Here is a 144,179-nt window from a genome sequence, read left to right on the forward strand (position 1 = left end):
ATGTCAATTGCATGAATTACGCAGAAAAATAACAACAATATTTGTTGCAAATGAAGACTATTATATACCTTATAAATTCAGTAAATGTTATTTTTGTATGAATTGAGACGTAGAAATAAATTAACAAATTGAAAATGATTTGTAATGTAGTACCATTTTTAACATTTTTTTATAAATTACTTTTATTAACAATGTAGTTATTTTGTTTGTGTTGGTTTGTTTTTTATTTGGATGAGAGGACTCGGTATACTATTTAGGTAGATAAAGAAAATCCTCCGAAATTGATAAAGTCTTTTGTTTATTGAACATAGTTCTTCCAAACCAAATATCAGTTGTAATCTTTCAACATCAATAACGTTATGAACATATTGAAATGAACACATCTGAACTTAGTGTATCATTCCTTCCCTTTACAACAGCTATCGCAGGAAATCAGTTTAAAATTATGGTAAAAAACATCAGAGGTACTTGATTCAAATGTTGTACGCCATTTCATGTTTTGTCTACAAGAAAAACTCACCAGTGATTCAAACATGTTAAAAAGGTAAAATAAAGTACGCAGTTGAAGAGCATTGGGAACCCAACCTTCCTAAAGGTTTTTCAAATGCAGCTAAAGTGATCTATGCCTAGGGTTAACGTTTTGCATTCAATTAAAAGTGACACTTGCTACACACAAATCATTGGATTAAACGCCCGAAATTCTAACCATATTTATTTTTATTCATGTTAACACAGAAATGTTGATTTCTGGGCAAGTGATGTCATCAGAGAAGAAACGATTAAGGGGACAAACGGTAGTAACTGTTACATAATCCATTCACATAATCGAAACTAGAATTACAGGTGTTTAGGGATATCATTCTTGTTTTTTTGGTAAAATTAAATCATGTATAATAAAATAAAATTACGACAATTGGCGTGCTTAATGTGTGTCATATACATTGACATATGTCATACTTTTTTAGGATGAGGACAAATAAACAATCAACACTAGGTCGGTCTTGCAATATTGGGTGAAACCGGATGGAAAAGAGTTTTTGCTAAGGTTCTTATTATGCAAAAATCGCGGGACTCTTTCTACACGTAGCTACAATCTGACTGAACATGAATGTGAATTTATACATAACGCTCAGTAAGTGTTTAACTGAGACTAATAAAAAAACTATATTTCTTTATACCGCAGTCCTTCTTTTGTGTGGGGTTAGTAAAAGTGTACATTTTACATTTTTTGTCTGTGCTTTCGTGGTCAATTTTCTAGAGTCTATATTTTCATGGCTTTCGAAACTTTTTTGTTTGAAGCGTACTATTTGTCTGTTATTCAAGAAACACCAGTAATGCGTAAATCATTATCACAAGTTAATTTAAGAAAACATTATCATGGTATTTACTAATTTCTAAAAATTATATATATTAGAGCAACAACAACATAAAACTGCTTAAAAGGGAAATTCCTGAACATACAGTACACCAACGTCAAAAATTAGGTAAAGGTAATTAAAAATCATACGTATTTAAATAACTACATTTAACATGTTTAATTAAGTCGTTTTATTTCTATATAGGTTTGTTTAGGAACGTTTTCAACAATATGAAATACTGTGGATTCATTATAATCGTTGGATATCAATTGCAATCTTAATCGAAAATTAATGTTCAACGAATAACATATGTTCGAAAGGTATGTATGCAGACATTGGTATCCACAAAAATATAAGTTTTCCTCAATCCACGAAAATTGGTATTAACGAAAAATAAATGAATCACCAGTACACAGTCATCCCAATTTGCACCACTCACCATGTAACGTGAATAAAAGATCAATACTATTGTGAAAAATCAATATATATTAAGCAGTGATTTTCAAATAGTAAAATATAGAAAAAATGTTTTAATTTGTTGATTTTACTTAAAACAATATTAAAAGAAAACAATACGTACAACTATGTTCAAATCTGCTTTATCTCGCTGGTCGTTAATTTCACATTCAACATCTCAATCTATACATGGTGTATATACATAAATGTAATAAAACTTGAAAATTGATTGGTAGGTGGTTCATATATTGCGTCTTACATATGCGTAGCAGTTTTAGTTAGGGTAAGATATGTTTGTTATTTGACGTATGTTCATGTGAAAACCAGTATCATTGTGTTGATTGTCAGAATTTTATTGCTTTATAGATCTTTATAATGTATATATATTATATCAAATGCAAATATAATAACAATATGATAGACATGTGTGCATTATCTGATAAAATCACGAGGAGACATTCTTCAAAGTGCAGGGGAAATTTTTTCATAAATATGCAGGCCGAGAAGATATAAAAGAATCGGTCATGTACGTAAAGCATAGTGTCAATCGGCATGGGTGATAGACGGTAAATTCTATTTCGACTGTATCAAAGACTTTACCGAAACTAAATGACCCATTCAACATTGCCAGTGCGCTGTATGCACAGTATGTGGACTATGTATTTGCTGTCTTTGAGTGTACGTAAAAACAAGTTTAGCGCTCTCATTTGTATAACAGTTTAAATAATGGAGATTGATACTATAACGGATGAACTGACTTCGCAACTTACAGATACAGATTACTTCAACATTTTAAACAACAGAAAATAAAACGTGATAATCCAAAAAATTGATGAGATTTGCTAAAATATTATTATTGAGAACAAGTAATAAGACTGATTCTACAAATTTTAGATCTTTTAAAAATAGTAGTCAAATGAAAACTAAAAATGCATGCTCGACAGAAAACAGACAACGTGTACTAGCATATCAAATATAAAGATTAGAAATTAGGCGAATAGATCTACACAAAAATGTGAGATCAATAAAAAATTATTTGGATATACTGATGACATTTACACATTAATATATGTTACTGATAAAAAAAAAATAGCTTGTAAAATTATTATGTTAGTCATAAACAGTGTCAATTCATTTAAATGCTCTTCATGAACAGATTAATGAACGAGATAACAAGCCAAAGTACCTGATCGAATCATGAGCGTTATTAATGAACAGGGTCAGTATGTAAGCGTAGTTTTTATTAATTTATCAAAAGGTGAAAATTGTTAATGAACAGGGTCAAAATCAACGTGATTGAAAGAACATAGAAATACTGTTAGGTAGGGAAAATTAGAAAAAGAAAAAAAGAAACCATTCTTTGAAACAAAACATAAAAAGGCAACAAAGACATTCAGGTGGAGAGAACGTGAATACGAAATGGTTAACTTCTTAACTTGTTAATTTCTTTTTAACATTTGGATTGTCTTGGTAGATTTCGATATAATAAGGTTTTTTTTCTTTCTATATTTAATGAAAAATATGTTTCGGTCTCATTGAAATTAAAGCTAATATGAACATATTTGATGCAAAAGGGCATTTATACTCATACTCAAAATATGTGCTTTTGTCATCATCGGCAACTATAAAAATGTATCCATTGCTTTATAATCGCTTGCTTATATATCGATATACTATCTAATATCTGTTACGAAACAAGAGAAAAACAGGGCTTACTATCAGCATTGGAAAATAATGCATAAAGGATTTTGTTTTTTAGATTGAATGTTGAACTTTTAAAAAAGCAAACATTGGACAAACTTTATTTGTGTTTTGTATCTGACATTTCCAATTTTTTTTTTTTTTTTTTTTTGTTATTTTCAGTATAAATATCACATAACTACGATTGCAATTACGTTTTAAAACTAAAAGGGTCAATTTGATTTCAACGCTGACAATGTTCATCAGTACACAAACAGAAGGAATATCAAACGTTTAAAATTCACCTATATGCGACTGAATTGTTGATGAATATTAAGAATTGCCATGTTTGTATACTTATTTTACATACATGTATGTTTAATCCCTTTGAAATAGTTGTCGTCAAAATAAAATAAATATGGCTGCTATTTATTTAAGCAAACTACGCAAAATGTTGCTGTTGTTTTAATCATTTTTCATTGACAGCTATACTTCGCATGTAAAGACTGTGTTGCATGCTTGTTTGCTTTTCAGACATTTACTTAAATAATGATAAAATAAAATTAATTAGATCCGAGGGATAGTATTTGATGAAAGAGTCGAATGAAAAGTTGAAAAAAGTAGATTTTTTGTAATTCATATAAACCTTCAATATACAAAAAGTAAACGATATGTACCAAAAGATAACATCTTCATGGTTGATGTTTAAACGCAACTGTGAATATTTTAATAGAAATATGGCATACATGTAAGGGGGAGGGGGGAAGTAAAATAACAAAAATACTAAACTCCGAGGAAAATTCAAAACGGAAAGTCCCTTATTAAAGGGCAAAATCAAGTGATAAAACGCATCATATGAATGAACAATGACTTGGAAATGATTTTTAAGTCAACATTTTCAGGTTAACAACATTAATATTTTATCAATAATTTCTAATCAATTTTGAGTTCAATTAGGTTTTTCTGCAAGTTAAAGATATTGCTTTATAACTAGACCTCTTGCATGGATTTTTAAGACAATTTGCTGTCATCATGGTCATAGACATAATCAATGTTTACATTAATACTAGAACACACCCGCGATTGCATTTAGAGCGTATGTAAACTGTTGTAGAATATTTTTTTGTAAAAAAGATTTATAACTGGAAACTTTCAGGAAAGGTATCACTATCCAAAGTCATAGGTACTTGGGGACAGGAAATGTTATTTAGTCCTGTCCCTTTTTCCAAAGTGCGCTATTTTTTTGGGGGGGGATTCTGTTTTTTCTCTATACTATGAACATAAATATATTATAAACGGTCACTGATATATTATATAGAGACTATCTATATAATATATCAGTGATCTCCGTGGAAAGTAAACTATTGGAATTGATATCAAATAGCATATACACTCTTCATTTATAGTATACATGTATGTATGATCATAGTATACAGAAAAACGCAAAAATAATGGTCCTGTCCCCAAGTACATATGCAAATTATGAGTAGTTTTAAAAAAGTCCTTAACGGTAATCTTATATATGACTCAAATGTCCGATGACGGAAACATTTATTGTGGAAAGAAGAGAAGCGACACACAAAATGAAGTCATCTCATTTAAAAGTATAGATGTACAATTTACGTTCTAAATCCACTGTCGTAAGTGCCCAAGCAAATAACGCATTAACATGATTAACAAGATCATCAGAAAGTGCACAAATATTCAACATTTTAAGAAAATTAGCATTTGGAACAGGTTAATGAAATCCTCTTACCAAATTATTAGGTAATTCGTGATTGGGTTTTAAAGGACCAATTAACTAGACTTTCGTCGTATCTTATCGTCTGACTATAACATTGAAATATATCCACAGAAAACGTATTCAATTCAGCATGCAATAGATATAGGAAGATGTGGTGTGAGTGCCAATGAGATAACTCTCCATCCAAATAACAATTTATAAAAGTAAACCATTATAGGTCAATGTACGGGCTTCAACACGGAACCTTGGCTCACACCGAACAAAAAGCTATAAAGGGCCCCAAAATTACTAGTGTGAAACCATTCAAACGGGAAAACCAACGGTCTTATCTATAGAAAAAAAACGAGAAACGAGAAACACGTATAAATTACATAAACAAACGACAACTACTGTACATCAGATTCCTGACTTAGGACAGATACAAATGTTTGCAGCGGGATTAAACGTTTTAATGGTACCAAACCTTCTCCCTTTTTTCTGAAACAATAGCATAACATCACAACATAGAAAATCACACGATAAAATATCAATTGGAAGGCTTAACTCAATCAAAAAACGTAAATTAACACATTATGAACGAATAAATTTGATCTGCGATACCTGAAACCAGGTTAGAAGGTACATCGTATTACTGTGTTGCTATTTTAAATAGCGCGCGTCTGGCATATTAAATTTTTAACCAGGTACCTGTTGTTGGCTATTAATTGTTTGTTTCTCTGTCCTTTATTTTTCTCCCATTCATTTGTATTGTAGTCCTGTCATGTAATGTTGTCATTTTAATGTTATATTTAACATTGCCATTAAAGCGCGAGGTTTGTCATGCCACAAAACCAGGTTCAACTCACCTTCTTATCTAAAAATGCCCTGTACCAAGTCAGGAAAATGGCCATTGTTATGTTATAGTTCGTTTCTGTGTGTATTACATTATGTTGTGTTTCTGTTGTGTCGTAGTTCTCTTATATTTGATGCGTTTCCCTCAGTTTTAGTTTGTAACTCGGTTTTTTTTCTCTATCAATGTATGAATTTCAAACAGCGGTATAGTACTGTTGCATTTATTTAAGTTAAACTCTACGTCTTTTAATAATTTATTTGTTTGTAATGTTTTGTTGTTGTTTGGGTATTTGGGCGGATACTCTCTTCCTTGTGGATTTTTTCATACGAAACATTCTCGTTTTCAGCAGTAGTCTAACATGTCTAACTTGTGTTAGGTTTTCAACACGATTATTTAGTCTAATCGAATTCAATTTGTCTTAATTTGTTTTATCTATGGAAATATTTTTCAGTAGACATATGGTAAGATAGTTCACAACCTTGATCTAGAATATAACATGTATAATGTTAAATCAAAATGAAATGCGTCAAAATAGGGAACATATCCTGTCTTATCAATTATATAAGTACTGTAAATCAGAATACAGGTAAAACTCATTCGTGAACTACCGGTAAATGAAATGTTGTCGATTTTCCCAGTTATTTTATTTGCAGTCTTCACAGCTTCCGTTGCAGAAACGGATGTTGTGAAGACATTAGCCGATCACCTTACGCGACTTGAATCAAAGATGATAGGTCTTGAAGCAAGAGAAGAAAAATACAAACATAAAATTCAGGAACTCGAGAAGGAAGTGTCGAGACTTGGCCAAGTGGTTGCAAACACGGGACAAGAAAATCATACAGGTATGTAAACTTAACCAAAATAAATTTTCAACTGGGGAGACTACCGGTATCATTAATCATAAGATGTAAAAAGAATTTTTACTTAATGGTTTATGCAGTTCCGGAGATAAAAATTTCAATGGAATTCTTGAGCATATTTCCCAAGATATATATATATATATATATAAGAAAATTGTTAAAAAAAATAATAACGGTTTCAATTCATCCCATGGTCATTTACTAACGCTTTCATTACTTTCACAGCTCTTTGGGTAACATGCACAAACGTATTCGTTTTTTCTGCAATTTGGTATCTTATCATTAATAAACAGGCCAACATATATTTTGATGCTCCATAAACTGACGGACTACGTTTGTGTATTATTGACAAGTTTTGATGAACCTGCATGACCTCAAAATGTGTATTGTAGTCGCATTCCAATGACGTATGGATTGAACTGATGTGAACTTAATGATTGGTGTCGTAGAAAATTGGGTTAATCCGTTTGTTAGCAGAAAATGGTTCGCTTAAGAAATGCTTGAAAACAAACAGAACGTAAATCTATCGATAGTTTAAATAAGGTACGTATGAGACTGGAATGCAACTGCAATACACATTCAGACATCACACAGGTTTATAAAATACTCGTCAACAATAATTATACATAAACGTAGTCCGTCAGTGGGTGGAGCTTTAAAGTGACATTGGCCCATATTGTATAGTATACAGATACAGCCTAGACATTGTCCTGTATATGTATGATAAGACACATGCCAATTGCAGAATAAAAGTAAATAAAAATGTTTAATGCAGCACAATGTACATATCATAAAATAAAATCAGACAATTTTAATCTGATGTAATTTTTTTTCATTCAACTTTACAATTCATAAATCAGGAACCAAAAGAAAGAAGAAAGATGAATCCTTCATATATATAGTTAAATTATGAATCCTTCATATATATGGTTAAATTATTTTTAGGAAGTCTCTAATTTAAATCCCGTAGACAACTCGCCTGTAGTTTCACTCTTAGAAGACTTTCAGATGCTATAGATTTGGAAATTTAAGATAGGAAATATAACAGACATAATGCACCAGTTGATATTAGAAGTCATTGCCATAAAACGTATTATCCTGTAATGAGCCTACTGTTGTAAAAATAACAAGTATGCAAATAAATTTTTGCTTTATTTGGACTTGGACAAATAAAGTCTCCTGTTACCCCACTTCCATATTGAGAAAGCGGTTATATGAAGATTTCTGTTTCCGAACCAGTTCATGTTGGGGTCCTCTTCGCGGTCCGCGTTTCAACTATGTCGATTTCTTTGAGAAATTAGAGACAAGGATTTAGATTTTTTAAATAACTTAATTTTTAAGTGTTGTGAGTAATTTCAGAATAAACATAATGTATATACATTGACGGAAAATATAAAATTTATTTGTACTCGCTACCCAACAGGAGAAAAGCTCGGATAAGCCTCGCTTTTCGTCCTGTTTCTAAAGCTCATACAAATAAATTTCATATTTTCTTCCAACATACATATATAGATTTTGATTTCATGTTTGTATTTATTCAAATATTTTAGGATTAACTGAAACCAAAACAAACCGACAACGAAGGGCGAGTGAACTTGTTGCTTTTACGGCATATTTATCCGCTAATTTCGATGGGGAACACTTTGGAACTGGTCATACCGTTAAGTATGATGTAATCGAAACGAACGAAGGCAATGGGTACAATAAGTTTACAGGTACATTCACTGCGCCATCAGACGGAATATATGCCTTTACTTGGACAATAAAAGCTGCTGGAAGAATAGGTGACGCTAAGCATGGTGAGATAACCGTTGAACTGGTGAAAAACTCAGTCGTAAAAGGCGTAATAAATGCTGACAGTGAACAAGATTATGATGATGCGTGTTCAACAGCTTTGGTTATAGTCTCGTTGTCTGCCGGAGACGTTGTATTTACAAGATCAGCACCATTCGAACAACCACAAGGAATTCTCAGTAGTGATGGGTACGGTAGATGGACATTCTCTGGTTGGAGATTATTTTAATAAAAAAAGAAATTAATACAAAATCCTTGCATTTTCCTTCTTGTTGGTGGATAGAAAGAAGTTCAATGATATTCAGGACGATAAATGATTAACATTTAGAGCAATATATGGTTGTTCTGCATGGGAAGAAAACAGTGGTGAAGGGCGGGTCATGTTGATGCCATAGAACAATGGGAGTTCGTTGGAAAGGCCGGTTTTGTTCCAATGTCTCACACAATCAAAGGTTTGACTGCCGGAACAAGAGTACTTGTACACTATGTGTAGTACTTGTATTTGTATGCATCTGATGAGTTAATAGATATAGGTAGATGTGGTATGAATGCCAATAAGACAACTCTTCATCCAAGTCACTGTGAGAATTTATAAAAGTCAACCATTATATGTCAAGGTACAGTCTTCAACACGGAGCCTTTGCTCACACCGAACAGCAAGTTATAAAAGGACACTAAAAATTAATAGTGTAAAACTATTCAAATGGGAAAACTAACAGTCTAATCTATATAAAAACGAGAAACGAGAAACACTTATGAACCACATAAACAAACGACACCTATTGAACATCAGATTCCTGATTTCAGACAGGTGCAAACAATGTGCAGCGGGATTAAAACGAGTTAATGGTACCAAACCTTGTCCATTATCTGAAACAAATGGGTAACATCACAACATAGAAAGACGCACTATAGAATATCAATTGGAATGACTTAACTCAATCAAAAAACGTAGTAACACAAATTAGCACACAAAAAACAAATACATTTTATCTATGATAGTGTAAATACAAAGTCAATTAAAAAAAGGGATGATAAATTAAAGTAAAAGTATTATACCGCTGTGAAATGTTAAACAATCTCAGAAAAAACATCAACTTTGAAAACAATTACGTCATATTATACACAGGTTAATGAAAATAATTTTGTTGTTAAAAGAATAGACTTAAATCAGCTACCATCCAAGGTGGCATCTACCTCAGGACCATCCAAACAGATAAGAAAGAAGAAACCAAAACTACAAGTACTGACACCAGAAATTCGTCAAGCAATAATTGTATTGTAGTCTGTTTTGGCAAAGAGTTTATAAGATCAATGTACTCACCAATGACAATTACATTTAATCTAGTCTGTGTTGACATGGTGCTTATAAGATCAATATACTCGCCATTAACAATAACTGTTAATCTAGTCTGTGTTGACATTTTGTTTATAAGATCAATGTTCTCACCATTAACAATAACTGTTAATCTAGTCTTTGTTGGCATTGTGTGAAGTAAATCAGTGTATGTTAACTGGAATTCTAGCTGAAGTATATCTGAAGAATTTCCTATCTTTATTTCAATAAAGTCAACAGGTTCACTGTAATCTACATTTAGTTTTCCCTGAAAATAATCATAGCCATCTAAAGCTTTCAAAGACAAGAATGCACACGCTGAAATTTCTCGCCTTCTTTACTAATCATTGATATTATGTTGAAAGTCCTAAATATAAAGCTTTATTACAACTGTCACATAAACTTGAAATTAATCAAGAAAACTAAACATTGACCAATGAACCATGAAAATGAGGTCAAGGTCAGATGAACCATGCCAAACAAGCATGTACAGCTAACAATTCTTCCATACAACAAATATATATAGGTGACATATTGCTCATAGTTTGAGAAAAACAGACCAAAACACAAATTTAACGTTTAACACTGAGCAATGAACCTTGAAAATGAGGTCACGGTAACATAAAACCTGCACGACTGATATAGATCATAAAATATTTCCATACATCAAATGTAGTTGACCTATTGCATATAGTTTTAGAAAAAAAGACCAACACTCAAAAACTTAACTTTGACCACTGAACCATGAAAATGAGGTCAAGGTCAGATGCCACTTGCCAGCTAGACATGTACACCTTAAATTCATTTCATACACCAAATATAGTAGACCTATTGCATACAGTATAAGAAAAACAGACCAAAACACACAAACTTAACTATAACCACTGAACCATGAAAATGAGGTCAAGGTCAGGCCTTGAAGGCATAAAACTTTGCTCAGTACTGGGAGCAAAAAATCATGCTCGAAACACAAAATCCAGTATTTTGATTGGTTGATTCTTGAGTCTGAGTACAAAAATCGTGCTCGAAAGTTTTATGACCGCAGGTCCAGATGACATCTGCCAGTTGGACATGTACACCTTACAGTGCTCCATACACCGAATATACTAGACCTATTGCTTATAGTATCTGAGATATGGACTTGACCACCAAAACTAAACCTTGTTCACTGATCCATGAAATGATGTCGAGGTCAAGGGAAAACTGTCTTACGGGCATGAGGACCTTGCAAGGTATGCACATACCAAATATAGTTATCCTATTACTTATAATAAGAGCGAATTTAACATTACAAAAGATCAAACTTTTTTTCAAGTAGTCACTGAACCATGAAAATGAAGTCAAGGACATTGGACATGTGACTGACGGAAACGTCATAACATGAGGAATCCATATACAATGTATGAAGCATCCAGGTCTTCCACCTTTTAAAATATAAAGCTTTTAAGAAGTTAGCTAACACCGCCGCCACCCCCGCCGGCGCCGGATCACTATCCCTATGTCGAGCTTTCTGCGACAAAAGTCGCAGGCTCGACAAAAACTACTTGACTAATAAATTTGAATAAGCACAGGTTTCGACTGACCTATATCATGTCTATACTTCTAAGTGATAAAAAAGATAATACTGGGGATTCATTATTATTCTTTGGGATACATCATACACCGGCTTCCACCATGTCCACTTCAAGTTGGGGTATAATATAGATGTACATGTAGCTTTAGTAAAAATAGTGAACAGTTGCTAGTGTGTAAACATGGTAAAGTTGAAGAAACCTTTTTCTTGTTTTGTAGACCCAGTCCAATTTTGAAAGAAATGTGAAAGATGCATCATCAAATATAACTTGTAGACATAATCATAATTGAATGAATTTGATAATATCATGTATTTTTGTAACGAAAATGTCAAGTCTAGTCGTTTAAAAGCATTAGAATAAAATTACCCCTTGGTGGGCCCCCGAAAAGTTTACCTCGTGCGTCAATATGAAATTCAATTGTAATTTTTTTGCAAAGAGAAAACGGATTTTATACGCTATTTATACGGCAACAAACAATAAAACAAACGCAAATCATGATAAAATTCTGTAATCCAGTTGCATTACGTGCATATATCTTAAGTAAATTAAACTTTACCGGTCCAGTAACATTTTGGTCAAATCAGTATGCGTCTTCACTCCCAATGCAACTTTCAGATCATTCCAGCGGTCGTACTGGTCTCCAATATAGATACGAGATCTATTAATTTGGGCATTCACTTCCTTTTTCTTCCTCTTTCATGTCTTTCGTCCAGAATCAGTTAAACTTGGCTTTCTCCCTCGTGTTGACTTAGTCTGTGTATCCGCCATTATGTCAGCATCAACGTAACGCGATGCGCAGTCGGCTTCCGAGTGAGGTCGAAATAGAGGTCATATGAATAAGGCGGTCTCGAAATTAGGAATTTATGCTTCCTGGACAAATATTCACCGTGCATAGTTTAGATGCAAATTTGACCAATATGATAGTCAGTGGGCATAGAAAGTACTTAAAGGTGAAATTCAAAGATATTTGCATAAGACAATGTAAGAAACAGTTCTATTCGCGATAGAAAAAAATCCACGAAAATGAGCTTTCATAGGACTTTAAAAGCAATTCCATTAAATTTTGAAGACCTGCTAGTAATGAAATTAAACCATTTAAGGGGGTACCCAACACTATACCCTAAAAAAATCCTGTCGTTTAATTTTTCTTAATTTTTTTTCATTGATAAACTAGGCCAACCTAAACATCTTGTAAAAATTTTAAAAGATTTGAACCATAGGTTTAAAAGATTTGGCAACTCAAATATGGCATCTTTTACATACTAGTATCGGCCAAATTTGGAAGTTTCTGAAATATGGGTATAGGGTTGAATTTGTTAAAAAAAAAATAATTTGATCCTAAATTGACAATAGCATAGCTAATAATGATAGCTGAGGTGAATATTAGTTCACTGATACCCCTTTCTTGCAAGTTTTTTATTCCGGATTTAAAATTTTGCCAGAACTTTAATAGGGGGTATCAGAATCAGCCCCGAAAAGTGAATGCTGTGCTTCTAGTATTTGAAGAAGAATTTTTATTTTGAAAAAAAATGTGTCGTTTAATTTTTTCATAAAACTAAGCATTTGGAGTGCTATACTAGTCGGTTGTTCTTGCAAAATTTTTTTTTAAATTTAACCGTTAGACTTTTTGGTATTTAAGTTTAAATTACGCCCCACCCTCAAATTGGTTCATTAAATAAGAGCAATATTTATTCAAAAAAAGTACATAATGGCCATATTTTTGTCCGTCTTTTTAACTAGGCCTTAGCTATTTGGCATATGGATGTATCATCACAAGGTTAAGTGTCTTGCATCATGATGACCTTTGTATGACCTTCAAAGGTGACCTCAAGGTCAACTTTATGGTTTTTTTCCCGTGAAAACACAACTATGTAGGCCATAACTTCCTTGCCTTTTGACCTAGGCCGTACATCTTTGGCATGTGGATGTATCATCCTGAGGTGGTGTGCCTTCTTAAATTTTGACCTTCATGTGACCTTGAACTTTGACCTCAAGGTTAATAATTGTGGTTTTTGGTAAGAAACACTTGTACGGGCCATGACTTTTATGTAGTTATGAATTCATATTTATTTTAAAATTATATTACACAAGCTTTAATCGACCATACAACAATATAGACACATTTATGACATGTCAACCCATTCAAAGCACACGGAATACATAATGGACATGTAGTCAAATAAAATTGTTTGAAAAGGGAATCGTTTCTATTGAGGCGCAGTGTACGTACTTAACTACTCAACAGACTTCAAAGTGAAAACTTCCTAGGAATCAAACGGTAGGAGGAGTTATGCCAAATAACTATATACCAATAATGGAAAGGACGGAAGGACAGACGGACAGGGGTAAAACAATACCCGCCCGACTTTCAGTTGCAGGGGCAAAAAAAGGATGTAACTGATTTTTGATTTGAGAAACGAGCTGTTGAAATTAAAAGCATGACACGCCAAAAATACACATGATACATAGGGAACAGCTTTAAAGTTGGCAGATGCTTTACATGACCAAGATTTTCAATTTATTGGTCTTTTGGCCAGATTCAAAAATATACAATTCAAAACTTAACGACAAAACCATTGGTGCAAAGCACCACGGCTCATGAGAGATGAAATAGAGCTGACTGTGCAAAATCCTCATACTGTTAAATCAAGTTCGTTAAACATAGAATTTTTTTAGCATTTCTGCAGAGGTTATAAAAATTAGATACAACTGGTGTTTAGTTAAAAGCACGGAAGTTACAAGTTTCACATTATTTTTGGGGCCCCTTATTATTATAGAGCATGATTACTCTATTCAGTAGTAATCTTGAATTGAGACTTGAGAAGAAACATTTTCACTTGTCACTTGCAATGACACCACACTTCCTTTTTTATATTTATTTCAAAATTGCACTTGATAAATTCGGAAAGATACACAAGTTAACATAACAAAAGCACAACAAAAGACAATTACAAATTTTGCTATCCCTTCGAAATTTAAATTTGATAATGCGAAAATGGCATGTTCTATTTATATCATACATGTGTAGTTTCAGTTTCAACTATGATTCTAAATATAGACTTTACTTTCCCTAAAATTGCGGACGGAATAGAAGACACCCGTTAATCTTCTACACCTGTCAGGATAGGTTGGAAAAACATACTAGAAAGATATATTTTTTTTTTATTCAGATGAATTAAGAAAGCAAAAATATGTGTAGTGTTTTTTGGACTAAATCGGACGTTTGTTTCTTATTTTTGCCTTGTTCCGTGACATGTAAATGATGCACTGGTGGTTGATTATCCCTATGGGTATCGTCTAACTTTTTACATGAAATATAAATCATGCAATAAACATGATAAAATATTAAATTGCACTTTAAAAAAATATGACAGCAATTATAAAATTATGAATTATTCGTAATCTTTTTTACATTACTAACTTACATGTATTTCTAAAGCCATGGCGAATTTCTTTAAAAACTACATGTTTCGTTTAAAAAAAAGTAATGTGGAGTCAATTCAGTTTTGATTTAATTAATTTGATAAGAAGATCTACGAACATAAGCATTGTGTAATTGTCCAGGGATTCTTATTTTTTTGGTTAAAATTTGAGAGGGGGTAGGAGGGGTCCTGATCCCGAAAAACCGGCTTAAAAACATGAAATCCCGAGGTCCCGAATTTAAAGAAATTTAAATCCCGACATCCCGAGATTCGAAAAAAGAATTTTCGGATCTCGAAAGTGTCAATCCCTAAATCCCTACCGTAAAAACACTCGATCCCGGAGTCCTGATAAAGGTTCTATCCACCCTCATTTGAGCCTGAGGAGGGGGGCTTGGATGATATTTGAAAAAAGGCAAGAAAGGCTTTTGAACAAACAAAGGCAGGATCAGTAATTTGGCATAACAAGCAGGATGACAATTTACGAAAACAATTTCAGTAAACTAATGAAAATTGCAGGTCCGTAAAGAATGAAAAATAAAAAATGCAGGACAATAATGATGATATTACAACTATAAAGAAAAAATGCAGGACAAAATTTTAAATCCTACCCCCCCCCCCCCCCTAAAATCAAATGGTAGCATCCTTAGACTTTTGAATTTTTGTACTTTATTTAATTTTATTTAAGACCTAGGCATTGCCAAGTAAAAAACGAAAACAGTTATGGTCCTTTCTCTTTCTGTTTCCCTCCTTTTCTAACGTCCTGGTTTTCTTTTGGTAAATTTATTTCTCTTTGAAATTTCCCTATTATGTCTCATTGAAGATTCAATTATGGAAAATGAGTAACTTTAAATGAATTAAAAGATTAAATGAATAACATTGAAGGGTGTACAGCTGGTCTTAGCAATAATGTAAATATTCTGATCATGATCTTTTAAAAGCTTGCATATTGCACATAATTTTAAAACGTAGCAATGAATCAGACTATAAGTAAGAGTTATCTTTTCTTAGGTGTTCTGTACCCCCTTAAACATAATACTGTTAGGAATAATAACAAACTTATTGATTTTGTCTTTAATCTATGTATCTAAATAAATCATCATAGATACCAGGATGAACATTTTGTACGCCAGACGCGATTTCTGTCTTAAAAAAAAATAAAGACTCTCGAATAAAAAATAAAACAAGCCATATAATTTAGAAATGCTGCTTCACACAAACATTTGAATGAAATTCGAAAATTATCATTACGAGTTTTAAAAAATCACGAAACTCGGATTAACCTTCAACGAAAACGCTCGGTCAACATACTGACGTACCCGGTAGTAAAACTAGTTTAAACAAAACACAGAGAATATGATTTATTAATTACACAGATAAATAAATCCTTTCAGTATATAATAAAGTTTTGGACAATATTTATCAGAAGAAAAGGTATGTATGCCAATGAAATATGAGTTTCCCATGGCTGCAGATTTACTAGTACGGGTCATGGAAAATCGTCACTTGGCTCCCTGCAAAATATCGATTGATTTTCTTATTGATGAAACATTATTATGTGCAACTTCATTTTTTTTCCACGGAACGGGGTTTAGGATGTATCCGTTTACGCTTTCGTCGATTAACTGCTGCTCCACACAAACACCACCAACAACAAGCTGTTGCTCCGACTAGAGCTGTCGCTCCGCAAACGGAGGCAATCACCAATGGCCAGGTTTCTGAATTCTGAAAAAAAAGCTAATTAATCAAGTTTTTGATTTTAATACAAATCGATTTCTAAATATTGAATGAAATCTTTTAGCTTGTCCGTTGACTTCAGAGCTTCTACAGGGTTATTTTCTCAGAACGAGACTTCAGACCACAGAATTTGTACCTTACGGTGCAAAAAAGATTCGAATCATTGTTGGGTGGTTATAATGTTGTTCTGTCTTTTATTTTCTATATAGTTGTTTGCGTACTTATTTATCGATTCGTCGGAGTTTTTTGGGTTTTGTTTTGCCATGACATTGTTATAGTGCGCATCTTGATTGTAATATATCAGTCTGTGTTTATGTTGAGATCTGTAAAGAGAAACATTGCTTTGGAAATGAAGTTACCAGCAAACGGAATAGCGTGTATTCATTGTTCTACCTCAACAAACAGTGACATAGCTTTTTGAAATATAGGTGAGAGCAACATTGTAATTAAATAAACCTTTTAAAAGATCACAAACATTACATCCAATGACGACAATATTATGCACATACCTTATGGTGTTGCTCTGGGTCTGAAATGGAAAATAAACATATATATTTTACTTATTTTCATCTTTCTCCTAAAATGCTTTTTTTCTCCTAAAGTACAGTCGGTTATTTGATTTAGATTTCTTATCCTTTTCAATAACAGTATTAAATATTTTCGACATACATACAATAGTTATAAGTGCCTTGACATTGGACAATGTACACAAGTCGTGTGTGTTTAAATAACAAAATCTCTGTGGAGATTCAAGTTTAGAAGATATCTTCATTTCATAAATTTTGGTAGACTCTCAATTTAATTTGCTCTTCTTTGTTTTTATATTGGACATTATTGAGCACGATGAATGCTAATTCCGATGGCCGGCTGATATATTGTTGAACTGTCCCTTACAAAAAATTGTCAACATTCAAACTTACTATCTGTGTTTTTCATTATGATTATTAATTGTTTGTCTTACAATTTGTCTATAACGATGTAATCTGGAAGTGTTTGAAATGTTACGAATTAATGACTTTCCATTATTGTTTTCAATAATTGCCTAGATATTGAGTTTTAACAATAGAAAACAAGTTATTGCCTAGTCCCATATACATTTTAATGCTTACCCAAATTGCATTTTTTTTCGGTATAATTTTGGACACAGGAACAAGAGAATTTGTTGATATCATTAACACATTTTCCACCGTGTTTACATGGGTTGGAAGAGCATTCGTCTATTTCTGTCTCACAGTCAACACCAGTATAGCCTAAGTAGGATTAAAAACATCATGAAATTGTTGTTACAGGCAAACCTTAGCTGCTAATAATATCTGAAATTGATGAGACTGTCATTAAAGTGAGAGGGTTAGCGCTATAGAACCAGGTTTAATCCACCATTTTCTACATTTGAAAATGCCTGTACCAAGTCAGGAATATGACAGTTCTTGTCCATTCGTTTTTGATGCGTTTTGTTATTTGATTTTGCCATGTGATTATGGACTTTCCCAATTGATCTTCCTCTAAGTTCAGTATTTTTGTGATTTTACTTTTTACTGCGTTCCTTTTAACTGAACGATTATTTCCGGAAGATTTGTAATTCAAAGCTATTACACTAAAAAATATAAAAAATACTTTCTATAAAACTAATCCTTCAAAGCTTCTTTTGTTTTTATTGGTATTTAGAATGGTCAAAAGATTTGTTATTCTAAGCTATTACACTAAAAAAATATAAGAAATACTTTATATAAAACTTATTCATCAAAGTTTTTTTCTTTTGTTTTTATTGGTATTAAGAATGGTCAATAGATCGAATAGTTAGCAAAGGTACCAGGATTATAATTGAATACGCCAAACGCGCGTTTCGTCTGCTAAAGACTCATCAGTGAGGCTCAGATAAAAGTAGTTATAAAGCCAAACAAGTACAAAGTTGAAGAGCACTGAGGACTCAAAATTCAAAAAGTTGTGCCAAAAACGGCTAAGTTAATTCATTCCTGGGATAAGAAAGAAAAATTCAAAGTTTTGTAACAGGAATTTATAAAAAAAAAAATATGACCATATAATTAATATTCATGTCAACACCCAAGTGCTGTCTACTGGGCTGGTGATTCCCTCGGGGACAAAACGTCCACCAGCAGTGGCATCGACCCAGTGGTCGAAAATATCTTTACAAAATAATGGCATGATAATTTCTTTTGTGTACTGATACCTGTTTTTGTTTTCTTAAACATGTAGGATGGTTGACAAAAAAAATATAAAAAAAGAATAAAATAAAGATGCTTTTATTGCAATTACTAATGATTTTGATGAGCGTATTATATGCACTCAATTCAATAAAACCAACTACAAAAAAGACATAACACACAACGATAAGTAATCAAAACTAATTGATAAGCTAGTACATTAATGAGTTGTTGTTTGCTAAGCATCAAATAAGATACTACATAAGGTCCCTGACCAGATGTAAATGTCTTTTATAAACTAACGCCTATCCATAATGTCCTTCATTTGAACACTTGTTGTGACGTATTTTTATAAGTACAATTATTTTCTTAATTGCGCCCTTTTATCAATAAGCTCAAATTCTCTTTAACTATGCACTGACAGAAACAAGGAATTAGTACATTGAACTCTTGATAAAAAATATTAAAAACAAATGCGTACGCAATAACAAAATGTTCACTAATATGGAATTTCCGTTGGATGATTATTATTAGAAAAAACGTATTTTACAAAATATATATTATTTACATTCTCTAGATACAGATATGCATTTGTAAGTATACTGTTTAGAAACAGATGAAGCTCCAAATAAAAATTCGATTCGAAGTGTAATAAACTTTTCAAAAGAAACGAAAAAGAAAATAACAACTAGGTAATTCTGATCGATCGCAAGAATCTAGGTGCATTTTTAACAATGGCCACACCTCAACAGTAAAGTCTAGAATACAATTAATGACTGAAATATATGTTTTCTTAGATTTGTTTTTTTCTTTTATTTTCCCTCTATCTTCTATAGTTGTTGACAAAATTAAAAAAAATAAGTACAAATGGTCATTCATTTTATAAGAAGTAGACTTTCGGTTTCAGATTTCTTTGCCTTTTATTTGGATCATGTCTAACTGAACAAGTTTGCTGTTACAGTTTGTCCTTTTACTTCTTTGGTTGTGTATAATTGGTAGCCAGAAGGTTTCATCGATGTGTTTGATATCAACCACTCATTATAGAAACAATTATCATGATCATTATGTAGACCGGATGTGGTAGTGAATTTACCAATCTCTCTTAACAAAAACACAAAATACAGATCTGATAGCACTCACAGAACTAAAAGCTAGTTCAAAGCCAATAGCTACTAAACAAAATCATCTATTTAACACTAAAATATCAAGAAAAAGAGAAATTCTATTCACTGTGTATATAAGTGGAAAAGTACGTTTGACTTCTACATTAGTACCCTTTTACTTAGATGACGGATACTTGGGAAGTCTAGTTTAACCACGAATAGTTGACGGGAAATTGTCTCGCTTGCTTTTTATTAGTATAATGTCATAAAGGTAAATAAACAGACTGGAACTGTTTTGACTTCATGGGTTTGTTTCCGCAGGTAAAACACAGTAATATGAAAAAAAGGAGATTTGGTAAGACTACTAATGAGACATGTATCCATCATAGTTCAAATGAAGTGGATATACTAGTAAAAAGTGGATAGTAGGCTATTAAATTCTCTGCATGAAAAATATTAAACAATTCAATTGAGAAAACTAATGGCCTATTCTATAATAAAACATTTACGAAAAACAAATATGACAGACATGAACCAACGACAACCTCTGAACTACTCGGATTTGGGACTTTGGACAGGCGCATAGAGAATTTGGATGTGTTCAACATGTTTGCTGGCACAAAACACTCTCCCATCAAACTTGGAACAGTGCTGTAACAGATCAGTGTAATACAAACTATAAAAATCAGTTGGAATGGACTTAAATCATCAGATCGATACAAAGTACAAAAATATTAATAAAAAACACAGAACGGACTTGGCATGGAAGTTATACATCCCTTACAACAACATACAAAAGCCAATAACATAATCATACATGTAAGACAAAAATAGCAATACCTACACATCCACCATCCATTTGAGTAATTGTACAGACTACATTTACAGAAAACATGACCTTGTGCAATGCCAAAATAGTAGTATCGACAGATTTTAATTTACGAATAAGATTATATATACATTAATAGTGCATTGACTTGACATATCAACGATATAATGATGAGGCTTAGAAACAAGGAAACGCTCAGATCTGTCGTTTGAGTATGGACTAAAATATCATTACTAAGCATACAACATGATGATTTATAGGTTTCAAACAAAAAATATTAACATGTAAAATATGTTTATCTAAAAATTGTAAAAGAAATAAGTTCCACGCTTCGTTGTAAACATTGGAAACAAGAACAGGTTGAAGAGTGAAGAGGTCCTATGAATAATAAAATATAGATCTGGCAACTTCTATTTAAATATTCATGAGAAAAAGTTATATCTGGTCAGTGACTGTATATGACATAGAAATATACAGTCAACGCATTTTGACTGCTCAAATAGAAAAAGTGCAGTATAAAAATATTTATACCATTAACGTTACAAGTCAGACGTCAAAAAAAAGTGTCTTTGCGTAAACCTTATCTTCTGTTATATGTATTAATAGGAGAGTAAATATTTAAAGGAATAAAATGAATATATTCTTAGCTTTCGAAATTTGTTCACCTGACATGCAAGCACATATAAATGCCTTTCCAGTATCTACACATGTACCATTGTTCTTGCATGGAAAATCAGCACATGTCACTCCTGCATAATAAATTTCATTCGAATTAAAATCAAATCTACTCATATGCAGTTCTCTTAATTTGAAAATTAAAATTTTTTGTAATATCAAAGTTCTAAAATCCTATTTACCAGACAAGGAAAGTGAAACACATTTGCTAACCATAAACAACGAACAAAAAGAATATATGTGACAGAAATGAAAAATAACCCTTGGTTTATATTGGTACTCTTTCTTTTCTTTGTAGTTTCCTGTGTTGAAGTATTTTTTTTTCCTTTTTTTGTTGTTGACTGTTTTGCCTTTTCGTAATTTTTCCTTTGGTCATTAATTTGTTTGTTTTCTTTTATTAATTGTTTTTGAACGACAATGGTTCATTCTATCTCTTTTACAGTGAAAAGGATATCTACTATCCGTAAAGTCTTTTGGTTTAAAGCCATGCTGACATTGTTATTGATCGACACTAATATATTCCGGTTCTGTTATAGTGACAAGAAAAGGGAATCTATACTATCCGTAAAGTCTTTTGGTTCAAACCCATTTTGACATTATTTTTGATTGACACTGGTATTTTCCGCTGGTTTTACAGAGATAAGAAAATGCTACTTACTATCAGTACAGTCTTTTGGTTTAAAGCCATGTTGACATTTACATGTTGTCCTGTGCCATAGATTAACGCATGTTCCATTGTTTTTACATACAATATGCTTTATGTCACAGTCATTGAAATCTTGAAATAAAACAGGAACATCCTAATTTCTATATTTTGTTAGTATATATCTCATACCTTGACGTATATGATATGAGGACTACATGTACTATGTAGGTGATTACCATTATATGACATGATGAGTATGTCCTACAGAGATGATGAACTTATAAACAAATAAGGTGATACACAATTCAAACTAGCAAAACAGCTAGACCTAGCTATCGCTGAAAAACGTATAAGCTACAATCCGCCTTAATATCACGAAGACTAGTTAACGCGTTAAAGAAGAAATAATGAGACGAATATAACTGTGTATGTCGTTTGAAGGTCTTTAGTGAATATTTCAACAAATATTGAAAACATAAGAACTGAGAGCATTTTGTGTAAAGCTGAATGGAGTTCTTTGAAAGTTTGGTAATAGTCTTTGTCTTTCTTCGAAATTGTTTTGTTTGCTAACTTGGAATCCTTTTTATATTTTATCATATAAAAATATTGAGATGTGGTATGAATGTGCATATATTTTCAAATGTATAATGTCGTTTAAGAACTTTCACTTTATTATTGAAAAAATATATTTCGGACACATCCCATTTATTGCATATTGAAACTCTAAATATGTTACGTGGAATTCCTATTAAACTCAATTCGTCCAAAAAGGCAAAATAAACATATCAAGACTGGAAAATGCCGATTTTCAAGTATTTTACCCTCAATAGCAACTCTGCAATACCACATTATGTTTTATTCATTATTTGTAAACCTTCCGTTTTAATATGATAAAATGAACTTACCATTTATCAATCCGACTACACATCGTGTGTCAGATGTTATTCTAAAAGTAAGAAATGACATATCCATATAAATATGATGTGTATTCATTGGAGCAAAAGTATCGTCATGATAAGCAACACACATTTAGTAAATATAAGGCGAGAAAAGGTCTTTTTGAAATTATTTGTTCGAAAAGAGAACAGAGCAAGTATGTGCTATAATGAATATGACGAGGACTTTGTTCACGTTCTTTTCATTATACGTATTCTAATTTGAAAAGAGCCAGTATAACGCTTACGCGGAAACAAATCAGGGTCACAAACCAAAAACCGATGGAAACACATCAACTATAAGAGGAAAACAACAGAACAACAAAACAACAGAAACATTTAATTGCATCAAAACAAACGCCAACATACATAGAAACGAAAAAAAATTTAACAACTGCCATATCCCTTATATGACTTAGTACACGAGATTTTAAGAAAAAAAAATATTTGTTGAACCTGGTTTTGTGGCTAGCTAAACCTCTCGCTTATAAGGAAAAAGTAAAAATACCGCTAAAATTACAATAATACGTAACTGCAATACAGTAAAAACAACTCGCTGGACAGAATAATGCATAAATAATTAATGTGATAGTACATAAGTCTTGACTGTCCTTCTTTTATATCCACTGGGTCGATGTCCCCAAAGACATCATCCGCCCAGTTGCAAAATTGTATGAATTTATCTTCATTCTATGCGTTTGACTGTCCCCCTGGTATCTTTCGTCCCTTTTTATAAGAACTGGGTCGATGTCTCTGCTAGTGAACATTTTGTCCCAGAGAACAAATTCCGCCCAGTCGCAATATTTCAAGAATTTAGTTTCAATCTACGAGTTTGTCTGTCTTTCTGATATATTTCGTCCCTCTTTTATAACAACTGGGTCGATATCTCTGCTGGTGGACATTTTGTTCCCGAGGACATAATCCACCCAGTACCAAAATTGCATGAATTTATTTTCAATCTAGGAGTTTGACTCTCCCTCTGGTATCTTTCGTCTCTCTTTTATAACCACTGGGTCGATGTCTCTGCTGGTCGACATTTTGTCCCCGAGGACATCATCCTCCCAGTAGCAAAGTTGCATGAATTTATTTTAAATCTATGAGTTTGACTGTCCCTCTAGTATCTTTCGTCCCTCTTTTATATTGTAAATATAACGGAATTGGATGAGACTGTCGTACAAAGTGAGAGGTTTAGCGCTATAAAACCAGGTTTAATCCACCATTTTCTACATTTGAAACTGCCTGTACCAAGTCAGAAATATGACAGTTGTTGTCCATTCGTTTTTTATGTGTTTTGTCATTTGATTTTGCCATGTGATTATGGACTTTTCGATTTGATTTTCCTCTGAGTTCAGTATTTTTGGGGTTTTACTTTTAACAACATGTAAACCACAGAATAACAACCTTCAATAATAACCCTAAGCATCACACAATAACAGATTAGTAAAAGGCGCTTGCCTTACCCTAGGGCATTATACAAAAACAGATAAGTAAAAGCCTCTGTCCTAATAGAAACATCTTTATAAATTTTATGGGCTCTACGAGTAATTACTTCTTCACACAATAACGGGTCATAAACTTTCCTTGCCAAACCCTCAGTCATCACAAAATATCAGATTACATAGTAGTAGCCTCGTTTGCCCAATCCTTAGATATCACACGCAATAACAAATTGGTGACCACGTCTCTTTTTTAACCCTAAGACATCACATAAAAGCAGATCAGTAAAGGTATCTTGCTTAACTCTCATGATATTACACAAAAGTTGGTTGGTAAAGGTATCATGTCTAACTATAAAATACTACCTAAATATAAACCATCGGTTTATGTAAATTATCTAAAATTCATTAAAGAATATGAACGTTTGAAACGACAAAATACACTACCATTTAATAGACGATACCGTTGCTGACCAAAACAGAATAGCAACTGAAAAAGAGCGAAAATACAACACAGATATATCTACAGAAACGCCTTTAGTAATATCGTGCACTTGACAAACTAGTTCTGATTACATTGAGTGTTGTGTCAAAAATGTTTGTGATAGACTTTGTCAACATTGCCGGTTGGGATAGATTACTTGGTGGATGGTTTGGTAATAGAGAGATATAAGGCGTTGTTCCTTCAGGTTGAACAATGGAAGAACAAATGACAACAATATACTTCCAACACAGTACTTAGTCAAAACATACTAAAACGTATAAAAAAAATACTGAACTTAAATGTACATTGTAAATTCCAAAAGTCTAAGAATAAAAAATGACAAAATCAAAAGTTTTCAGATAACGGAACGAGTTAAATACAACTGCCATATTCCCGACATGGTTCATGCATTTTTCGATGAAAATAGTGGAAACCTGGTTAAATTGGTTGCTGCTGAACCTCCCACCTGTATGACAATTGTTTATAGTTCACTTAATATATTTACAAAATTGGTTGAGCAAACAGACATAATAAATAAATGTTACAATACTTCGCATCCAGCAGCCAAAAATGAGTAAACATAAATCAAGGATATACAACAAAACTGACAAAGAATTTCAAACATATATACAAATCAAAATAGGACAACAGATAGATCGACAATCTCCGGCGCAGAGCTCACATCCGTTCCGTACTTACTTCGTATCACTACACAAATATGACAATCTCCGTACAGCGCTCGTTTCTTTTCCGTATACTTAGTACCCTACAATACAATGACATATTTAGTGTAGTGATACGAAGTGAGTACGGAACGGATGTGAGCTCTGCGCCGGAGATTGTTATTGTATTGTAGTGTACTAAGTATACGGAAAGGAAACGAGCGCTGTACGGAGATTGATATATCGATCGCAATTATTTCAAGCAAGCCACTTAACATTGGTCTGTCCTTCACATGTACAGTTATATCGGCTGTACTGCGAAATCGAATTTAAGACAGAAAAATCCTTTTTTAATTCTTGTTAACAATTTAGTTTAAATCGTTATAATATATAATTCCATTTGACAAACAGTTAATGATATATATAGGATTAGATATTTAAGTTAAGTCATACAAATCAAAGTATAGACACACTGAATAACTAATGATGTATAGGCACAGCGAATAGCAATATCAAGGTTGTATTGGTTGGAGCGGAAATATAATTAACTGACAAAACATAATAATGTTTTCTGTATCAAACAGCAGCTTAAGGTGGCTCGGGACTATTCGAAGTTTCTATCAGAAGTGACGTATTTTTTGTTATGTTTCTCTTTACAGAAAGTGAATCAAATTGGTCGCAAACAAATAGGGGGTCACGGACCATTTAAGCTCAAAATTTTACTTTTAAACAGGTATGTAAAAGGGACCATTTTTCAATGAAATGATAGGGAAAATAGAGGTGTTGACATATTTTTATCGGAATATCAAAAAAACGTTCTATGACACTTGGTCCAAAACTGTGATATAAAAAGCTGAAATATAGCTTCAAAGAATAAGCAAATAAAAAACATAGGTCACCGATAAGGAACAACAAATATTTTGCATTAAAACCCAAATATTGGCGGGAAAATGGTAAAAATGGGTGAAATATCATTTTGAGCCTTTAACAGATACACATAATATCGAAAATATTCTTTTAGTGACACAACTACAATGATTTAACATTTCTAATCAACAAAAATATTTTAAAAAATAATATCGAATTAAGGACAAATACTTTTCGTGTGCATTGTAATTCATGCGTGAAACAATCCGCAGTCGAATAGTCCCGATCCACCTTAATGAGAACTGATGTGTTTTGAATTGATTGAATGAGTTTATTTGCAATTGAGTTTATTTGCAATTAATATACATGCTATAGCAATGACAATATATATTACAAAGCGATAAACAGCATAAAACAACACACATGATACTTTGTAAATTGATAATATGACATTTCATTATCCTTGTAGACAATTTTAATGTTTGAATTATCGTTGTCTGGATCTGTCGACATAGTTACTACTTCAAAGTTAAGATAAAAATATCAACTAACTGATACTCGCATAATTAAATTTATGAAAAATAATCTTTATAAGGTGTTTTATTCAATTTCTTTTTTTAATTAAAAATTGAATGCTTCTTTTTGTAACTTTATTGGGGTGTAAAAACGTTGACCGAGGTACATTTGAATGGCGCACGGTCAACGCTTTTACAACCCTATGAAGTTACAAAAAGAAGCATTCAATAATTATAATTACATTTTTTAGCTAGGATATCACGATTTTATCTAGTTTTTATTTAGTTTTTTAATGGATATTTCCTTGACAAGTTTAATCGAATTCTAACAAGTAGGAATTGTGGGTAGATTTTTTAAAATGTCCGCTCCCCCAGATAAAGCAATGAGAATGTGTAATAATTTCTCAAGGAAACCAAAAAAATATTTCTGAAAAAAAAACAAGAGGTTCACATAGGTAATCTCTTGTAAAAAAATTAGCACAATTCATTAAATTCTTTTTACGAGTTAAGTAGGAGACCCGGATACAACTGTAATCTGTAATGTGCAGATAGAATAACGCCCATGTCATGGTTAAGTGATCCAAAAAAAAATTATGATGAAGACACAAAATTGAAGATTGAAAGATCATCGTTTAAGAAATATTTTGTGAAAGTTTCACTAAATTCTGTAAAGGATTAGTAGCGGATAAAACAAAGTGTGACGGGTGGAATCACAGACGGACTACCCTTTTAATATATACCACAAAAAGAAGGTGGTATGGATTAAATCAAGGAGTCTGGATGCTTATCTGTCAATTACTCATATCGTTTTAACAGCTTAAAAAGTGGGGAGGGGGGAATATTGTCGACTAGTCACTGATGTCAGGCTTAAACTTTTGAACGTCAGACTTGCGTTCCTTGTAAAAGACTCATCAGTGACCCTTGATTAAAAATATTAAGAAGGCCAAAAAGGAACGAAGTTGAAAAGCATTAAGTTATGATTTAAATATTTTAGTGTGTTTCGTGATCAATTTCTCTCAGATTTGTTGCTGGTAGTTTCTGTATATCATTTGTAGGCAAACATACTTATGGTGTGGAAAGAATATATTTATTTCAGGCAATTTGTCCTTCAAGGTTTCAATTGAAAGTTTCATGCATTTTGGATTTTAGATAATATGAAAAACTCTAACTTCGTCTTTAAATGCAGTATCTCAATGTAGTATCATGTGTTAATTGTATACATATAAAGGGTAGAAACAGTAGATTATATGCCATGGCTGACATTCGCAACTAATTCCCACTTCAGATTTTCTGTATCGATTGTGGTTTTCAAGATGTTAGACAATTACTGGCATTTTACCGTCATATTTTATGTTGTGACATGATTATCATGTTGGCTAATTAACTAAATAAAATAAAAGATATAAACTAGACACCCAGAGGAGCAATTTCATTTTAACTGGTTGAAAAGTTTCAATGGAGAAGATCTCTGAAGAAGTTAAGAGACGATGAACTACAATCGCTATCAAAAGCTCATAAAAGCGGTCAGCCAGGTGCAGTGTAAAGTCACAACAAGAAGCTTCTGTGCTCAAAGGACATTTTTGCGAAGGTAAAGTGAAATTTAATGTTCCGAAAACTATTCTATGATAAGATACAGAAACCTTACCCATTATCACGTTTTCCCCATACACACATTATATTATCAGCTGACTGCTCACGGGGTGGATTCCAGCTTATATAGATTCTTGAAACATTATTTCTGAGTAAATCGTCTTTCAACAATTCCACTTGCATCCCTGCTGGAAGACTTGCCATAAATTCCACTGAACTAAAAAACATAATTTATATATAACGTGTTTTGGCAGAAAATCTTTAACGCTTTATTTTATTGTTTTACATCTTATTTAAAGATGCTGACACATCTCAAGCGAATCCACTTTTCGAAACCTCATCAAGAAAAAAAGTACGCGATATAAAAAACCTAGGTCAGAAAAAAATATACAAAATACCCCCCTCCCCCCCTTTTCTCCGTTTTTGCTAACTGAAATATCTGACGTTAGGGGCGCACACATACTAATTATTATTAAGTATATAAAACAAAGAACTTCACGTATCCTCTTAGTACATTGTCTGCGATAAATCTGAACCGACAACGTCAATATTTAAAAATAATTGGTCCAACTTACAAACCCTCTTTCAAACCAATACAAACGTACAGCTATCATTTCGGATATTGCAAGTCACAGACTTATCAAAGCAATTCGCATTGGAAAAGACGAAAAAGAGAAAATATCCATTCTTAAATTTTCCTATGCCAAAAAAGGTCTCCATGTTGTCAACTTGGTCAATATCCTTCATTATAAATTGGTTCAATCGAAAATACCTCCCTATTTTAAAGATCAGTGTGTATCAATCATTTCTTACACCTATACCAAACCAATTGCAACTAAAATTTTAGATTACAAATACGTTTTGCAGGATTTCTATATTGATGACTTCAAGTCTATCCTTCTGATTGCACCTGTGCTAGTTCCCATTTATATATAATCCAGCTGGCTACGTTATTGCCGGTGACCTCAACTTTGTCAATAAAACTTCTGTGCGAAATGTGATATCCAAGGTCCGAAATATCTTGAGCCTAAATGATACGTCAATCTTTAAAGACCATAATGTTGCAAAACAATTGTCCTACCTCCATGGCAAATATGTTGTTGTTCCCGCAAATAAAGCCTTAAATTAAATCGTTTTAGGGTGTAAGTTACATTACATAAACTGTTTGATAAATGAATTAGGCATTGACGAATGACCATTCACTTGGAAAGTCAAAATATACACAGCACTTACTACAGAGGAAATCCTGGATAATCATATGTCTGTTCTTTGTTCCTTTGGAATTACAACCAATAAAATTGAGAATGGAAATGGGGAATGTGCCAAAGAGACAACAACCCGACCATAGAAAAAACAACAGCAGAAGGTCACCAACAGGTCTTGAAGAACTAGATCTTCCATTGCTTTATTGGATATATAAACTACATAAGTGTCCCTACAAACTACGGTATATATCTGGGTCTTCCAAGTGCTCCACGAAACCTCTTTCTAAATTATTAACATCAATTTTATCAGCAATCAAAGCTGGACTTCAAAGTTATTGCTAAACTGCCTATTATAGAGGTGGCGTGAATCAGATGTGGATACTAAAAATTCCGAAGATCTTATATAGTACATAAAAGCTAAGACTCTTGCATCTTGCAATAGTTTTAAAACATATGACTTTTCAACACTTCATATACAAGTACTCCCCATTCCAAACTACAAGAAAAACTCCAAGAGTTGGTATTGCTTTGTTTCATAAAACATAATAGCCAACGTAGAAACAAGTATCTTGTCTTAGGGAAGGATAAATCCTACTTTGTAATAAAATTAACGGTACCAATTTTCCTGCACCAGATGCGCATTTCGACAATACATGTCTCTTCAGTGATGCTCGTGGCCATAATATTTAAAATCCAAAGCTTATATAAAAGATGAAGAGCTATAATCCAAAAGGTTCAAAAAGTATAGCCAAATCCGTGAAAAATATCTCTCTGATTCAGGCAAATAATTCTCTGAAACTGACATTATCAAGACGCTTCATTTGTTGATTGATAACATATTTGTTACGTTTGGAGGACGTGTTTTTAAACAAACATTCGACATTCCCATGGGACCCAACTGTGTCCCTCTTCTTGTCGACTTTTTTCCTTTATTCTTATAAGGCTGATTTCATACAAGAAAGAAAGAAGTTAGCATTATCCTTTCACATTACTTTTCGCTATACAGATGATGTTCTCTACTTAATAATTCAAAATTTGTTGACTATTGTGAACACATCTATCCCATCGAACTAGAGATAAAGAATACAACAGATACAGTTATGTCTGTCTCATATCTTGTCTTGCAACTTGAAATTGACAATGATGGTCGGTTGAAACAAAACTTTACGGCAAAAGGGATGATTTCAGCTTCCCAGTTTTGAACTTTCCATTTCTATATAGCATCATTCCAGCAGCGCCTGCATACGGAGTATATATCCCCCAATTGATACGATATTCCCGGGATTGTATTCCTTGTCATGATTACCTTGATAGAGGGTTGCTGCTCACAAGGAAGCTATTAAAGCAAGAGTTCTAAATGTTGAAGTTTAAATCATTCCTTCGTAATTTTTACTGACACCATCACGAGTTCATTGACCGTAATGGAATATCCCTTAGGTTTTTCACGGATGACAGCGGATATGCTCCTTATGTCGTAACTACAAACACATTCCCTTTTCACGAATGTGACCCACCGAATTGGACTTATTATTGAGTTTGTACTAACATGAGCAACGCGACGATGTGGAGCAGGATCTGCTTGCGAAGCACCTGAGATCACTCCCAGTTTTTGGTGATGTTCGTGTTGCTAAGTTTCTAAGTTGCTATTTCTATGTTGTATTTTGTGTCCTATTCTTTATCTGTCTTTTATTCTATTTAGCCATGACATTGTCAGTTTATTTTCGATTTCTGAGTTTGACTGTCCCCTGGTATCTTTCGACCCTTCACGAAAGTCAAAAGAACCCCACTGAAAAGTTACATTGTCAACAATGTTTCGCACATCATTCACAACTTCAGTATATTTTTACCAAAAAATCCCAATTGAAGATATAAGAAATGGCGTTAGTTGTCATGGAAGTTAAAATAGCACCAGTAATAACGTGTTCATTTTTTGGATTGCATAATGTGTGGCCTTCACAGAGGTAAAATAAATCAGATGTAATGATAAAATCGTATCTAACCATATATCATGGGATTCACGGGGGATTTGCTATCAATGTATATACATTTCTGATTTTCAAAAGTAACTTAAATTTGACAGAAGTATGAAACATTGTGTATAAATTTTAGATATAAGAAGAAAAAGACACTGCGAGTAATGGCACAAACTAAACCAGACAGAACACGTTTTGAAACTGTATGCCTTGATACATGTATTTTACACAAGAAAATGTCTATAACCCGTTAAAATGGACACGGCATATTTTGAGGTAGATATACATACTTGAAATGGACAGGATAGAAAATATTATTCGTTAATACGTCCATCAAAGGAACTATTCATTTAAAACGTATCCGATTCATTATGGCAAACAACATAAATAAAAGGAGCTTTTACGATACAAACACTATTTGAAACATTTGTTTCTGTTCCATGCCTTATCGTTTGAATCATTTGAGATGCCATCATGACTTGGTTGAATGTTAAACTAACATTTGTGTCACAGATGACCATAAATATTTTCTACTTGTCGAAACCACAAACAATGATATCCTCTTTTCCTCGATGTAAACATCACCAATAGCAGCTTATCACTTACAATCTAATTCGATATGAGGGGTTTACGTGTCAAAGATGTTTTAACGGTGATAAATCTGAAACTTTAGAATAGTCGTCTGGTATAAACATTTTACCGATTATGTCATATTCCGTATCGTGACATTTGATATAGTCTAGATATAAATGGTTAATCGCGCTGCATTTCTCGCGCCTGTTCGGAACCTTTTGTTAGTCTTGATGGGTTTTATTTATTCTGGTTCATTGGTATGTTTATGAGTTTAGTTTTGCGTCCACTTTGCTCAACTAATAAACATTACGGGCTAGGGGCCAGATGAATCCCTGACCTACAGTATGTGTGCGGATTTTTTTATTTTATTTTTTTTTTTGTTTGGCAGCGTTGAAGACCTTTGGTGGCCTTTGGATGATTTCTATTCTTTGATCGGATTGTTGTCTCTTTGAAATATTCCTTGTTTCCATTCTCTATACTAATGCAAAAGTAGCATGTAAGAGAACCTGCCTGAGGTCTCAATCCGTTTATAGTGAATGTGATCACCTCGGATTTCATTTATTTATCTGGTTGTTGTGGTCCAGTTGGATTGGCTACTTTTGATTATTGATTTTGTTTGTTGAGTTTCTATAAATACATCATAGTAAAAATCAGACTAATATTAATTAGATTTTTATTATTTATAACTGAAACTTACTTAGACAGTTTACTTTCCACGTAAACACCATTTCTGAATTTTCCATATTTTATAAACCCAGGATATGATATACGTTGTCCATCATCAAGCGTAGGATATGCAAATGTCATGTCTGTATTGTCGCAACTACTCGGATTATCAATGACTTTCACGGTAAACTAGAAAAATAGTTATACAGTTATGAAACAGTCGTAATAAGATTGTCGGAGAAAGAAAGCTTAGAACTATCAAACCAAAATATCACTTCGAATACTTTTATCAAGGTGAATCTTATCATTGAATTAGATAACCTATGTTTTACGGGGTTTTGTGCATTGTTTCGTAATTATCGAAGGAATTACCTAAAAGTTTTTAGAAGAGAAGACATTTGGACAGCTATGAAGCCAGGTTCAAGTCCTCATTTTCTACACAAGAAAATTTTTGTAACAAGTTAGGAATTATGACAGTTGTTTTCCATTCGTTTGATGTGTTTGGTCTGTTTGAGCTTTTGATTTTTCAATTTGTTAATGAACTTCCCGTTTTGAAATTTCCTCGGAATTCCGCAGTGTTTTGTTTTGTTTTGTTTTATTTGTTGTTTTTTTTTTTATTTTTAATTTTCATACATCGACATTTCTAGTTGCAGTCTGTCTTGTTCTTCATAAGAGGGGGGCTCCGATTTAAATCTCTTTCACTCAGTTCGAAATATGAAACTAAAATTGTCTGTTGAAAGATTTTAGCAAATAATAAGAAAACTATATATACCGTCACTTATTATTGGTCGTCATTGTTTTTGTTGTTTCAAGATTGAAGAAATCACGATGATATATTATTCTGGTATTTTTATCTTCCAAGAAAATTTAACATTGTAATAATTTGTTTTAAAACGTTTAGAGAAATCCTTGATTTACATAGGTTTCCTATGTATCAGTTTGATTTGATAAATTATTATTTTTACGTTAATAGGTCATGTTGAATATTGTGATGATGATAACTTAATATTTCATCGAAACCATTGAGTAAGAGTTCTAGTTTCTTAAAGTTTATTAAGAGCTTTTCGTTTTAAATTTTTATAGTAATGGAGTTCGATATTTTTGTTGTTTTACTTGTTGTTATCTTCTTACCTCGTGTACATCTTTAACAAAAACGAAATATGTTTGAAAAAAAAATTAATTTAAAAAATACTCCGTAAATAAAAATATGAATACAAGGTACTTTAGATTCTGTTAAAGATTCGTTTACATTAATTGAGTGATTGCAATTATTTGCAAAAGAAAGTGTATGTTGTCAGACAAGCCAAAGTAATTATTGCTATTGAAAAATCCTAAGTTCAATTTGATAGAAAACAAAATACCGGTACATGTGAATTTGAACGATGTGGTATATTGATGATAAATAAACTCATCATAGATACCAGGACTAAATTTAGTATACGCCAGACGCGCGTTTCGTCTACAAAAGACTCATCAGTGACGCTCGAATCCAAAAAAGTTAAAAAGGCCAAATAAAGTTCGAAGTTGAAGAGCATTGAGGACCAAAATTTCTAAAAGTTTTGCCAAATACAGCTAAGGTAATCTATGCCTGAGGTAGAAAAGCCTTAGTATTTCAAAACAAGAATGTGTCCATAGTACACGGATGCCCCACTCGCACTATCATTTTCTATGTTCAGTGGACCATGAAATTGGGGTCAAAACTTTAATTTGGAATTAAAATTAGAAAGATCATATCATAGGAAACATGTGTACTAAGTTTCAAGTTGATGTAACTTTAACTTCATCAAAAACTACCTTGACCAAAAACTTTAACCTGAACTTTGCACTATCATTTTCTATGTTCAGTGAACCATGAAATTGGGGTCAAAACTATAATTTGGCATTAAAATTAGAAAGATCATATCATGGGGAACATGTGTATCAAGTTTCAAGTTGATTGGACTTCAGCTTCATCAAAAACTACCTCGACCAAAAACTTTAACCTGAAGCGAACGGACGCACAGACGGACGGACGAACGAACGGAGGCACAGACCAGAAAACATAATGCCCCTCTACTATCGTAGGTGGGGCATAAAAATCAAAAATTTGTAAACAGTAAATTTATAAATATATCCATATCAATGACAATTCATGTCAGCACAAAAAGTGCTGACTACTGGGCTTGTGATACCCTCGGGAAAATAAATCTCCACCAGCAGTGGCATCGACCCAGTGGTTGTAAATAAACTCATCATAGATACCAGGACTAAATTTAGTATACGCCAGACACGCGTTTCGTCTACAAAAGACTCATCAGTGACGCTCGAAACAAAAAAGTTAAAAAGGCCAAATAAAGTTCGAAGTTGAAGAGCATTAGGACCAAAATTTCTAAAAGTTTGGCCAAATACAGCTAAGGTAATCTATGCCTGAGGTAGAAAAGCCTTAGTATTTCAAAAAAATCAAAAAATTGTAAACAGTAAATTTATAAATATAACCATACCAATGACAATTCATGTCAGCACAAAAAGTGCTGACTCCTGGGCTTGTGATACCCTCGGGGAAATAAATCTCCACCAGCAGTGGCATCGACCCAGTGGTTGTAAATAAACTCATCATAGATACCAGGACTAAATTTAGTATACGCCAGATGCGCGTTTCGTCTACAAAAGACTCATCAGTGACGCTCGAAACAAAAAAGTTAAAAAGGCCAAATAAAGTTCGAAGTTGAAGAGCATTGAGGACCAAAATTTCTAAAAGTTTTGCCAAATACAGCTAAGCGAATCTTTTCTTTTAATTTCATGTTCGTGTTTCATTGATATTCAATTATTGGCTCCGGGTTCAGAAAGACATATGAATTGGAGATGGTTAATATCTTTGATTCGGTTGATACCAAACCCCACGTTGTACTATGCTCAAATAAAATCAAACTTTAAAAAAATATTCAGAAGGTAATAATGTCATTTCAAGTTAAAGATAAAGAGTGGTTAGGTGATTTGGTCGATATTTCTGAAACAGTAATACAATATTAGTCCACAAACCTGCAGAGGTATTTTACTGATACTGTGGCGTGGGGTTACAGTATCATTTCCGATTTTAATTGTATAGGTTGGGTAATCTTCTATCATGAGCGTTACACGATATAATTCGTCAGCTTTGTATCCATTCTTTGTAGTTGCATCGATGATGAGTTGTCCTAGTGTCTATAGCAAAAGAGTAGTCAGGTTGATAATATAATGTTATTAAAGGGGTGTTTTCATATTATTCCGGTATTATGTTCATGTACAGTCGTAATATGTCGCTAGTTAGCTGTAATGACTTGAAGCGTAGTTAGTCATTGGTTAATAATTCATATAACGTCTTTGATGAATACGATGTATTCAAGAATTGCTTTATGTCGAAATTGACATGTGCTACTAAACTTACGAACTCAGTTATATCAAAAAGAAAAAAATGGATAATAGGCTTAGTATATTGTTTTAAAATCCAAATTTGTCAAAAAGAAGTGAATTTTTCTGATTAATTTACAAAAGTAAAGCACAATTTGTTAATTTCAAAAGGTTGTTGGTCCGTTCATCTTAAAACAAACTTTGTATTTACTGCCTTTTTATAAGTGAAGCCATTTGAGATTATTCAGAAAATTCGTTATTTTATTGTTGGTCAGTATTCATGGTATATTTGGTTAAAGATTATCCCCATCTTTCCCCTGAAGTCTGAGGTGAGTTTTTCATGTGTTATTCAAATTGAAATTCGATATTCTATATCTAAAGTCTCACACTCTATATTTAGTTTATAAGTCATCTATCTGATAAAAAAAAGAGGCTATTTATTGACGAAAGCCAATAAGATATCCTCGGTTTTTTAATTTAATGTCCGAAAATATTTTAATCAGTTGTCTTTGACATGAAAAAGAATTAAAGAAAAGATCGTTGACGTACATCAATCACAACAACTGAGTTAAATGCTGATACAGTACTTGACATTACACAAGGTATTTACAATGTAAACGTTTCCTAAATGACATCCTAAGACATTTCGTTTATTTGTCAACTTAAATAGTTGTGTTTATTTGACTAGTGATTGTGCCATATGTAAAAGATGTTACATTAATACAAATATATACATACTGGTTTTAGTATGAACTTTGGAAGTGAAGTACAAGCTCCTCCACATTCATCTGGATTAGCTTCTCTTGCTTGTAAATTATCACCATCAGGATCTTCTACTGGTAATGTAATTGTTGTTGGACATCCGAACGGAATTCTATAACAATTGTAGTTATTTATTAATAAGTTTATTAAATTAGTATAACATTTTCTGAGGTTATGAAGCTATCATGATCATAGTGCTTCATTCCTATTTTCTAATGACATCCATGTAAAATCATAAAACAAAACCACTTTCTGCAACTACTATATTTATCATATTTGTTGAATCAAATTGGTACAATATGGACATGCCGAATTCGTAAAGGTGATGGTTGATGTTGGCGGGATAGGGTTTTTTTATTCATAGGCTTTTATAATTGTTTCAATTTTGTACAATGAGGTTTTTTGCATTTTGTTATACATTAATTTTTATACTGGCTTGCGCAATATATTTTTTTCAGTTTTACAAGGCCAAGATAATAAAAAAGTCGTGTGTTTCTGCAATTTGTAAGTGATAGTAAGCTACACATTTAAAATAGAGTTTGCACTTTATTATTTAACTGACTAAGCTAGACAACTCAACATTATTTGAATTTAACTGTGCTTTGTTTATGTGTTACATAATATGTAACACATAAACAAAGCACAGTTAAATTCAAATATTATTTGTTTTTCGTTCATTTTTTTATACAAATAAGGTCGTTAGTTTTCTCGTTTGAATTGTTTTACAATGTCATATCGGGGCCTTTTATAGCTGACTATGCGGTATGTGCTTTGCTCATTGTTGAAGGCCGTACTGTGACCTATAGTTGTTAATGTCTGTGTCATTTTGGTCTCTTGTGGACAGTTGTCTCATTGGCAATCATACCACATCTTCTTTTTTTTTATATTTGAATATTCAGTAATATGTTTACCCTACTGTAGGTTGAACTGCTGCCACAGGACTAGCGTTTGGTAAAGTACTATCATTCCGTAACCTCAGATCTATTGTTGTAACAAGTCTTCCAGGACCAGATGCGGGGACTGCCCATGGAATACCGTCTAGCCTATACGAGAAAAGTAGGAGAATTGTTGATTATTGTTCCTGCTGTGTATCTGTGAGTGTTAACTATTTTGTGTAGTTTCCTATGTGCATCATCATCATCATCATCATCATCATCATCATCATCATCATCATCTTCATCATCATCATCATCATTATCGGCGTTGTTGTCTTTATTCATTGTGATAGTCGTTTGTTTTTGAAAAACATCTTCACAAATATGGACTATCTACCGTGATAAAAACTTTTTAGTCCACTTATTGACTTGAAAAACTTTGTGTTACACTTAAAAACAGTAAAATATGTGTAAATTATAATTTTAGCGTAAGAAAGGTCCGAGATGTAGAAACACAAACTGACAATGCGATGACTAATAACATTGAAAGCGACCAAAAGACAAACAATAGTCTACTACAAAAAACAACATAGAAAACTTATTACTGAACAAAACGACCGAATCCTACTAAAAACCGTGGGATGATCTTATCTGCCCTGGGAGGGTGCGCAGATCCTGCTCTATATGTGACACCCGTCGTGTTACTCATTTGAAATATCTTGACAATTATTTTAACTGATTAGCCATCATCACCCAATAGCGGATTTGTGATTTACTCTTATCTAACCCTCAGTCATCAGCAAATTCTTTAACCATCAGTCATGAAAATCTTCGAACCTAAAAAGGCTGCAATAGTTCCCGCCTAAATAAATATCCCATCCATAACTTAACAAACAAAACAAATGAATATAAACTTATCATAGATACCAGAAACGAGTAAGTTCTTCTTTTTGAATATATCGATCTATATTAAAATCAGGAAAAGTAGTATGATTGCCAATGAGACATATACCAAAATAGATCAGAGGTCAAATATAACTTTTTCGTGAATAATTAATAATTACGGATCACCGCACGGCCTTTAACAAGTTGCAAAACATATACCGTATAGTAAACTATCGTGTAGAAAAAAGTATGCGTGTTTACAAAGGAAAAATGCAAATACTAAACACTGTTTCTGTGAATCAGGAACATATATATTGACACTCATGCCAAGTATATTTATTTGAAACAAAGATGAATTCTAAAACATTTTTTTTAAAGTGCAAATTTAACAAAGATTAATAGGGGTAAATAATTAGTGGTATTACACCTGTTTATAAAAAGTAATGAAATTAGTTCAGATAAAATCTAACACAAATAAAAAAAAACATACCGGACAGTATATCTGTTTGTTCCAGGAATAATGTGGAAAAAATGATTTTCGCCTTGTTCCCAGTCTGCTGAATGTTCACTAAATGATGTTAAAATGGTGTTAATATCTGATAAATTTATTGCTTGATTACAACCGGAGATACATTTCCATTGCATTGATGATAAGGATGGCGGAACGGTTCCTTTTATGTACAAGTTTCTAGAAGAACAGTTTTGGCCACACGGACCTGTGCCCTTTTCCCATGTTAATCGATAAGTAAATCTGACCTGAAAAAAAAGATATATCAATTGTCACCAATTGTTCATTGAAATCCGCAAAAAAAAACTTTTAATAAAATATGTGTGAGGCTACGATTTTGACTACATGATACGAGATTGCTATGAAATAAAATGAAATGTTTAAAGATATATTTGTCACTTTACGTCCACATCGGCAAGGTGCGTTCGGGACTCCGATCTTAATTTACAAGAATTGACAATTTCCCTGTCAAAAATCGATTGTTGTCTCCATGAAGTCCGGCATCTTCTTTAGTTAAAACTGGGTGGTGAAAGTGGGGTATAATCCTTCAATCATTCGATGTAATTAACATTGTGTTTTCGTATCATATACATGTACATGTAATACAAAACAAGAATGTGTCCCAAGAACACGGATGCCCCACTCGCACTAACATTTTTATGTTCAGTGGACCGTGAAATTAGGGTCAAAACTTTAATTTGGAATTAAAATTAGAAAGATCATATCATAGGTAACATGTGTACTAAGTTTCAAGTTGATTAGACTTCAACTTCTTCCAAAACTACCTTGACCAAAAACTTTAACCTGAAGCGAACGGACGGACGCACAGACGGACGAACGGACGAACGGACGCACGAACGAACGGAGGCACAGACCAGAAAACATAATGCCCCTCTACTATCGTAGGTGGGGCATAAAAATATAATTCAACTCTAACGAAGCACATTTTGACCTTCTAGAATTACCCTAGCCTATGAAAATAAAAAGATGTTGTAAATTTGCCAATGAGACAAGTCTCCACCAGAGACAAATTGGCAGAGAGTTTAATTTATTTTGCAGGCATTGCTTTTTAAGAGACCAGATCTTCTTGAAAAATATCTTTGCTTTTAAAATTTTTAATTTGATCTCTTGGTTTGTTTTAGGAAAGTTTAAATTCTCATATTTCACAAGTAAATAACATCAACAAATTAAGTTGGTCATATGTACAATTAAAAAAAACTTTATATATTCTTGCATTACGTACTCTTGATCCTCATTTGAAATTGTATCATTTTAAGAAGTAATTTAAAAGCAGGTCAATAACTAAGTTAAACAGTGACTTTAGAATTCCTGCAGACATTTGGTATTAGTGCATTTGTTCATACGTGTATAAAAAAAAATCACGTTTTTTTGCAAAACCCAATTTTAATTCTTAAATTTTCAAATGGAAGAAAAAATCAGAAAAATACTACCTGGTTGCTATGTGGCCACTTTAACCAACTAATGCTTCCTCCTAGATAAGCTTGGTTTGAAACAGAAATGAGACTTATAGCAATATATATCCTTAAATGCAAAAACATTTTCCAGTTCTCAATCTGAAGTGTAGACCATTGACATTAACGAATTCACATTGTACTGGGTGTTTTATGTACAGATCTGACTATATATAGCTAGGAGTTTTAAAATAAACTAATCAAATGCCTTCCTAATGTTATTAAATTTCAAAACAATTCCCCCTTTATCATTTCCTCAAAGAGTTTAATTATGTTTTTAATATAAAATGAACTCATTCGTTGTTTATAAGTCGAAGTAATGTCCACTATAAACAATAACTTGAAAATAAAGAGCAATGTTTGATGAAGAATTAAAATCTACAATAATTGACCATTTTTACATTTAATTTTAACGATTAATACCGTTATCAACCTTAGTATATCCGAAATTCGAAATGTGTGAACAACTTTTAATCTCAAACAATTCATTATAACTAATACAATAATTGCAGACTTATTTTCTTTCTGATAAGCGAATCCAAGCCTTCGACAAGGGATTCAAAGCAGGATATCAAAAAAGGAAATGTTCAAATTATTAATAGACTAATTCAAATTCAAATTCTTTATTAACTTTGAGCCTTACGGCTCATCAGTATAATCAAGTACATGTACATTGTATACATATGGCATATTAAACAATATAAACAATATGTATAATAAACAATAGGTGACGTCAGAAGTTTCATCAATACAAAATATCTTTTATTACAATAAACTGTTTCTTAATTTAAAAGAGAAATGTATAAACTTTCCCTAGTAACAAAGCTGTTTTGTGTTTTCACCTGACAATAATTCTATTAATTTAAAAGTTGATGGCCTAGACCAGTAATATTTTTTTATATATTTTTTTTTCGCAAATCAGTATATCTACTACATTGAAGGATAAAATGAAATTCATCCTCTATTACTCCTAAATCACAAAAAATACAATTTCTTTCATTTCTATTAGTACCAACATAACGTCCAGTTTCAATACAAAGGTTATGTGAAGACAAACGAATCCTTGTTATACATTTACGAAAAAGTACAGGAATGCATTTTTGTAAATAAAATTGCAAAACTACAAGCTCGAATCAAAGTATTTGTGACACATTCTTTATGGGTATACTTATACTGAGTGTCAAGAAACTTCGAATCTATGTAAGTAAATCCGTCGTGGAATGGAGAATCTAGAATAACAATATTCCATTCTATAAAGCATTGTAACATTTTCCCCAGCAGTAATTTTCGATTGGTAACTCGATTCTGAAATGTTAAGACAGCCAATACACCTACTCTAGAATTGGGACATATTTAATCTTTTTTTTTAAATTATAAATGGAAATTAAATTTTATACATTTCATGAGACCTAATATAAAAAAGAAAATGTGGTATGATTGCCAATGAAACGACTCTCCACAAGAGACCAAAATGACACAAAAATTAACAACTATAGGTCGCCGTACGGCCTTCAACAATGAGCAAAGCCCATACCACATAGTCAGCTATAAAAGGGTCCGAAATGACAATGTAAAACGGTTCAAACGAGAAAACTAACGGTCTTATTTACATAAAAAATGAACGAAAAACAAATATGTAACACATAAACAAACGACAACAACTGAAATACAGGCTCCTGACTTGGGACAGGCACATACAAACATAATGTTGCGGGGTAAAGCACTTTTCTGGATTAACCTTTATCAGAAACGCTCAATCACAAACACAAACAACCCATGTATAAATTCAAATAAACGTTAGTTTTACGACCAAAGGAGATATGAATAGAACAGATTAATTCTGTTACGGTAAACTTTGCGTGAGGGAGTTAGAACCTTTTTGGCTTAGTATTTTTTATTTTAATGTTATACAATTACTGTCTTTTGATGAGGTAAATATGCGGTTTTATTGACTTTTGAAAAAAAAATGATATTCACTGAGGCCGTCTTTTTAAAAGTCAATAAAACCGCATATTTACCTCATCAAAAGACAGTAATTGTATATTATCAACAGATTTGTCACACTGAATATTTATGAAAACATGTCATTCGTAGATAGATTAAAACAGTAAAATCTGTAAATTCATGAACCAATTTTGTAGGTTTTTTTTTAATATATGAAAATCACGTGAGGTACCCAAATTGCACCTATTTTGACAGGTTTTTTTTCACATACGTTTATTTATAAACCAGACAAAAGGTCCCCATCATTCTGTGTTTAGTTTCAAGATGTATCATTATTCACTATATATGGTTTCACCAATTTAATTTTGAATCTATACTGAATCATAAAAAAATGGTTTGAAAAGACCTCCAGACGGTCTATGATTCTGAAATAAGAAGTACCCAAATTGCATCCATGCTTTAAATTCGCAGCCTTAAAAATCGAATTACGGATAATTTGTTTTATTTCTTCCAATATTTAGATGGATATTAAGCTATGCTTACTAATCATTTCTTAAGGAAGGGAGGCTTGCAACATATTTTGTTTGCTCATTTTGAAAATATGCATGCATGCATGATCTTTTGGTGGACGTCGCACGGCGACGTTTCTGTACATTTTAACTTTTGTAGTTATACTTCATCCGTTGATTATGTATTTAGACATACTGTGAACGTTTTGTGCATACTAAAATATAAAATTATTTACTTATGTTGAAAGACGTGCATAATGTCAAATGATAGATTACAAATTGGTTCGTCTCTAAGAAAACATGCATGTAAGGTTTCCGCTGCTACTTTTACTAAATATGTGTAATTTGGGTACTCGGCGCGAACTTGGGTACTGAGAAATCCTATCAAGTTATAAATGTCCTCGATATTGAATTGCCAAATTGGTTAAACAAGGAAGTTAACTTTAACTACCCAAATATTACCAATGTATACTATACTAGATAATATTTATAAAGAGACGAATGTTACATTTTAAGAACTGTTTTTCAATATTTTGTTTTACCTTATACTAATACTTATTGACATAACAAGATTACAGTTAGAGCATATCATTAAGCAAATGAATCAAAATATTCTATTCTATTATGCCCACTCCATATATCTCTCCATTCGTTTATTCATACTTTGACTTTGCTGAAAACAGATACATACATTATCTTATACATATTCTTCATATTTAAAAATATAAAAAGAAGGTCAATCTCTTTCTTCCTCACAAATGTTTAATTTCATCTCTTTCTTCCTCACAAATGTTTAATTTCATCTCTTTCTTCCTCACAAATGTTTAATTTCATCTCTTTCTTCCTCACAAATGTTTAATTTCCTCATCTACCAATATACTAATATAAACTTCACAATCTCTTTCTTCCTCACAAATGTTTAATTTCCTCATCTACCAATATACTAATATAAACTTCACAATCTCTTCCTTCCTCACAAATGTTTAATTTCCTCATCTACCAATATACTAATATAAACTTCACAATCTCTTTCTTCCTCACAAATGTTTAATTTCCTCATCTACCAATATACTAATATAAACTTCACAATCTCTTTCTTCCTCACAAATGTTTAATTTCCTCATCTACCAATATACTAATATAAACTTCACAATCTCTTTCTTCCTCACAAATGTTTAATTTCCTCATCTACCAATATACTAATATAAACTTCACAATCTCTTTCTTCCTCACAAATGTTTAATTTCCTCATCTACCAATATACTAATATAAACTTCACAATCTCTTTCTTCCTCACAAATGTTTAATTTCCTCATCTACCAATATACTAATATAAACTTCACAATCTCTTTCTTCCTCACAAATGTTTAATTTCTTCGTCTATGATCGTCTATCTATATAATAAAACATTTTAATTAGACATCTGCTCGTATATTAAAAAAAAACCATTAAATATAAATTTCTTTATATCTAATAAAAAAAAATGTTTTCTTGTCGCTTAATAGTCTTCTTGTCGCTTCTTGTCGCTAAATTTATTCCTCTTGTCGCTTCTTGACGCTTTTTGTCGCTTCTTGGCGCTTCTTGTCTCTAATTAGTGAGACCCTATTTGTACGTTGTTGTCTTATATTTTTGTACATGATTTTTGGTGTAACTTTCTATATCTCTTTCGGAATATACTTAGTTTTTATAAAGACAGCTGAGAACTCCCGATGGAATGGCGCGGTGGAAGAACAATTTTGAACCTGATATTAGAAATTTAATCACACTTTTTACAGGATTTAGTGTATGTTTTAAAGTAGCTGATTAACCACATAAGACGGTGTATAGAGCATTAATAAGATCATAAGTACTGTAGGCCACAACGACCTGTTTCTAAGATAATCAAACATAATTTTTCATAACACGGTGACACTGACATTTTTTGACAGTGTCTTGCTAACAATTCCATATAATATTTATACTCTATGCTGAGTACGATAATGAAACAATGTTTTGACCACTTTATTTCGGCCACTTAACTGTCTCAAAACAACAACATATTACTTGAATAAATATATACTATGTTTTGTCAGAATTTAATTGTGAACCCATTTCTAGTCACTTCGGCACCTAGTCTGAGATTACTCTGAGTCCAATGACTGTTTTGCCAGACAAGCTGGGGCCGTGGGACGTCAGAGCTCGTCCCATATCAAAAACAGGTTGGGGACAACCCACCAAATGGGGAACTGTTCCCCAAATGAGTAACAATCCCTTATTTGAGTAATCATTTCATAGTGCTAAAAACTAAATTTTCTAAAAATGGGTCTTTTTAGGTAAAATGGCACAAATTTGTAGAAAATGGAACAACTTCTCCCAAAGAACTATAATTTTATTATGGGTTTTAAAAAAGTTAGAAGCCTTGAAAATAGTCAAATTTTCTGATTTTTCATAGGCTTGTATTTTCTCAGTAAATCAAGCAGTCAGAGCTCTGACATAACAGTGGCGGATCCAGAAATTTTCACTGACTGACCTAAGAGGGGGCCCGCTCCAGTGACGCTTCAATGATTCCCTATATAAGCAACCAAATTTTTTCCCAAAAAGGGGGGGCCCGGGCCCCCTTGGCCCCCTCCCTAAATCCGCCTCTGCATAAACAAGTCAGAATAAAATAGGTCAGATATAATTTGATGTAAGTGTTGTCTCCCTTCTTGCACTCAACATAATATGACTTGTACAGGTCAGTTTATGTCGGACTTTAACAGTGTTTTCCCTAGGCTATTCATGCATTGCGGTACCGCTACGCATCAAATTTCGGCCGCCATGCTTCTATCATACCCGCTATGCATCCCGCTATGTGTGAAATTTTTATTATCTTATAATATGAAGTGACAATTGACAAAACTCTACAGGTGTTTCAAACTCACTGGACTGATAATTGATCATAATTAGATGCAACGCTCTGATTTTACAACCACGTTGATTAGAAAGAACATCATTCAAGACTTCGATTGCATAATAGAAATCGGGAGTTCAAATTGTTTTAATGATAAATATTATAGCCTGCTACGTACAGCTTCCAAATATCCTTCCGTGAAATAATAAAAAGTAAACCTTTTGCAGTATTAAATTTTACGTTTTGAAATCACAAGTCTGACATGGAAATATTTAAATATCAAACGCAGTTGATTAGTTGTAACAGAGATACACATCATTGGGTTGAAACATGATGTAACTTTGACCTCCGTAGCAGAGTTCAAAAAATTTATGGGTCACTGAATATTCACAGTTTTTGTTTTGATGTCAAAAATTATTTAATTTTTCAAACTGATCTTTCAAACTAGTTTCAATCCAGAAGAAAGTAAAAACATTACTTGACTGTACCTCAAGTTGAATACCTATATCCAAATTAAATTAATTAAAGCTGTAATCAATGATCACAAATTGAATGCTTTGTTGCAAGTGTTGAAAGCCATGTGCTTTTTGGCGGGAAAATTCGGGAAACCCCTTATTAACAGGAAACAGAACTTTACATTTCATTGTTATTTATAGACAATAGGAATTTCATTTTTGGAAATCATTTTGATTAACTGCTAAGATTTATTCATGAAAAATTAATAACTTCTTGGGGTGAAACTGATAATACTTTTTTTATTAAAAATAATTTACATCTAGGGGTATGGAAAGGGGGGCTGTTTTTTTTTCTTTTTTTTTTCTATAATATTTATACAAATATATAAAGTTAACCAGTCTGAAAATACATGTTTAAATGGATTTTAATTCTGATAAACTCATGTTTTTTTAATTCCTTTATCATTTTCATCATAATCAGAAACAAGCTACATGTATAAGGTATTTCAAAGGGTTTTTGGCTTTTATATAAGAACATTCCAGACTATTAATATGTATGTACATGTACCTGTAGTAAAAACAAACCTAGTAGAGCCTAAAAAAATTCTACAGGGCCCTTGAAAAAACTTTTGTATCTAGGCTGGCCTTGAGAGAAAATATTAAGTATTGTTCCTGACTGTATTGCAGATTTATGTGAAGTTTTTAAACTCAGCAGGGACAAAACTTAAAGGGGGACCAGTCAGCCCATGGCTCCTAAATTTTGAGCTGGGCCCCTAAACTTTCAGTTAAATTTCAGTTGAACATATAGAAACTAATTATGAAATACCTGGTCTGGGCTCCTAGCTTGAAATTCCCAAATTTAGTCCCTGAACTGACATGCACAATTCATTTCACTAGTGTAATAAAAATAATTCTACAAAACAACGCCGCGCTCCGCATTGCAAATTCATCTTAGACCCACCATGCATCAAGAATTTTCTAGGGAAGACACTGTTTAATTTATCATAAAATGACTTCCACAGGTCAGCTTTTGCATAAAATATTGTGACTTAATATCTTCATATTCTAATAAGATTTATGTCCCTTTTTAATGCATTTTGACTTAGAGAGGTCATTTTTGTTCTGACTTGAAGCAGTCATTACTACCACTTTGTTATCAATCTCCATAAAATATAGTGATTACTAGTTTCGAATCAAAGAGTTTAAAAAGTGGGCTCATCATACCTTCTTCTTTCCAGAATCTTAACATAATATTTTTTTCTCATCAAATTCAATCATTTCAAAATACAAACAAAAACCGAAGCAGAAAAAATGGATCATACAATTTTCTGTCAATATCAAAAGATTTATAAAATACAATATTGGATACATTTACTAGTACCATGACAATACTTCAAATCTTCCAAGGAAAAAAAAAGGGATCTATTTTCATCCACGTTTAGCTAAATTTATCAAGAGCAAAACATTTATTATTTTAATATTTCATTGAGGTAAATACTGTTGTGCAAACTGACTCAAACAAGCTGACTTCAAAAGTCAGTCAAAACTAAACTTATTTCAACCTTTAAGTCTAGTACTGTCATATTGATTTAAAAATGTATGGGAAAGCCAGATATAGGACAGAGAAAATATTAAAGGTCCCCTAAAGTCACAATGAGGACTATAAAAAAAAATATTTGGTATATTCAATATTTAAATGCAATTTCTTTTAAACAGGTCAAATCATGTTTTGACTTAAAGCAGTCAGCCCAAAACTAAATTTATTGAAGTTTTTAGAGTGGGGCACTGACATATGATATTAAATGAAAGTATGGGAACCTCAGACATAAGAAATATATGTAAGATCCCCTAAAATAAATAACCATTTGACTTAATTGTTTCTAAACATTTATCAAATAAATTCACAAATGGCAGATTCAGAAGCAGGGCTTAAAGGAAGTACACCTAGCTTTGATTGGAAAATTTGTTCTGCAATCTGACTTGAACAGGTCAAATCATGTTCAGACAAATTGACTTAAACAGGTCAAATGGGCACAGTTCGGACAAATTGACTTAAACAGGTCAAATCATGTTCTGACTTAAAAGAGTGTCAAAAACTAAATTGCTTGCAAAGTTCTGTAAAAGTCGTGCATTATCATGATTGTCATGATTGTGATGTGATTGTTAAAATTGAGAATGGAAATGGGGAATGTGTCAAAGAGACAACAACCCGACCATAGAAAAAACAACAGCAGAAGGTCACTATCAGGTCTTCAATGTAGCGAGACATTCCCGCACCCGGAGGCATCCTTCAGCTGGCCCCTAAACAAATATATACTAGTTCAGTGATAATGAACGCCATACTAATTTCCGAATTGTACACAAGAAACTAAAATTAAAAAAATACAAGACTAACAAAGGCCAGAGGCTCCTGACTTGGGACAGGCGCAAAAATGCGATGGGGTTAAACATGTTTATGAGATCTCAACCCTCCCCTATACCTCTAGCCTGTATGGATACAAGTAGGAAAAAAAATCACAAAAAATTAAGTCACAATTATAAGAACTATATATATAAAAGATAATTTGGTATATTTTTGATATCTTAATATTTCATTGAGGTAAATCCTGTTGTGCAAACTGACTTGAACAAGTCACATTATGTTCTGACTTCAAGGAGTCATTAAAAGACTATACTTTAATTAAGTATTGCAACTTTAAGTCTGGGATTGTGACATATGCATTTAAGAATGTATAAGAAACTCAGATAAAAGACACCCTATAATAAAGTCACAAAAATGTGGACTATAAAAAAGTGTATTTGATATACTATTATTTAATATTCAAATGTATTTTGTTAACAAATTTCTCCAAATTATTTTAAAATTTTATTATATTTCTGTATTTTCATGACTTTTTTTCTGTTAAATTAACATTTGGAACTTTCGGTTTTAAAAAAACATTATTTTAAAAACCATTTGACTGAATTGTTTCTTAAAAAAAAAAATGAATTAATTAACTCAACAGTAGCAGATTCAGATATGGAGGGGGCGTAAAGGAAGAAGACTTAGTTTTGATTGGACATTTTTTTTCTGTCAACTGACTTTAAATGTATTTTCTTTTAAACCGGTCAAATTATGTTCTGACTTTAAAGAGTCAGTCAAAAACTTCACTTTAGCTAATTATTACAACTTCTTAGTCTGGCATTGTCATATGCATTTAAGAATGTATGGGAAAATCAGATAAAAGACACCCACTAATAAAGTCACAATAATGAGGACTATAAAAAAATGTGTTTGGTATATTTTTTATTCAAATATATTTTGTTTACAAATTTCATCAAATCATCTTTAAATTTTATTATATTTTTGTATTTTCATGACCTTTCTTTTCTGTTAAGTTAACACATGGAACTTTTGGTTGTAAAATATATTATTTTAAACCATTTGACTGAATTGTTTCTAATAAACCTATCAATTAATTAACTCAACAGTAGCAGATTCAGATAAAGGAAAAAGGGGGAGAGGGGGCTTAGAAGAAGAAACCTAGTTTTGATTGGATTTAATTTTCTCTGTAAACTGACTTTAACAGGTCAAATCATGTTCTGACTTCAAAGAGTCGGTCAAAACTAAACTTATTTCAACTTTTAAGTCTAGGATTTTCATATTGATTTTAAAATGTATGGGAAACCAGATAAAAGACTGATGAAATAAGGTCCCCTTAAGTCACAATAATGAGGACTATACAAAAATGTATTTGGTATATTTTATATTCAAATGTATTTTGTTAACAAATTTCATCAAATTAATATCTTAAAAATTTATTCTATTTCCGTATTTTCATGACTTTTTTCTGTTAAGTTAACAAATAGAACTTTTGGTTGTAAAAAACATTATTCTAAAAACCATTTGACTGAATTGTTTCATAATTTTTTTTTAACTCAACAGTAGCAGATTCAAATAAGGGAAAAAAAGGGGGGGCTAAGATGAAGAAACCTAGTTTTTATTGGATTTTTTTTTCTGTAAACTGACTTTAACAGGTCAAATCATGCTCTGACTTCAAAGAGTCTGTCAAAACTAAACTTATTTCAACTTTTAAGTCCAGGATTTTCACATAGATTTAAAAATGGATCGAACATTTTTATTTGATATATTCAATATTCAAATGCATTTTGTTTTTTAGAGATTTTCATCAAATTATCTAAAAAAAAATATATTGTATTATTTCTGTATTTTCACAACTTTTCTTTTCTGTTAAGTTAACACATGGAACTTGTGGTTGCAAAAAAAATTTATATTTTAATAACCATTTGAATGAATTGTTTCTAAAAAACTCAGTAATTAATTAACTCAACAGTAGCAGATTGATATTTAGTGGGGAGGGGGATTAGAGGAAGAACACCTAGCTTTGATAGGACATTTTTTTCCTGTCAACTGACTTTAACAGGTCAAATCGTGTTCTGACTTCAAAAAGTCAGTCCCATTTAAACTTATTTCAACTTTTAAGTCTAGTTTTTTCATATTGATTTAAAAATGTACGGAAAAGCCAGATAAAAGACAGAGGAAATAAGGTCCCCATACAGCGCAATAATGAGGACTATAAAAAAGTTTATTTTGCATATTGATTATTCAATATTTAAATGTATTTTGTTTTAAACTGGTCAAATTATGTTCTGACTTCAAAGAGTCAGTCAAAAACTTCACTTTAACTTATTATTACAACTGTTAAGTCTGGCATTGTCATAAATATATGCATTTAAGAACATATGGGAAAACTAGATAAAAGACACCCAATAATAAAGTCACAATAATGAGAACTAATATTTTATATTCAAATATATTTTGTTTACAAATTTCATCAAATCATCTTTAAATTTTATTATATTTCTGTATTTTCATGACCTTTCTTTTCTGTTAAGTTAACACATGGAACTTTTGGTTGTAAAATATGTTATTTTAAACCATTTGACTGAATTGTTTCTAATAAACTTATCAATTAATTAACTCAACAGTAGCAGATTCAGATAAAAGGGGAAAAAAAGGGGGGGGGGCTTAGAAGAAGAAGACCTAGTTTTGATTGGATTTAATTTTCTCTGTAAACTGACTTTAACAGGTCAAATCATGTTCTGACTTCAAAGAGTCAGTCAAAACTAAACTTATGTCAACTTTTAAGTCTAGGATTTTCATATTGATTTTAAAATGTATGACAAACCAGATAAAAGACTGATGAAATATGGTCCCCTCAAGTCACAATATTGATGGCCATAAAAAAAATGTATTTGGTATATTTCATATTCAAATGTATTTTTTTAAACAAATTTCATCAAATTTATATCTTAAAAATTTATTTTATTTCTGTATTTTCATGACTTTTTTTTCTGTAAAGTTAACATATAGAACTTTTGGTTGTAAAAAACATTATTCTAAAAACCATTTGACTGAATTGTTTCTTAAAAAAAAATTAATTATCCCAACAGTAGCAGATTCAGATAAGGAGAAAAAGGGGGGGGGGGATTTTTTTTCTGTAAACTGACTTAAACAGGTCAGGTCAAATCATGTTCTGTTAAAAAAATGTTGAGGAGAAAATACTTAGAACATCAGACTAAGTTTGGTGACTTTGTTGTCCTTCAAGAAGTGGTACATGTACATATAAATACATAATATTTTCACTACAACTATCTATTGGGTGTTTTTTAAATAGATTTTTTAGCAACATTTATAACTTTGTAATTTATGTTCAATTGTACACTTGTTATTCTTAATATATATTTTTTTGGGAACAAAATCTTGTCAGGGTTTCTTATGGTAGTAGCATGACAAGAGCATTCATATTCTTAAATACTCTAAACATTAAAAGCAAGTCATTATCTTCAGATCATTCTGAGTCTTTCTGGCCTTATTAAATTAAAGTCAGAACATTGAGACTTTCATAAGTCAGAACATTCAGACTTTTATAAGTCAGAACATACTGACTTCCAATATTTCAAATAAAAGGTTAATGCTTTATGTGGCTAAGCATCTGGGGTAAGAATTATAGATGTGTAACTTCATAGTAAAACATATATGCCATATAATTAGGGATTGACCCTGTATGTCATTCAAATCTTCTTGAAATGACGAACAGGAATATTATATGGTCTAGTGGTGGTGATCCAGACCATTTCAAAAAGGGGGATGGGGATGACCCCCATGGACTTTCCCTTTATTTCATTTGATTCGTTGTATTGTCCCATATAATAATATATAGGCTTATGGGGTGGGGCTCTCAACCGTTTACAAGTTTTCAAACATGAGGGGGTGGGGTGGCCCCAAGGGACTTTATCTTTATTTCATTTGATTTGTCTTGTCCCTTACACTAATATATATGGTTCAGGGGTGGGGATCTTGACCATTTACATGTTTTCACACAGTAGGGGTGAAACACCCCCCCCCCCCCCCCCCCAAGGGACTTCCCCTATATTACATTGGGTTTGTTTTATTTTCCCATACAAGAATATATATAGTTTAGGGGTGGGGATCTCGACCGTTTACAAAATATAAGAACATTCGCAAATGGCAGGGGAGGGGGTAAACCCAGAGACTAGCCCGGTATATTTCATTCAAATCAATTTGACATTATAAAAAGGAATATATATGGTTTACAGGTGGGGATCTCGACCATTTTCAAGATATAAGATCATTCTCAAATGACAAGGGGTGGGCGACCCATAGAGACTAGCCTGGTATATTTCATTATACTTTACAGAGAGAACAAATTGAGTTTAGGGGGCAGGGATCTCGACTGTTCAACATTGTCAAATGACAGGAGTAGGGTGATCCCTGGAGGCTTACCCTACATTTCATTTGATTTGTTTTTAATATCATATTCCATGTTCATAATTGAAAAACCCGTTTTGTGAATCTCTTTATAATGTTCTCAAGTTAAAATCAATTTTAAAATAAAAATAAAAAAATATTTCGGTTCTTTAGTTAAACCCTCCCTTCCCTTTATTAAAATTATTCCGATTTCATTTCATTTTCATTAATATCAATATTCAAAAGATCGTTTTTCTCATTGGGAGAAACGAAAAAACAAATATATTTATAAGCCGCAAACTCGGAAAGGTTAAAAAGTCACTTCATGATTGAGTTTAAAAATAGAACAATCACGTGATGATGTTCAGCTCGAAGCAATAATTTTACTTTTAAAATTGCACCGACTGGTTATTAATGTTAATACTGTTTAAGACAACAGGAGTTGTCTCCCGAAAATAACAGTTCATTATTATAACAACATTTTCTGACCTGAACAAGTCAGAATTGTCAGACACCAGGTCATCTCAAAGGCCACGCTTCCGTATTTACAGGTCACGCGCCTTCATGAAACAGCAAAAAAATCACTTGCAAAGACCTTCTTCACACGCAAAAAATATTAAAATGGCCATGAAAATACGGAGGTAATATGTATTACCCTCTGAAAATGACCACATTGACCTAGATTTTCACTAAAAAAACGTAAATAATCACTATATTTTCAATAACTTCTCGTTCGAGAAACTCCCAAAACAACGACTTTCAAACACGTGATCTCTTGCAGAAAACCACGTGATCGTATGTGTCTTAGATCGGCGGCAAATTCAAAATATCTTCTGGTTTGACGGACTCGATGGAAAACTACGCAAAACAAAAATTGACCCATACAGGTCAGAATTTCAAAACATTTTCTGACTTGAAGAAGTCATTTTATTCTGACTTGTTTATGTCAGAGCTCTGACTGTCAAGATAAGGATAATCATCTTTTGGAAAAGTTTAAGCATTTTTCATGAATATGTGCCATTTTAAGAAAAAAGACTCAGTTAAGAAAATTTTGTTGTTTAGCACTACTAAATGATTACTCAAATGAGGGATTGTTACTCATTTGGGGAACAGTTCCCCATTTGGTGGGTTGTCCCCAACCTGAAAAAGTGGATATTTGCCCACCCAAAATAGATGCGCTGCTTTGTCGCTTCTGGTGCCGACTGGCGGCCTTGGAATTATATAAATCGGGCATCAATCTGTTCATTTTTCATTTATCTCTTCATAAATTTATGTAAGTTTCACCTACCTGCCACCCTTTATTTTCTCATATTTAGACAGATTTCACAGTGACCCATAGTTTCAGACATTTTTCTTTTATTTTCAAGTTATGAGGGATTCAGTGTTCTCCCCAGGATTTTGGGATAGCACCAGGGCAACGCGTGTCGAAATGATTTGTACAATATGTCGTGTCGCGTTGCATCGCTTATTTTTTCTTCTTGTTAGTTTTTTATACCCCCGCTTTAAAAAAGGGGGGTATACTGTTTTACCTCTGTCTGTCCGTCCGTCAGTCCGTCCATCAGTCCGTCCATCAGTCCGTCAGTCCGTCCGTCAGTCAGTCCGTCCCATGAAACTTTCGTCACATTTTTCTCAGGAACTACACATCCACCCTTTCTGTAATTTGGTATCAACATTTATATATGTCAGCCATACCGTGTGATGCGTTTTCAGATTCATCACTTGACAACTTCCTGTTTACCGAACACTTGTCTGATTTTACACATGATAGCCAAGTTGAAAATTTTCGTCACATTTTTCTCAGGAACTACAATACAAGGATTTCTGAAATTTGGTTTCAGGATTTATATAAGTCAGCTATACCGTGTGATGCGTTTTCAGATTCATCACTCGACAACTTCCTGTTTACCGAACACTTGTATGATTTTACACATGATAGCCAAGTTGAAAATTTTCGTCACATTTTTCTCAGGAACTACATTACAAGGATTTCTGAAATTTGGTTTCAGGATTTATATAAGTCAGCTATACCGTGTGATGCGTTTTCAGATTCATCACTCGACAACTTCCTGTTTACCGAACACTTGTATGATTTTACACATGATAACCAAGTTAAAAATTTTCGTCACATTTTTCTCAGGAACTACAATACAAGGATTTCTGAAATTTGGTTTCAGGATTTATATAAGTCAGCTATACCGTGTGATGCGTTTTCAGATTCATCACTCGACAACTTCCTGTTTACCGAACACTTGCATATTTTTACACTATTAATATTATCCACTTGCGGCGGGGGTATCATCAGTGAGCAGTAGCTCGCAGTTTCACTTGTTGTGCCTTTTTGTCTTTTGTTTTGTTTACTGTTTTATGTAGACTTTGGGTTAAAAAAAAGTAAATCAAACAGTTTGTATACTTAAATATCTTTTAAGAATAGACTTTTAGTCTTTAAACTAGTCACTTTTTATACTTTGATCAAGCCAATTTTGTCCTGATACTTGTATAGTTACACTACACATTCCCCATTTTTGTTAGATTACACCATAACAATTAACTTTAAACAAGATTAAATTTTAATGTAGAATGTTTAGTAAATTAAATACTATTTTCAATAGCTTTAGACATTATTCTTTTAGACATCAATCTAGCTGTCATGTCTAGCTGAGTGCCAATCATTGTAAATTTATCATTATATTTTTTAATACTATTCAGCTATATATCAAACAGATGTTTTCAACAACCTTGTTTCAAAATACAGCCCTAACTCAGTCAGTAGCTATGTAACAACAACAAATGGAAGTTTTTAGCGACCTTGACTGGCTATACAGCCATTGCACATTGGAATTATATAAATCGGGCATCAATCTGTTCATTTTTCATTTTTCTCTTCATTTATGCAAGTTTCACCTACTTGCCAACCTTTATTTTTCCATATTTTAACAGTTTTCACAGAGACACATCGATTTTTGCATTTTGACTTATATAATTCCAAGGCCCTCAATCGTCACCAGAAGCGACGAAGCAGCGCATCTATTTTGGGTGGGCAAATATCCACTTTTTGATATGGGACGAGCTCTGACGGCCCACGGCCCCAGCTTGTCTGGCAAAACAGCCGTTGGACGTCAGAGTAATCTCAGACTATCATTTGAGTAATCATTTCATAATTAATGCTAAAAACAATATTTTCTTAAAATTGGTCTTTTGAGTTAAAATGGCATAAATTTAAAGAAAATGGAACAACTTCTTCCAAAGAACTATATTTTTATAACGGATTTTAAAAAAGTTAGTAGCCTTGAAAATAGTCAAATTTTCTAAGTTTTTATAGGCTTGTATCTTCTCATTAAATCAAGATAGGGATAATCATCTTTTAGAAAATTTGCTGCATTTTTCAGGAATATGTGCCATTTTAAGAAAAAAGACTCAGTTTAGAAAATTTTGTTTTTTAGCACTACCAAATGATTACTCAAATGAGGGATTGTTACTCATTTGGGGAACAGTTCCCCATTTGCATGATTTGGTGGGTTCTCCCCAACCTGTTTATAGGAGATTGATATTCAACATTTATAGTAACCAACCACGATTTTTCACCTCCTTTACAGGCATGACAGGAGATCGTTATTAAGCATTTAGTGCCAACCACAATAACAATCGGAAGCTCTCGGACATTTAGATTACTTGCATTGTAAATGAATGAGGTGTTAGAATATGGTCATTTGCATAAATTATCACTTGTTTTCTCGTGGTCACTTGATAATCTTTGAAAATGAAAGTCAAAATGCAAAAATCGATGGGTCTCTGTGAAAACTGTTAAAATATGGAAAAATAAAGGTTGACAGGTAGGTGAAACTTACATAAATCAGTGTGTTCTCCCCAGAAATTTTGGATAGCATCACATTTTGCGTAAAAAAAATAACTATTTTTAATGTCGTTTGTCGCGTCGCGTTGATACTCTATATCCTTTATATGTTTTAGTTTATATTGTTCAATTCATAACTGAGAATACAATTAAACTATAACCACATGACAAAAACAGTTGTTTCAGTTTATGTTTTCTTTATTCATTTATTGTTACAGAATATTTTTTTCCTCTTGTGCCAAATAAAAATAAATATGTGGTTTCAGTTACCCAACAATAAGTCAAATGAATGGTTCATTATAGATCAACCTGTTTATATACAAAACTAAATATCTAGTACACAAAATTAACTATTTTTATATTATATCAAGTAAAGATAAAGTAGCAAAAGTAGCAAAAAAAAAATCAATTTAAAAACTTTTTTTATCATGTTTATGAAATTCATTGTTTCATGGCACTCAATAAATTAGTCCCAGTTGTTTCTTATCTTTACATCAAAATGATATGTATTTTTAACAAAGTTATCTAACAAATAGTCTGTTATTGCGTAGTTTTCTCTCTTGGTATATTTTTTCTGTCTACTGTCCATCTGTTGTCATTATCATGAAAATGCGAATTTTTGTCATATCTGGTCCGGTTCCGATCCGCAGTTTACACAAAAAAGTGCAATGGCGGCCGTAGAAAAATTTACGAAAATGAGTCCGAGAATAAACATTGTTTGACAAGAGATTGTGAATGAATAAGACACTTTTAATGCATTAAATGGATTAAACATAGACTTAAGCCAATAATGATAACTTTTTAAAGAAGTATTAAACTTAGTTTGGCTCTAAACCAAAATTCTCACTCTCATATTATCGGAAGAGAAAGAAAGTATTTTTTGGAGAGATGCACAAATAAAGGACCTTTTAAAAAAAAAAATAAAAATCGTTTCAATCTTTGAAATTTCGTATTACAAAACGTAGATTTCGAAATGTTTTGTGATTGCATTTTTCCATGTCGAAATTGGTGATTGCAGACACGTGGTATTAGTCATGTCACAAGTGTCAGCTTGGGATATTCACATCCAAACAGTTATCACCCTGAGGGCAATTAACACCTAGCTATTTAATCTCTTAATTGCCTTAAGTGTCCGACTTAAAGGGATTACAATTAAAGGTGATATAATTTTTATGATCATAATCGATAATAGATGAAAGTTCAAAATTGAGGACAAGTAAAATAGCATCTTCAAAATAATTATAGCGTCGCGGGAATTATTATAGCATCACGGTGAAGAAATATAGCGTCGCGGTACCGCGACGCTAAAACGGCCTGGGGAGAACACTGCATAAATGAAGAGATAAATGAAAAATGAACAGATTGATGCCCGATTTATATAATTCCAAGGCCGACAGTCGTCACCAGAAGCGACAAAGCAGCGCATCTATTTTGGGTGGGCAAATATCCACTTTTTCATGTTTTTGGTATGGGACGAGCTCTAACGTCCCACGGCCCAAGCTTGTCTGGCAAAACAACCATTGGACGTCAGAGTAATCTCGGACTATTGGGCACCTATCAGTTACATGTTGACTGTTGTCTCGCTTGTATGAATAATTTCCTCTTATCATGCTTATGTACACCATTGCTCACAGTACTTAGAAAATTTGTTGAGGTGCAGGATCAGGTTGCAGGACTTGCTAGTTATTTAAAGCGCTTTAATGTAGAAGCAAAGATTTAATTATTGGCTCAACTCCAGAATAAATTATGAGTTTGGTGGCATATCTTTCTGTATACTGTTCTTGATCATTATTTCTGGTTAACTAGCACAGTTAAAAATTTACTTTTTTTCCGGAGATGTCCCTAAACATATCCCAATACATACATGTATAACATGTACATGATGTATAAGGTGGGTCTCATTGGATTGCCGCTTTTCTGTAAGCATGACACGTGAAAGTCAAATTAATGTGCCATGAAAACAGGAAATGAAGTCTAGCGGGACACAGGAAATTACAAAAACTGTGAATTGCTTGCGTACACAGTGTTAGCAGGATAGGGAATCTGACGAAACAGTAAGAGGGATCCGGGATCAGAACCCCCAAATGAGACCCCCTATAACATGTACATTGTGTATAAGGAGCTATCATATTGATACGAGATACATGTAAACATGAACTTCATAAAACTGTTTATTTGTTTGCACTATTTCAGATAACTGTTTATATTGTAAATGTTGCTACATATGTATTCTTTCATTTACAAAATCCCAATTTAAAAACTAAAATAGAAATATTGTAGTATTATGTTATAAATATTATCATGATTATAAATTGATCTGCTATCTTTTTTTTAGGAGGAAGAAGATAATTTTAAGATCTGTTTTCAGTTTGCTGATTCTAATATTAAATATCACAGATTTCTTAGTGTTGACAGCCACAAAGTCACTCAATCATTAAAAGGGTAATTATATCATGTGTATATATACAGTATTGATACTAAGTTAAATTTGTTTTATTGTCATGAGACAGAGCTTGAATATGTCACATAAAGATTAATTATATTCATAAGCAACATTAAAATTCTAGAAATGCTTTAAGGAGTACTAAAAAACTTTGTGACACCACCTCCTCTAAGAGATTATATATACATTTATTATTGAATTAATATTTTCTTTTGATAATGTAGGGGAGATATATATACATCTTCATGCCTTATATATCATGTACTGTAGTACGCCGCTAGATTAAAACTGACGAGGAAAGGTAACACACGGCCAGCGAAAAGCTCTTTAAAAAAAGAGCCCAGGTGGTCGTGTGGTCTAGCGGGACCGCTGCAGTGCAGGCGATTTGGTGTCATGATATCACAGTAGCATGGGTTCGAATCCCGGCAAGGGAAGAACCAAAAATTTGTGTAAGCAAATTTACAGATCTAACATTCATGACATTGTTGGGTTGATGTTTAGACGAGTTGTAGATATATATATACAATTGTTTATAAATGTGGTCAAAAATATATCATAAAGACTAATTTGTAGGTACATTGTTATCTCATTAATGAAGGTACTGTTAATTTAGAAATACACTGGCACTTTGCGTGCACATATCATGCATATTGTGATTTTTGAAGAATAAACAAAATTCTATATACATTATTGTGATTTCAGGAAAAGCTGCATAGTGCATATTAGATATCAGAATACTAGTTCTCATTATTGCGATACTCAAAATTAAAAACCTTGCAGTAAATGATATTTCTGGACTTACATGACTTACAATATATGTCTGTAATAATAAGGTAGTTTAAAGGCCTGTTGATACTAGGTCAACAATAAATTTTGCCAACTGATTAAAGATAAATACAATAATGACAATAGATTGACTATTTTATTCGCATAAAATTGAGAATGGAAATTGGGAATATGTTAAATCATCAGGGATGGGGTAATTAAAAATGTAATGGTAATTAAGTGTAATGCATTACAATTTTCCATGTAATTGAATGTAATGTGTAATTGAGCATTTTTTTAATTACATGTAATGGTAATTTAATTAATTACATTGAAAAAAGCATGTAATGCTCAATTACTTTTGAATTACATTTCAATTACATGTACTTTTATGGTGTTACAGTTAAGGATTTGTGTTTAATAATATACAGATATAAATTGTAAAATTATATATATTTTTCAAATATTAATATCAATGCTTTTTTAATATATGAAGTCTGTAATTTATTCTAAAGTTTTTATATCATTTATTTGACCTACAGATTTTTTTTGAATAGTCTTATAATTTAAAAAATGTGATACTCATATAAAAGGGTTGTTCAGTTTTTAAGAAAGATCTTCAACTAAATAGATTAATAAGTAATAAACACCTTGTTAAACAAGAACAATAAAATGTGTCACTGTGAAACATCTTTCTGAGACAGTTCAATAAGAATTTAAAATCACTGCATACAATCATTTTGTCAAATTAGTATACACAAAAGGATTATAGAAATAAAAATTAACAGCTGTAAAAACAAACAGAAATTAATCAGATTAAAATGTCCAGGGGCAATGCCACTATTACAGATATTTTATCTAATATTTAGTCATTATATACATTGTTTGTACTAAAAATTATTTTCAATATTGTAACAAGCACACTTTTTAATTTTTTTAAAGTAAAATAAAAAAATATTTTAAATTCATTTATAATTTCTTTATTCATATTATGTTTAATTCAAATGAGTTCATTTCTGAGATGTCAAAATACCCCTTGATGTATTGGCAAGTTAATAGGAACGAATTCCCTCTCCTATCAATATAATGATCTTCTAATCATAAAACTTCCATGTCCTGATCAAGCAATATCTTGCACAACATGCACAACATAAGCTCCTGTCGAAAGACTATTTACAATTGCTGTTTTCAGACCAGAAGGTTCAGACTAATTGACAAAACATTAAAATAACTATATTAAATGATTATCAAATGCAACGCTTAAACTATGCTTACATGAATATTTTATACATGCATTATATAAACATGTAAAATATTGTTAAAAATATCATGATGAAATGTAATGTGTAATTTAATTAATTACTTTAGTAAAGTAATTGTAATTTAATTAATTACATTTCAAAAACTGTGTAATGTGTAATTAGTGTAATTGACCATTTTTGCAATGTAATGTGTAATTTAATTAATTACATTCCAATGTAATTGACCCCAAGTCTGTAAATCATCATGATCATAATCTGATTGAATAAGTTTTTTTTTCCAATGCAATAATGTATTTGGTTGATAGTCTCGTGATCGTATAATTGTAGTTTGTGTTGTGTTATGGATAGAGAAAAAGATGTCTATACAAATGAATGATTTAATGCTGGAATACAATGACGTTAACACATAGCAACCATGACATTACATATAGAGAGCGCTAACGCGTATAGGTACATGTATGAATCCCGCGTAATGTGATTGTCTCTATTTATCCTCGACAATAGACAACAATAGAATGATGGCTCAATATAACATCCATCTTGTCAATCACAGAGTATCAAAATTTGTTTAGTGTCTTAAGCATAATGGTCCATCTTAAAGTATAACCACAAACAAAGTGGGATCTACATCCAGAAAACTCTTTCAACATAGCGTCTAATATTCAACGGATATAAAATATCATACATACTCTTTGTACATTAATATTGTTACAGTTAGTCGACTGTTTTTTTTTCAGTGTTATAGACAAGTGTACTATTCATTCTGAACAAAGAAAAGCAAACACACTTAAAACATTAACAGATGAATTTTTAGAAACTCCAGTGTTTGAAGGCAAAAAAGAAGGAAAGGTATATTGTTAATGTATTGTAATCCTACAAGATTTTTTTGAATTTAAGAAGTGAATCCAGGGTCCAGAAACATGAGAAATGCACAAGATAATTTTAACTCTGCTTTGATTTTCCAGAGTTGTAACCTCAATCATGAAACAGGCATGACAGTATATATATTTATTAACGTAACATGGCTGTATGAGACCTGTGAATGTGAAGAGATTCATAAAAGGGTATAGGAAATAAAATAGAAAACCAATATTCATTTAACAATGATCAAAAAAATAATGTTTTCACATTCCTTTTTATACCACTTTCAGGCCTCGACAATAACGCTTGTCCGATTGTCCTGTACCAGAGGGAAAAAAGGTCGGACAAGTAAAAGCTGTATCAAGCTTGTCCGTCGGGACAAGTACAATTATTCAGCAGAAAATAAATTTAATCCAACTTGGAAGAACAATAATTATAAACAATAAACAAGAAAACAAATATTAGTTTGACATGTTTCTGCATTCTGTTTATTCAAATGCAAAACCTTTTTCTTCAACATGTTTACTTGTTGCAATCGATAATTTTTAACTGGTTCTTTGTCAGGTACTTTTTAACAGGTAAAAGGTATACTATTCTCGGAAACCAGTCTTACTGATCCGAATCAATGATGCGCTTTGTAGATAAGGTAACTTTACAGGACAATTCGTCACCTCGACAGGTTTAGCTCCAAGTTTAATAGACAGTTTGGCACCATAGGAGACATATTTAGTAGACATGATTGATAGACAGTTTGACATGGCAGGAAACATTTAGGACCAGGACAAATCAGTACCTCATTTTGCTACCTTATTCTGTTCCATATAACAAATACCATACTGGTAATTTTTTCACAAAATTTTTATTTTTTTATTTACCATTAAATTCACAAAATCATATTTGATCATAAGTAGAAAAAAACAATACTGACAATATCGTGACCTATAGTTGTTAATTTCGGTGTCATTTGGTCTCTTGCAGAGAGTTGTCTCATTGGCAATCATACTTTATCTTCTTCTTTTTATTGATTGCATTTCAATAAACTTTTTTCAACTGAAAAAAAAACCAGGATTATACAAATCCAATGAGTGTACAGGCCTATCAGATGATGCCTCATGTTTAGAGTCTGATGAGACTGGCATTGATGAAAAACTAGAACCTAAGTCCTGTGACATGACTAGATTCAGTTGAACTTGACTCATATTTTTGAAAAGAATTTCAAATCAAAAGAAATACATCAAATCCTGTCTATTGTTTAAATTCGGTTTGTTCATTTAATCAACTAAAAATATAAAAAGGTTATTTTTAATAGAAATTTTTTGGACGAGTAACAATTTCATTCGGACAAGTAAATTTTGGTATGTACTTGTCCTACAGGACAAGTTGAAAAGAAAGTTATTGTAGAGGCCTGCACTTTGCACCAAAAAAAACAACAATGAATACATAATTTGTATTAACTATTTTTATGACAAGCAGTGAACATTGTAAATATAAAATGAATTGCATGTCTATCTAGTAATACTGTGAAATATTTGACAATTTTCAGACAGATACCCACTATGGCTTACTGAGTTTACTGCTACATCTTGCTGAATCGCCTACACATTGTAGTTATGATGGGGATGGCTTAGTTCTACAAACAGAAGGTATGTCCAGTAAAGACCTGCAAAATTTCCCGATTCACAGGGATCTATGAAAATAGTATATTTTAATATAAAATGGGGTGAAAATAATTTATAAATGGCATTTAAAAGATTAAAAATATACACTTATTCCAAACTGTTAATTTAGGGTTAAAACACTTATGACATGTTAAAGAGGTACTGTAGGTCCTCTTGTACTTAACATCCTACATGTATGTTTTGAAAAGTAGGCAGCTTGCATGCCTTATTTATAAATTTTGCTAGATGCATTGTTACATGAATTACGTAGTATTATCAAAATGAACAAATTTGTTTATTCAAGATAGTTCATCAGTAATTAGATTATGCGAAATACTTATATTGTTTGTTGGTTATAATAATCAATTAAATAGCTGGTTATATTTATAGGAAAAAAACAGAATGCAAGTATTTTTTTAAGGTTTATACAGCATGATACACCAATCAAGTTTTTTTTTTTTATTAATAAGTTACACCAGTTGACCCGGGGTCAATAGGCTTAGATGACATCATCCAACATTCAGTTGGTCAAGAATTTGAAAGATGTCTGTTTGCTTTTTTCAAATCTTATTGATACACTATCGTTTTTTCCAAGATCAGATTAATACATATATATCATGTAATATTATTTAGGACCAATTTTAAAAACAAAATTGTTTTATATTTTAGCATTATTATAAAATCTATTTGTTTCTAATTAGAACCAGAGGATGATTTTGATTGGACAGCATTTCTACTGGATGGTGAATACAGACCATTGCAGGTGTATGATGACTTAGAGGTATGTTAAAGGCCTAAACAATCGGCTGTTTCAGAATCTAAAGCATCATGGGTAATTTCATTGTTCGTACCCCAAAATGAAAATAACGTCACGTCATTGGTCAAATTTCCATTGTTTATGACATTTTTAACCAATCAGGACGTTTTGGTGTACACTTTTGAAATTATTACCCATGATGCATTAGATTCTGAAATGGCGAATTTAACAATATAATTGTGATCATGATAATTGTTGGGTATTTTTTTTTCTTTTTCAAAATGTAAAAACAAATTTGAGCTTCTTGAATTTGGCTTTCAGTCTTCAAGTGAACATGCTATAAAGTTTGGTGCATCTTTTCATTCTTGGATCATAAACTTCCTTTTAAATGAATACTTGTATATTCTAACATTAAATTTTTATCACATTTATTTTCATGAAATACCCTTTGGAACACCCTAACATTTGATATCTAGGTTTATTTTAACATGCTATACTGCCATTTCTCGTTAACTTTCTTGTACATGTTGTAATTGAATACTTATTGATGAGTTAAAACTTTGAAGTTTTGTTTGAAAATCATTTGAAAATTCATTTACTGATTGCCTTGGAGTCAATTTGTGAGGAGTTCTTGTGTATTCTCAAAAACATTCAGACATGGACACATTCATCTCAAAGCTCCAAGCAGATATTATAGATTAATAAAATATTTCCAAGACAACAGGAATTCTTTAAAATCATAACTTTTTTATAAAGAGAAATCCTATAATTCCTATTATTTTTTAGTCAGATTCAGAAGAAGAAACTTTAACAGAAGATGATGAAGATGAAGACAAAAAGACCACAAAAGATCAAAATTCTGGAGATTTTTCAAGTCATGTGACTCAACAAAATGTGACCTTGTCAACTATAGCAGCAGCAGACAGCACAACATTTTATGAGATAGATGATGTACAACCATCAGATACTGGACTTTCTTGGTTACAGAAAAATCTGGTTGTACAGTATTGGCAGGGTCATGGCTGTACTGAGGAGGGGTCAGAAGGTCATGACTCCTGTAATCTGACACATGATTGGTTAGTTTTCTTGAAATGGGAAAAGACTAAATTGATATTTGAATGAAATCTATTTTTTAGATCAAATATTGTATCTCGCTGTAAGAATTTGTGTTTTTTGTATTGGGAATCCGAATTAGTTTAGGAAACATACTTAAAGGAGTAGGTCCGGTAAGGACCGATTTTGGCCTCAAATTTCAGGTTCATCTGACGAAAGATTTTGACCACTTCTTAAACACTTAAGTGTCTATTTCACTTGAATCAATTAGTCTATGTGAAAGATTTTAACTCATTTAGTCATTAAAAACGATCCGGTTCAAGCTCAAATATGAAAAATCTATCAAATATGCCGAAAAATGTCACTTTTCAGATGTTTTTTGTCAAAAATGAAAGTGGCCGCACCCGTGTTCATCCTCAACCTTTATATATGTTATGTATTATCATAAAATACAACTTACATTTCAATATTAAGGATGAACACAAATGCGGCCACTTTTGTTTTACACTAAAACCGTCTAAAATTTATCTAAAATGCTAGAATTGTGAAGATTTCTGTAATTTAGCATGACTTAAAGGAGCCAGTACCCGATATATGTGCATTGTATTGTCAAAAAGAGCCCATATTTATGTAGCAGAAGCATTCTTCTTTCCAATAAATATCTAAAAGTTTACATTTTAACAATTTTGTAAAACTGCTATATTTTGAGGCCAAAATCAGGTCTTACTGGACCTACTCCTTTAGAATTTAAAGGCAACTTTATTTCTTTTTAATTGTCTTTTGCAAAATATGTTATTTTGTAGAAATATAAGAATAATTAAAATATATACACAAATTCTTTTGGTATAGTGCACTCAAATTCAAATTTAAAAACAAATGCTTGCATATTTTAACTTATTTTTCAATAATTGTGTATTATTAACTTCATGCTTACAAGAAACTAAATGGAGTGTGTACTTCAACAGGACTATTGGAATTATCTAGAAGTTTTTTCCAACTGTATAAATAAGAAGGTGTGGTATAACTATAACTCACTGTATGTACAACCCTCAGCAATATGCAAAACTCATATCAAACTATAAAAGTTTTAAATTGACAAATGCCAACTCCTATCATTGCCAAGTGAAATGACAATTCCAGGTTAGCTGTAGTAATATAATTTTGTTTGACTGAATAGTGGTCCCAACCATCAAGTTGTACCAATACATTAGATGTCAATTTTTTGTGTTTGGATTTTCAGGGAAGCATACAAACAAGCCAGTAATCCCCTGTATGGTGAGCCAGGTCATGTGTTGATCACAGAAACCATGCTGATTAGAGAAGTCTTATGGTAACTACTGATACATGTACATCAATTGTGTTGTTAATTTATAGCAGAAAAGATATTGTTGGTAGATCACTAGATGTATCCATACATTTAGTTCCATGTTTCTTATAAATGCCAAAAAAGTATATCGATTGCTGATGTGCAAAGAAGGATTTAGATTCTAAGGGGGTACCAAACACCTTTACTAAAATTAATTTGGCTTGTTTGATTTTTATAAAAAAAAAAATAATTATAAAATATTAACTTTGACTATTGGACAAAAATATGAAAATTTAAAGAAAAATTGAACCACACACTTTACTGGAAAATTTCATTGGATTTATAGCAGTTTGACAAACACATATTTTCATCACTGAGAAGCTTTATAGGATGTAATATTTATTTCCTTGACAAAAGAACACAATTAAAACTTTTGCTGAATTTTACAATGTTATCACCCTGTAGTGTTATGTACCACCTTAAAGGGGCACTAGCTGTCAAATTCATGTTCACAGATTCTAAGGGCTATTCCAGAAATAAAAATGTAGGGGGGGGGAGTTGGAAGGCACATTGTATTAATAATACATGGGTGATGGGTATCAGAGCAACTTTTCACACTATAATGCACTATAATTCTCAGTTACAATTGTCCGGGTGGCAGGTGCTGACAAAAACTGCCTTCCAACCCCCCAACCCCCCTATACACTTTTTTCTAGAATAGCCCTTATTAAATTCTCATATTTGATTTATAACAATGTAAAACATTTTTTCAAACTACTAAAAGTCTAAATAAAACAATAAACAAGGCACAGGCATGAAAATACGTAGCTTCGTTTCGTGTGTATTTGAGTCTAGACGCCATCTAATTATTTATCGAGTTGACCTCTGTAGTCATCCGATGACCATATAAGCGATGTAAACATAAATATAGATATAAATAGATGAAGCAAACATGTGTTGTTGAATTATTCTAGGTCTATTTAATTGCATATTACAGATAAAAAATAAATGTTTATCATCAATTTTTCCTGTATTAGAATGTTTATTTGTAGATCGAATCAGTCAATCAAATGATTTACCTTTGTTTCACTTTCAGTGTTGAAATTCATTTCCTTTAAGGTGGTACCCAACACCGTAACTAAAATTAATTTGGCTCGTTTATTTTTCTTCAAATTTTGACAAAATATTTACTTTGATGCTTTGACAAAAAATATAAAATTTTCGAAAAAATTGAACCAACCGTTTAATAAAAAAAAATACTCTGGTTATATAGCAGTTTGACGAACACTTATTTTGATCATTGAGAAGCTTAATATTCCCTCAACAACACAACGTCATTTAAATGTTCTGCTGATTTTACAGAGTTATCTCCCTGTAGTGTTAGGTACCACCTTAAATAACTTTAGGTGTAAAACCACTAATTCGGGCCCGGCCAGAAAGCACATACCAGAAAGTAGTACATATTTAACGCAAAATAGTTCCTACACATGAGTGTAACTTTCAAAATATGTAGGATATTTAGGTATTTTTGGCATCAAATGAAAGCTAAAGGACTGGTGATCATTGTAGAACACTTTTGGACTTTTAATTTTAAATATTAAAAAAACTGCACCAAATTTTAAAAAGAGGGTACATTTAGTCTGTTTGTCAGATCTGAAGTACCTGTTTTGGTACATCCGAAGTTCCGGGAACCAGTTCTTTCTTATATGCCATGTAAGGTATGTTGATTTTTTCAGTAGAAGACACCATAAAGTGTTGCTTTGAAATGCAATGATTGCCACTTTATTTGAACTTAAAATGAAAGAGGTGTGCCTGGTTGAAATGGAGGAATTTAACATAGAAAGTAGTGGGACCATGAATTAGTGGTGTACTTCCTATTACAGAGAATCATCAGAAATCCAATTTTTAGAAGTTGTACCTATTCCAATGAAAATAAGTCAAATTTGATGTTAGTAATCATGTTCAGTCATCTTTATTTGGTTTACAATTTTGTTTAAAGGAAATTTCAACTCTTGAATTGGCATACTAAGGTAGTTTAGCCTTTTATGGTCATACAACATGCATGCAGTTAAGACTTGACTCCAAGTTCATATTTTTGCATTATTTGTGATTGAAATCAATAAAACATGTATATTATGACTTGTGTATGGTACAAAAAGGCTCTTGGTCAAATAATCCTAAGATTTTTTTAAAGTTTTAATGTTTTTCTTATGGCAGCCTTTTACAGTCTAGGCAAATGGTATATACTCTTATAAGAATTCCAAAATCTTACTGTACATGCAATTTTGAACCAGTTTAGCAAGTTATCTGGCTGCGGGATATATAAATTGCTCTAAATAATCTATGTTTAACCACAGAAGTATGGTTTATACAAAAAAATGCCCTTTTCCAATTTGAAGAAAAAAGGGGGGACAATATTCTCAATTATGTCTGAACTTTGGACTAATATATTTTTATTAAACGAAGAACCTCTGATAAAAATATGACTATTGGTAAGCAATTAGCCTTCCTAAAAGATATTAATATATTAAATAATGATATTGAGAATAAAAAAGTATATTGACCAAAATATAATATCCATATGCAGTTTTCTTTGAATAACCCATATATTACTACCAGTCCAATTTGAGCTTAAAATAAGTAAAATAGTATTTGGACTAAAGCTTTATATGTTTTTTATTGCTTGAAATAGGTCATAGAATGAAATAAAGTAATGCTCAAGTCAATATAGCAAGTTTGGTTCTGTTATAGGTGTAACACCACTAATTCGGGCCCGGCCAGAAAGCACATACCAGAAAGTAGTACATATTTAACGCAAAATAGTTCCCACGCATGAGTGTAACTTTCAAAATATGTAGGATATTTAGGTATTTTTGGCATCAAATGAAAGCTAAAGGACTGGTGATCATTGTAGAACACTTTTGGACTTTTAATTTTAAATATTAAAAAAACTGCACCAAATTTTAAAAAGAGGGTACATTTAGTCTGTTTGTCAGATCTGAAGTACCTGTTTTGGTACATCCGAAGTTCCGGGAACCAGTTCTTTCTTATATGCCATGTAAGGTATGTTGATTTTTTCAGTAGGAGACACCATAAAGTGTTGCTTTGAAATGCAATGATTGCCACTTTATTTGAACTTAAAATGAAAGAGGTGTGCCTGGTTGAAATGGAGGAATTTAACATAGAAAGTAATGGGACCATGAATTAGTGGTGTACTTCCTTTACACATACAATTCATGTGTTATCCATCTCAAGCTAAGGGGTTTAATTAAAGTTCACATGAATACAGATTCAATGAGGTCGAATTATTCACTTGCAAGTGAATAATTCATAATCAAAGTGTTTTTGCTTATTTTGACAAAATTGAACCTTATTGGCTACTAAAAAGGAACTATTAATTCACTATTTGTATTTCATTACTAATTGAGGGGCACTAGCTACGAGATATATAAAAACCTAATATATTATTTTTTTTTATATATCTCGTAGCTAGTGCCCCTTTAATGCAGGATTAGTGTTTTCTCAACATATTGCATTTCATCCAAAATTCTGTTCAACTCGTCAGAAAGTTTACCAAACTGTTGTAGAAGAAATTCAGTCAAGAGCCTATATTTTGCAGTATTGTATTTTCCAGGATGTTGTTTGGAGTAAAAGATTCATTTATATTTGTGTACACTGGAGAAAAGTTCCTTATTAGAGACAGCATAGTACTATCACATTTAACAGAGGTAGGCAAATTAGTAATTTGACTCATATATCATGTATATACATTGACTTAAATAAATTGTGAAAATAATCATATGCCAGTTAATTTTTGTTACTGTATTGAATTGTATACTATACAGATTTAAAAAATGCAAGGATACAGTTTCTGAATCAGCACACCATAGATCTTTACCAATACAAGACATGTAGGCGTTTTCAAAAAACAAATAATCAGTATGAGTTATAAAATACATTAAGGGGGCTCGCGGGTCTAAATATTTTTTTTTCTAAATGTAGGATTTTGCTATTTTTTTCTATTAATAAAATTTATTCTATACTTATGTAAAAATTAATTAAGAATATGGGGTCACCGTTCATTTAAGCTCTCAATCTGCCTTTGAAAGAAGCATGCATTTTTGTTAAAGTACCTTTTTTCTGTTGAACTAATAGGAGAAAAAAAGGTAAAATCGAAATAAAAAAAGAACTACATTACAGAAATCGCTTAAATTTTACAATAGTTTATTTAAAGTACAGTTCATTTGAAAAAAATAATAAAAAATATAGGTCACAGATGAGTTAAAAAAGTAATTTCAATTTTTATTAAAAAAAATGGCATTTTTTTCACCAAAGGGAGATAATTTAAAGCTTTTTCAATGATACATACATTTTAAAAGTTATCTGGGGCCAAAACGAATTGATTTTTTTGTTGGATTTTTGTACCATATGATAAAGTAACAACTAATAGAATATAAAATAAAATTTGTAATGAAAAAACAAATGTTTCAATTTTTGCTGATTTTGTGTACCCTCGAGCCTCCTTAAGCATGTTAAGCTTAACTTGCAGAGAATAAATTTAGAAATATTTATCTTTTGCATCTATGCAGGATAAATGTAAATTTAAAAGGGTGTGTATGTCACTATTTGAAATGGCCACCTTCAGATATAGGTACAATTCAATATTTCCGTATATCCTTTAAAAAACCTTTCTAGATTAGTGCTAACTTTACTCTTATACTTACACTAAGATAGTTTCAGCAGTGTTATAAGCTACAGTACGGGTAGGGACTTATTTTTATGGATGCCTTAATCCGTCTAGTCGGATATGAATAATCCGACATTTTTATGGTAGGTAGTATGGTCATTAATCATTGTTAATCAACAGATCCAGGTGTGAATGGTCCTTTCATCTTAATCCGTGTTACTAGAATTACGGTTCACTGATTTCAGAATCAGAGCTCGAGGAATGAATACTTTATTCTCTTAAAACAATTGTTACAGAGAACATATACATATTAACAATATACAAACTTATATATTTATACAGCATGTGTGAATTACATATACATATATAAAGTGATACTAAGAAGTTCTAACCTGGAGGAACGACCTTCTCTTGTAATTTTAACCTCTCAGTCACTTTATTGATTATATTAGTTCTACATCGTATTTGACATAAAATATTTTTACAGGTGAAGTACTGGAGAAAACTTTGTTTAATAAAAATAGCCTATTTTTGTTAATTATGGTTTTGATATTTCAACTGTTATTTATTTTCTTTGTTCCTAAAAAATATTTTTATTTTATGTTCCTTTTCGTTTGTTTTTTTTGTTGTTTTTTTTGTATCTTTTTCTTATTTGTTTGCATAAATTTTTTAAACATATATATTTTTACATGTATTCTATTTCTTGAAGCTTACGGTTATTTTTATTTTACTGATTAATTTTCCATGTAAATCCATTGATTAGCAGAATGCTGACTCAAGTGCTGCTGCATACGTTTTAGTTTGACGGGGTCACATGCAAAATATTTCTATAATTTGTATTTAATATTCAGTCTGTGTTGTGTCAGTTCCGAAATAAAAAATAATTACAGTGAGCAATACTTGTATATTATTAGTAGCATGATGATTCTTTGTAGTTTTTACTTTTTACTGTAAACAAATATTGTCCGAAAGTTGGAGATGTATAACTAAAATAGAACGCAAATAATAACACTAGAAGAAAATATTGATTCTTCCCGGGCATAAGTTTATTTTAAGATTTCCGTGTTTGTTCATTATGCTAAATTAATATAATTGATCTGCATTTGGGGGTATGGGGTAAAAGGGGTCCGGATCTCGAAATCCCGGGCTTAAAAACACGAGGTCCCAAGGTCCCGAATTTAAATAAATTTAAATCCTGACATCGCGAAAAAAGAATTCCCAGATCCTGAAAGGGTTAATCCCGAAATCCCGAACTTAATTGCATAATATTAATTTACGCACAATCCATGTAAAAAAGGAAACTTGTATGTTATATTTTTTATAGCAATCCAAAAGAAAAAATTGCCGTGAAAAGACAATTCCATGATACACATATCAGTGATCAACAGCGTGGCAACGTGGTTGAACTTTAACTTGACTCCACTCACAATAATATTGAATGCTAATAAAAGATATTAAAGATCGATTTTGTCCACTGCACGAGATTTTTATATGGCGGGAAATGTCGTAACAGTAAACACAGGTGACCTTACTGACCGACCGTGGGGATTAAATTTGATATGGAATGATTGACAGTATTGTGCTTTAGTTTTGAGGCTATTGATCGATTTACCTGAATAGAAATTTAATCGATTTACATACATGTATAATCAAAACACGATTTAGTCTTCTTTAACTATTTTTTGTTTTATTTTTATCAGTCATTTCCCAGATTCCCATTTAAATAATCTATTTGTAGACCTCCTTTAAACTTCGGAAATAATACAACATCGATTTAAAATATCATACTGACTGCGCGAGCTTTAGAATGACTAGAAGTACGACGAAAAAGTAAAGACAGCTGATCATGGCTAGTACGACTAGCCTTCAACCCCACTGGGGTATAAATGTGCATTTAGTCAATAAACTATATAAGGTTAAACTTTGATTTTCGTGTATAAATTTGATACAATTTGTAAAATATATCTATAACACCGGCGATTTTCATAAAAAATTTCAGACATGAAAATAGAAAGGCTTATTATCTCGAGTGTCAACAATTTTAAATAAAATTTAAAAAAAAATAGGAATCGGAATATGATCTCGGCGTTATAAATATTGTATTAAAGGAAACCAATTGTTTGACTTTCAAAGAGATTAACGGGAAATATGTCAAAATAGAAAGCACAAGTGATCTGTCTGACCAAAATGTTTCACTTGCGAGAAATGATTGACAGGTGTGAATAGATGTAGAGGCTCCGACGGGGAAAGTTGTATCAAAAGGAAAATAACTTAATCCACAATGCCTATACATATTTCATAAATACAATATGTTGGCCTTATACTTAAAATTGAGTTTCTTATAATAACATATAAAGGAACAGGACGTTAAAAGCGGGAAATAATATAACCATCAACAAAAACTCGTATAATTTACGGGATTGAAGTCTCAACAATTTGATTTAAACTTCTATTGAAAACAGTCTTGGTTGTTATTAGGCTTATTATTTTGAATTAGATGAAATATTTACGGTTTACAAATACAAATACAAAATAGTTTATTGGCACAAAACTATTGAAATAATTGGCAACACAATATATTGTTAAAAATCGTCTTTATTTCATTTTCAAATTATAAAAAAAAAATTATATTTAATTTTAATTTGTATTCTTATATTTAATTTTAATTCTTTCTCTTTGAATACAAAACAATATTTTACATTTATCTATCCTCCATAAATACTAATATATCTGTACAGGTAAAATTTAATTCTAATCAAGCTGGTACAGATTGATTTACGACCTTCCACTTGGATATTGCACAGCAGGTGTTTATTACACTGGGACAACTGTCCGACCAGTCTGACATCTAGACGGATTAAGACATCCATAAAAATAAGTCCCTACCCGTACTGTAGCACGGTATAAATGCCTTAAATATAAGAACAAAGGAAAAAAACTTATATAAATCTTTATAAAAATAAGGAGATTGTGGTATGATTGCCAATGAGACAACTATCCACCAGAGACCAAATGAATGCAGACATAAGCAATGATAGGCAACCATTAAACCTTCAGCAATGAGAAAATCCATGCAGTATAATAGGCTATGAAAGACCCCTCTATAAATGACAATGATTTACAGAAAACAAATACGACAGACATAAACCAATGACACCCATGCCACTGAACTATAGGCATCTGATTTGGGACAGTTACATATAGAATGAGGTGGGGGGTTACAGCCAATCATCAAGTTAATATGTAAATGAGGTGGGGGGTTACGGCCAATCATCAAGTTAATATGTAAATGAGGTTGGGGGTTACAGCCTATCATCAAGTTAAAATATAAATGAGGTGGGGGGGGGGGGGGTTACAGTCAATCATCAAGTTGATATGTAAATGAGGTGGGGGTTACAGCCTATCATCAAGTTAATATGTAGATTTTTTTTTCTATTACAGAAAATGGTAGACAGCGTTCTTTATGATTTAACAAAGTATGGAGGATACATACAGAAACTAGAGCAATTTGAACAGGAAGTCACATCATGTAGTTACCATGCCAACAGTGATGATAACATAATCAGTCAAACATATCAGTCTTTCCAAAGTGCTGTTGCTTTAGGTTTTTTGGATTCATTCAAAAAAGAGATAACTAGAATAGAAAAAATAATAGTAAAACAAGGTTTGTTTTATAGCTGTTGGAAACATTCTAAACATCCTGTACATGAACATTTTCAGAAATTTATCATTGAAGTACCATATTCATGCATGTATAGTTAGCACTGGTACATAGTCTGCAACCCCTTTTGCCAACAAAATTTCAGGTAAAAAAACTTTTTGTAACTGTTAGAAAAGGTCTAATGAAACTCCAGTAATTTCAAATCGTGTGCAGTTGTTTGCAGTATTTTCTTGGAAAAACCTGTTTTCCATCATCAAACAGAAGCTGAAACTGCTTGTAAATGATTCTAGAACGACGCTTCATGATTGTTAAAATTGCCTGGCTTAATGGTTCATGAGGTATTTTAATTTATGGAATTAATGTTTTTTTTAATTCTGACATTATCAGCTAGAATTTCAAGTGAGGTTTATGCATTGAGCTCCTAAATGAGGTGATGATCAGTGTAATAATGATAATAAAATAAAATGCTATCTTTTTTTTTATCTTAATTTCTTTGAAGAATATTGTAACTTTTGGAATATGAAATAAACATAAACTTTATGTATTTTTTTTGTTTTTCAGAGGAAACAATAACATTATCATCACTTCATGCCACACTGAAACCATGGTTACACAAACTGGACATTTTATATTCTGTGTATGTCAAGGGTATAAAAGAAGCAGAATGGTTGCCTAGCAACTACCAGAAATCATCTCATCTGATCAGTGTTTTATATGAAGCCATTACAGAATTTGATGCTTTGGGAGAATTCTCAAAGGATGTTGTAAGTTGAGATAAGGGGTAAAAACCTAGAAGAAATATACAGGATCCTCTTACAAGCTACCCCAAGTCCGATATTGACTTTGTTAATTGTAAATGTTGAGATCCTAAGATCCTATTAGGAGATAACTGTATTGTATTTTAAGCTCTGACGGCATCAATTAGGGATTTGATGGTCGCAAATTAAGTTAACTGGCGACGCAGTATTGCGACCATCAAATCCCAAATTGATGCTGTCGGAGCTTAAAATACAATATTGTTATCTCCATTCTAATGAAACTGACAGAAAAAAACATTAAAACATGTATTTAAAATCTGTCATATGCCGTCCCATAGCATCAATTGTCAATTGATGCCATGTAAGAAAGTGACATTATCCAATCAAAATGAACGTTACAAACATTGTTGCATTAGAATTGTAATTATACTGCAAAGACAATACCATAACAACCGTAAGATCTATTTCAAAATGCACGTAGTGGGATCTCTTTTTCTATCACACCCATAACCATACAATTTGATTAGAAATTCAATACATTATTTTGTTAGTTCTTTAACCTCATGGACATGACCTACAACTTTAAAGATGTTTAACAACCATGACAACTCATGAGGGTCACGGTTGGTTTGTTCAACTACTACATGACTTGTTATTATATTCCTGGTCCAAAGTACGGGTAATATCATGCTTAACTTTAGAACAGAAGTTTGTCTGTCACATTTATGAGGGGTGGTAGAAGGGGTCCTGATCCCGAAATCCCGGGCTTAAAAACACGAAGTCCCGAAATACCAGGCTTAAAAACACGTAATCCTGAGGTCCCGAAATTCGAAAAAAAGAATTCCAGGATCCCGAAAGGGTCAATCCCGAAATCCTGAGCTTAAAAACACCCGATCCCGGAGTCCCGATAAAGGTCCTTATTGTGATTTAGAAATATTTTAAAAATTATAACATTATAACTTTGTACAATTTCAGTAGGTCCTACAAACAAAAAGTTCCATCAAAATTTATTATTACAAAACTTAAATTTGCAGGAATTTTTCAAATGATAAAATCATAGCAAACATTTCTGATTTTTTTTTATTTTACAGGTTGATTTGTTACTGCCTCTGTGGATACAGACCACTAAACCATATATAGATATAATAGATAATTGGATAACCAATGGAGTATTGTGTGATCCACGACTGGAGTTTATTGTCAGAAGGTATATCATGATTGCACCAAAGACCAAAAGACATGGATGTAAACATCAATAGATCACCCTACAACCTTCAACCAGAGCAAAACACATACCAAATAGAAGTCTATACAATTTTTAAAAAAAATAAAAATTTTGGTTTATACAGATTTGGGGACTGAAACTATAATATGATACATAGAATGTAAAAACCTTATGTGTTAGTTTGCAAAAAAAATCAACAGTTCAACAATTAAAAAAAGAATGATTTAGAAACATGTTTGCCCTGAAAATCTCCTCCCTAGAATTGATATTGGAATAACCTAACATAACAGGATAAAAAACAGAATCATGAACCTTACCTGACTCCGGCCTCACCCCCTATGGATCCGTAAGGGGTCAGTAGTTAACCCTATAACGAATTTATCGCTCGCTAGACTTTTTCTGCTGCGTTTTATTGAAAAATAAACAATGAAACACAACAACATTAATAGGTGACGTCACCATTAACGCGTCATGAACCCCCTATGAAATTTACTAACCCCCTACGGTCACATAGGGGGTCACCACGTGACGGGGTTAAACCAATCACAATGTAATAATTTACCTGTGGTGGGATAAAGCCTGATATGACATATGAACAGTATGTAGTGGGATAAAGTCACTTTCTGTTGCCTTTCTAGACCTCTTAATCATTATGATTATGTGGTAAATGTAAGCACAACTTTACATGTTTACTATCTTGTTAATTTTTATAGTAAAAAAAAATATGCCAGATAGCTTGGTTAGCTAAAATTGTACATCTTTATAATATCTTTTAGAAATGAAAGTGTAAAATCCCTTGATGAGAAATTTTGGGAGATAGCTTTTACCATACATGTTCCTGAAGATGACCCATCAAAGAGTAAGATTCAGGACCAGACAGACGTGTTGGACGACACATCTACATTTTCTGGTAAGTATATATATTGATCTAGCATGTACTTAAGTCAATTATCACATATCGGCAACAAACTCCAACTGTTATTTTGACGATTGAGAACTTATTCACAGGGCAAGACAACCTGTTATAACTTGTAATTTTGCACAGCTTATAAGATGAAAGGTAGTTCATTAGATGTAATGTCTTTGATATCAAGGTCTCTGTTGCCGAGTGGTCTAAGATAGTGCAATAGCTGTAACACTAGCCTGTCAACATTGGTTGTGATTTCTTATACCACACCTAACTGGTGTGCTTGACTTGAATCTTAATTGACTAGGATTGTCCCTTTTGCCATCAAAGCTTAATGTTGGTGGTTTTCTCCAGGCCCTTTTGCCATCAAAGCTTAAGGTTGGTGGTTTTCTCCAGGCCCTTTTGCCATCAAAGCTTAAGGTTGGTGGTTTTCTCCAGGCCCTTTTGCCATCAAAGCTTAAGGTTGGTGGTTCTCTCCAGGCCCTTTTGCCATCAAAGCTTAAGGTTGGTGGTTCTCTCCAGGCCCTTTTGCCATCAAAGCTTAAGGTTGGTGGTTCTCTCCAGGCCCTTTTGTCATCAAAGCTTAAGGTTGGTGGTTCTCTCCAGGCCCTTTTGCCATCAAAGCTTAAGGTTGGTGGTTCTCTCCAGGCACTCCAGATTTCACCACCAAATATCAGAATAGTGATGAAAGTAGTGATAAACAACAATAAAACAATCCTGAAAACCATTTTTCTTTGACTTTTGAGTATTAAAGTCATAATAAACGAGTGACTGGTGAAAAATAATGTTATTCCAATTCTTGAACCAATGCATATAAACATCATAAACTTAGTCTTCTGTGCACAATTTTGTCATTTTTTTCGCATAAATTACGTATAATCGTCATTTTTTTTTCAATCGGTCAGTGTTGTTGTGAAAATACATGAAATATGGCAGGTAATTAAAGTTCGTGTTTTGAAGCCGAAGTTTAACGATTGTCACCTGTTTGTTAACAATCAACAAAAAAAAACATGCATAGTGAGCACGTGTTTAACATGTACAATCAGAACATAGTTTTTTTTAAGGACATACATGTGTATTGCTATCACCAGATTTTTATGAGATGGGTCACGCTGAGGTCACTTTGCATACGGAAAATATGTCGGGGGGGTGGGGGGGGGGGGGGGGAATTGCTGAATGGAAGGAAGTAATAAAAATAAAGTAAACTTCTTCTAAATATGAACAAACTTAAAGAATTTTCTTCAGAAAAAAGTATATGTACATAAGTTTTATAATGAAAACTATCCATTTAGTTATAAAAAACATATGCATTATTTTTTTTTAATTTGAGGTTTCTTATGACTTTAACTTCCATGCATTTATTCTCTTATTCAAAGCTTGAAATATATAACAAAACAAACTAAACCTGTTTATGCATATTGCACAGAGTACATTTACTTTTTTTATTTACAGAATTCTTTAGCCACTGGGCACCACAATTTTTACAGCCTGTCTTGGTAGAGATTATTTTAGCTGGAAAATCCATGGAACTCCTACAGGATTTAGGAAAATTAGCAGAAGTTGTTGGACATAAAGGGGACATGAGTAAGTGCATGTATCTGTATTTATACATGTATTAGAGTCGCATACAACAATTGATAGATAGAGTAAAAGATGGGCTCTCAAGAGCTTCATGTAGATAGCAGGCAGTTTGAATAAATGATTAATGTCATGATTATCTACTATTAAGGTGGTACCCAACACTTTAACTAAAATTAATTTGGCTCTTTTAATTTTCTTAAAATTTTGACAAAGTATTTACTTTGACCCTTTGACAAAAATATAAAAATTTTAAAAATTTTGAACCAACCGTTTTATCAGAAAAATTACACTGGTTATATAGTAGTTTGACAAACACTCATTTTGATCATTGAGAAGCTTAATATCCCTTTAACAACATAAAGTAATTAAAACGCTTATCTGATTTTACAGAGTTATCTCCCTGTAGTGTTAGGTACCACCTTAAGTATGAAATAGAAAATCGATACATGAATTTATTTATTGGCATAAAATAAGGTTTATTGGTAGAGTTATCGCCCCTTCCCTATCAAATAGTTTGAAAAGTAAAGATGAGGTCTGTCTGACCTCTTGATCTAACTTGCCTTCAATACCAGAGGATAATATGTTTAACTTGAAATTGAAAGCTTTGAAATGTTATCTTAATAACAAAACTGAATAGTTTTCTTAACCATTTTCTAAGTGCAAAACTTAAAAACTATGACAACTCTAGAACCACATTTCATTTTAGTCTTCATTGACTTTTATCTTCTATTTCAGCATACAAAGCCACTCCATTGTACACAATGTTCCTGGACTCACTCCAAGATATGTTAGGTACAAAAAACAATACAAAAGATTTCCAACAGGAAAAGACAACTCAATCATATACTCTGTTTTCACCCCACATAGAACAGCAGATGAAAATCAAAGGCATTTATGATCCATTGCTAAGAATAAATTTTGAAGCCATATTTTCAGCCTGTGTGAATAACTTGGAGAGAAGTTCTTTGGGAGATACTTCATATAATGATTGGTGAGTAATACACTTATATTTATGATATTATGAGCACAATTAAAATTTTAAAACCAATCAAAATACACATTGCAGATGTTCCTAAGACACAAAATACCGACTGTGCAAGGGCTGTATAGCCAGTCAAGGTCGTTAAAAAATTCCATTTGTTGTAAGACACAAATCTTAAATATCAAATGTTTGTTTATTCCCCCATCTTCATCGGAGGCGATTTTTAGTGTTACTTCTGTCCATACATTTATACGGTTCCAAAGTTGGTTTCTGTTCTATAACTTTAGTTTACTTAACCAAATGTTATGAAAAGTATTAACAATGCTTATTTCCTTCAAACATCTTTCATTCAGGCACAGTACAATACCGACGGTCACTTAACAAAAATTGGAGTATTTGCTGTTTTTCCATATTCATTGATAATGGGTAAATAGGACCTTCTCAGTTTTACTTATTAATGCAGACTGAATTGACAATAACAGAATGAAATCTCATCCTCCCTAGTGACTTTCTTAATAAACATTGCAATCACAAATGTTAATTATCTTTGTTCTGAGAGATAAAGAATATGCCAGTTTTTTGTTTGCAGATTTGTGGAGGTCTATTTTGGAATTGATTGTTTCAAACTAGCTTTACTGGCCCATAGCTAGTAGAGACAGTAAAAGGATGTTGGTGACCATCAAATAAAAAATATACTGTAAACCAACTTATTTTCACGAGCAATTTATTTTCGCGACTTTCGCAAGTAGAAAGATAACGCGAATATAAATCGTCACGAATATGAAAGACTTGGATCTTTCAATATTAAACTACGGCATTTAAATGAAAAAATCGCGAAATTAAATAGCCGCGAAGTTGATTAGTAAGTGTAAAACGCGAAATAAAGTATCTGCGAAAATAAGTTGGTTTACAGTATGCCACCAAATCTTTAAATTCAAAGACTGTCTTTAATCTAATACAACTAAAAGAAAACAAGATTAATCATACATATAAATTCTGTCACAACACATCATGGGGGCACACAAAATTTCAGAACATCAATTACTAAATTGATGCCCTGCAATTGTTGACTTTAGCCAATGGAAATGAGAATTCCAATTTTTTATTTTTCAGGTTAACAGTCTCTTTAGTAAGAGATGGACTACAGCCAATAGATCAGTTACTGCAGAAGTGTTTATACCCACATATCAAACACAAATATGTACATGTCTGTTCTAAACTTGTACAGATCCTGAAAGAAGAATACCATCTTATGGAATATCTGGCTACAATGAGGGTAATGCTTTTGATTTATAGTTGTGTTAATACATGGGCCTGTTTATTGTATTTGTTAGAGTGAAAATAGTAAAAGATATACAAAGCAGACAGTAATAATGTTAAGTACCAAGTTAAGGACAAAAACAAATGTCAGAAAAGAAAAGAAAAGAAAAAAACAAGTTAAAGAAAAGATTTTTATCATATTTTTTAGAATACTTAAAGAAAAATAAGGTATCATGATAAAATGGTATTAAAACTATAAAGATATGCAAAATGTTTAAAAATGTGAAGATGTGGTATGACTTCCTATGAGACAACCATTCACTGGAGACAAGAATGAGAAGATGTGATATGATTTCCTATGAGACAACCATTCACTGGAGACAACAATGTGAAGATGTGATATGACTTTCTATGAGACAACAATTCACTGGAGACAAAAATGTGAAGATGTGATATGACTTTCTATGAGACAACCATTCACTGGAGACAAAAATGTGAAGATGAGATATGACTTTCTATGAGACAACCATTCACTGGAGACAAAATGAGAAGATGTAGGCAGACTTAGGTCTACCTAGAGCCTTCAAAAATGATCAAACCTATTCTGTAAAATAATACATACTGATATAACAAAGTGTAAAACAATTTAAATGATAAAACCTGCTGTCTGATTCATGTACAAAACAACAAATGAATAACAAACGTGATAGGCAGCAAACATGACTTGAATGCATTTTTTAAGAATTGACCGTTGTATTTTATTTTATCAAAATGCATCTATTTTACAGCATTTCTTTCTGATGGAGGCAGGGGATACCATGTTTGACTTCTATACGCAAATATTTGATATGGTAAGTGTCTCATACCTGCCAAGTTTTCAAAATGCCCTGGGGGTTTTGCGTGCAAGATGGCTGCCATACTCCTAAAAAACCTTCAAGGGGGCCTTCAAATACAGTGTAATGTTGTTTTTTGGCTTCTTCATACTTTTATAAGCCTCAATTCATTGTAAAATTAATAGTTTTGTTAAAATTGTGAACAAAATTGCTCTTTGAAAATATCAATTTGGGAGCCTCCATGGGAGAAATCCCCCGCAAATAGTGACAGTTGTCAGGTATGGTGTCTATATAACAAGACAACAAGTTTAGGGGGTAAATTCTGATGAGACAGGAACCCAGTATTTGATAGATTTTTCATATTTAAGTTTGAATTTGAGCGTTCTCAATAACCAAGTCAGTCAAAATCTTTTACAATAACCAATTGAATCGAATGAAGTAGTTTTTAAAAATGTCAAAAATCTTTGCTCAGATGTACTAAAATTTTAGGCCGAATATAAACCCTTACCTGACCTCCTTCTTTAACCGCAGATTTAGCGGAACTATTTGTTTATTAAAACTTTATGATACAAGAATGATAAGCTACATGGAGCATGCTGCAGACGTTTTGTCACCATAAACATGATAAAGCAATTTGTCTGAAAATTGAAAAACACAAACCTAACAATTTATTTGTCATCTGCTTCTTATCATTTTGATATGATCATTGAGACAACAACCCAACAACACAAAAGTAAAAAGTCATCTAGAGTTATGAACTAATATATAACATATGTACATTTCCTCGTTGAAGAATTATATTCAATTGATTTGTGTTTTTTTTATGCCTCTACTAAGGGCATTAAGTTTTTTACCTGTCTGTCTCGCTTCAGGTTAAAAAAAATTGTCTAGGCAGTTTTTGATAAGGTTGAAGTCCAATCAACTTGATACTTAGTACACTTGTTCTACATGTATATTATATGATCTTTCTAATCTAAAAACCAAATTAGAGTTTTTGCCCCAATTTCACAATCCACTGAACATTGAAAATAATAGTGCAAATGGGGCATCCACAATCTAATGACACATTCTTGTTTTCAATAAAAGTTAATCTTAGTGTTTAGGCAATGTAGGAAAGGTGTACTGATATAAGTGGTCTCTAAACACATTAACTCCAAATGGAGCTTTCGTTAGTAGAAGCCATATTAACTATGTGTATCAGTGAGAAAAATGTAAAAGCATAAAAATATAGTATTATACCAATACACATAATTAACAGCGCCTGGTGATGTTTCATAGCCTGACCGGTTTCAGGGCGCTGTTAATTATGTGTATTGGTATATATAATATATTTTTATGCTTTTAATCTTAGTGTTTACTTTAATTATATTGTAGATTCGCCTGAATGAACATTGGCGAGATGCCTCTGTATTAAATTTATGTTTACATGAAGCTCTGCAAGCCAGATTTCCTGAAGAAATAAATAGGTTTGCATAAGAAATAATATAGATTTGTTATTCTAAATTTACTATCTGTGTTTTTGTGTGGCAGTTTCTCTATGTTTTTATACCCCCGCTTTAAAAAAGGGGGGTATACTGTTTTACCTCTGTCTGTCCTTCCGTCAGTCCGTCTGTCCGTCAGTCCGTCCGTCCCATGAATATTTTTCGTCGCATTTTTCTCAGGAACTACAATACAAGGATTTCTGAAATTTGGTTTCAGGGTTTATCTAAGTCAGCTATACCGTGTGATGCGTTTTCAGATTGATCACTTGACAACTTCCTATTTACCGAACACTTGTATGATTTTACACATGATAGCCAAGTTGAAAATTTTTGTCACATTTTTCTCAGGAACTACAATACAAGGATTTCTGAAATTTGGTTTCAGGATTTATATAAGTCAGCTATACCCTGTGATGCGTTTTCAGATTCTTCACTCGACAACTTCCTGTTTACCGAACCCTTGCATATTTTTACACTATTAATATTTTCCACTTGCGGCGGGGGTATCATTAGTGAGCAGTAGCTCACAGTTTCACTTGTTGATACTTTTTAAAATTGGTATGTGCTTGCCTATTTGGAGTACAGGTAGAGAAAGGTTGGCTTGTCAAAATTGCATAATGATTGTAAGAGGTTTAGTCAACAAATCATAGGACTATCAATATATGAGCCTTGTCGGATAGAAGTGGACCTTATGCAAGTCCACGTATACATGTACACGTGTAAGACTTTGATTGATTTTAGAACATTCTAACACGAAACAAAAGATGAATTTGGGTTGGTTTTGTAGGGTTCTTATATCATAAAGTTTTTAAACACTTATAGACTTCGCGTAGAATTTTTTTTTACCCGAAAAAAAGTAAACAGATATTGTAAACCAACTTATTTTCGCGGATACTTTATTTCGCGTTTTGCCCTTTCCAGTCCATTTCGCGGCAATTTAATTTCGCGGTTTTCTAATTAACTTGATGTTGTTAAATACGGAAAGATCTAAGTTTTACATATTCGCGACGATTTAACTGAGCGATATTTTTCTACTCGCGAAAGTCGCGAAAATAAGTTGGTTTACAGTATATTGACATTCATTTGCATACGGTCGATTTCTATCCGACACAGCTCATATATTAATTTTGGGGTAATGATTATATTTTAACGTTCAGATATATGACATAGGGTTATGAACCAAAACATAACTTGGGTCTTTCATTATAAATATAAATCTTTGAAAATTAGAAAATCTTTTGAAAAAAAAATTTGTGAGGAAGGCGAGAAAAACTAAATAAAAGTAAAGTGTCTAAATTACTGTAAATTAAAACTGTACAAGATTACAAATGTATGCATATGTCTGTTAATATGCTAATGGAAAATTTGAATGGTAAAGTTATAGAATAAATGTTGTTTAATTGACTTGTAACCATGGTAACCATGTGAATAACATATTCTTTTTATGCTTCATTTATAGGCATTATGTTTTCTGGTCCATTTGTTCATCCATCCATTTGTTCGTTCGTCCATCTGTTCCACTTCAGGTTAAGGTTTTGGTCAAGGTGGTTTTGACCCCAATTTCAGGGTCCACTGAACATAGAAAATGTGAATGGGGCATCCATGTACTATGGATACATTATTGTTATCTAATGATTTCTAATATATTTATATTTCAGACTGGACATTACTGTGGAATCCTTAAATCCTAACAAAGAGATAAACCCTATAAATATAACAGATTGCGTAAAGCTTCAGTTTAAAGTTCCTTGGCCTGTAAATGTGGTCATCAACTCACAATGTCAACAAGTATACAATGAAATCTTCTGTTTTCTCTTACAAATAAAAAGGGCAAAGTATTGCTTAGATGAACTTAGATTTTTTGGTGAGTTTGTTTTTATCTTGTTCATACTTTGTTGAATTTTCAAATGCTGCTTATTTTTTGACATTTTCAGAGTAAATCATATATTTATATGAGATATGCATATGTCAGAGGTTCTTGGTGGCAGAGGGTCTTAAGGTTGTACCCAACACTTTAACTAAAATTAATTTGGCTCGTTTAATTTTCATAAAATTTTTACAAAGTATTTACTTTGACCCTTTGACAAAAATATAAAAATATAAAAAAAAATTGTACCAACCATTTTATCAGAAAATTACACTCGTTATATAGCAGTTTGACAAACACTTATTTTGATCATTGAGAAGCTTAATATTTCCTTAATACATGTAACACAATGTCATTAAAACATTTAACTAACTTTACAGAGTTATCTCCCTGTAGTGTTAGGTACCACCTTAAGTAGTTCATCTTCTGAATCTGTCAACACTGATGTTAGAGTTAATTTTGAACTTAGTTTGTGCTTCATGCATTTGACTGTAATCCTTTTTGACTAGAATTGTCAATTTTCCAGCCATTCTCTGTGGGCACTCGGAATCCCTTCAGTAATAAATACTTTCCAGCATGATATAGCCAATAGCTATGAAAGGGGTATTAAACACAAACAAGCACCCAAATCAAGCATACTTATATCATATTAAAGAAACACTCCTAATTGCAAATAACAACTAATAAAAAAAGGAAAGATGTCATATTGAGTATGTAAGGAAAATCTGTAAATTGATTTTAGTAGCAAGAAAATACATCTTATATATAGAAAAGAAGATGTGGTATGATTGCCAATGAGAAAACTTTCCACAAGAGACCAAAATGACACAGTAATTAACAACTATAGGTCCCCATACAGCCTTTAACAATGAGCAAAGCTTATACCGCATAGTCAACTATAAAAGGCCCCAAAATGACAATGTAAAACAATTCAAATGAGAAAACTAACGGCCTAATTATGTTCCAAATTACAGATTTAGAAAAAGATAACATTTTACACAGCATTTCTACAGATGATATAACAATATCAATGAATGATGGTTTATCACAGCCAGCACGAATCCATCGCATGCAGGTTCTCAGAATGAGGCTCCTACACTTTGTCAATAGTTTACATAATTATATAATGACCAGGGTGAGTATTTAACTCGTTACATGTATTTTACAGCTCAGTTTTAAAAATCCATTAGAAATGATAACTTGCCATATAGCTTGATACTTTTGATTGGATAATATATATATATTCTAATATTATTAATTCGTATATTTTAACAGATTTGATTCGTTTAGGGATAGTCACATGTTAAACTATATTTTCGAAGGTAGAGAGAAAACGGCGGATAGCAAAACGCATATTGACCTGCAAAAAGCATATTGCACGGTTATTTTTAGAATATCTAAAAACCAATATACTTTGTGACGTCATGTAATGAAATTCAGGATATTGTTTAATGTTTTGAAACACATGATATCTGTGATCGATTATTTGACGAAAAAAATCTTCAAATACATAAGAACGTCCAAAAAAAAAAGTAAATGAAATAACAACTAATAGTTTGTTATTGTCAAGGAGACAATGTAATATCTATAAAATTCCAACAAACCTAAATGACGATTTTGATACATATATGGTCAGAAATTAATAATATAACAAATATAGCCTGTGTATGAGGTCAATACAGGATATATCGACCCAAAGAAGTATATCGACCTCGGACTTCGTCCTCAGTCAATATACTTCTTTCAAGTCAATATATCCTTGTATTGACCTCATACAAAGGCTATATTTGTATAATATCCTCGTCTCATGGGTTTTTGTACTATAAAGAATGCATTGTGACGTCACAATTTCTATTGAAAAAGCATGCATAGCACAAATTCATGTGATGATTCGGAATGAAAACATATGATCTGACCATATATTCAAAACTGTTCAAGTCATTTAAAAAGGGATAATTTCTGCTTCTTTGCAAAGTACACTGCATTAAGCACCAGGGATGATTCCACTGTATAGTTTAGGCCAGCGGCCCCAAAATAATGTTTGTGAATATTAATTCCCAATTCAGGAAAATATAATAAAAATCAGTATTTCCGGAAAAGTTTCCGTCACCGATTACAGCAACTATAATTTTTCATAGTTTGTCGTCAAAAAATAGTAAAATCTGGATAAGAATGCTGACTACGATTGCATTTTATTAACAACGATTTAATTATATGTCAACATGAGGTAAACAATTTAGCAGCTGGATTCAATTGATTAAAATGTTATGGGAGTATTTGATCTCATAAAAGTAGATCGCTCAGCAGGTTGATAAAAAACATGCTTTTTGTCAAAATGGGTGTCACAGCAGACCTCGGCAAAGAGCAAATTAAAATTTTTTTATAACATTGATGAATAAATTTTAATGGGCGCCGACCTCGTAAAAGCAGATTGCCCAATAGAGCCAGTTATGTTTTTGTTGAAAATAATGTTGATGATAGACCATTCCTGAAATGACCCCCGGAATACGATGTCATCAGTATGGATAACAGGGATGGGGTCGATTACTTTAAATGTAATCGATTAAATTACAATTACTTTGCTAATAAAATGTAATCGATTACATTTCAATTACACCCTATTTCATATGTAATCGATTACATTAGATTACTTTTCTTTAAAGTAATCATGATTACTTTAGATTACTTATGATTACATTGTATATTGCAATATCAAAGTTTTTTTAATATTTTTTATCCTCACAAAAAAGCTAATTTTGGTGATTTTTTTAAAAGTCCTAACTTATTCATCTTATTTAAAAGAATTTATAGATAAGTACAGTGTAACATGTGTAATATGATAAAATAGCTATAGATAAGTGTCCTTCTCTATGTTAAAGATATAACTTTTTTTCCACAAATTTTAACCAACTGCCTAATTAACATAAAACCTGAACAAATAAGGAAAAATCAATTCAGTATAGTTTTATTGTCTGTTGGGACATAATTGACACATCCATTAATGTTTTTACAGGTGTTAATCACTACTTCCATTTTTTTTAACAAACAATAGGTGAGCTTGGGTATTAATTTTTAGCTCACCTGTCCCAAAGGGACAAGTGAGCTTATGCCATCACTTGGCGTCCGTCGTCGTCCGTCGTCTGTCGTCCGTCGTCTGTCGTCGTAAACTATTTCAAGAATCTTCTCCTCTGAAACTACTGGGCCAAATACTTTCAAACTTTAACTGAATGTTCCTTAGGGTATCTTATTTATAAATTGTATCCGAAGTTTTGATCTATCAACAAACATGGTCCCCATTGCTAAAAATAGAACATAGGGGTCAAATGCAGTTTTTGGCTTATAACTCAAAAACCAAAGCATTTACAGCAAATCTGACAGGGGTAATATTGTTTATCAGGTCAAGATCTATCTGCCCTGAAATTTTCAGATGAATCAGACAACCCGTTGTTGGGTTGCTGCCCCTGAATTGGTAATTTTAAGGAAATTTTGCTGTTTTTGGTTATTATCTTGAATATTATTATAGATAGAGATAAACTGTAAACAGGAATAATGTTCAGCAAAGTAAGATTTACAAATAAGTCAACATGACGGAAATGGTCAGTTGACCCCTTTAGGAGTTATTGCCCTTTATAGTCAATTTTTAACCATTTTTAGCTCACCTGGCCCTAAGGGCCAAGTGAGCTTTTCTCATCACTTGGCGTCCAGCGTCCGTCGTCGTCGTCGTCGTAGTCCGTCGTCGTCCTGTGTTAACTTTTACAAAAATCTTCTCCTCTGAAACTACGGGGCCAAATTTAACCAAACTTGGCCACAATCATCATTGGGGTATCTAGTTTAAAAAATGTGTCCGGTGACCCGGCCAACCAACCAAAATGGCCGCCATGGCTAAAAATAAAACATAGGGGTAAAATGCAGTTTTTGGCTTATAACTCAAAAACCAAAGCATTTAGAGCAAATCTGACATGGGGTAATATTGTTCAACAGGTCAAGATCTATCTGCCCTGAAATTTTCAGATGAATCGGACATTTCGTTGTTGGGTTGCTGCCCCTGAAATGGTAATTTTAAAGAAATTTTGCTGTTTTTGTTTATTATCTTGAATATTATTATAGATAGAGATAAACTGTAAACAGCAATAATGTTCAGCAAAGTAAGATCTACAAATAAGTCAACATGATCAAAATGGTCAGTTGACCACTTTAGGAGTTATTGCCCTTTATAGTCAATTTTTAACCATTTTTCGTAAATCTTAGTAATCTTTTAGAAAAATCTTCTCCTCTGAAACTACTGGGTCAAATTTAACTTAACTTGGCCATAATCATCATTGGGGTATCTAGTTTAAAAAATATGTCCGGTGCCCCGCCCAACCAACCAAGATGGCCGCCATGGCTAAAAATAGAACATAGGGGTAAAATGCAGTTTTTGGCTTATAACTCAAAAACCAAAGCATTTAGAGCAAATCTGACACCAGTAAAATTGTTCATCAGGTCAAGATCTATCTGCCCTGAAATTTTCAGATGAATCTGACATTCCGTTGTTGGGTTGCTGCCCCTGAAATGGTAATTTTAAGGAAATTTTGCTGTTTTTGGTTATTATCTTGAATAATATTATAGATAGAGATAAACTGTAAACAGCAATAATGTTCAGCAAAGTAAGATCTACAAATAAGTCTAGATGACCAAAATGGTCAGTTGACCACTTTAGGAGTTATTGCCCTTTATAGTCAATTTTTTAACCATTTTTCGTAAATCTTAGTAATCTTTTAGAAAAATCTTCTCCTCTGAAACTACTGTGCCAAATTTAACCAAACTTAGCCATAATCATCATTGGGTATCTAGTTAAAAAAATGTGTCCGGTAACTCGGCCAACAAACCAAGATGGCCACCTTGGCTAAAAATAGAACATGGGGGTAAAATGCAGTTTTTGGCTTATAACTCAAAATCCAAAGCATTAAGAGCAAATCTGAGAGGAAGTAAAATTGTTGATCAGGTCACGATCTATCTGCCCTGAAATTTTCAGATGAATCGGATAATCGGTTGTTAGGTTGCTGCCCCTGAATTGGTAATTTTGAGGAAATTTTGCTGTTTTTTTGTTATTATCTTGAATATTATTATAGATAGAGATAAACTGTAAACAGCAATAATGTACAGCAAAGTAAGAACTAAAAATAAGTCAGTCTGACCAAAATAGTCAATTGACCCCCTAAGGAGTTATTGCCCTTCATAGTCAATTTTTAACAATTTTCTTAAAATTTGAAGATTTTCAATAACATTTTCCACAGAAAGTACTGTTATAGATAGAGATAATTGTAAGCAGCAAGAATGTTTAGTAAAGTAAGATCTACAAACACATCACCATCACCAAAACACAATTTTGTCATGAATCCATCTGTGTCCATTGTTTAATATTCACATGGACCAAGGTGAGTGACACAGGCTCTTTAGAGCCACTAGTTCGTAAATCTTAGTAATCTTTTACAAAAATCTTCTCCTCTGAAACTACTGGGCCAAATACTTCCAAACTTTAACTGAATGTTCCTTAGGGTATCTAGTTTGTAAATTGTATCAGAAGTTGTGATCTATCAACAAACATGGTCGCCATTGCTAAAAATAGAACATAGGGGTCAAATGCAGTTTTTGGCTTATAACTCAAAAACCAAAGCATTTAGAGCAAATCTGACATGGGATAATCTTGTTTATCAGGTCAAGATCTATCTGCCCTGAAATTTTCAGATGAATCAGACAACCTGTTGTTGGGTTACTGCCCCATAATTGGTAATTTTAAAGAAATTTTGCTGTTTTTGGTTATTATCTTGAATATTATTATAGATAGAGATAAACTGTAAACAGCAATAATGTTCAGCAAAGTAAGATTTACAAATAAGTCAACATGACGGAAGTGGTCAGTTGACCCCTTTAGGAGTTATAGCCCTTTATAGTCAATTTTTAACCATTTTTCGTAAATCTTAGTAATCTTTTACAAAAATCTTCTCCTCTGAAACTACTGGGCCAAATACTTCCAAACTTTAACTGAATGTTCCTTAGGGTATTTAGTTTGTAAATTGTATCCAAAGTTATGATCTATCAACAAACATGGTCGCCATTGCTAAAAATAGAACATAGGGGTCAAATGCAGTTTTTGGCTTATAACTCAAAAACCAAAGCATTTAGAGCAAATCTGACGTTTGGTAATATTGTTTATCAGGTCAAGATCTATCTGCCCTGAAATTTTCAGATGAATCAGACAACCTGTTGTTGGGTTGCTGCCCCTGAATTGGTAATTTTAAGGAAATTTTGCTGTTTTTGTTTATTATCTTGAATATAATTATAGATAGAAATAAACTGTAAACAGCAATAATGTTCAGCAAAGTAAGATCTTCAATTAAGTCAATTTGACCAAAATTGTCAATTGACCCCTTAAGGAGTTATTGCCCTTGAAAGACTTTTTTCACAATTTGTTCATCATGTTGACTTACTTTAAAAAATCTTCTCCTTTGAAACTGCTGTATCAATTTCAGCCAAACTAAGGCTAAATGAGTTTCAGAGTATCTAGTATAAATTTTATATTTTATTTCCTTGTATGTCAAGAAACATAGCTCCTATGGCTAAAATAGAACATAGGAGAAAATGATTATTTTTTTTGGCTTTTGAAGAAAATAGGACGATCCAAAAAAAATAAATTGAAAAGCCAAAATAATCATTGATGAGAGATTTAACCAAAAGAATTAAGGTGAGTGATTCAGGCTCTTGAGAGCCTCTTGTTTTTTTGTCTTAATAGCAATATCAATAAAGTTAAAAGTGGTTGATTGTCATTATTTGTTTGAAAATTTTTAATACTTGATCTAATTAATGATTAATAGAATTATTGTCAGGTGGAAACACAAAACAGCTTTGTAACTTAGGAAAGTATATACATTTCTCTTTGAATTTAGAAACAGTTTATTGTAATAAAGATATTTTGTATAAATGAAACTTCTGACATCACATTAAACAAGGTCCCATCATTGTGAATACTAGTTTCATGATTTTTATGCCCCACCTACGATAGTAGAGGGGCATTATGTTTTCTGGTCTGTGCGTCCGTTCGTCCGTCCGTCTGTTCGTTCGTTCGTCCGTCTGTCCCGCTTCAGGTTAAAGTTTTTGGTCAAGGTAGTTTTTGATGAAGTTGAAGTCCAATCGACTTCAAACTTAGTATATATGTTCCCTATGATATGATCTTTTTAATTTTAATGCCAAATAAGAGGGTTTACCCCAATTTCACGGTCCACTGAACATAGAAAATGAAAGTGCGAGTGGGGCATTCGTGTACTGGGGACACATTCTTGTTCATTCAAGCTTTACATTTTCTTATTTTCATCTTGTCAATCAAAAAACTCTTTTCATATATACAAGATTTGTAATCAACAAGAAATCATATAAATGTAATCTTAAAGTAAGGCCAACTAAAATTAATTAGTAGATTTTCATCCAAATTTTTAAAAAAAATGGGGCGGGTGGGAGGCTTTTATTTTTTAAATTTTATTTCATATAAAACCCTCGTCACGAGTTCTTCATACCGCGGAGTATATGCTAGTGGAAAACAAGTTGTATAACGTATATACATGCTGTATAAGGAATCCTACACTATTTTTTAAACTCTTAAATAAAAATCCCTGATTGGCAACAACTGTTATACATGTAATTGCCGCTTTAGAAACCTATTTATAGTATACATCAAAAAGAAGAGAAATGCTCTCTTCAGTTGGACTATACCTACACCAAATTTATTTTGTTTTCTAAGCAATGGTTTGTAGTTCCCATAAAATCAATAACATGTATTGGTACAATTGTATGCAACACAAGTATTATAAGTACAGAATAAAATTTTAACTCGGTGTTGAAAGTAATTTATATGATGTAAAACATGAACTTAACCAAAAAGTAGTTGTTGTTTAATGACTAAATTGAGGGTATTGGGACAGTAACAGAGGGTGTTTGCTGTTTATCAACAAAAACAACAGCCATGGGTAAATATAAGGGCTTGTTATAATTAAAATGCGTGTTTGTCGACTTTTTTTTCTCAATATACGGTCATTGATCAAACAAGTTCGTGCTTGTGTCAATTTTCCAGTCATGTTTTTTGTACCTTTTTGTTCTACAATTCTTGCGCTTTGGATATCATTCAGTCCAAATTTCCTGACGCAAAGTCACTGTATAAATAAAGTAAAAAACACTGTTTTCGATTCACTTGTGAATACCGCAATTTGCGTTCAAGGACAAGGCGTTTTACTCCTAACTCGAATATTTCATGCCCTTCTCGATATCAATCTCTATTCTCGGTAGATGATGTTGTCATCATAGAGCAGCAGAATATGTCGACTTAATCATTTTCGTTAGATTACTTGAAGAAATACAAAAACGAAATTTGAAACAGGAAGTATTAAATGAAATGAAATTATCGATGGTTCCCGGTAACGGACATGAACAAAATCCGGAAATCCTATTTTTGTTAAATAAAAAAAATCGGGGCGGGCGGGGATGAAAATCTAGCTATTAATTTTAATTGGCCTAATCTAAAAGTAATCATGATTACACCTGTTTTTTGCAATGTAATTGATTACATTACGATTACTTGTAATCAGAAATGGCATGATTACTGATTACATAGGATTACACTGCAAAATGTAATCGATTACAGCTGATTACAATTACTGATTACGCTTACTCCATGCCTGATGGATAAAGTATAAGATATCTCATATGATATATAAGATAGCTTTTAAAAATGAATTTATATATAAGATATCTTATATAAATCTTATATATTATATAAATCTTATATATTATACAAATCTTATATGTCATATAAGATATCTGATATATTATTAGATAATTTGAAACTGGAATAAATAGCTAAACGGCTTGCCATAGGTTTATGTTAGCTGGTATATATGTGTTTGTAATAGGCGTCGTTTACCAAAGTTAAGATGATAGTGAATCATGTGCAATGATATTCATGTATTACAACTTCCCTGGTCTAAATCCAATAACTTCTTCAATCAGTGTTTAGGTGAAACTTAATATACATTTTTATACGACCGCAAAAATTTTAATTTTTCGTCGTATATTGCTATCACGTTGGCGTCGTCGTCCTGCGTCGTCGTTGTCGTCCGAATACTTTTAGTTTTCGCACTCTAACTTTAGTAAAAATGAATAGAAATCTATGAAATTTTAACACAAGGTTTATAACCACAAAAGGAAGGTTGGGATTGATTTTGGGAGTTTTGGTCCCAAAATTTTAGGAATTAGGGTCCAAAAAGGGCCCAAATAAGCATTTTCTTGGTTTTCGCACTATAACTTTAGTTTATGAAAATAGAAATCTATGAAATTTTGACACAAGGTTTATGACCACAAAAGGAAGCTTGGGATTGATTTTGGGAGTGTTAGTTCAAACAGTTTAGGAATTAGGGGCCAAAAAAGGGCCCAAGTAAGCATTATTCTTGGTTTTCGCACAATAACTTTAGTATAAGTAAATAGAAATCAATGAAATTTAAACACAAGGTTTATGACCACAAAAGGAAGGTTGGGATTGATTTTGGGAGTTGAGGTCTGAACAGTTTAGGAATTAGGGGCCAAAAAGGGGCCCAAGTAAGCATTATTCTTGGTTTTCGCACCATAACTTTAGTATAAGTAATAGAAATCTTTAAAATTTAAACACAAGGTTTATGACCATAAAAGGAAGGTTGTGTTTGATTTTGGGACTTTTGGTCCCAACAGGTTTTTAGGAATAAGGGGCCCAAAGGGTCCAAAATTGAACTTTGTTTGATTTCATCAAAAATTGAATAATTGGGGTTCTTTGATATGCCGGATCTAACTGTGTATGTAGATTCTTAATTTTAGGTCCCGTTTTCCTATTGGTCTACATTAAGGTCCAAAGGGTCCAAAATTAAACTTAGTTTGATTTTAACAAAAATTGAATCCTTGGGGTTCTTTGATATGCTGAATCTAAAAATGTACTTAGATTTTTGATTATTGGCCCAGTTTTCAAGTTGGTCCAAATCGGGGTCCAAAATTAAACTTTGTTTGATTTCATCAAAAATTGAATAATTGGGGTTCTTTGATATGCCAAATCTAACTGTGTATGTAGATTCCTAATTTTTAGTCCTGTTTTCAAATTGGTCTACATTAAATACCAAAGTGTCCAAAATTAAACTAAGTTTGATTTTAATAAAAATTGAATTCTTAGGCTTTTTTGATATGCTGAATTTAATCATGTACTTAGATTTTTGATTATGAGCCCAGTTTTCAAGTTGGTTCAAATCAGGATCCAAAATTATTATATTAAGTATTGTGCAATAGCAAGAAATTTTCAATTGCACAGTATTCAGTAATAGCAAGAAATCTTCAATTGCACAGTATTGTGCAATAGCAAAAAATGTTCAATTGCACAGTATTGTGCAATAGCAAGAAATCTTCAATTGCACAGTATTGTGCAATAGCAAATATTTTCAATTGCACAGTATTGCGCAATAGCAAGAAATATCTAATTGCACAATATTGTGCAATAGCAAGAAATTTCAATTGATTGGAGTTATCTTTCTTTGTCCAGAATAGTAGTTGAATCAACTTAAATCATTGTTTTATACAATGCACAATGTATATTCACTTTTACTACCAACTGATAAATTAAAACACTCTTTACCATTCAGTGATAACAAGCACTTTTTGGTACATTTTAATATTTTATGATGTATTTAAATGAGTAGTTATTGTTGCAAACTCCATTAGAAATTTGAATTGAGATCAGTTTTGAAAAAAGGGAAAGGGGGATGTGAAAAAAAAAATGGTGGGGGGGGGGTTTAATTTTTCTCATTTCAGATTTCATAAATAAAAAGAAAATTTCTTCAAACATTTTTTTGAGAGGATTAATATTCAACAGCATAGTGATTGCTCAAAGACAAAATTATTTTAAGTTCATTAGACCACATTCATTCTGTGTCCAAAACCTATGCTGTGTCAACTATTTAATCACAATCCAAATTTAGAGCTGAATCCAGCTTGAATGTTGTGTCCATACTTGCCCCAACCGCTCAGGGTTCAACCTATGCGGTCGTATAAGGCTGCGCCCTGTGGAGCATCTGGATTGGTTTTGTTATGTTTTCAGGTACATTAATCAATAGGTTAACTACATTTGATGAATGAAATGTTTGTAAGGTATGTCTGTATGGCAGGGTTCACTTGACCTTCACCCCTTAATTAGGACTTGATTATGGTTCAAGAAAAAGCATGCAACTTTGATTGATAATTGTCTCATTGGAAATCATACCACATCTCCTAACTTTAATAAGACATTTCAGGGTGTGCAAACTTGTTTAAACCTTGAGGACCAGAAAAGTACTAGGGTGTTTTAGCCCAGATTTTTATGCCCCACCTACGATAGTAGGTGGGGCATTATGTTTTCTGGTCTGTGCGTCCGTTCGTCCGTCTGTCTGTTCGTTCGTTCGTCCGTCTGTCCCGCTTCAGGTTAAAGTTTTTGGTCAAGGTAGTTTTTGATGAAGTTGAAGTCCAATCAACTTGAAACTTGGTATACATGTGCCCTATGATATGATCTTTCTAATTTAAATGCCAATTTATAGTTTTGACCCCAATTTTACGGTTCACTGAACATAGAAAATGATAGTGCAAATTTCAGGTTAAAGTTTTTGGTCAAGGTAGTTTTTGATGAAGTTGAAGTCCAATCAACTTGAAACTTCGTATACATGTGCCCTATGATATGATCTTTCTAATTTAAATGCCAAATTATAGTTTTGACCCCAATTTTACGGTTCACTGAACATAGAAAATGATAGTGCAAATTTCAGGTTAAAATTTTTGGTCAAGGTAGTTTTTGATAAAGTAGAAGTCCAATCAACTTGAAACTTAGTATACATGTTCCCTTTGATAAGATCATTCTAATTTTAATGCCAAATTAGAGAATTTATTCCAATTTCACGGTCCACTAAACATAGAAAATGATAGTGCGAGTGGGGCATCCGTGTACTGTGGACACATTCTTGTTTGTCAATGTATTTGTATTGTCATCTGATTCAGTCATGAATGCAATTGTAAGGTGCACAGTTCTCTATGCTTTCAAACTATTTATATTTGAATCCATCCTGGTTATCTAACTACAACTGAAAACATCCTGGTTTTCTAACTACAACTGAAAACGTCATGTGACATATACCATGTAAACTATTGGTGACATATAGAAAATTGAACTCCGTAAAATTTGAACCTGGGTCAATTTTCCAACCAGGGGTCAAATGTGGAAAACAATAGGACCAGAGAGGTGTTGTTTTTAATCTGTCCTACATTATTCTTATTTAACATTGTATCCTTTGAATCTCTGTTTTAACATTGTGACAGCTGTCAAATTGGATATCAATATTTTAGAAGTATAGATGTTTAAAATTATAACATGATGGAGAGATCTAACACAGGATATGTTCCAAAATAACTGATACCAGACTCGACTTGTATAAAAAATTAGATGATTGCCAATGAGACAAATCTCTACAAGAGACCAAAATAACACAGAAATTAACAACTATAGGTCACCATACGGCCTTCAACAATGAAAAAAGCCCATACCGCATAGTCAGCTATTAAAGGCCCCGAAATGACAATTTAAAACAATTCAAACGAGAAAACCAGGGCCTAATTTACGTAAAAATTGAACAAAAAAATAAGTTTACTGATTCTGTGTATAATGATATTAAATAAAAAGAAATAACAAGTTGTTAGTTGTAGAACATTTATTAAAGTCAGGTAAAATCATTGGACTTCCCAGTGTATATTTCATTTAAATCAAGAAATTGAACTTTGTCAAGTTTTTGCCATAGCCATCACATATAAAACCTGAAGATTCACAATGTTTCAAACAAATAAATGTAGGATACTCCAGTCCATCACTAAGCAGTACTTTACTCTCCTTTCCATCTTTTGATATAACTATTATTCTATGAGAGTTGGAATCTGCTACAATAATGTTACCATAAGTATCTGTACAAAGTCCCCTTGGTATTGATAAATCCTGTGTATATCTCCAGATCTGTTTACCTGATCCATCAACACAGTATACTGCTTTACCATAATAGTCACTATAGATTACTCTGTCATTACAGTAAACAAAGTACCACAGGACTGATTGACACTCAACTTGTATTGACTTTAGTGTATTTCCTTCCAAGTCTATAATACGGATTTCATCATAACTCAAACCTACAACAAGAGAATCATCTGATGATGATAATCCACAGCAAAATTTGTCTAATGTGATAACTTTGGTTACTGTTTTATTCTCCATATTGAAGATCTTAATGACTTCCTCCTGAGGATAAGTTATGGCTATAGTGATCTGATTGATCTGTGTAACACTCCAGGCTTCACCAGGTATAGGTAACTTTTTCAGTAGTTTGCCATCAGGAGTAAGTAGGTTAACTTTGTTCAACCATTCCACTATTATAAGTCTTCCATCCATCAGCCAAATCATGTCACTTATATCTCGCATGTTGATCTTTATCTTTCTCTCAATGTTGATGGTCATGTTGTTTATGTTTGATTGTTCTTGTGATTCTACTTGTGCTTCCCTTCTCACACTTGTTTCTTTATTCAAATCCATATCTGTTTTAACAACAGTTAATTCTCCTAAGGATCCTAACTTTTTTATTATCTTTTCTGTTTCATTGTTTTTCTCCATTTTGATGGTAAATTCTTTTGCCCTGTCGTCTTTTCCAGATCATCTATGTATCGTTGATATTGATGTACTTGTTGTTCAATCTGATGTACATCTAGAAATGATTTGAGTTTTGAGGCATGAGGTATGACTGTATGTAGTTGGTCTTGCATTTTCTTTAAGTTTTTCTGTTTTCCTTCAATTTCGGCTATTAAATCTGTGGCTTTTGATTTTTCCTGATTCAAGATGGTATCTGCTTCTTGGTAGATCTTCTTCTCTAGGCGGGTTAAATGTTCATCTATTTCATTGCGTATTTTTACAATGAATTCCTTAATGCTTTTATATTCTTGTTCTCCTCTTTTAATGTTTTGTGATTTGTTATTTACAATTTTATCTAAGATATGTAAGATGGAATTGACATCTTTCTCTACTGATTTTTTCTTTTTTCAATCTTGGTTATTTCCACAACGCTAGCTAAACTTTTTATTCCCATACACTTTGAATGACTATTGGAAATACATTCATCACAGCAAGGCATTAAATGACTCGGGCAATATAAGTTGAGCTGTTGACCATGTTTGTCACATTCTGTTTTGATAGCTCGAACAGATGGTTTATAACTTTTAATATCAACAGTCGTATGATCACGTGACAATCTATATCTTTTGTGATGACCAGAACATGTTGAACACAATCCTTCATCACAGTTGTAACACCAGATGTCAGCTTTAGTGGTAACTTTTCCTTCTATACAAGGTCCACATGGAATAGGTTTACTGGATGCCATGACCTGAAAATTTCCAAGATAAAAATTATTTTGCATTCTTGTCGAGGTCCAAATAGGTAATGGTGAATGGATAATGATATTTGGCCAGAAATGACCAATGTAAAAAAATTCAAAGAAGAAACTTGACACACTGATTTATCCATGACATAAAAATGAACGAAAGCAAATATAATGTACAACAAACTCCAGTGAGTCCAGTCACTTAATTACAGGCTCCTGACTAGGAACAGGGACTTGTTGAATGATTCAATGTTTGTTGTTTGTTGCTGTATATTTTATTTGTTTATCTTGCATTGATTCACCCTGTTGTATTGGCCACTAGCTGTGTTTCTTGTTAATTACATACAACAAAATTAATTTGAATAATTATTATAATTCTCAATCACACAGGTACATTGTAGATTATAAAGGAGTTAGTACCGTAAGGACCATATTTGGCCCTGATTATAAAGTTCAATGTTACAAGACAGAAAAATGTTTTAAGTTGACTTGGAGACGTGTAAGAAAGTTAAATAGAACTATTTTTGTCAAAGTTTAATTCTAACACGTTGATTTTTACATCCAAAAAAGGTTAAGATAAGAGATTTTATTGAAATTTGACAGAATCAGATGGATTTCAACCAATTTAATAATCAGCATGACCAGGAAACATAGAGCGTCGACAAAAAGTATTAAAAAAAGACATCACATGTCTTTACACACTTTATTTTAAATGATCTTTGTTGTCGACTTATGCCCTCTATGTTTCCTGTCCAATAATCTATGGAAATTTAGCCATTTTCATTTATTTTTTTGTGGAAAATCAATATTAGTACAACTTGTTACATCATTATAAAACACAGAAACGTAAATTTTCAAAAAAATGGCTTATTTGTATTAGCTATAATTTATTGTGATATTGCTCAATAAATCCTAACTTGAAATTTACGCTAAAAAAGGGGGACATTTTAGAACCTTACTGAACCTACTCCTTTGAACAAAAAGACATATTTTTTACAATGTATGCACATAGGTTACATACACATTACCCTGCATTTTATACCTAGTCATTAAATAAAATAACTATTAATTTAACCAGATACCTGTTGATTTTGTTATGACAAAAGTTCAGTTCTCTTTCACCGTTTGTTCAATGTCAACCAACAAGGAAGTTATTTAGGACATGCCTATACTTGATTCAAGTTAACTTATCAGTAAATATTTAAATGACATGGAAAATAACTGATCCAAATAATAAAAGCTAAAAATAGATTTTAATCATCGGGACATCAGTGGGATTTAAATTTTCTATTAAGGAAAATTGTTATTCTTGTTTAAAATTGATTCTACATACAGAAAGAGGGGGGGAGGGGGGGTGGGGGGGGGGCATTATTTGCTATTTCTATTTACTATTTCTGATAAAAAAAATTAATCAACTGATCAATGTGCATTAGAAAATTAAAACAAATGAATACATCAGTACATTTATTAGGGAAAATTGGTATACTTGTTTAAAATTGATTCTACATAACGAAAAGTGGGGGCATTATTTACTATTTCTATCTACTATTTCTGATAATTTTTATACGACCGCAAAAATAGAAAATGTTTTGGTCGTATATTGGTATCACATAGGCGTCGTCGTCTGTGTCATCATTGTCGTCAGAAGACATTTGGTTTTTGCACTACAACTTTAGTATAAGTAAATAGAAATCTATGAAATTTTAACACAAGGTTTATGACTATAAAAGGAAGGTTGGGATTGATTTTGGGAGTTTTGGTCCCAACAGTTTCGGAAATTAGGGGCTAAAAAGGGCCCAAATAAGCATTATTCTTGGTTTTTCGCACAATAACTTTAGTATAAGTAAATAGAAATCAATGAAATTAAAAAACACAAGGTTTATGACCACTAAAGGAAGGTTAGGATCGATTTTGGGAGTTTTGGTCCCAACAGTTTAGGAATTAGGGGCCAAAAAGAGCCCAAATAAGCATTATTCTTGGTTTTTGCACCATAACTTTAGTATAAGTTAATAGAAATCAATGAAATTTAAACACAAGGTTTATGACCATAAAAGGAAGGTTGGGATTGATTTTGGGAGTTTTGGTCCCAACAGTTTAAGAAAAAGGGGCCCAAAGGGTCCAAAATTAAACTTTGTTTGATTTCATCAAAAATTGAATAATTGGGGTTTTTTGATATGCCGAATGTAACTGTGTGTGTAGATTCTTAATTTTTGGTCCGGTTTTCAAATTGGTCTACGTTAAGGTCCAAAGGGTCCAAAATTAAACTTATTTTGATTTTAACAAAAATTGAATCCTTGGGGTTCTTTGATATGCTGAATCTAAACATGTACTTAGATTTTTGATTATTGGCCCAGTTTTCAAGTTGGTCCAAATCGGGGTCCAAAATTAAAGTTTGTTTGATTTCATCAAAAATTGAATAATTGTGGGGGGGGGGGGTGTTCAATTTTCTAATTTCAGATTTCATAAATAAAAAGAAAATCCAAATTTAGAGCTGAATCTGAATGTGGTGTCCATACTTGCCTCAACCGTTGGAGAGTTCAACCTCTGCGGTCGTATAAAGCTGCGCCCTGCGGAGCATCTGGTCTGTTTTTACGGTATAATGATATTACTTCGTCTTAGATTGTATGCATAAAAAATTCCCAATTGGGATAAAAATTCCCAAAATGATGTTCAAGGGACCCATTTGAAAACACCTGGAATCATCCCTGCAGCACTAATTGTTGGAAACATGATTTTTTTTTTCGGGGGAGGGGGGGTGTGAACAAAAGAGTAAAATATCCTATTCACCCCCTGGATTCACACCAGATAATATAAGCAGAATAGTACAGATTGATAAAATTGAGAATGGAAATGGGGAATGTGTCAAAGAGATATATATTCTTATGTTTAATTTTAGATTTTACATAGCACTGGATTAGAATTCAAGGAGGAGCTACAGAAAGCTACAGATTTAGACCAGATAATATCCGTCCATACTAAATTTGTAAATAAAATACATGAACGTTGTTTGCTACATAAAAAAGTGGCCTTCTTAAAGGAGGCAGTAATGAGAGTGTTGAATCTTATACTTACATTTCAATCAAGATGGGATCAAGGCATACAGGAAGTCAGGTGAGATGATTGATAGCTATCATTTAAGGCTAACCAACTTATTTTCTTGATATTTGCAAGTTGGAAAATATCTTAAGGGCTATTCCATTCAAATGTATGTGGGAGGGTTGGAAAGGACTTTCAAAATATCTGTATAACCAAGAACCATTTTTTATATAATTTTGAAAAATGGTAATAGACTGCCAGATGCATCCTGAAAAAAGACCCATGACTTACATTCAATAATTAAACTTCACTTCCTACCCTCCAACATACATTTAAATGGAATAGCCCTAAAAATAAATCGTCAGGAAGGGTTATATTTAATAAAAAGATATTTAATGGTATGTTATGTTATTTTAGTTTTAGTAACACCTTATGTAAGAATCCTGGGTTTTGATTGGTTGATAGCCAGTGTATTTTTCACCAATTTACTGTTATCAAATGAATATCGTTCATTTTTAACGCCGTCTGGGTATATGCAAAAAGGATACACGAAAAATACCAGTCTTGAGAATAAGCTCAGATTCTTCAGATTGTGCCCATCCCTAGATTTTCCATCATCTATCATGGAAAACTGCATGGAATTCCATGGAATATTTTTCCATGGAATTCCATGGAGTATTGGAACCTGTTTTCCATGGAAATCCATGGAAAATAAAAAGAGAAAAAAGGAATAATATTTCCATCTAAAACATTTTCCATGGAATTCCATGGAAAATATTTTCCATGAAGTTTTTCCATGGAATTCCATGGAAATATATTACATAGAATTTCTTTTTCCATGGAATTCCATGGAAATATTTCCATCATTTCCTTTTGAAATGAATTGCTCAAATTAACCTTTTGACAATATACCCTGTTTAACAATATCTGTAATAATGAAGATAAAAAAAACTAGGTGCCATGCTTTTTTCGGTTTGGTAAGGTCTTTTGAGTCTTACAATGGTCAGTAATAAGCAATAGACTCAAACATCATTTTAACCTTTAATTCAAACTTATTTAATGTATTATAATAAATACAACAAACAAGAAAAACTTTCAATACTGGTATATGTTTGCACTGCCTTTATATCAAGAAATTAAGGTTATAAATGTCACTTATGTCAGCACCAGGCTTCAGTAGATCCATCTTGTAGAACAGCATTAACCATTTTATTGGAGTTTCATTTCTTCCTCATGATACCTAAAAATAATTTTACTGTTATAAATAAAGAGATATTCTTTAAATAATGGCATTATTAATAATGGTTAACAACTTTAGTCTTTGTCCTAAATATTTTTTTCCATAATTATTGTATATAAATGTCTTCATTGATATTTTCCATATATTTAGAACTTAGTGTTGATCTGCAGTTTGCTGTAAAGATACACTTTTTTTACTTTTATGGATCTATTTCTCATTGGCAACCAATTTCAACGGATCTTAAATTTTATAACCAAATTACTTCATTAGTGGATTATTAGTTATTATAATACACCATATACAGCTTGTCTTGTCTTAATACCCAATCATTATAATTATAAGTGAAAAATCTACTATAGGTGTTTTCATGATGTTTTTATGTTGAACTAAAGGAGCTTGCACACACTTAAAATGGTAGAATCTAATTCAGTGTACTTACCAAAAAATATGCTCTAAATCCAACAGTCAATGCAAGTCATCAGAGAATAAATCTGCACTATTCGATGTCAAGAACTATTTGGAACTATTTAATCTAAGTCCAATATAAATTTTGCATTTTGTTCAGGAGAGAAGACATCTTTATTTGTTGCCTGCATATCCATTGCAAGTTCAAATTTTCAATGTGTTGGGGGATGTATGAGGAGTTATCTGGTTTCTTTTAAAAGAGTCACAATTGAATACTGTTATTTACCAAAATCTTGGATATTTTATATATATTTTAATAAAAGATTGTCCATTTATTGTTTATTTACCATTTTTATGTTTTAAGTAATAATAATTGCACAAAAATGTATAAATCCATGTTCTACCCTACATTTGGCCTCACACTGTATGGTCATATCATTTCCTGTCTTCTACACAAAGACCAATGAAAACCAGATGGCACTTTACATTTCTTTCACTGTCTAATTGATGATAAAGAATTAATGTATGTAATTTGTGTACATTTTTTCCATGACTTTCCATCTCAAAAATATTCTAAGTTAAGATTCTATAATTTTTCCATGTTAAAAATATTCTAAGTCAAGATTCCATCCTCTTTTCCATCTCAAAAATATTCTAAGTCCACTTTCCATCCTCTTTTCCATCTACAAAGTTTTATTAGTCTACTTTCCATCCCATTTTCCATCCAAAAAGTATTTTTTCCATGGAATTCCATGGAAAGTTTTCCATCTTATCATGGAAAATGATGGAATAAGTAACACATATAAGTTTTCCATCTGACATGAATTATTTTTCCATGAAATTCCATGGAAACTCATGGAAAAAAACAAAATTTCCATCATTTTCCATCATTTTATCATGGAAAAAGTTGAACTGCATGGAAAATCTAGGGATGGGTGCCTACGATAGCAGGCGTTTGGGGCCTAGATTTGTGTTACAAAAAGGGCTGACCAAGAATTTTTTTCAAAGGGTTCATAAATACGAACATTGAAACAGCCAACTGTTCTTAGAATAAGATGTGTTATTTATAATCAAAACTCAATACATAGTTGGAAATAAGCTGAACAAATCGAGATATTCTACAGAAAATAACACTGATGAAAATATCAAAGGATGCATACCGCTGTTGTCTGTTCCATGCATGGTCAGGTTGTTGTCTCTTTGACACATTTCTCATTTCCATTCTCAATTTTATCTTAGTGGATATTTATTTTCATGGTTATGACAAAGTGCATGCAAGCCTATAAATAATTTGTAATTCATAGATTTGTAGATTAATGTTTCACTTATTCCCATGAAATCACATTATGCAGTATTAGAATTTAGTTTGCTCACTTGTCACATCTTGTGTATCAATCTGTGAAGAAACAAATAACTTATTCTAAGTTTCATATTTTAGCGTAAAAACCATTGTTGTGATGGAAACCGAGTTCTCCAGATGTATACAGTTTTTATCTTCCTTCCTGAATAATGTTATCAAGAGAGGATCCTTTCCTCATTGTAAGTATACACATTTTTTTATTTTTCATGTCAGAAAATAGTCAGGTGAATTGTTGTTAATAACTTGTGTGTTACTAAATTATCATGCTTATCAGAATGGCTTAACAGTTTTTGTCTCACCTTGAATGAGTCAAAAAGCAAAACATAGGTATACTGTTTCCGGCGTCTGCGTCAGCGTCAACAATGTATTAGTTTGTGATTAGGTCTAGGTTGAGGTTAACCATTAGTGGTAGGTCAATGATATTTGGTATGCAGTTGTATATGCATTGGCACATTTCATTTCCGTGGAAATTGTTTAGCCCTGTACCTTCAGTCCTGGTTCATTGACTTTGAATATTTGCATAACTTACATGTTAAAAGAATTGCTATTTTAATTTCCATATTTGCATTATCAAAATAACAAATAGGTAAGACATATCTTTGTGTTAAGGAGGCTCAAGGGTATAAAAGTTTCAGAAATCAATTAAACATTTTTTTTTCTTTACAGATTTTATTCATTACTTTATTAGTTGTTACTTTATCATATGGTACAAAAATCAAGAAAAAAAATCAATTTGTTTGGCCCCAGATGACTTTTAAAATGTTCATATCATTGAAAAAGCTCCAAATTATCTCCCTTTGGTGGAAAATTTAATTTTTTGGCATTAAAATGGAAATATCTTTTTTTAACTCATTGGTGACCTATATTTTTAGCTCACCTGTCCCGAAGGGACAAGTGAGCTTATGCCATCACTTGGCGTCCGTCGTCGTCCGTCGTCTGTCGTCGTCTGTCGTCGTCGTAAACTATTTCAAGAATCTTCTCCTCTGAAACTACTGGGCCAAATACTTTCAAACTTTAACTGAATGTTCCTTAGGGTATCTAATTTATAAATTGTATCCAAAGTTTTGATCTATCAACAAACATGGTCGCCATTGCTAAAAATAGAACATAGGGGTCAAATGCAGTTTTTGGCTTATAACTCAAAAACCAAAGCATTTAGAGCAAATCTGACATGGGGTAATATTGTTTATCAGGTCAAGATTCTATCTGCCCTAAAATTTTCAGATGAATCAGACAACCTGTTGTTGGGTTGCTGCCCCTGAATTGGTAATTTTAAGGAAATTTTGCTGTTTTTGGTTATTATCTTGAATATTATTATAGATAGAGATAAACTGTAAACAGCAATAATGTTCAGCAAAGTAAGATTTACAAATAAGTCAACATGACGGAAATGGTCAGTTGACCCCTTTAGCACTTATTGCCCTTTATAGTCAATTTTTAACCATTTTTCGTAAATCTTAGTAATCTTTTACAAAAATCTTCTCCTCTGAAACTACTGGGCCAAATACTTCCAAACTTTATCTGAATGTTCCTTAGGGTATCTAGTTTGTAAATTGTATCCGAAGTTATGATCTATCAACAAACATGGTCGCCATTGCTAAAAATAGAACATAGGGGTCAAATGCAGTTTTTGGCTTATAACTCAAAAACCAAAGCATTTAGAGCAAATCTGACGTGGGTAATATTGTTTATCAGGTCAAGATCTATCTGCCCTGAAATTTTCAGATGAATCAGACAACCTGTTGTTGGGTTGCTGCCCCTGAATTGATAATTTTAAGGAAATTTTGCTGTTTTTGTTTATTATCTTGAATATATATATAATTATAGATAGAAATAAACTGTAAACAGCAATAATGTTCAGCAAAGTAAGATCTTCAATTAAGTCAATTTGACCAAAATTGTCAATTGACCCCTAAAGGAGTTATTGCCCTTTAAAGACTTTTTTCACAATTTGTTCATCATGTTGACTTACTTTAAAAAATCTTCTCCTTTGAAAATGCTGTATCAATTTCAGCCAAACTTAGGCTAAATGAGTTTCAGAGTATCTAGTATAAATTTTATATTTTATTTCCTTGTATGTCAAGAAACATAGCTCCTATGGCTAAAATAGAACATAGGAGAAAATGATTATTTTTTTGGCTTTTGAAGAAAATAGGACGATCCAAAAAACATTTAAATAAATTGAAAAGCCAAAATAATCATTGATGAGAGATTTAACCAAAAGAATTAAGGTGAGCGATTCAGGCTCTTGAGAGCCTCTTGTTTATTATTATTTTCAAATAAGCTGTACTTAAACTAAACTATTGAGGGATTTCTGTAATTAAGTTCTTTTTTTATTTCGATATTACCTATTAGTTCAACAGAAAAAAATTACCTTTACAAAAATGTATGCTTCTTTCGAGGCAGATTGTGAGCGTAAATGATCGGTGACCCCATTTTTTAGCTCACCTGGCCCGAAGGGCCAAGTGAGCTTTTCTCATCACTTGGCGTCCGGCGTCCGGCGTCCGGCGTCGATAACTTTTACAAAAATCTTCTCCTCTGAAACTACTGGACCAAATTAAACCAAACTTGGCCACAATCATCATTGGGGTATCTAGTTTAAAAAATGTGTGGCGTGACCCGGCCAACCAACCAAGATGGCCGCCATGGCTAAAAATAGAACATAGGGGTAAAATGCAGTTTTTGGCTTATAACTCAAAAACCAAAGCATTTAGAGCAAATCTGACATGGGGGTAAAATTGTTTATCAGGTCAAGATCTATCTGCCCTGCAATTTTCAGATGAATCTGACAAGCCGTTGTTGGGTTGCTGCTCCTGAATTGGTAATTTTAAGGAAATTTTGCTGTTTTTGGTTATTATCTTGAATATTATTATAGATAGAGATAAACTGTAAACAGCAATAATGTTCAGCAAGGTAAGATTTACAAATAAGTCAACATGACCGAAATGGTCAGTTGACCCCTTTAGGAGTTATTGCCATTTATAGTCAATTTTTAACCATTTTTCGTAAATCTTAGTAATCTTTTACAAAAATCTTCTCCTCTGAAACTACTGGGCCAAATTAAACCAAACTTGGCCACAATCACAATTGGGGTATCTAGTTTAAAAAATGTGTGGCGTGACCCGGCCAACCAACCAAGATGGCCGCCACAGCTAAAAATAGAACAGGGGTAAAATTCAGTTTTTGGCTTATAACTCATAAACCAAAGCATTTAGAGCAAATCTGACATAAGTAAAATTCATTATCAGGTCAAGATCTATCTGCCTTGAAATTTACAGATGAATCGGACTACCTGTTGTTGGGTTGCTGCCCCTGAATTGGTAATTTTAAGGAAATTTTGCTGTTTTTGGTTATTATCTTGAATATTATTATAGATAGAGATAAACTGTAACAGCAATAATGTTCAGCAAAGTAAGATTTACAAATAAGTGAACATGACTGAAATGGTCAGTTGACCCCCTTTAGGAGTTATTGCCCTTTATAGTCAATTTTTAACCATTTTTCGTAAATCTTAGTAATCTATTACAAAAATCTTCTCCTCTGAAACCACTGGGCCAAATTAAACCAAACTTGGCCACAATCATCATTGATGTATCTAGTTTTAAAAATGTGTGGCGTGACCTGGCCAACCAACCAAGATGGCCGCCACAGCTAAAAATAGAACATAGGGGCAAAATTCAGTTTTTGGCTTATAACTCAAAAACCAAAGCATTTAGAGCAAATCTGACATGCAGTAAAATTAATTATCAGGTCAAGATCTATCTGCCCTGAAATTTTCAGATGAATCGGACAACCTGTTGTTGGGTTGCTGCCCCTGAATTGGTAATTTTAAGGAAATTTTGCTGTTTTTGGTTATTATCTTGAATATTATTATAGATAGAAATAAACTGTAAACAGCAATAATGTTCAGCAAAGTAAGATTTACAAATAAGTCAACATGACTGAAATGGTCAGTTGACCCCTTTAGGAGTTATTGCCCTTTATAGTCAATTTTGAACCATTTTTCGTAAATCTTAGTTATCTTTTACAAAAATCTTCTCCTCTGAAACTACTGGGCCAAGTTCATTATAGATAGAGATAATTGTAAGCAGCAAGAATGTTCAGTAAAGTAAGATTTACAAACACATCACCATCACCAAAACACAATTTTGTCATGAATCCATCTGCATCCTTTGTTTAATATTCACATAGACCAAGGTGAGCGACACAGGCTCTTTAGAGCCTCTAGTTTATTTTATTTTTCCATCAAGTATAAGATAAAGATCATTTATGGAAAAATATAGCGAAATCCTATATTAAAAAAAATCATTTAGACCTCCGAGCCCCCTTAACAGTTTATTATTTATTAAATACATTTACATCATTAAGTGAAAATTAAAATCAGTGATATGTCCATAACAGATAGTCAAACTTAACACTTACTGTGATTAAAGGAGATGTGGGCATACATTAACTACACAGCAACCCGAAGAAGCAAACTAACAAAATGCATCTGGGGTAGATGAATTGTGCCAGCCAATCATGCAATAACTTATGAACCGTTCAACTAAGGCTTTTAAATTTTAATATGTTGATACTAATGACAAAAAAATTAATTCGATATTAATGATTTTCACTTTTGTGTCCAGGTCTGAGGAGTTATGGTCTTGACAGATTGAAAGTGGCACTTTGTGTTGTTTTCCTGCAATTACTCATACCCGTAGCCAGGGGAGTTCGGGGGGTTCGGGGTTCTCGTCCGAACCCCCCTTGAAAACAAATAAGCACTGTTAAAGTCAACGTTCTGTTCGAATTGTGACTGTTAAAGTTGAGTTCGTCAGTCCAGATAACCCCCCTTTGGAAATTCCTGGCTACAGGCCTGTTACTTATGAACCACATGTGACCAATGCTTTTAAAATTTTAATAGACAGACAAGACAAGACAATATTTTTTCTGAGTACCACCTCATTTACATAATATTACAACTTCCAGAGTTCGCGAAATCTTTGTTCCCCTGGTGGTCCTTGAAGAAAATCTGCTGGTCCTCACCATTAATTCTATTGAAAAATACTAAAAGTGTGTCAGTCCTATGCAAAATTTTGGTGGTGAAATCCTGAGGACTGACACTTTTCGCGAACTCTGCAACTTCACATATAAAACAAGAGCCACTCTAAAAAAGTTATGAGAGACTATACACACATAAAATATAAAACATACAACATAATAAAAGTATACCTTTTAAGAATATAATAAATATTTTCTATGCCTTTCACAATACAGCAAACCAATTTGCTGTCAATTTAACAGCTCATTTCTTGTCTTCTTGTCTTTCTTAATTTCATACAAGATTTCTCTAAAAAAAAAAATGACAGCTATTAGTTTTGAAAAATTCCTAATTAATGGGAATAACATCCAAAAAAATTCTCTCTGAAGATACATGTAATTCAAATTCTTCAAAGAAAAGTGATTTTGTTTCTTTTTAGCAGAGTGGAAATATGATATGATTTTATACAGACCTTCTAAAATTCAAACTGACCATTATTCCGTGCGTTCATCGTGTATCGTGCGTGTTGCGTGCGTGCATCGTGCGTGTATCGTGCGTGTACCAATCATGCGTTCATCATTCATCGTTCCGTGTATTTTCCGTGTAACGTGCGTGCATCGTGTATTCTGAATCGTGTATCGTGCGCTCATCAAACATTCATTCTTAACCGTGTATTGTGCGTGTATCGTGCGTTCATCAATCATTCATTCTTAACCGTGTATCGTGCGTTCGTCAATCGTGTATAATTGTGTAGATCAGATAACGTGCAATGTGCATCTCTAATTGTGTAACGTTCATACATTGCGGTTTTTATATGATAGTCGGTTATAGAGCGATTAAAGTATATGTATATATATATAATATATATGTATGTTCCGACTTTAAATAAGATTTACAGTCATACTTACTTTCTTGTAGACTCTTAATTAACTTCATCGTACATAACGTTCATACAGATTCATGACTTTTTGTGTAAATATTTTATCATCTGTAAAGATTTTGTGGTTATTCGGTGAATCTTGGCTGGGACTGACACATTTTGATATAATGATACACGTTTTACGTACAAACAATAACATGATATTGACATTTCTACGACAGAAGAGTTAAAATTGGAATTTCTATTCAACTGAGCGAAAATGGACTTAAAAATATACTGTTGGCCAACTGATATTTGTAAAACATATTCTGTCAATTAAAAACAAATGTGTTTTTGCAAAAGGAGTAGGTCCGGTAAGGACCGATTATGGCCTCAAATTTCAGGTTCATCTGACGAAAGATTTTGACCACTTTTTGAACACTTTTAGTGTCTATTTTATTTGAATTAATTAGTTTATGTGAAAGATTTTAACAGATTTAGTCATTAAAAACGATCCGATTCAAGCTCAAATATGAAAAATCTACCTAATATGCCGAAAAATGTCACTTTTCAGATGGTTTTTGGTAAAAATGAAAGTGGCCGCATCCGTGTTCATCCTCAACCTTTATATATGTTATGTATTATCATAAAATACAACTTACATTTCAATATTAAGGATGAACACGAATGTGCACTTTCGTTTTGCACGAAAACCGTCTAAAATTTAACTAAAATGCTAGAATTATGAGGATTTCAGTAATTTAGCATGACTTAATGGTGCTAGTACCGGATATATGTGCATTGTATTGTCAAAAACAGCCCATATTTATGTAGCAGAAGCATTCTACTGTCCAATAAATAACTAAAGGTTTACATTTTAACAATTTTGTAAAACTGCTATATTTTGGGGCCAAAAAGGGGTCTTACTGAACCTACTCCTTTAAATGTGGGGTAGCTCCACTAAAAAAATAGAAACTGGAAAGTATGAAAGAAAAGAAGTCCACGAGATGACATGTATTGTAGCTCTACTATTGAAGATGAACTTCATACCATTCTAAAATGCCCATTATAGTATAATATTATACATTTTAATGAACATTTTAACCCGCGGCTATACTTATCAGATAACGAAAATTTAATATTTTTATTTAATAACGGCAATGTTGCTGCTATAGTTGCCAAAAACACCAACAATATTTTATTGAAAAGAAACTATACAAATCCTTGGTTGTAAATCCTAGGTAGATTATAATTCTTCGCTTATTTGGCAAATTCCTATGCTACTAAGATATTTCGAAATATTTAAGTTTTGATAAATACCATTATAAATATCATTTTTTGTCTTAGTTTCTGATGGTCACATGCACGTTATGTTATTTCATTGAGAAAATACAATATACAAGATTGTCGGGTAAATGAGGATTACGGATTAAAATGTTAAATGTCAAACATGAATTAACAAATTAAATTGAGGCGAATTAACACGAATATGTATATTCTCTTCAACAGTGTTGGAATTCTCTGTTCTTTCATTTAAACTAAGCTGAAATGTTTTGTGGAAAATTGAATAAAAATAAACATTACATGTATTTGAAGGCATTATTTTAATTAAACAAATATAAGATCACGCAAATATATCATGTATTATTTTAAATTGAGGAACTTTTAAAACTTGAAATTAGATTTACAAGTTTAAGATATAATCTTGTTTTTTTTTGTTTTTTTTTTCATAAATTAATTAAATATATGGTATTATCATAACAAGTCTTTACTTGAATGGAATAAACATGGAACACTTTCACAGATTCATTTTTCATTGTGTTCATTGTTGCCTATCAATGACACCGTTTTTAATGTATGTCTAAAAGATTATTATCCGAAAAATAATTCACAATAGTACGTTGTTACTGACTAGGTTGGTCCCCTCCGTAAAACATTCAGTATGCCTTCGGAACATACAAATATTAAGGTATTGTCAAGAATTTCAATAACGGCCGGGAAACAAACTAGTTGTTAACCTTCTATGATTATTAAAGAATGACGGATGTTGTTTTTTTTCGGTACGTCTTAACACTGCTAAGGAATCCATAGTGCACTAAGGCTTTGACTATACAATGCCACTAAGGAATAGAAGGAGTGCTGTTATATGTATTATTTTTATATATCATGTTAGAGATTGATATTTAATGCATAAATTTCAAATTTTACAGAAAAATAATCATAAATAAACGAGATATTCAACATTATTTAGACACGTGCCGGTTTTTCTTTGATATGCCGAAAATCAATGAACCGTTTGACACGTGCCAAATAACATTTTGTATAGCAACTGATTAAAAAATGACGATCTTTTTTATTTTAAGTGATTTAAAACAATTGTATCGAAAAGATTTATGCTTCAAATATTTAATTAATGTGTTGTGTCCTTATTTAGATGATGAAAAGGACAAATGATTTTGCTGTTGTTTCATTTCGTTTGCAACAAAATTGTTTGCCATAGGAGCACGACTTTGATGTGCGCCAACTTATAAATAAGAGTGTGGTCAGCTTGTTAAAATGTTTATGTAAGATATACGGAGACAAAAGGAATATATATATATTTATAAGTGTTTTGTTTTTATTTTAATTCCGACAAAGATGCGTGTAAATACAAATGGTTTCACTAAAAATATGAGTAAATTCCGAAAACCATCATAAGAAACAACTATGTTAAGTTTCATGAAATGGATAAGCGGTTCTCAAGTTACAGTGCGACATGCGGACGGACGGACGCCGGACATTTGTATACCATAAAACGTCCCGTCAAAATGTTGACGGGCGTATAAAAAAAGCGTAGTGCGCCCGTATGTCATAAAAAAATCTGATTTGTATGTTTTTTGTCGAGTCTTTGACTTTAGTCAAAAAAGCGAGACTAAGCGATCCTACATTCCGTCGGCGTCTTTGAAATGTTAATGACCGTTTTTTAAACTATCCTGGATTTCTATTAAACTTGGACAGAAGCTTGTTAAAAATCATAAGATAGTATCAAGAAGTTTTAAAACACTTATTAGATTGATAAACTGTCCTGGGTTTTTATCAAACTTGGACAGAAGCTTTTTTCAATCAAAAGATAGTATCAACAGGAATATTTTATTGATTTATTTCCTCATTTTTTTTAACAAATTGTCTGTTTAACATTTTGTATGAGATAATTTATGAAAATAATTACTGTGGTGTGTTCATTACTAACTGTTGAAAGCCGTGGGGTGACTTATGGTGAAAACTTCTGTGTCATTTTATTTTGAGTTGTCTCATCCCCAATCATGCCACATCTTTTTCTTGTTATCAAAACTTCAACACGTATTTTCAAAAACTTTAAGAACGATTGTACGAATATGTATTGAAACCTCGTAACCAGCTTCAACATGTTCATGTGTGGACAAGTATCATTTAAATATATAAATATTTAAAACACGTATTCAAAATGGCGATTAACTGGAAACAACAAAGTATTAATACCAGAATTTGTGAAAACGGTCCACGAACAACTCAAGCTGACGACTTTGGCGCAATGGAGTGCGATGGTTTATAAAACGCGGGATATCTTAATTAAAGTCTACATATGTGCAATTATTATGAGCAGTATATTTGTTTCAATGTCAGTATATAAAGCATTTTTTTTAATTTGTTTTTTAGGGATGCACCCAGTTGCACCTTTTCATTTAAGATATATTTCCGTGACGTAACCTCGAAAGATTAGTCACATCACTAAAAACAATAAGGGAAATGAAACTTCTTCTCGCATGTTGCACTTTGGGTAATAGTTCTCTTCGACAAAATACTGCCTTGAACTCAATTTTGGTATAAATATAAAGAAGCCAAAATTTGGTTCTGAAATGTATATTTTTGTAAACTCTAAAAGCTAGGTAGCATATCCCTTAATTGATATAGGCTTTTAAATTCGACAATGTTTAGAGACAGTGCTAGGGCTGTTAGCAAGTCAAGGTCGCTAAACTCTCATTACCCGTTTAGAGATTTTCTGAAAATACAATGGCTTTTGCCTTATTCGAAACAAAAACATTAGCAAATATAACTGGTGGCCTTCGGCTGTCAATTGTTCTTTTCGGATTGTTGTCTCTTTGACACACTCCCGATTTTCATTCTTAGTTTTAAAATAACTAAAAATACTATTTACAATTGTCAGTTCAAAATACATTTAAGAAGTCAGTGCGTTGATACATGTTATATTCTACTGAATTTACTATATCCGTTATTATTACGTAATATATATATTATATAAGTCCTGTGTCCAGGTGGAAATAACGGGCCGTAATAACAATATGTGATTTGTATGTCAGGTGAAAGTGACAACGGGTGGTATGTATACTAAAATGTTTATCGTCTTCCATTATACATGAGGGTGTGAATGGGGGTTTATAGAAGGAAATTATAGACAAAAAAATAAAGAATACAAAAAATAACCAGACAAATAGAAAAGAAAATGATGAGGTACTAGAATATATGAAATAAAGAATGATCGGCAAAAGGTAAAACGAATTATAAAACAAATTGCTTAAAAATATAGAATACAGAAATACTGAATCCCCATTCAGACCCTCATGATCTGACATTTAAAGCTTTAGGACATTTATGGGCATGCGATACAGTTTTAGACCGACAGTATTTTTTTTACAAAATCAATTTGTACATGTGTATATGTGCTAAAAATTATATCTTCATGTGCTAAATTTAAAAGACAAATGGGTTTGAATTATTCGACATTTCCTTAATATTTCGGTTTCTTGGACATTTCTGTCCTTTGAGCAGACACCCTTAAGATTTTATGTTTCAAAATATAAAGATATGCAGATTTCGGTAAAGAGATAAGGAATATCTTCGTTACAAACTTGGGTTCTTTCTACATTTGTGTAACAATTCTATTTTTGTTAAAAGAAATTGATTTAAGAAAAAACGGTATTTTTGTTGAATATTTATCTAGTTAAAAAAGTCGTTAATTTCTTCATAATAGTTGGAACAAAAATCTCCATACGGTATCAAGCCAAATTTCTAAACAGAAGGGAAATATGCTCTTAAGCTAATAAATGGTTAAATCTCGAAAAAATGTTAAAATGCTAAAAGTTTTTAAAAGAAAGAGTTTAATGTCTGCTATTTTAGATTAATTCTGCGAATTGTTTTTGTCTGCAAAAACATAAATTAAAGAGATAAAGAGAATCACAATTAATTGAATAAAATGGAGGATTGAAATGGAGCAGAAAATGGTGCGTCTAACATGTCTAAACACGGCTAAGGACTCATAAGTGCACTAATATGTTATAAAATGCTACTAAGGACTAAAAGAGTGATGTGCAGTGTAAACAAATTTCTTATCTAGATTGAGATTGATATTTAATGCATATATTCAAATTTAATCAATAAAAGATCACTGATAATAATTGAACAATGCCTGTGCCAGTTTTCGTTAATTTTTCCGAAAATCACTGAACTATAAGACACGTGTCAAATTACATAACTGATAACACTATTACCTTAAAAAATGAAAAAAAAAATATTATTTAGAGAGGAAAATTACCCAGACATTTAGATATCTTTACCATAAAAATATGTTTTTAAATTTTTTAAAAATCATTTAATATGCATCGGTTTATGATTTAATGAAAACATATAGAAAATTGTTAAGCTGTTTTTTTTTTTCAGGAAGGAAAATAATGTTTGCATCGAGAAAAATAGCCCCTCCCCTATAAATGATCATTAATTTACCTAAGTTTGGAATCAATCGCGAGGCCTGACTGCCATAAACAACAGATTACGAACAGCAAACAGTGGATACACCAATTCATTGATATGTATGAAAGACAACGACGGACACAAAATGATTGCACTGAATAATTTCAACTACCATTGAGCATGTTGAGATAGATTTTTCAAATCTCCTTATCAAATTAGACATGCATTTAAAAAAGCCCTTGGGATCTCTATTACCGTTAGGTTTCAAATTGGAATTAAAAATTGCATTTTCCCAAAGAGTTTTAGGTCAAACCCCGTGAATCTCACCTCCTAGAAATTTGAAGTGTCAGCTAAGATGTTTGAAAATATGTATGAATTTTCTTACATACTTGAAATTGGAAAGGAATATAAACACATTCAGTATATTTACTGTACAAACAAACAACAGACACCAATTGTGTCTTATATTGTTGAAGTCATTTTTACTGAGAGCAAAATTTGATTAATTGATTATTCAGTGGTTGTTTAAACGTCCAGTGGAAAACATTTCATGCATATTCAGGACGAAAAGTCGTTTCAGAAGTATATAATGAAGTATTTGGTATTACAAATGTTAATTTTCTAATTATTTAGTAAATGTCATTTTCTTAGGTAGTTCTAATTAATTTGTACGAATCAAATTTTTCTGACAAATAATATATTTTGCTCTCAATTAACACATACGATTCTGATAACAATGGATAATATAAGGAACTTTGTAACTTAAAAAAAGAAATTATGATTGTTTGATCAGGTGTTATGTCAGTTCGCTTGTGTCAGTCGGATCACTGATTTTCGGCAATATCAAGGAAAAACCGACACGTTCTAACTACTCATTTATTGGTGAAATTATAACCTAATATGTCCTGTTGATAAGTATATATGTACAGAACTACAAAAATTTGCAGTGAATGTTAACATAAAAGAATCAAATAATTTCTGCTATGCTTGTAGTGAAAACGAAAACAGCTTACAATATTTTTTAGATATATACATATATAATCGTTTATAAAATGTATCCGTCAAAGTGAAACAATATATAACATGTAAAAATACATGGATCATTCATTTATTGCAATCAATTATATCAAACATGTTAGTTAGAATAATTTCTAGAACCAGTCACTCTCTGTAGATATAATGCGTCGGACATTGTATGCATAAAAATAAAATCTCGATTTTTAACTGTATGAAATAAAATTAGTAAGAGTTTCGCGGAACACAATGTCTCGCCTTCGTTTGCCGTAAACTTGAACTCTCAGGGTGAGGCTGAACAAAATCAAGACACTATATTTTGATTGTTATGAGCTTCTGTCCAAGTTCACAAATATTTCCGGTGCCTATAAAATAGCCGACTTTAATTAAGTTATTTGAATCTGAGCTGGCAAAATAGCATATTATCTGTTATGGTGGTATCGGCAAAACAGCTACAAGTATTGCCTTTAATGAAAATGCATATCAATTTTAAATACTATTTTTAATAAAAACAGCTTTGAGAATCGTGTAAAAAGTGTTCGTTGTTCAGTCGTCAATGAATCATTCAACGTGTGTGTATCGTGCGTGCGTGTATCGTGTATTTATCATTCATCGTGCATCGTGCGTTCATCATTCATCATTCATTTTGCGTTTATCCTCCGTGTAACGCTCATCGCCCATCGTGCGTGTATCGTGTATCGTGCGTGTATCGTTCATTCACCGTGCGTGTATCGTGCGTGTGGTCAGTTTGAATTTTAGAAGGTCTGTATTTAACGTTAAAAAATTAGCTGATATTAGACAAATTTTACCACCAACATATTTCACAACAAATATTTTATATTTTTTACAGTGGAAAGTTTGGCCTTTGCTTTAATTACCTCTACAGAACATGTCGTCAAAAACTGATCATGATGAGAAAGAAGGTGATTTAAGAAGGATACAGATTCATAAACAGTGAAGTTTTGTTTGATCAGTCAGGAGACTAATTAGAATAACTTGCCAATACTTTGTTCTTTATTTATGAATTTTCCTTCAATTGAAAAATAATAATTTATGATATGAACTTTTTGTCTTGTCTGATATAAATTTTATCTGACACAAGATATAGGGATGATATATACACAGGCCATAAACATGGTGGTGTCACATGTTTGTACAAAATTTCATGTATCTGAAATAAAAAAAAACTGGAAAGTATGTATTTTGTGCTTTGAAGTTTTCTTCTGGTATTTCTAAGGTTTTTTTTTAGCTCACCTGGCCTAAAAGGCCAAGTGAGCTTTTCTCATCACTTGGCGTCCGTCGTCATCGTCCGTCGTCGTTAACTTTTACAAAAATCTTCTCCTCTGAAACTACTGGGCCAAATTAAACTAAACTTGGCCACAATCATTATTGGGGTATCTAGTTTAAAAAATGTGTGGCGTGACCCGGCCAACCAACCAAGATGGCCGCCATGGCTAAAAATAGAACAAAGGGGTAAAATGTAGTTTTTGGCTTATAACTCTGAAAACAAAGCATTTAGAGCAAATCTTACATGGGGGTAAAATTGTTTATCAGGTCAAGATCTATCTCCCTTGAAATTTTCAGACGAATCGGACAACCCGTTGTTGGGTTGCTGCCCTGGAATTGGCAATTTTAAGGAAATTATACCGTTTTGGGGCAATTATCTTGAATATTATTATAGATAGAGATAAACTGTAAATAGCAATAATGTTCAGCAAAGTAAGATTTACAAATAAGTCAACATGACCGAAATGGTCAGTTGACCCCTTTAGGAGTTATTGCCCTTTATAGTCAATTTTTGTCGAGCCTGCAACTTTTGTTGCAGAAAGCTCGACATAGGGATAGTGATCCGGCTACGGCGGCGGCAACGGCGGCGGAGTTAGCTCACTTCTTAAAAGCTTTATATTTTAGAAGGTGGAAGACCTGGATGCTTCATACTTTGTATATAGATGCTTCATGTTACGAAGTTTACGTCAGTCACATGTCCAATGTCCTTGACCTCATTTTCATGGTTCAGTGACCACTTGAAAAAAAAGTTCAAATTGTTTGTAATGTTGAATTCTCTCTTATTATAAGTAATAGGATAACTATATTTGGTATGTGTGTACTTTGCAAGGTCCTCATGCCCGTCGGACAGTTTTCACTTGACCTCGACCTCATTTCATGGCTCAGTGAACAAGGTTAAGATTTGGTGGTCAAGTCCATATCTCAGATACTATAAGCAATAGGGCTAGTATATTCGGTGTATGGAAGGACTGTAAGGTGTACATGTCCAACAGGCAGGTGTCATCTGACCTTGACCTCATTTTCATGGTTCAGTGGTTATAGTTAAATTTTTGTGTTTTGGTCTGTTTTTCTCATACCATATGCAATAGGTCTACTATATTTGTTGTATTGAATGATTGTTAAGTGTACATGTCTAGCGGGCAGATGTCATGTGACCTTGACCTCATTTTCATGGTTCAGTGGTCAAAGTTAAGTTTTTGAGTTTTGGTCTTTTTATCTAATGCTATATGCCATAGGTCAACTATATTTGGTGTATGGAAATATTTTATGATCTTTATGTCAGTCGAGCAGGTTTTATTTAACCGGACCTCATTTTCACGGTTCACTGCACAGTGTTAAGTTTTTGTGTTTTGGTCTATTTTTCCTAAACAATAAGTAATGTGTCAACTATATATGATGTATAGAAGCATTGTTAGCTGTACCTGTCTGCCTGGCATGGTTCATCCGACCTGGACCTCTTTTTCAAGGTTCATTGGTCTTTGTTTAGTTATCTTGGTTAATGTTAAGTTTATGTGACAGTTGTAATAAAGCTTAGCTTTATACTTAGGACTATCAACATAATATCAATGATTAGTATAGAAGGCGAGACATTTCAGCGTGTGCACTCTTGTTAACCATTTTTCGTAAATCTTAGTAATCTATAACAAAAATCTTCTCCTCTGAAACTACTGGGCCAAATTAATCCAAACTTGGCCACAATTATCTTTGGGGTATTTAGTTTAAAAAATGTGTGGCGTGACCCGGCCATCCAACCAAGATAGCCGCCATGGCTAAAAATAGAACAAAGGGGTTAAATGTAGTTTTTGGCTTATAACTCTGAAACCAAAGCATTTAGAGCAAATCTGACATGGTGTAAGATTGTTCATAAAGTGAAAATCTATCTGTCCTGAAATTTTCAAATGAATCGGACAACCGGTTGTTGGGTTGCTGCCCCGAAAATAAGTAATTTGAAGAAAATTTTGCTGATTTTGGTTATTATCTTGAATATTATTATAGAAAGAGATAAACTGTAAGCAACAATAATGACTGCAAAGTATGATCTACAAATAAGTCAACATGACCAAAATTATCAGTTGACCCCTTAAGGAGTTATTGCCCTTTATAGTCAATTTTGACCAATTTTTCGTAAATTTTTGTAATCTTACAAATTACAAAAATTTTTGTAATCTTTTACAAAAATCTTCTCCTCTGAAACTACTGGGCCAATTTTAACCAAACTTGGCCACAATCTTTATTGGGGTATATAGTTTAAAAAATGTGTGGTGTGACCGGCCAACCAACCAAGATGTCCGCCATGGCTAAAAATAGATTAGGGGTGAAATGTAGATTTTGGCTTATATATCTCTGAAACCAAAGCATTTAGAGCAAATCTGATATGGGGTTAAATTGTTTATCAGGTCAAGATCTATCTGCCCTGAAATTTTCAGACATATCGGACAACCTGTTGTTGGGTTGCTGCCCCTGAATTAGTAATTTTAAGGAAAATTGGCAGATTTTGGTTATCTTTAATATTATTATAGATAGAGATAAACTGTAAACAGCAATAATGTTCAGCAAAATAAGATCTACAAAAAAGTCAACATGACCAAAATTGTCAATTGACCCCTTTAGGAGTCATTGCCCTTTATAGTCAATTGTTAACAATTTTCATAAAATTTTAGGAAATATTTTCCACTGTAATTACTGGGCCAAGTTCATTATAGATAGAGATAATTGTAGCAACAAGAATGTTCAATAAAGAAAGATCTACAAACACATTACCATCACCAAAACACCATTTTGTCATGAATTTATCTGTGTCCATTGTTAATATGCACATAGACCAAGGTGAGCGACACAGGCTCTTGAGAGCCTCTAGTTTTTCTTTTTCTACCTCTGTCTGTCGAATATGGTTGGACTCCACTGGCGTTAGCATGCAATATCGGCAATATAGAACTCTTTAAACTTTTATTGACACATAAGGCACCTGTTAATCAACGACAGAAAGGTAAAAGTACTCCTCTAATAATGGCATGCGCAAATGGTCATAAAAAAATTGTTGAACTTTTAATTAAATGATGTTGACACTGATGGATGGACACCTCTAGATATGGCCTGTATAAATGGTGGTAAACATATTGCTACACTTATACTTAACCATCGTGCGTCGGTTAATAAGGCCAACAAAAATGGAGTTACTGTTACTCCTTTGCATTTAGCATGTCAATATGGACATCAGCATATAGCGAGACTTTTACTGTCTCACCATTCACCAGTTAATCGGCCCAATAAGAAACTAAGAACACCGCTTCATACAGCATGCTTCCATAATCATACTGATATGGTAGAAAATTTGTTAAACGTTGATTATGTGCTTGTTAATGTAAAGGATATATACGGATGGAATTCCCTCAGTATAGCTAGCTATAAGGAAGCAAAGATATATCTGAACTTCTACGACGTTCTACTCAAACAGAATGTTCCAGTTAATCACGCTAACAAAGATGGAATTACACCCTTATATCTTGCTTGTGAAAATGGTCATAAAACTGTTGTTGAATTATTGCTAAAATACCGTGCCTCAGTTAATCAACTAACAAGCGGGTGTACCCCTCTGTATATTAGTTGTCAGAGGGGTTATGAAGATGTAGTGTCAGTTTTACTATTAAATAATGCGTCCGTGAATACTGGTAATTACGAACATTGGGCACCACTTCATATATCCTCCATCAAAGGTCACAAATTTATAGTAGAAAAACTACTCGAATGTCATGCATCAATTAATAAGAGCGGAAATAAGCTGTGGACACCTCTTCATGTGGCTTGTCATGAGGGTCACTATCATATAGGGAAATCACTACTTAAATACAATGTAGACGTAAATCGAAGAACAGCTAACGGATCTACTCCACTTAAACTGGCTTGTCAGGAGGGACATCTTAAAATAGCGGAACTTTTACTATTAAGCCATGCGTTAGTTAATCAGGCTGATAATAATAATTTCACACCGCTCCATATAGCTCGTGAGAATGGTCATATTGATATAGAAAATTTATTACTGAAATATGATGCAAAAGAAAAATCAATACCTGAAATGCCATTACCAAAATTCAGTAAATAGGTTTTAACTTGTAGGAAATATCAGCTTTCTTCAAAACAAACACTGCTTTAACATCCCTGTTCCATGTTAGTGGTAGGATTGAGCGCTCAATATGTATAACCCCGCCACTTGTAAGAGCCTGTCCAAAGTCAGGTGCCTGTAGTTCAGTGGTTGTCGTTCGTTCATGTCTGTCATATTTGTTTTTAGTAAATTGTTTTGTTATAAATTAGGCCGTTAGTTTTTCTCAATTGAATTGTTACATTAATTTTTGTTTATGTCGGTTCCTTTTATAGCCGATTATACGGTATGTGTTTTTCTCATTGAAGAAGGCCGTACGATTGCCTGTAATTCCATACATCCACTTCATTTGAACGTTCGTGGATAGTTGTCACATTGGCAATCATACCACATCTACTTATATTTTTAAAGGTTGGTATATACTTCCTTTTTGGTATTTATAAAATAAAGAGTGCGTCTATTTTGATTTACAGTGTGTTAATAGTTATCAAAGGTACCAGGATTATAATTTAGTACGCCAGACGCGCGTTTCGTCTACATAAGACTCATCAGTGACGCTTAACCCTACGAAGCTTTTGTAGCTTACACCATAGTCTTCAATAAGAGGCATTTCAACGATAATTCCATCGATATTTACGTTCAATCTTCTCATTCTACCAAGCATGTAATATATCTTACGGATATATTACCAAAAACATATCTTTAAGAGAAGGCTATAATAAACAAAGATTTCCAAATGCTAATAATAATTATATATATATATATATATATATATATATATATATATATATATATATATATCAATTATTGGCGTAAAAGTCAGCATTTCGTGCGTAAAAATGACCACCAAAGTAGGCACGGGGTTTAACTATGCATTTCCCTGCATACTTAAACTGTAGCGATATATTTCTCTATGAAAAACATATTTGTTCATTGAATTACGGTATTATTTTTAAAGGCTTTTACATTATCTTCCACATGCACCAAAAATTAGCTCAATTGCGTTTATTTTCGTGAAATGCCGACACTTCGAAATTTCAAGACGTATATATGATGACTTATGCGCTTGCTTCAAACATATAACTTAAGAGTGCACGGTCTTTAATCATATATTTCTCATTTAAACTGATATATATATTGCTTTTTATTTATGAAATAGATAAAGTGTAAAATACCTTAATTTTTGGTTAAATTATATAAAGCCAACTTTCTTAGTTAAAAAGATATATTTAATAAACCGATATATACGCCTCGTTAAAAGGGTTTTCTTTTCTAGCAATGAATCTCACGTGATTAAATACGTCACATGTAATGTGAAGGACATTTGATATCATGTACAGTCTGTAGAAAATGGAAGTTATATATTTTGAGATTTACACTATATTACGAGTTTATCAAGGTATGAAAATTCCAAATAGGATTTTATTTGTATTATTTGTTTATTGTCAGTATAATAGATATAATAGATAGGTATTAAATGCATTTAGTTGTTATTTTTGGCTAGATGAGCTCTTGACCTACTTAACGTAATAAATAACAATAGCTTATTTACATTTAAATTTATCACAGACCCTGGCGGATCTAGAAATTTTCATAAAGTAGGGGCCCTCTCTAGTCAACTTTCAATGATTCCACAGTGGCGGATTCAAAAGCGGTAAGATTTTGTGTTCCCTATATAATCCCCCCTTTTTTGTCCTGGGTTGGGAACCCCTTTTTAAAATGGTTTGATCCGCCTGTGTTCCCTTAATATTTAACCACTTTTCAGAAATAGAACCCTGCGCCCCCTTAAATCTACCTCTGGGCTCTGGGTTATATCTCCAATTGAGGTCATATTAGAGAAATCAGGTGTACAAACACCAAAGTAGGCACGGGGTTTAAGTATGCATTTCCCTCTATACATAAACTGTAACGATATATTTTTATATATGTATTGCTTTTTATTTATGAAATAGATAAAGTGTAAGATACCTTAATTTTTTGTTTAAATTAAGTAAAACCAACTTTCTTAGTTTAAAAAGATATATTTAATAAACCGATATACGCCTCGGTAAAAGTTTTTTTTTATAGCAATGAATCTCACGTGATTAAATACGTTATAACAATGATTTTTATAGTTGTTACAATAATGAAACAATAATGACACAAATCATAAACATGAATTTAACTATTTCTTAGATGTTAATCTACAACCAGATCAGAGCCATATACATAAAAAGGCACAACAATATATTTTTTAGCTAGATGAGCTGTTGACCTACTTAACGTAATAAATAACAATAGCTTATTTAGATTTAAATTTATCACAGACCCTGGCGGATCTAGAAATTTTCATAAAGTAGGGGCCCTCTCTAGTCATTATTCAGTGATTCCACAGTAGCGGATTCAAAAGCGGTAAGATTGTGTGTTCCCTATATAATCCCCCCTTTTTTGTCCTGGGTTAGGAACCCCTTTTTAAAATGGCTTGATCCGCCTGCGTTTCCTTTATATTCAACCAATTTTTCAGAAATAGTTCCCTGCACCCCCTTAAATCTACCTCTGGGCTCTGGGTTATATCTCCAATTGAGGTCATATTAGAGAAATCAGGTGTACAAACACCAAAGTAGGCACGGGGTTTAAGTATGCATTTCCCCTCTATAACTGTAACGATATATAATTATATATATATTGCTTTTTATTTATGAAATAGATAAAGTGTAAGATACCTTAATGTTTTGTTTAAATTAAGTAAAACCAACTTTCTTAGTTTAAAAAGATATATTTAATAAACCGATATACGCCTCGTTAAAAGGTTTTTTTATACGCCCGTCAAAATTTTGACGGGACGTATTATGGTATACAAATGTCTGGTGTCCGTCCGTCTGTCCGTCCGTCTGTCCGTCCGTCTGTCCGTCTGTCCGGCGTAAACATGTCGCACCGTAACTTGAGAACGACTTATCCAAATTTCATGAAACTTAATATAGTTGTTTCTTATGATGGTCAAATGATCTGTATACTTTTTGGTGAAAATAAGATTTAAACTTTTTGAGTTACGGCACTTTGTAACTAAAACAGGGGTGTGCTTTTTTTCACATGTCGCACCGTATCTCAAAAACGTTTCTTGATTATTGCTTAAAACTTTACACACTTCTTAGTTATATTAATCTTAATATCTGTATACTTTTTGGTGATGATTCAAAATTTCTTTTTTGAGTTTTTGAGTATTTTGTTAAAAAGGGGAGGGTTTTTTACATGTCGCGCCGTATCTCAAAAACGATTTATGATTATTGCTTAAAACTTTACACACTTCTTTGTTATATTAATCTAAAGATCTGTATACTTTTTGGTGATGACTCAAAATTTTATTTTTGAGTTATTGAGTATTTTGTTAAAAAGGGGAGGGTTTTTTTTTTTTACATGTCGCGCCGTAGCTCAACAACAATTTATGATTATTGCTTGAAACTGTACACACTTCTTTGTTATACTAATTTAAAGATCTGTATACTTTTTGGTTTGATTCAAAATTTTATTTTAGTGATATTTGTAAAATAAAATAGGGTGGGAAGGGGGGGGGGGGGGTTCACATGTCCCGCCGTGTCTCAAAAACAATAAATGGTTATTGCTTAAAACTTCCTCAGAAACTATTTATGATTATTGCATAAAACTTCCACACAAGACGTCGGGCGTAAGCTGTTTATTTTTTTATAGCAATGAATCTCACGTGCTTAAATACGTTATTACAATGATTTTTATAATTGTTACAATAATGAAACAATAATAACACAAATCATAAACATGAATTTAACTATTTCTTAGATGTTAATCTACAACGAGCCATATACATAAAAAGGCACAACAATATATTTATTAGCTAGATGAGCTGTTGACCTACTTAATGTAATAAATAACAATAGCTTATTTAGATTTAAATTTATCACAGACCCGGGCGAATCTAGAAATTTTCATAAAGTAGGGGCCCTCTCTAGTCATTATTCAGTGATTCCACAGTGGCGGATTCAAAAGCGGTAAGATTTTGTGTTCCCTATATAATCCCCCCTTTTTGTCCTGGGTTAGGAACCCCTTTTTAAAATGGGTTGATCCGTCTGTGTTCCCTTTATATTCCACCAATTGTTCAGAAATAACACCCTGCTCCCCCTTAAATCCACCTCTGGGCTCTGGGTTATATCTCCAATTGAGGTCATATTAATGCAGTTTTCATCACTTATTTTTCAAGATTCATCATAACACAAGTTCTTTATCTAATAATGTATATGGCTGAATCCGCCCCTGTAGAAATTATCTTTCTGAAACACAAAATGCATTTAACTTTTACACATCTAGTGTATGACAGATCTTAAAACTTTTCCAACTGAAGCCAAAAGCCAGAAAACTTTTTATTCTCATAGTGGTGTGAACATGATTGTTGTTCCCATAATACTTGTTCCCCCTGGAACAAGTCTTTGAATGGTAATAAGTTCTTTGGAACAAACATAACATAATTTTATTTCCACCTTCTTAAGATATTTTCCTGGAACTAAAATGTTATATGGTTTCATAATATCTGTTCTTTTAGAGAGAGTGTCATTTGATTTTTTATACTTGATCACACCTTAGTTGATATTCACCTCACATTTCATTTACCTGAACATGAAGTACATACAAAGAACATGAAGAGTGGGCAAGAAAAGGGGAACGTGAACCCTGGAACACATATTTTTTTTTTAAATCTCCGGACTGACTTTAAATTTAGTCCCTGTTTATTTTTTAATAGACTGTGAGAGAAATCAGGTGTACAAACAAGAAACACGAGGCCGGGATAAGGTACCGGTACTTCATGTATCTCTAAGAAATGTAAAATTCCAAAAAAATATTATAACACTAAAAAAAAATTATAAAAAGAGATACTGAAATGTTTTATTTTGTGTATAAAGTTTTTTCAAAACTAATATATTTTCTCGTTTCAGCTGAAAGTACCTCTCTAATAACTGTTTATGTGCTGCTTAAAAATATATTGCAGCACTTCACAGTTGCTTGAAAGGTTGAAAATGTCATCATGCAGAAATTAGAGCAGATTCCTCAGATTAAAATCATTGAAAATGGATGGATGCACTGGTCCTGGTGGTATACATCGATACAATTAATCTTAATTACATTTGGAATGAAAATTGTCTTCTTTTTTGGTTTTTTGCACGATAAAACCAATATTTAAAGTGAGTCACTCGTTAAAAGTAATGTTTATCCCATTCTCAAACCAATGCATGTATATCATCAACTTAGTCTTCTGTGCATTTCTAATGCAAAATAAGGCAAAATGTTTGGTCCGATTTGATTCTGTTATTACAAACTTTTTAAACAAATTACTTCCCTTTGTTAATCTGAGACTGGTTCCATACCGGACAATTTGGCTTTTGCCAATGCAAAGTATGATGGATTGAAAATGATGTATCGGCGGTTAAACTAATTTTGTATGAAAAATAATTTCTGATGTCGTAAGTATTTATCTAAACAACAAGAGGGACGAAAGATACCAAAGGGACAGTCAAACTCATAAATCTAAAACAAACTGACAACGCCATGGCTAAAAATGAAAAAGACAAACAGAAAAACAATAGTACACATGACACAACATAGAAAACTAAAGAATAAACAACACGAACCCCACCAAAAACTAGGGGTGATCTCAGGTGCTCCGGAAGGGTAAGCAGATCCTGCTCCACATGTGGCACCCGTTGTGTTGCTTATGTGATTACAAATCCGGTAAATAGTCTAATTCGGTAGGTCACATTCATGAAAGGGTTATTCCATAACGGTCAACCAACTCGTGATGGCGTCCGTAAAATTTACGTAGGGATGATTTCAACTTCACCATTTGGAACTCTTGGTTTAATAGCTTCCTTGTGAGCAGTAACCCTCTATCAAGAAAATCATGATAGGAAATGCAAGCACGGGAATATCGTTTCAATTGGGAGATATATACCCCGTATGCAGGTGCTGCTGGAATGTTGCTACTTAGAAATGGAAAGTTCACAATTGGAAAGCTGAAATCATCTCTTTTGTCGTAAAGTTTTGTTTTCAACCGACCCTCATTGTCAATTTCTAGATGTAAGTCAAGATATGAAGCCGACTTAACTGTATCTGTAGTATCCTTTATCTCCAATTCGATGGGATAGATGCGTTCCACATAGTCACCAAATTTTGAATTGTTTAGTGAAAGAACGTCATCTATATAGCGGAAAGTAGAGTTAAAGGATATTGCTAACTTCTTATCTTTCTTCCTAAGAAGTTCCTGCATGAAGTCAGCTTCATAATAATAAAGAAACAAGTCGGCAAGTAGAGGGACACAGTTTGTTTCCATTGGGATGCCGACAGTCTGTTGAAAAACACGTCCTCCAAACGTTACAAATATGTTGTCAATCAAGAAATCAAGCATCTTGATAATATCGGTTTCAGAGAATTTTTTGTCTGAATCAGAGTGATTCTTTACAAAGTATGATTTATCCCTCCCTAAGACAAGATACTTGTATCTACGTTGGCCATTCTTTTTTATGAAGCAAAGTAATACCAACTCTTTCGTCTTTTAGTTTGGAATGTGGAATACTTGTGTAAAGAGTAGAAAAGTCAAATGTTTTAACACTGTTACAAGATGAAAGAGAGTTAGATTGTATGTACTCTAAAAGATCTTTGGAATTTTTAAGTATCCACATCTGATTCACGCCACCTCTAGAATAGGCAGTTTCACAATAACTTTAAAGCCCATCTTTGATTGCTGATAAGATAGATGTTAATAATTTAGAAAGAGGTTTCGTGGAGCACTTGGAAGTTTTTAACAATAATTTCTGATGTCGTAAGTATGTATCTAAACAACAAATTAATGTAATTAAAAGATTTCAAAATCTAAGATTACGCACAGGTAAATTTGCTGTTCCTGCTAGCTCTCCATTGTAATAAAAAAAAAATGAATGTCCCTCATAATGGAGACAACTAAAAAAAGGTATCTAATTACAGGGTCGGGAATTGGCAATGGACTATAATAATGCTTTTTTTTCTGCTTATCATGTTTGTGGCTTTGATCTTGTTGTACGTGGTTTAACATGATGATGATGGAAGTGTTTAACGACATTGACTGGATATACATCCCGCGGGCAATTGGTGAGCTTTAGATATTTTCTGCAGTTGGTATCACAAGGATTTGTATAGTAAGACTTACTATACAAATCCTTGGTAATCAGCAACAGGTTGAAGGCCGCTATTTTGGTGCGCGGCCATCTTGGTTATGCTGAGTTATTTTTGGTTTGTTTACTCTTTTGATGTTTCTTTTGTACTTCACAACGGCTACTTTCAGGCCCAGGTTGGTTAGCTTGATAGCCCGCTAACAACGATGATGGCGTACTAGTCTACGAGTTTCTGACGTAGTAATAACGATGACAGGTAGCATAATCAGTACCAAAGTCGTGAGACAGTTAAATGAATGTCCATTATTCAACACCTCGGTTACAGCTCTCGAGCGTTTGTCGTCATAACACTCCCCCATCAAAAATGATTTTTGGAGTGTATGCTGACGCGGGTTGGTTTCTGTCATCGAAAGAAGTTAGTCGTTAATACATCTAATAATAAAAATTCCTAATTTTTGAAGCAAGAATAAAACTAAAATTTTCATCGCACGAAATTGAAATAAAATATAGTGTACGAAAATCCATACAAATAAAATATTAAATAACGATATGTTTTGTTTCTATTAAGTTAATGAAATTAAATGAATAGACAACTTTCGAGTTCGATGCATTTCCGTCAAAAACTCTAGTTTTAGTGAACGTCATTTGTGCGTTAAGGGGCGTCGTCACTTCCATTCCAATATTGAACGAGTGGTTGGAAAACTATACTTCTATATTGTACGAATTATTCGGCAAATTGAATTCTCAAAATTGACAATCAGCACTACTGTCATTCGGAATTGTTATTAAGTACCTATATAACAAGCATTATTTCTAGTTTATCCTGCATAATGACGATCACTAAGACGCTTGGTGAACGTTAATAGTGCAGGGATACAGGCGATCCCCCCTATCTGGTAAATGACGTCATAAAGGCGCGTATAATTGACGAGTTTTTTTCCGGTGACGGATGAACTCGAAAGTGGTCTATTGAATTAAAATTTCCAAACTATATATGTAGATTTCTCATATTTCTCGACTGTCTTCAATTATTACAAACAAAAAGAAAAATGTTTATTTAGCGGGTTTTTTCTAAAACAATATATCTTCATTGTTTTTTGATATTTCAAAAGACATCTTATTTTGTTTGTTTGCCAAGTTTACTTGTATGCGGTTAGTACCATCACTAATAACTTCTAACTATCAAAGACCAAATGACCTAATAAACAACAACAAATGGAAGTTTTTAACGACCTTGACTGGCTAGGCAAAATAAACCTGATAATTGGTATTCAATATATATAATCCTAGGTCATGCCTGACATATTTCACAAAAACGGCCGATGAAAACTTCGATAACTCCTTAAATGTTAAAATGTTAAAATGATTTTATCAAAACAAAAATTATTAGATAAATAGTTATATTATCTATCGAATGCATACCTTCACAACACACTAAAACATATATTTCATGTCCTGAGTGCAGTTTGTATGTCCTGCGTGCACTCAGGACGTCCTGAGCGGTGTTTAGACGTACCGGTGTCTTTTGTTTAAGTGTTTCATTATTTTACATTGTCATTTTGGTGCCTTTCTTAGCTGACTATGCGTTATGGGCTTTGCTAATTGTTGAAGGCCGTACGGTGACCTAAAGTTGTTAATTTCAGTGTCATTTTGGTTTCTTGTGGAGAGTTGTCTCATTGCATGGCAATCATACCACATTTTCTTTTTTATGTTTGTAAAAGTTAACGCACGACAAATGATGAGAATTATTCACCTAGCCCTGGTGTCAGGTGAGCTAAAACATTTGCATTCAAGTATGACTACATATTTTGGAATCAAAACCAGGACACTATTGACTATTGGGCGCGGTTTTTATATAAGTATCCTTAAAAGTGTTTTGTGTATGTTCAGTGGAAAATATTACAGAGTAATGAAATGGAGTTTTGAAAACGATCTGTAAAATGTCGAAACATATACAAGAAAAACATACAATCTTCACGCTATACAATAATTTCTACGGAATTGGCTTGTACAATTTCTTTCGACAGGCTTGTAAAATTCTTCTTTACCAGTCAACAGAATTATAATATACAGTGTTAATTTCCATTGTTTAACGCAAGCGTACATTGTAGATAAATGAATTAAATTGTAGTGACCTGGGGTCGTGTCATCGAAGGTGTCTTAGGACTAAGACATGTCCCAAGACCATCGTAGGAGATTTTTTTGCTCTAAGCCATGTTATTGAAACGATCTTATTTTAAGAGATGTCCTAATGGTGGTCCCAACTTTAGGAGTACTACTAAGGTCTTAAGGACATTTTCACTTTGAATAAGTGTAAGAAAACAAAATTGTATAAGAAAAAATAATGACTAATAATTTCCTGTCAATATGCACATCTACATACAGTGAAACCTGGGTTAACCGAACCCTGATAAAACCGAATTTCAGTTTAAACCGAACAATTTTCAAAGTCCGACACAATTTCCCTATTAATTAACGTTAATCTAACCTGAAAAAACCGAACCCTGTCAACACCGAATTCCGAACGCTTTTTGAAGGCTCGTTAGTAAATTTGTATCTAAAAATTACCTGTCAAAATCGATCAATACCAATCAAAACAATAAAATATAATTAATTATTTGCATGATTTAATTAAACAAACACAGGGTGGCAGAGTATCCCCGAAGGTATTTGAGGTTTAATGAACTTGTGAGTTGTTATTACAAACTAATTAGCATGTCTGTGTGTATGTATAAAGTGATTTTTTCGTAAAGAAACGTTAAACTGGTCAGTTACCCCCATCGCCGATAATGACAAGAAAGGAACTTTCCCTCAAATCAATTAAATGAACCTTACTCAAATAATTACGGCCACAAAATCGAAACTGCCATTCTGTAGCTAAACTGTTTAATTAAATAATAGTTTGAAAGCCTTTTACCGGATTAAGAAGTCGTGCAACACAACAAGGTCAATGGATTTCGATTGCTGGATTCCCATTAGAGGCCCTATATATTTGATTCGAATGCTCCCGAAGACTTCCGTTAGTTAGTTTAAACATATTTATTTATAGTGGATTGGGAAACAAGTTTTGCAACTTATATTAATCCCTTTCCACTTTGCGGGTGCGAGTTCCGTTAGTTATTTAGCAACGATAAAGTCCGAGAATAAACTGGACCCCTGCTGTTGTTTCACTGTTATCGTGTGCCGAAGTATCAATCAGCGGGTGACCAGTTTAGTCCGACAACTCGTGTGTACAATGACATTCCCGATTCAACTACGGAATCGTCATATGACAGTGACTGTGAATCTGAATTGGTCAGTGAATTAACGGATGAGAAAATAATTATAAAAAGCAAAATCGCTCCACGTCGGACATCTCCCAACGACGAGCGTGATTGACGGAGTGGCGTTTGTTTATCAACAAAAAATGTAGCAATAGTTATCAAAGGTACCAGGATTATAATTTTGTACGCCAGACGCGCGTTTCGTCTACATAAGACTCATCAGTGACGTTCATATCAAAATATTATATAGCAAAACGTCTATCTTTTATCTTCTTTTATTTTCACATTTACATCTAAATCAACACAAAAATAAACTGTCGGCTGTTGTGTCACAATGTAGTATGTCCTTATTATCTACAAAATTTCATGAAATACTGTTGTGTGGTTTCAGAGGAGTTGAGATGACAAACTGTTGCAGAAGTACATTGAAACAAATAAGTTCAAAGGGGCCTAACTCCTAGAAAAAAAATGAATCGTAATTTCCTGTCAATATGCACATCTACGTAGTATGTCCTTATTATCTACAAAGTTTCATGAAATTTTGTTGTGTGGTTTCAGAGGAGTTGAGATGACAAATTGTTGAAGTAGTACCTTAAAGCAAAAAAATTCAAAGAGGCCTAACTCCTTTAAAAAAATTGAATCACAATTTCCTGTCGATATGCACATCTACATAGTATGTACTTATTATCTAAAAAGGTTTCATGAAATTCTGTTGTGTAGTTTCAGAGGAATTGCGATGACAAACTGTTGCAGTAGTACATTTAAGTAAATAAGTTCAAAGGGGCGTAACTCCTAGAAAAAAAATTGAATCGTAATTTCCTGACGATATGCACATCTAATAGTATGTCCTTATTATCTAAACGGTTTCATGAAATTCTGTAGTGTAGTTTTAGAGGAGTTGCGATGACAAACTGTTGCAGTAGTACATTGAAGCAAATAAGTTCAAAGGGGCGTAACTCCTAGAAAAAAATTGAATCGTAATTTCCTGACGATATGCACAACTACATAATATGTCCTTTTCATCTAAAAAGGTTTCATGACATTCTGTTGTTTGGTTTGAGAGGAGTTGCGATGACAAGAAACAGGACTGACGGACGGACTGATGGACTGACGGACGGACGGACGGGTCAAAAACATTATACCCTCCGCAACTTCGTTGCGTGGGGTATAAAAATGAATCCTGCAATTAGCCAACTATTGTACAAATAACAGGTACATACAAATAAATGTTTGCTTTTTTGTACTTGTCCTGTTACCCCAATTCCACGTTGAGCAAGCAGTAATATGAACATTTCTGTTTCCAAACCAGTTCATTTTGGGGTCCTCTTCGCGGTCCGTGTTTCAACGATGTCGATTTTGTGAAATTAGAGACAATGATTTTGATTTTATAACTAAAGTTTCAAGTGTTGGGAGTAATTTCAGGATTCCTCTTATATGCGTTGCGGAATATATCGACTGTATACCTTTTGTTCCTCTGTTAAAAAGCTTTCGAATGAGATATAGGGTATATCTATATTTAGAACTAAAAGGTCGCAGCAGTTCATTCCATTTTTCAAATTATTCATTTCATTATTCAAAATTTCTTATTTTTCTTAATTTTCACGCGTATTTTGGCATTTAGGTCCTCCGTAACCCCTCTAATAGTCAATGCTGCACATATCGTTTATACTCAGTTTATTCCATTACCAATAAGCTCTCATTTGGTGTATTAATTTTGTCTTGATTAGGGGCAAACGGCTTGCAACAATCCATTCCGTTATTCAAAATAAGCTATTTCTTAATGTTCAAACGTATTTCGATATTTTGTTCCTTCTGTAATCCTCTAATATGCGTTGCAGAACATATCGTTTATCCTCAGTTTATTCCTCTATCAATAAGCTTTAATTTGTATACAGTTTGCCTTGATTAAAGGCCTAGGCCTTGCATCAGTCCATTTCATTATTTAAAATAAGCTATTTCTTAATGTTCGAGCGTATTTCGATGTTTAGATCCTTCATTACTCCTCTAATATGTGTTGCTGAACATATCGACTATTTATCTTGTTTTCCTCTCTTAATAAGCTTTCAAATGAGGTATAAGGTATATCAATAATTAGGGGCTAAATGGTGGCAGCAGTCCATTCCATAAATCAAGTGTATTTCGATGTTTAGGTCCTTCGTTACTCTTCTAAAATGCGTTGCGGAACTTATCAACTATATATATTTTGTTTCTCTCTTAATAAGCTTTCGAATGAGGTTGAAGGTATATCTATAATTAGGGGCTAAAGTCTCGCAACAGTCCATTCCATTATTCAAAATATTCATTTTATTATTCAAAATTGGCTATTTCTAAATTTTCACGCGTATTTTGGCATTTAGGTACTCCGTAACCCCTTATGGTCAGTACGGCAAATATCGTTTCAACTAAAATTATTCATCTATCAATAAGCTTTAATTTAGTGTATTAGTTTTGCCTACATTAGGGACTAACGGCTTGCAGCAGTTCATTCCGTTATTCAAAATAAGCTATTTCTTAATGTTCAAGCGTATTTCGATGTTTAATTCCTTCGTTACTCCTCTAATATGCGTTACTGAACATATCTACTATATATTTTTTTTCATCTATTCATAAGCTTTTGAATGAAGTATAATGTATATCTATAATAAGGGACTAAAGGGTTGCACCAGTCCATTCCATTATTCAAAATATCCATTTCGTTAATCAAGATTGGCTATTTCTTAATTTTCACGCGTATTTTTGAAATTAGGTCCTCCGTAACCTCTCTAATGGTCATTACAGCACATATTGTTTAAACTAAATTTATTCCTCTATCAATAAGCTTTAATTTGGTGTATTAACTTTGCCTTGATAAGGGGCTAACGGCTTGCAGCAGTCCATTCCATTATTCAAAATAAGCTATTTCTTAATGTTCAAACGTATTTTGCCGTTTTAAGGTTCTTCGTTATTCCTCTTATATACGTTGCAGAACATATCCACTATATATTTTTTTTCCTCTCTTAATAAGCTTTCGAATGAGAAATAAGGTATATCTATCATAAGGTACTAAATGGTCGCAGCAGTGTATTTCATTATTTAAAATATCCATTCATTATACAAAATTCGCTAATTCTTAGTTTTCAAGCATATTTTGGCATTTAGGTCCTCCATAACCCCTGTAATGGTCATTGCTGCACATATCGTTTATCCTCAGTTTATTCAATTATCAATTATCTTTAATTTGGCGTATTTTTTTTTTTTTTGCCTTGAATAGGCTCTGACGGCTTATAGCAATCTATTCCGTTATCTAAATAAGCTATTTCTCAATGTTCAAGCGTTTTTCGAGGTAAAGTTCCTTCTTTATTCCTCGAATATGCGATACGGAATATATCGACTGTATACCTTTTCTTCCTCTGCTAAAAAGCTTTCGAATAAGATATAATGTATATCTATAATTAGAGCTAAAAGATCGCACCAGTCCGTTCCATTATTGCAATCATTCATTTTGTTATTTAAAATTTCTTATTTGTCTTAATTTTCAGGCGTATTTTAGCATTTAGGTCCCCCACAACCCCTTTAATAGTCAATGCTGCACATATCGTTTATACTCAGTTTATTCCATTACCAATAAGTTCTCATTTGGTGTATTTATTTTGCCTTGATTATAGGCTAACGGCTTGCAACAGTCCATTCCGTTATTCAAAAATAGCTAATTTTTTTTTATGTTCAAGCGTATTTCGATGTTTAGGTCCTTCGTTACTCTTCTAATATGCGTTGCAGAACTCATCAACTGTATATATTTTGTTTCTCTCTTTATAAGCTTTCGAATGTGGTTGAAGGTATTTCTATAATTAGGGACTAAAGTCTTGCAACAGTCCATTCCATAATTCAAAATATCCATTTCATTATTCAAATTGGCGATTTCTACATTTTCACGCGTATTTTGTCATTTAGGTACTCCGTAACCACTCTAATTGTCAGTACGGCACATACAGTTTAAACTAAATTAATTCCTCTATCAATAAGCTTTAATTCCGTGTATCAATTTTGCCGAAATTAGGGGCAAACGGCTTTCAGCAGTCCATTCCGTTATTCAAAATAAGCTATTTTTTAATGTTCAAGCGTATTTCGCTGTTTAATTCCTTCGTTACTCCTCTAATATGCGTTGCTGAAAATATCGACTATATACCTTTTGTTCATCTCTTAATAGGTTTTCGAATGGAGTATAATGTATATCTATGATTAGGGACCAAAGTCTCGCAACAGTCCATTCCATTATTCAAAATATCCATTTCATAATTCAAGATTGGCTATTTCTTAATTTTCACGCGTATTTTGGACATTAGGTCCTTCGTAATACCTCTAATGGTCATTACGGCACATATCATTGATAATCATGTTATTCCTCTATCAAAAAGCTTTAATTTGTTGCATTAATTTTTCCTTGATAAGGGGCTAACGGCTTGCAGCAGTCCATTCCGTTATTCAAAATAAGCTATTTCTTCATGTTCAAGCGTATTCCGATGTTTAGTTCCTTCGTTACTCCTCTAATATGCGTTGCAGAACATATCGTTTATAATCAGTTAATTGTTTTATCAATAAGCTTTAATTTGGTGTATACTTGCTGCATTGATTACAGTCTGAGGGCTTGCAGCAATCCATTTCATTATTCAAAATAATCTATTTCTTAATGTTCAAGCGTATTTCGATGTTGAGATCCTTCGTTACACCTCTAATATGTGTTGCAGAACATATCGACTATATATCTTTCTTTCCTCTCTTAATAAGCTTTCGAATGAGGTATAAGGTATATCTATACTTCAGGCTAATTGGTGGCAGCAGTCCATCCCATAAATCAATATCCATTTCATATTCAAGATTGGCTATTTCTTGATTTTCTTATGGCCATTGTCGCACATATCGTTTATACTCCGCTTATTCCTCTACCAATAAGCTTTAATTTGGTGTATAAATTTTGCCTTGATTAAGGGTTAATGACTTGCAGCAGTCCTTTCCATTATATCAAAATAAACTATTTTTTTATGTTCAAGCGTATTTCGATGTTTAGGTCCTTCGTTACTCTTCTAATATGCGTTGCGGAACTTATCAACTATATATATTTTGTTTCTCTCTTAATAAGCTTTCGATTGTGGTTGAAGGTATTTCTATAATTAGGGGCTAAAGTCTCGCAACAGTCCATTCCATTATTCAAAATATCCATTTCATTATTCAAAATTGGCGATTTCTACATTTTCACGACTATTTTGGCATTTAGGTACTCCGTAACCACTCTAGTGGTCAGTACGGCACATATTATTTAAACTAAATTTATTCCTCTATCAATAGGCTTCCATTCCGTGTATTAATTTTGCCAAAATAAGGGGCTAACGGCTTACAGCAGTCCATTCCGTTATTCAAAATAAGCTATTTCTTAATGTTCAAACGTATTTTGATGTTTAATTCCTTCGTTACTCCTCTAATATGCGTTGCTGAACATATCGACTATATACCTTTTGTTCATCTCTAAATAAGCTTTCGAATATATTATAATGTATATTTATGATTAGGGACTAAAGTCTCGCAAAGTCCATTCCATTATTCAAAATATCCATTTCATAATTCAAGATTGGCCATTTCCTAATTTGCACGCGTATTTTTGACATTAGGTCCTCCGTAACTCCTCTAATGGTCATTACGGCACATATCATTAATACTCATTTTATTCCTCTATCAATAAGCTTTAATTTGTTGTATTAATTATTCCTTGATAAGGGGCTAACGGCTTGCAACATTCCATTCCGTTATTCAAAATAAGCTATTTCTTAATGTTCAAGCGTATTCCGATGTTTAGTTCCTTCGTTACTCCTCTAATATGCGTTGCTGAAAACATCGACTATATACCTTTTGTTCATCTCTTAATAAGCTTTCGAATGAAGTATAATGTATATCTATAAGTAGGGACTAAACGGTCGCACCAGTCCATTCCATTATTCAAAATATCCATTTCCTTATTCAAGATTAGCTATTTCTTAATTTTCACGCGTATTTTGGACATTAGGTCCTCTGTAACCCCTCTAATGGTCATTACGACACATATCATTAATGCCTGATATTCATATGATGAAAACATAATCTTTTTATCAGTTTAATTGAGATCCGGAGCTGGCATGTCAGTTAACTGCTAGTAGTCTGCTGTTATTTATGTATTATTGATATTTTATTTATTTTCTTTTGTTTCATCTTCTGACATCGGACTCGGACTTCTCTTGAACTGAATTTTAATGTGCGCATTTTTATGCGTTTACTTTTCTACATTGGCTAGAGGTATAGGGGGAGGGTTGAGATCTCATAAACATGTTTAACCCCGCTGCAATTTTGCGCCTGTCTCAAGTCAGGAGCCTCTTGCCTTTGTTAGTCTTGTATGATTTTTTATTTTAGTTTCTTGTGTATAATTCGGAGTTTAGTATGACGCCCATTATCACTGTACCAGTATACATATGTTTTAAGGGGCCAGCTGAAGGACGCCTACGGGTACGGTAGTTTCTCGCTCCAATGAAGACCCATTGGTGGATTTCGGCTGTTGTCTGCTCTATGGTCGGGTTGTTGTCGCTTTGACACATTCCCCATTTCCTTTCTTAATTTTATCAATTGATTCCTCTATCAATAAGCTTTAATTTCGTGTATTAATTTTGCCTTGATAAGGGGCTAAAGGCTTGCAGCAGTCAATTCCTTTATCTAAAATAAGCTATTTCTTAATGTTCAAACGTATTTCGATGTTTAGTTCCTTCGTTACTCCTCTAATATGCGTTGCAGAACATATCGTTTATACTCAGTTAATTATTCTATCAGTAAGCTTTAATTTGGTGTATACCTGTTGCATTGATTACAGACTGAGGGCTTGCAGAAATCCATTTCATTATTCAAAATAAGCTATTTCTTAATGTTCAAGCGTATTTCGATGTAGAGATCCTTCGTTACTCCTCTAATATGTGTTGCAAAACATATCGACTATATATTTTTCTTTCCTCTCTTAATAAGCTTTCGAATGAGGTATAAGGTATATCTATAATTAAGGGCTAAAGGGTGGCAGCAGTCCATCCCATAAATCAATATCCATTTCGTATTCAAAATTGGCTATTTCTTGATTTTTTTATGGCCATTGTCGCACATATCGTTTATACTCCGCTTATTCCTCTACCAATAAGCTTTAATTTGGTGTATAAATTTTGACTTGATTAAGGGCTAATGGCTTGCACCAGTCCTTTCCATTTTTCAAAATAAACTATTTTTTCATGTTCAAGCGTATTTCGATGTTTAGGTCCTTCGTTACTCTTCTAATATGCGTTGCGGAACTTATCAACTATATATATTTTGTTTCTCTCTTAATACGCTTTCGATTGTGGTTGAAGGTATTTCTATAATTAGGGGCTAAAGTCTCGCAACAGTCCATTTCATTATTCAAAAAATCCATTTCATTTTTCAAAATTGGCGATTTCTACATTTTCACGCGTATTTTGGCATTTTGGTACTCCGAAACCACTCTAATTGTCAGTACGGAACATATAGTTTAAACTAAATTAATTCCTCTATCAATAAGTTTTAATTCCGTGTATTAATTTTGCCAAGATTAGGGGCTAACGGTTTTCAGCAGTCCATACCGTTATTCAAAATAAGCTATTTCTTCATGTTCAAGCGTATTCCGATGTTTAGTTCCTTCGTTACTCCTCTAATATGCGTTGCTGATAATATCGACTATATACCTTTTGCTCATCTCTTAATAAGCTTTCGAATGAAGTATAATGTATATCTATAAGTAGGGACTAAATGGTCGCACCAGTCCATTCCATTATTCAAAATATCCATTTCATTATTCAAGATTGGCTATTTCTTAATTTTCACGCGTATTTTGGACATTAGGTCCTCCGTAACCCCTCTAATGGTCATTACGACACATATCATTAATGCCTGATATTTATATGATGAAAACATAATCTTTTTATCAGTTTAATTTAGGTGCGGAGCTGGCATGTCAGTGAACTGCTAGTAGTCTGCTGTTATTTATGTATTATTGTCATTTTATTTATTTTCTTTTGTTTCATCTTCTGACATCGGACTCGGACTTCACTTGAACTGAATTTTAATGTGCGTATTTTTATGAGTTAACTTTTCTACATTGGCTAGAGGTATAGGGGGAGGGTTGAGATCTCATAAACATGTTTAACCCCGCCGCAATTTTGCGCCTGTCTCAAGTCAGGAGCCTCTGGCCTTTGTTAGTCTTGTATGATTTTTTATTTTAGTTTCTTGTGTATAATTCGGAGTTTTGTATGACGTCCATTATCACTGTACTAGTATACATATGTTTAAAAGGGCCAGCTGGAGGACGCCTACGGGTACGGGAGTTTCTCGCTCCAATGGAGACCCATTGGTGGATTTCGGCTGTTGTCTGCTCTATGGTCGGGTTGTTGTCGCTTTGACACATTTCCCATTTCCCTTCTAAATTTTATCAATTGATTCCTCTATCAATAAGCATTAATTTCGTGTATTAATTT

General features: G+C 32.6%; 3 protein-coding genes and 1 long non-coding RNA gene across 4 annotated transcripts; 2 read left to right on the plus strand and 2 right to left on the minus strand.

Moving 5' to 3' along the window:
* The first annotated feature begins 6,636 nt into the window (after positions 1 to 6,636).
* On the plus strand, positions 6,637 to 8,976 carry LOC143055088 (C1q-related factor-like). The gene is made up of 2 exons (XM_076228236.1): positions 6,637 to 6,912; positions 8,481 to 8,976. The coding sequence occupies exons 1-2, from the start codon at positions 6,690 to 6,692 to the stop codon at positions 8,951 to 8,953; spliced, it is 696 nt and encodes a 231-aa protein (XP_076084351.1). The 5' UTR covers positions 6,637 to 6,689; the 3' UTR covers positions 8,954 to 8,976.
* Positions 8,977 to 17,287: 8,311 nt separating this feature from the next.
* On the minus strand, positions 17,288 to 41,073 carry LOC143053664 (uncharacterized). The gene is made up of 12 exons (XM_076226453.1): positions 40,959 to 41,073; positions 39,490 to 39,755; positions 38,151 to 38,282; positions 37,216 to 37,351; positions 36,130 to 36,291; positions 33,143 to 33,300; positions 28,750 to 28,911; positions 23,111 to 23,151; positions 22,218 to 22,337; positions 21,550 to 21,633; positions 17,900 to 18,040; positions 17,288 to 17,319 (listed from the first exon to the last, which is right to left on the minus strand). Exons 1-12 carry the CDS (start codon positions 41,064 to 41,066, stop codon positions 17,288 to 17,290), a joined length of 1,542 nt encoding a protein of 513 aa, XP_076082568.1. The 5' UTR covers positions 41,067 to 41,073.
* A 4,034-nt stretch (positions 41,074 to 45,107) lies between these two features.
* On the plus strand, positions 45,108 to 120,869 carry LOC143053587 (gamma-tubulin complex component 5-like). Its single transcript, XM_076226383.1, has 22 exons — positions 45,108 to 45,215; positions 59,714 to 59,820; positions 62,586 to 62,697; positions 64,253 to 64,352; positions 65,069 to 65,148; positions 65,911 to 66,200; positions 67,418 to 67,507; positions 71,118 to 71,211; positions 75,612 to 75,834; positions 76,393 to 76,595; positions 77,681 to 77,796; positions 78,591 to 78,724; positions 80,174 to 80,305; positions 81,038 to 81,293; positions 82,398 to 82,560; positions 83,333 to 83,395; positions 84,752 to 84,843; positions 86,517 to 86,722; positions 87,700 to 87,860; positions 104,099 to 104,313; positions 107,322 to 107,422; positions 120,711 to 120,869. Exons 1-22 carry the CDS (start codon positions 45,147 to 45,149, stop codon positions 120,764 to 120,766), a joined length of 3,063 nt encoding a protein of 1,020 aa, XP_076082498.1. The 5' UTR covers positions 45,108 to 45,146; the 3' UTR covers positions 120,767 to 120,869.
* On the minus strand, positions 99,427 to 102,379 carry LOC143053586 (uncharacterized). Its single transcript, XR_012971421.1, has 2 exons — positions 102,285 to 102,379; positions 99,427 to 101,205 (listed from the first exon to the last, which is right to left on the minus strand). It is a non-coding gene; the product is annotated as an uncharacterized LOC143053586 (long non-coding RNA).
* Positions 120,870 to 144,179: the final 23,310 nt, after the last annotated feature.

This window comes from Mytilus galloprovincialis, chromosome 12 (assembly GCF_965363235.1).
Source record: "Mytilus galloprovincialis chromosome 12, xbMytGall1.hap1.1, whole genome shotgun sequence".
Lineage (NCBI taxonomy): Eukaryota > Metazoa > Mollusca > Bivalvia > Mytilida > Mytilidae > Mytilus > Mytilus galloprovincialis.

What these genes read in the sequence shown, in the direction of transcription:
- LOC143053664 (XM_076226453.1), bottom strand. Translation starts at nt 41,066, where the DNA reads ATGTTTTTGCATTTAAGGATATATATTGCTATAAGTCTCATTTCTGTT. An exon ending in ACAAACAGATATACTGTCCG is followed by an intron (nt 38,283 to 39,489) that starts GTATGTTTTTTT and finishes TTTCTCGTATAG; the next exon opens with GCTAGACGGTATTCCATGGG. An exon ending in GCAGTTCAACCTACAGTAGG is followed by an intron (nt 37,352 to 38,150) that starts GTAAACATATTA and finishes CAATTGTTATAG; the next exon opens with AATTCCGTTCGGATGTCCAA.
- LOC143055088 (XM_076228236.1), top strand. Translation starts at nt 6,690, where the DNA reads ATGTTGTCGATTTTCCCAGTTATTTTATTTGCAGTCTTCACAGCTTCC. An exon ending in GGGACAAGAAAATCATACAG is followed by an intron (nt 6,913 to 8,480) that starts GTATGTAAACTT and finishes CAAATATTTTAG; the next exon opens with GATTAACTGAAACCAAAACA.
- LOC143053587 (XM_076226383.1), top strand. Translation starts at nt 45,147, where the DNA reads ATGGCGCGGTGGAAGAACAATTTTGAACCTGATATTAGAAATTTAATC. An exon ending in CACTTTTTACAGGATTTAGT is followed by an intron (nt 45,216 to 59,713) that starts GTATGTTTTAAA and finishes TCTTTTTTTTAG; the next exon opens with GAGGAAGAAGATAATTTTAA. An exon ending in CTGATTAGAGAAGTCTTATG is followed by an intron (nt 67,508 to 71,117) that starts GTAACTACTGAT and finishes TGTATTTTCCAG; the next exon opens with GATGTTGTTTGGAGTAAAAG.